We start from the raw sequence: 129,605 nt of genomic DNA, 5'->3' as shown, positions 1-129,605 counted from the left end.
ACCAACATGATCTAACAACTGTGGTTTACATTCATGTCCATCTTATCCCGGCTCTTCTTATCCAGAATTAGGCTACAAGACACAAAGAATCTCTCTAGAGGAAGATGAGACTGAAGGGATCTCATAGGTTTGTTTACTGATGTTCACAAGGGCTATTTTTACATTTTACATTTGAATTTTTAACAGTTTATCTTAGAATTGACTTGGCAGTTGAATTTAAGCATAGCTAATGTCAGTCTCATGGCTATTGGCTCATGATGCTAAGGTTTCATGGTCATGTTGTTTATCGCCATTCTCAGCTAATCTCATATTGTTATTCATGTAAATAAACTTTCACCAAGCCAAGGATAAAAGTTTCACCTCCTTTGACCTGGTGTGTGTTTAACCCTGAAAGAGAGAACAACGAGACACAAAGAGAAAGAGAGGGCACAAAATGCTTCACTATGCCACAGCTCCAGCTGCACTACGTCCTCTCATCATCATCATCATCTTCATCACGACCATATCATCACCATCGTGTCAGACACAAATCATCACTGTGAAACTGTATGGAGGTATTATGGTACTGTAGTACTGTAAGTAGGACTATTTTGGTCATGGGTTTCATACACTTTGTTAAAAACATCTCAAACTAAAATCTGGGCGGTCCCTGGGACAAAATCTTATCAAATGGGGGTCTGTGCCTGGGTGGTACACAGTGTGTTGTATCTTTAGCTCTATTATTTAATTTTGAGTAAATTCTGTAGAATATCGCAATATGTATCGCATTGCAATATATCGTGATACAATCGTATCGTGACCCAAGTATCGTGATACGTATCGTATCGTGAGATCCTTGCCAATACCCAGCCCTACTAATTTGGGTCAGTTTAGGGTTCCTTGAGGTGAAAAAGTACGAGCACCACTGGCTTATAGACCATGCACACTAGGGCCTCTTATCTTGTGTAGCCATCTTTGACACGGAGGTGTGGCTACACAAGATTAGGCTCCACCCAGCCCGCCACGCAGCTCGTATTAAAACAAGGTACCACCCACCACCACGCCGGTGTATTGGGATGGAAGTAAGAGCTGGAGGTGGATCATGTATGCTGGATTTATGAGTGGCTCCTGACAATTGAGGAACAAGTCTTGAATGTTATTTTACCGGGTGTGTGACTTAGCCGACAAGCAAGGCAGCATTAAACTGTAGATTTTTGAATGAGGTTTGGCACCTGACTGCCGTTTTGAAGCCTTTGACCGTCGTTATCTTTTTTTTCTTTTTTGTGGGGGGAGCCAGAAGCAGCTAGCATGAGACCAGGGCTTTCCCACAGTATGCTATACCTGCTATACATCGGCAATATGGGCCCACATATAGATATGGGAAAACACAAGCCACTCGTCGTCGTAGACTTCAATTTAAAATAGCGGTACAAAAAGAATCGATAGAAATACAACTGAATTAATTTTGTTTATAAATTACCCAAAGACACCATGACATAATTATTACAACTCGGCCAGCCATAGAATGCACAAGACACATCGAAAATAGCAATTGAATTTGCATTTTATGAATACTTGTAAGCCAGTCTCTAATTCAGCATACACCTACTCCAATAAGAAGCACACATTCCAAATATATTTAAATGTTTTGCCGGTGATTCACACACAGTCCTCACCCCGCAAAATGCACAGTGGAGGGCGGTCGGCAGCACTTCCGGCTCGTAGGGGAGGTCCGGGACGAATTAAGCAGGGGGACGGAATAAGCTTGTCCTCATATACTATCTTTGACGAAATTCAGGAAGACGATTTTTTTCCCCCATGTTACACTTCCTGGTAGCTCACTTCCTGTCAAATTTCAGCTCGGCCAGTCAGTGGATGGCGGAGATATCCGCAAAAACGTTGCCTTTTCGTCTTATTTTCAAACGAGAGTAAAATATTGCAAACTGTGTATTTTTCTATTAGCGTGTTGGAATTTATTTATTTAATGCTGCTAACGCTATTCATCTGTTAGACCTATCGGTAGACTACAGCTCAATGATTGTTTTGTGTGTAATGTTAGCATATCCTTTGTGTTAGCTTAGCTTTCATCCAGGGAAACGCACGGGGGACAAATAAAGCACTTTGCTCCAATTGCCTTGACTAGGCTATGCATTTATCTGTGCTTGCAGGACAATGCCTCACATAAGGAAGAGGACCAAGGATAGAGGGCAAAAAAATGCACACATTCAAATATTTCTTTGGATAAGCCATTTAAGGGAGGTAAAATATTGATCACATCAGCAAAATATATAGATAGAAGTTATAATTATATTAATTTGCAACATATAACATACTAAAATGTATTTCATAATACTTAGTTTCTTAGATGACCAAAAGATGAAGGAATTGTATGTTAATGCCAGAAAAAAATTGTTACCTGGCTGTTTTTGTGCCTTTTTCACAACCGCTACATTAGTCCCCCGCCTGTGCTTTATTTGTCCCTCCACTGTGGGACAAATGAAGCATTGTGCAGCTTCTGGTTGCTGTCTGATGACGTCTGATGTATTGACCCATGGAACGAAACTACGGTTGGTATTGCCAGAGGACGTGTGTAGGTTGCTTACATAAAAATATTGTAACTCCAGCTGAAACAATCTTTACACAATGACAAAAAAACCAAAAAGTGCTTCATTCGTCCCGGACCTCCCCACGTGTGAATGGGCTCTTTGTAGGCTATTTAGATTTGGGTTAAATACATGAAATAACGTCTGTGGTTAACACAAGTTTATGAAACAGCAAAGTTTGTGTTTAGCAATGTTCACAAATAACGACCTTATGACTTTGTAAAAAAAAAAAAAAAAAAAAAACGCATTTACCCTTCAAAAGTCATAAAAGTGGTCCTCATTTGTGAAGATTATCTTGCTGAACACAAACTTCACTGTTTCATAAACTTTTGTTAACCACAGACCATGCATTTAACTGAAATCCCCATACAAAAATCCCCTCGCCTTTTCATCCCTGCAGTAGGCCTAGGCTACTCTATGCAGGTTTAAGGCACTTCAGCATTGCCTTCATTTTTCAGGCGCGGAGGTTGCCCCTTGGCTGCGGCGTGTGGGGTCCTCATCACACACTGCATCTCCACACACACACAGCAGCACTCTGCACTCACACGCTGCTGCTGCCTGCCACCAATAAGCTTATCTCTCTCCAGACACACTCACACTTTGACTTATCTTGTCTCCAGACCCGAGGGGGGGACGGCTTGTCGCACATGAGCATAAGGCATGCTCTGCTCAATACAGCCTATAACCTAATGTAGGGATATAGTTATTATAGATCAAATCCATTTGATCGGTCAGCAGGACAGATGTACAGCCTACTCACCTTAGGTCAGGCTGTCATGTCCAGCAAAGATGCTGCTCTCAGTAAGACCAGTCTGTAGCCTATGTGTCCTGTCCTCCCAGTAACAACAGCCTCTGTGCTCCCGGTAACACCAGTATCATGTGTCCTCCCAGTATTATGTCGATGGTAACAACAGCCTCTCTGCTCCCGGTAACACCAGTATCACGTGTCCTCCAGGCTCCAGCTCGCAGTAAACAGCCTAGCTAACCGGCTCCGGTGCGTGTCCTCTCCTCCACCAAGAGCATGGTGGTAAGGACATGATGATGATGATGCGGCTGTTCTCTGCTGGAGGGGGCAGGACCAGAGGAGGAGGGAGGGATCTGCTGCTGCTGCTGCTGCTGTGTGTGTGTGTGCGTGTGTGTGCGTGCGTGTGCGTGTGCGTGTGTGTGTGTGTGTGTGTGTGCGTGTTCTGCTGAAGGGGGCGGGCCAGAGGCGGAGACAGTTCTGCTCTGCTCTGTGGGCTAACCCACGTTACTACTGCTGCCAGTTTGAGTTTTAACCTCTGTGTGCCCATGTAGTCTGGGCACCTTCCACCCCGCTTTTTGTCATGGGGGCGTAAACCCCGGACCCAGAATTAACACCGGATGGCAATGCGCCTAACAACGTCTTTGTTGCCGTTAGCTTGACGCGGTGATGTTACCTAAACTAGAGTCTGATCAAAACAAAGCTAGCGTTACATAAAACAAAACGTTTATGCAATATGGCATCTCCGCCACCACCGCCTGACACACCGGTCAAAACGGTGAAAGAGGATTCTGATACTTGGGTCAAATTGTCAAGTTAACGTGAAAGTTGACGAGCTAGAAACGCTGCCATCCGGTCTAGGGCGGGCTCTAGGCGGGAACCAGTAGGGTGACAAAATCAATTGTGGGCGGGAGCCAGGCTCTTTCTCGCCGAGAAGAGCCTGGTGACGCGAGGTTAGTGCCCATGGGACAGTAGTCTCTTAGAACAGACGAGTTGGCTTCCGCAATTTTCAAATGCTCTCGCCATACCGTCTGTACGTTGGACCCCCAGAACATGCACAAGGAAGTAGTGAAAAAAACCTTCAGACCGGAAGGAAGTTCGACGGAATCTGACCAATCACGACACGCGTGTCCACGAAAAATATGTTCCCCCCGGAAACTTAAACCGATGCAGGTTGCTAATGCTAGCAGTGCTTTAGAATTACCATGGAAGCTACGCCGACGAAACCGGTGAAATAAGACCCTGATAGACGTAAACGATGTATCCGCGGCTTGGAGGAACCTCGTGCAAGACGTGCACTTATTCCAGAGTTAAACGAAAGTGATGAGGTAAGTTGCTAACGTTACTGAGCTTATCGTTCGTCTTACTAATCAGCGTTAGCTAACGATAGCTACAGCAGTATACAGCTAGTTAGCTAATGTTAAATTCTGATTGGACGAATGAGCGGAAGTCCCGCCTTTCAACTTCCTCTTCCGTTTGGTGCATGATTCTCCCCCACGAAGTACAGACTGTATATAGCTGCATCTGCCGGATGTAGATAAGACAGTCTGTTTTAAGAGACTAATGGGACAGTGATGAACTCCATGCTCACATAGGCTATATAGGCTGTGCGTGGGTGTGTGTGTGTGTGTGTGTCTGTCTGTGTGTAGATAGATAGATAGATAGAGAAATAATCCGGAGCCTGATTTTTTAATTAGGTGATTGCCCTAATTACCTAATGATGTCAGTGATGATGTCATCCTTCCTGGCTGAGGCTAATAAGTTCAGTGATGATGTCATCAGTGATGATGTCATCCCACTGATTATGTCAGTGATGTCATAAATCACTGATGTCATAAGTGATGTCATCAGTGATGTCACAATGAAGTGACATCACTGATGATCATCAGCATTGTGACATCACTGGTAGCGCGCTCGATTCCTAGTATATAGTGTGTGTGTTATGTTATTACTGTTGTGCATAATTATCATTGGAAATATCGTGTGCTTCCCAGTGCGCGCCCCACCGCCTTATTAGTCATGAGATTGTATTCATTTTTATTTTTACTACAGTTATTGTTATTGTTATTATTGCTACTGTGTGCACCCAATCTCTCTCTCTCTCTCTCTCTCTCACTTGGTCAAAGCAGATGGCCGCCCACCTTGAGCAAGGAGTGTTTCCTTTCGCCAAGTGCTCGCTCATGTGTGAGCATTTTTTCAAATGTTGGGTCTAAAATGAAAAGCCCATGACCTGCTCGAGCTATTATGAAAAGTGTCTTGATATAACTTTTATGATTTGGCACGATATAATTTATATAGGTAATACAAAATTGACTTGACTTGGATCGCAGTATTTTTCAAAATAGCTTATAGTTCAACATCATATATAAAATTTGGTGATTCGTGATTATGTCACATACTGTGTATTGTGCACTTGTGCCAATCAGCCCTAACCCAGCTACCATCACAGACTGTGAAAATCTTATATCAGATTTTTGCTGATTCCTATTTCTATCTCTCTTATCTGGAAGTAATTCCATGCAATATCTCCAACTTTATCATGTTTAGGTGTTATACACCCCTTACCATTTTCCCCCCACAACCCATCCCTGTGTCTCCCCATATGTAGGCCTATAAGGATTTGGGTCATAGGTTTAAGGTAAATAAATAAATAAAACATAAATTTAAAAAAATTACTCGAGCAACTGGACTGCCCAACTGTGATGTCATCAGTGATGTCACTCGAGCAACTGTGATGTATGTATGAGCCGATAGGCTATATGAGCTTTCATCTGTGAATAAGGTCATCTAGTGGTCATGGTCAGTCATTACAACATCCCAATCATCACTCTTCATTTCAAATGCATTGTTGCAAGATAAGAATAACGTGGTTCTTTTAATAAATTAAGGGTAGTTAGGCTAGTGGAAATTAATGATTCATGATCTCACAGAGTTCTGACTAATGTTAGTAATAGTAGGCCTACATGGCCCTCAGATCATAAAGTCTCAAATGAACCCATTTCAGCCTTAAAGAGGACATGAAACATTTCATTTCAATTCAGACAAGACACTGCTTTCAAGTCAAGTCAAGTCCTACCTATCTTTACCTAGCTAGCTACCTAGCTACCTAAATTTGCCTAGCTATACCTACAGATGCTGTCACTAGGTTGACTGTACACTATATACCGGTAGAATGTTTTGATGAATCAAAACAACCACAATGCAAGTCAGAAACACAACAGCATGTGCTGTGAGCCTGTTAGAATTCCAAATCGTACCACAAACACTTCAACTTGCCTGTACTCCACTACCCTACTGTAGGCCTACTGTACAGTCAACCGTAGTGACATCATCGTGCAGTGCCCTAGTTGGCGAAAATGTGTGTAAATGTCAGACTTGAAAGCCGTGTCCTGTCTTGTCTGAGGTGAGATGCAAATTAACTCATCATGATCAAATGTTTAGTGTCCTCTTTAAAGTTTCATCTTTCAATTATCTGGAAGGGGAGGGCTGTTCAAACTACGTTTGACTAAGTGTTTTACTTTGAAGATCTGTTGTCTTCCTAACGTGAAAAAAAACTGAAAAAAAGATGGTGCTAGAAGGTTCCTGAACATTGTGGACATTTCTCATTTCTGGAGAGGAGATTGAGAAAACACTGAGGCATGAATTCTCACAGACTCAGACAATAGAGTACCGCAGGAATGAGTCGGACGTAGCAAATCGCCACCATCTTGGTTCGTAAGGGGAAAATTCGATAGGATTTCGGTCAGGACGGCTGAATCACTGCCGATCTTTCGGAAAAGACTAAAGACGCACCTTTTCAGGCTCCATCTGGGCCCTTCTTGATCTAACTTCGTTCTCTCTCTTTCACCCAAAAAAAAAAAAAAAAAAAAAACTAACCTTAACTTGTACCACTAACCTAAACTTGTACCACTGTTCCTTCAGAAGTTGTAGTTATCACAGACTGTGCTCCATAGTAGATTGCTCTATTGCTGACAAAAATGTGTTATTGTAAGTCGCTTTGGATAAAAGCGTCTGCCAAATGACGTAATGTAATGTAATGTAATTTTAGTATGGGGATTTCTATTAAAATGCATGAAATAAGGTAGGCCTATGTGGTTAACACAAGCTTATGGGAGTGGAAATGTGTGTTCAGCAAGATCATCTTCACAGACGAGGACCACCTCGAAACCTCACGTGAGGTTTCGGGAGTAGGCTACAACAATGGCGGAAAGTATGGAGTCCGTGTCACCAATTGACTCTAAAAAGTTAGGCCTATATATTTCATTATTCTGTTCATAGCTATCATTTATTTTAGTAGATACCAATTGTGGCCTATGGAGCTAGGCTATACCATAATGACACACTACTTGCTTTTGGTAAGGAAACACCAGCCACGAGAAAACAACCTTACTTCTGGCCACCTGTCATCCATGTTTGTTGCTCTTTCTGACCAACTTGAGCACTTGAATGGTGTCATGTAGCAACTACGAATTCACAACTGGTAAGTGCGAGCTTCCGAGGAGTACGTGAATGCAGCACAATGGACACAGTATCGGGAATGGGAGCACATCACTGTAAATAGTTTGCACTCAAAGATGTCAGAATCCTGTAGGAGGCGGTAATGCAACACTTGGATGCCAACTGCCATAAAAGTCAACAGAAGAAGAAGAAGAAGAAGAAGAAGAAGAAGAAGAAGAAGAAGAAGAAGAAGAAGAAGAAGAAGAAGAAGAAGAAGAAGAAGAGGAGGAAGAAGAAGAGGAGGATAACCTTCAGGGGATAAGCGTTGGATAAACTACTCATTCTGGAGTATTTAATATCAACAAGATTAATTAATACAATCTGAGAAAATTGATTGACAAAGAGAATAGATTTTAGTCCACACTCCAGGTCAATGGGTGGCGGTAATGCACCCGAAAGCTGTTTGCCAACCGCCATTAAAACCACAAGAAGAAGAAGAAGGTGGTGACCGGAAATACAAACAAACCGGCTGCTAGCTAGCTTGTGTTTTTCTCCAATTAACGTTAGCTGCTGGAATAGCTACTTTACTTCTGTCTCTGTGGAATCTATCCACTGACTGATGACACACCGCAGATTGGTTTTCGGGCGATGACCAGATCCGGAGTTGGGATAAAACGACTCGTCTCGGCCTGGAGCTCCAGCTGTACAGACCTGACAGCTAGCCTAGCCTAGCTAGCCTCTTCTCCTTAACCCACCCGACTGCTAGCTAGTGGACTGCAGCTTACTCGCTCTTAACACCCTTCACTTCATGTGATGCAGTCGCGGTATGTTTTTTTCTTAATATATATTAGCTAGCTAGTTACTTCATAATGTGACACGCAAAACGCAACTTTATTACCAGTTGATAAAAGGACATCAAGTAGACATGACAGGATAAGGTTAAATGGCAATGGCTAGCTTACTTCCTGCTTGCTATGTTGTCATGTTTGTCTTCGTAACCTAAAGTTAGCAAGTAGCTAAACTGTCATATAATGAGATACAGTAGACTTTCATTTGAATGTGACAAGTGTTTGTGTCACATTAGCATTACACCACTAACGTTGGTTAGCTTCTGGCTGCCTGTCACTCTAGCCTCCTCCAAAATGCACCAAAACACTGCGTCCATGTCTCAAAATCGATATCATTTTACCCAAACCAACACTAGTTTTCTCCCAACAAGAACACTAGTCATAACACATTGAGCTAAAACACTAACAACAGGTAGCCTTACAGTAGACGCAGTATTTCGTACTTGGGTTGACATAGGAAATGTATAGATTATGTTTTTTTTTCTTTTCTTTTTTTAAAGAAACCTTATTGAAAACACAAACATGCCACAATTTGTCTCTATAACTATATTCGTTTTTCTTTTAGGATTTTGAATATATTTAACATATTTCAATATAGTATTTTTTCATTTAGCAAATTGCTGTCCACTTAAATTTGAACTTCAATTTAGCATGTTTGAAAAGAGTATCTAAACGTTCACAAAAGGGGCTATAGATACAGTTTTGCTGGTGTTTGAGAGCTACGGTTGACCACTCCTGGCATACATTGACTATGACACATTTCTGGTAATGAGTGGTGTAAGAGCCTCTGAGATTGTTTTCCTTTACTGATCTTATAGCTGTTCTGTTTTCTGATCTTAGAATGAGAATGCTGATGTTTTTCTTTTAGGTGTTGAACAGTCATGATGGCAGGTTCCCAGTGGGAACTCCCTCCAGAGTTATGTTGTCGGCCCATGGCCTTTGTAGCTTTGACCGGGCTGGATGTGGTCTACAACGCAGTGCACCGAGCCATCTGGGATGCCTTCTGCGCTAACCGCCGGGCCGACAGAGTCCCCATCTCTTTCAAAGTCCTCCCAGGAGACCACGAGTACCCCAAATGTCGCACCAAGGTGAGCAATAGACAGCGAGATCTTCAAGAAGTAATTCACATCAACCTCTCCCAATTGATTGCTATCATTTGAAAATGTTAACATTTTCAAAATCACACTGATTGGCCACAGCGGGGCACTAGAAGTACAGGTCAAAATTAACAAGGTAACAGTATTGTAAACATGTCCTCCACAAATGACACAGTCTCTCTGGTCAGTAATTTGGAAAATGCATGCTGAGATGCATAATTTCCTCAAGTTTGACTAAATTTCAATAAGCAGTGTCTGATGGCACATTCAATTTGTATTGGGAACTAGGAATTATCTCATTTGAATAAACAGTATTTACTACAACTTTCACTACTGTTGAAGTGCGGAGCTGCCATCTTGGGGGATGAAATCTGAGGTCAGGTGACGTCACAGGGCGGCGTTCCTGTCTTTGACCTGGGAAATTCCTAGTTCCCATTACCAATGGAGTGTGCATGAGATATTTTGTGTATTGAATGTTTGGTGGATGAGGGAATGAACAGAAGGAAACAATTTCATAATTGGGGCCAGAAATAATCACACCTCCTCCTATAAGTTAAAATTACATGCAATTTGGTGAACATATCAGCTGTTCTTCCTCTACAAATGTGCCTCCAGGACCATCACTGTATAATTGCGGATTGAGTTTGTTGAAAGTCAGTTTTCTCCCTTTTTTTTGCAGTCAAACAATCAACCTTCCTAGGGTGCCACACATGCAAAAAATAAAATACTAGCAGACCATAGTTAGATTTCCATTCAGGTTTTGCACAAATTCTAACTGAACTTTGAAAAGTCAACAATCCCAAAATTAGAATCAGACTGTACAAGCTGCCAGCTGTGCAGAACACAGGGTTGAGGTAACTCTGCATCATTATTATTTCACAAAACATGTTTTTAGAATAACCTCTCTATCAACAGACAAACAAATCTGCCTCAAGGGGACGTAAAACCTTTTTGCAGTATTTGCTGATTTTTTCTTTTCGAAATTTGGAGTTTCCATTCAGCTTATTAGTTAGGTTGATGACAGGTTCGTGTTGGTAAAGGAAAAAATAATCCGGACACTGTTTTTGAAGCTCCCACGGTGAGTTTTTAATTACAAAGATACAACGTTTCGACCCTCACGGGTCTTCATCGGGCAGTAGGAGGTTGGTGTTGGAACCTGCGAAGCATTTCTGCGTGTCGCACATTCACCATTGCCCAGCTGGCTGGCTGCAGAAAGAAGACCAAGGAAAGTCCTCTTTATAGTAATAATCAGTCAATCAAAAGAAACGATAGCCACAGTAGGCTACTGAGCTACTGAGCACATAATGCGCGGCTGTAGCTCAGGAGGTAGAGCGGGTCGTCCACTAATCGCTTTGGATAAAAGAGGTCGGTGGTTCGTTTCCCGCCTCCTCCAGTCTGCATGTCGAAGTGTCCTTGGGCAAGACACTGAACCCCAAATTGCTCCCGTTGGTGTGCCAGCACCCTGCGTGGTAACCTGCCGCCATCGGTGTGTGAATGGGTGAATGTACCTACTGACTGTAAAGAGCTTTGGATAAAAGCGCTATATAAATGCAGGCCATTTACCATTTACCACACGTCAGTGCTGCTGTATGTTGTACAATGTAGACATTTGTGTGAGTCTCTATACTGTCGTTTGTCTCTCCCTCTCCAGCGGACCTCGTATGAGTGGTACATCCCTAAAGGCATCCTGAAGACAGGCTGGATGAACAAACACCTGAACCTGGTGCCGGCTCTGGTGGTTCTGTTCTATGAGCTGGACTGGGACGACCCAACGTGGAAGGAGAAACAGTCTGAGTGTGCCACTAAAGTGGAGATTGTCAGGTAGGAGTGTGTGTCTCTGTGTGTGTGTGTGTGTGTGTGTGTGTGTGTGTGTGTGTGTGTGTGTGTGTGTGTGTGTGTGTGTGTGTGTGTGTGTGTTAGGGGTGTCAAAAATAATCGATTATAAGATGCATCGCGATGCGGACCTGCACGATTCTGCATCGATTCACAAATGTCAAAAATCGATTATTATTATTATTATTATTTTTATTTTATTTTTTATAATCAAATAAAATATAATGGAAGTACATGCAGTTGTTTATTTTAATTATGGATCATAATACAATGCAATTCTAAATGCACTTTTATTTTAAAAGTAGCCACACAGTGAGAAAAAAGAAAGTGAGAAAAAAAATCATGTATTCGGGAAAAAAAGTGATGCATCGATTTAAGATGCATCGAGATGCATCGATAATCGTTATCGAATCGAATCGTAGCCCTCTGAATCGTAATCGAATCGTGAGGCCAGTGAAGATTCACAGCCCTTGTGTGTGTCTGTCTGTCTGTCTGTCTGTCTGTCTGTGTCTCTCCATCAGTGAGTCAGGCCTATGTTCTACTTGCTTTAAGTCCCTCAATTCAGAAAGCAGATTTTCTTCATATCAAATCTTGAAAATGGTTTGTAATGATTGTTTTACATCCAAGCTCTTATCCACAACAACTTAGAGTAAGTGACCATGTTGGGGGTAAATGAACAACAATAACATGTTGCACTTTAATATCTGTGCAATATCTGATACCTGATTGTTTATACATGTAGCTTACTTATACGTAGCTTATTTATCCATATAATATATATATATATATATATGTATATTAGGGATGTCACAATATATCGTCCCACGATATATCGCGATATCAAAACGTGACAATATGTATCGTTGAGATGAAATCTCATATCGCAAGAAAAAGAAGCTGAACATGGTGGCACTGATCTGCATCTGATTGCATGCTCGCTCTCCTTTTCATTGCTTTGTTTGAACAGACGAGGGACGTTACAGACACGGAGGATGAAAATGGTGAAATTACTCAAATTAGCGTGGAGGATGCCCCCTCAACTTACAAATCGATCGCAAAAAAATATTGTTAAAATATTGTATCGTATCGTGAACTGAGTGTATCGTGACACCTCTAATATCTATATATACACACCCTAGGAATTCATATTCATCATAGATACAGTAGATACATTACTTTCATATACACATATTCAAAATAGATGCTTTTTTCATACACTTATTATTATTGAATTGTATATAGTAGTTAATGTAAATGTTTAATTATCCTTTGTTTGTTATTCTTGTTTGTTTTAGACTGAGCATACATTTTTCTTTTGTGTGTGAGTACATGTAAGGGTTAATGTACGACGAGGTGTCCATTATCACTTTTTAAGGGACGACGTGGAGGCGTGAACCGTCCGAGGCGAAGCCGAGGACGGTTGCCTCCGCGAAGTCCCTTAAAAAGTGATAATGGACACCTCGAAGTGCATTAACCCGCTTATACCATGGTCACTTGCCAACAAAACAATAAGACCAGTCATTTATATTTCCATGTGTAATAAATAAAGCAATCTAAATGGCTAAATGTCTGTTATTCATACTGTAAATCAGTCTTCCACGAAATAAAATAGTCCCTCCCACCTCCACCACCCGCTCCGTTTTAAAGCCGACTCAAACGTTAACTTTATTACAGGAATGCAGGTTTAACGATGTTTTGCGTTCTACATTAAATGAAGACATTACCGTTTGGCAGCTTGCTTTATTTTGTATGATAGATACGTATTGGCCAAGTATATTAACATTTAAGAGCGAAGACTTTCAGGAAGTGAGAGTGAGAGAGCAGCGCCCTGCGTGTGCTGCTGATGTGGTGAAATGCAGAGAGAGTTGTCTCTCTCTCTCTCTCTCTCTCTCTCTCTCTCTCTCTCTCTCTCTCTCTCTCTCTCTCTCTCTCTCTCTCTCTCTCTCTCTCGTGCACGAGGGAAATCTTCTCTTTCTCGCCGAGAAGAGCCTGGTGACGCGAGGTTAAAAATCTCCGAAACGAAAATCAAAATTGTAAATAAGAGTTATTTTTGATAAACTGAGCACACAGGGGTGATTTAAATACTTACTTTGACCGAGTCAATTTTTTTCTCAACATCCAAAATTGTCATATTAACCCTTAACGGGGGTATAGAGCTCAAACTGCTCTCCTGATAACACTGATGAAACTATGGCGCATTGATATGAACGGTGAACAGACCATTTAGCTAGGTGTCCATTATCACTGTACAATATCACTTTTTAATGGACACCTTGCAGCCAATCAGAATCGAGTATTCACTCAGACCATGGTATAATAAGAGTTAAGCGGACCGGAGCCAATTTCCTTGTATGTGCAGTTGTGCACATACTTGGCCACTAAAGCTGATTCTGATTCTGATTCTTCTAATAAAGACACTTGAACAGTAGGGGTGGGACAAAAAAAGTTGACGTTTATTTATGTTTGTAGTTGAAACAAAAACATAAATACTGTAGGCTACATGAATGGAAATGTTTGATCATTAATATCTACTTTTAGAAATTATATAGGTAGGTAGGTTATATAGGTTTTCTTGTTTTAATAATAATAATAAAAAGACTTAATGTGTAACTTTTCCTCCGTGGTATCGAAAATGGTATGAGTGAGTGAACTCTGAGAGAGTTCATGTCAATTCTGCTAATAAATACATAATACCTGCTTCTTGCCTTTTAGGGGTATTTTTTTCTCTTCAGTTACACAGGTATCGTGATGTATCGTCTTCCAATATATCGATTATCGCAGTATCGCAGTATTGCTGTATCGTGATAATATCGTTATCGAGGGCCAAGTATCGTGACGATATCGTATCGTGAGCTACTCAGCGATTCCCACCCCTATTGAACAGTCTAATAATGGTGCAAACACACCGGACGCTGAAGTGACACGGAGCGTCTGGCAGTGCACGCAGTTTCATTTCTGCGCCCTTGTTAACAGATCAGACCGGTCACACCTCGCGGCCTGCAGCGACAGTCTCCAAATGGGGAAATAAGATCTGTGTGCATACTGCAGCATGTCCAGCCCTGTGAAGGCTACATTCAGCCCTGTGAAGGCTACATTCAGCCCTGTGAAGGCTACATTCAGCCCTGTGAAGGCTACATTCAGCCCTGTGAAGGCTACATTCAGCCCTGTGAAGGCTACATGCAGCCCTGTGAAGGCTACATGCAGCCCTGTGAAGGCTACATTCAGCCCTGTGAAGGCTACATGCAGCCCTGTGAAGGCTACATTCAGCCCTGTGAAGGCTACATGCAGCCCTGTGAAGGCTACATTCAGCCCTGTGAAGGCTACATTCAGCCCTGTGAAGGCTACATTCAGCCCTGTGAAGGCTACATGCAGCCCTGCGAAGGCTACATTCAGCCCTGCGAAGGCTACATCTAGCCCTGTGAAGGCTACATTCAGCCCTGTGAAGGCTACATTCAGCCCTGTGAAGGCTACATTCAGCCCTGTGAAGGCTACATTCAGCCCTGTGAAGGCTACATTCAGCCCTGTGAAGGCTACATTCAGCCCTGTGAAGGCTACATTCAGCCCTGTGAAGGCTACATGCAGCCCTGTGAAGGCTACATTCAGCCCTGTGAAGGCTACATTCAGCCCTGTGAAGGCTACATTCAGCCCTGTGAAGGCTACATTCAGCCCTGTGAAGGGTACATGCAGCCCTGTGAAGGCTACATTCAGCCCTGTGAAGGCTACATTCAGCCCTGTGAAGGCTACATTCAGCCCTGTGAAGGCTACATTCAGCCAAGTGAAGGCTACATGCAGCCCTGCGAAGGCTACATCTAGCCCTGTGAAGGCTACATTCAGCCCTGTGAAGGCTACATTCAGCCCTGTGAAGGCTACATTCAGCCCTGTGAAGGCTACATTCAGCCCTGTGAAGGCTACATTCAGCCCTGTGAAGGCTACATTCAGCCCTGTGAAGGCTACATGCAGCCCTGTGAAGGCTACATTCAGCCCTGTGAAGGCTACATTCAGCCCTGTGAAGGCTACATTCAGCCCTGTGAAGGCTACATTCAGCCCTGTGAAGGCTACATTCAGCCCTGTGAAGGGTACATGCAGCCCTGTGAAGGCTACATTCAGCCCTGTGAAGGCTACATTCAGCCCTGTGAAGGCTACATTCAGCCAAGTGAATGAGCTGAGCAAGCTGGAGGGAAAGTTCATCAAAGTTAGTGAGCAGGGGAGATGGTCTGCTGAATAACTTGTTATGAATAACTTCTTGGAAACAGGCTGGGTTCCTTGGGTTTCTCTGTTAATAGATCCACCATTCTGCAGCACAAAGTCCATGAAGTTCAGTCTTCCAGAAAATCCTTCCACCATTGCATAACTGGTATTTTAGTATGCTGTCGCCAAAACGTTTTGCTGTTCAACAAGCAGTTGAACAGCAACAGTTTTGGAGGCATTCATTTAGTTTGACAGTTATTGAGAGTTGAGTTGATTTGAGTTCAGTTGTGCACCAGTGATGTCATTTGTGCACTGCACACATGACATCACTTTGGATATTTGTGATCATGTGCAGCAGGTACAGGTAACTGCCAAACTAAAGCACCAACAGGGTTCTGTCTACACAGGTAACAGCCAAACTAAAGCACCAACAGGGTTCTGTCTACACAGGTAACAGCCAAACTAAAGCACCAACAGGGTTCTGTCTACACAGGTAACAGCCAAACTAAAGCACCAACAGGGTTCTGTCTACACAGGTAACAGCCAAACTAAAGCACCAACAGGGTTCTGTCTACACAGGTAACAGCCAAACTAAAGCACCACCAGGGTTCTGTCTACACAGGTAACAGCCAAACTAAAGCACCAACAGGGTTCTGTCTACACAGGTAACAGCCAAACTAAAGCACCAACAGGGTTCTGTCTACACAGGTAACAGCCAAACTAAAGCACCAACAGGGTTCTGTCTACACAGGTAACAGCCAAACTAAAGCACCAACAGGGTTCTGTCTACACAGGTAACAGCCAAACTAAAGCACCACCAGGGTTCTGTCTACACAGGTAACAGCCAAACTAAAGCACCAACAGGGTTCTGTCTACACAGGTAACAGCCAAACTAAAGCACCAACAGGGTTCTGTCTACACAGGTAACAGCCAAACTAAAGCACCAACAGGGTTCTGTCTACACAGGTAACAGCCAAACTAAAGCACCAACAGGGTTCTGTCTACACAGGTAACTGCCAAACTAAAGCACCAACAGGGTTCTGTCTACACAGGTAACAGCCAAACTAAAGCACCTGTCTACACAGGTAACAGCCAAACTAAAGCACCAACAGGGTTCTGTCTACACAGGTAACAGCCAAACTAAAGCACCAACAGGGTTCTGTCTACACAGGTAACAGCCAAACTAAAGCACCAACAGGGTTCTGTCTACACAGGTAACAGCCAAACTAAAGCACCAACAGGGTTCTGTCTACACAGGTAACAGCCAAACTAAAGCACCAACAGGGTTCTGTCTACACAGGTAACAGCCAAACTAAAGCACCAACAGGCATCTGTCTACACAGGTAACTGCCAAACTAAAGCACCAACAGGGTTCTGTCTACACAGGTAACAGCCAAACTAAAGCACCAACAGGGTTCTGTCTACACAGGTAACAGCCAAACTAAAGCACCAACAGGCATCTGTCTACACAGGTAACTGCCAAACTAAAGCACCAACAGGGTTCTGTCTACACAGGTAACAGCTAAACTAAAGCACCAACTAAAGCACCAATAGGCATCTGTCTACACAGGTAACAGCCAAACTAAAGCACCAACAGGCATCTGTCTACACAGGTAACAGCCAAACTAAAGCACCAACAGGGTTCTGTCTACACAGGTAACAGCCAAACTAAAGCACCAACAGGCATCTGTCTACACAGGTAACAGCCAAACTAAAGCACCAACAGGGTTCTGTCTACACAGGTAACAGCCAAACTAAAGCACCAACAGGGTTCTGTCTACACAGGTAACAGCCAAACTAAAGCACCAACAGGGTTGTGTCTACACAGGTAACAGCCAAACTAAAGCACCAACAGGGTTCTGTCTACACAGGTAACAGCCAAACTAAAGCACCAACAGGGTTCTGTCTACACAGGTAACAGCCAAACTAAAGCACCAACAGGGTTCTGTCTACACAGGTAACAGCCAAACTAAAGCACCAACAGGGTTCTGTCTACACAGGTAACTGCCAAACTAAAGCACCAACAGGGTTCTGTCTACACAGGTAACTGCCAAACTAAAGCACCAACAGGCGTCTGTCTACACAGGTAACAGCCAAACTAAAGCACCAACAGGGTTGTGTCTACACAGGTAACAGCCAAACTAAAGCACCAACAGGGTTCTGTCTACACAGGTAACAGCCAAACTAAAGCACCAACAGGGTTGTGTCTACACAGGTAACAGCCAAACTAAAGCACCAACAGGGTTCTGTCTACACAGGTAACACCCAAACTAGGACAATATAATAACTAGGACAAATTAAAGCACCAACTGCCACAAGCTACCATGGTTTTACTGCACATTTTCCATGCAATTAAGTCGATTTTTAGGTGTAATAAGGGTTTTATTTAGTGTAAACTAAACTGGCTATTAGCCCACTCTGTTAAGTTGTTTTCAGTAGAACGTCTTACTCACCCTTTAAATTCCCATTTGCAGTCAACTGAATCAGAGTTGCTTGTCTGTTATTTCGGCTGTATGGCTGCTGTACACTTATGGTCACCGGAAGCATCTTTAGAATTGTAACATCTGTATTGTGTCTCTGTTCTTAGGACCAGTCTTCAGGGACGGAACACCAAGGTGGCTGTGGTGTTAATCCAGAAGAAAACCCCTCTGCCTCCAGGTAAAGCCACAATCAATCACATGTGTGGGACGTGTCAACGCTGGCCACTAGTCCACATTACATGGGGACAGTTAGCTTGTACAGACTTCTGACAAGAATCTGAAAACTTTGTCAGCTGGTAAAACAATCAAAGTAGCTGGTTAAATTTGGGACACTGTAGCTACTGCAGCAAAATAAATAAATACAAAATAAATCAAATAAAAATCCTGTCCTGGCATTGCTTTTTCCCTGCATTACTGTACTGTGGCATTTACTACCAACACTAGTTCTTGAAGAAAGGCAGCAACATGGCGGCATCCATAGTGCAACCTGAGCAAAGGTGTCTATTATACATAGTCGGGTTTCCATCCACCTGTTTTTATGCGAAATGTCAATTTGCACATAAAAAAACTGAATGGAAAACACTGCCAAATTCGCAAAAACCTCCAAATATCGCAAAAAAGTTTTCACGCTTGAAGGAGGCGGAAAAGTCGGGTGTATCGATAAAAGGAAAATGTGATAAGTGCAGTGGAAACAGATGAAGCGATATTCTGTTGTCTCTATTGAAAAACCAGGCAGTTTGCCTTGATCACTGCAAAATATGACGTGCTGTGTAGCCTCCACACAATAGGGCTACACACGGTAAATCATGGTAAATACGCAGCACAATACCCGTCGTGGTAAACAGAAGAAGACTGGGATATTAACTCATTCAGTGCCAGCCACTTTTGGAGAACGGATGCTCCCAGTGCCAGAGTTTTCAGAGCGTTTTCAGTGATTTCTCGAGGCCCACAGAATATTGTGTGATATTACTATGTAAACACCGAACACGCACAAGAACGAGCTGGCTCTATTGTATCATCAGCAAAAAAAAGTTTATTGATACCATTTTCCGTTCTTTAGTTATGAGCCGGAGAAGATAGGTTGTTTTCAGCGTTTTCAGGCTTTTCAAATTATTAGCTGAGATAATCCGCCTTTTGTGAAATGCAGCATTTCAAGCACATTCACTGAGTCTGAAGATAATATTTTCTGATGTAGTGACGTAGTTGTTGTGTGATGCCCTGCGTGCACCACCCGGCACCACCCCCCTCCCCCCCTCCCCCCGTAAACTCCTCCCCACACTGCACACAGCCTCACGCAACCATTATATTTTCGGAGTGCGTTTGTGTGCTGCTGTCGGCTCTCAGCGCCACAGCAGGGAAGAGCCAACGCGGATTGCTGAATGGTTTGGCGTCAGGGGCTGCTTTCCTGCCTGCTAATCGGGTGGGGAAACTATACAGACAGACAGACAGACAGACAGGGACAGAGGGGCTCAGTTGTGAGCGCGGATTGACTCCTGTTCGGAGCCAATGTCAGCTCCCGCGACAGAGCAAATGGCTCTGGGAGCATGTATCGGTTTGTCTTTGATCCACGGCTTTTAGGCTGTTTCTCGGACCTGTCTCTAATCTGGACTGCACCGAGCAAGCACTGTCGCCACCTAATGAGTCCGTAAAATAGGTTATACACCTCCAATAGCTACTATAGTTGTACAGGAGCTGCGGAAGGCTTTGATCGACGTCCCACCGTCAAAAAACGCATTGGACGTCGAAGGACGTCCGTGGCATTCTACGTCACTATTTAATTGGACGTCGAAGGACGTCCATGGCATTCAATGAGTTAACTTTAAGGCGACTCACTTCTAGACTTGAATTAAATTGCATTCACTCAGCCTTCTATCGCTGCTCCGTGGATTATAATGTTATGCTTTCCGAATTGCACCTGGTAATCCAGAAATTGCGTTTTATGGTACCTTTGTCTACTTGTAGATCATCAATAAACCTTAAATGAATAACGTCAGATGTGTTTAATAGAGCTGTATATCGGGTCTAGCAGCTGATCAGCAGCTCAGACAGCCTCAAACACCAGGTGATTGACAGCTCTATAATTCGTCTAATAGCAGCGGATGGAAACGCGCATTATTCCGCATTTTCTTTTGCCGACTTTCTGAAAATTCGATTCAAATTTGCATGGAAACCCAACTTATGACTGTGGGCCCTGTTACCAAGTCGGGCATTCACGACTACTGCATTTGAGTACCGGTAGTCATCGACTAACAGTAGTCAACTACTAGTCGACCAGTCACAGGAAATATCATACTTTTTTCACCCAATACAAATGTCAACTTTGCTCAGTCAACTATGATGCGCAGTGTCGACTAGTGCTTTTGATAGTGGACTAGTGAGCCGACTAGTCTGTGTCCCTATTACCTAAACCTGATCATCATGAACCTGTTGTGTGTGCAGGAGAGGACTTGGTGGCGTCAGAGAGAGCAGCATCTCTCTGTAATGCCTGTGATCTGTCTGGAAAGAGCCTCTTCGTCCTGCCACACACTGACCACCTGGTGGGCTATATTATCAGGTAGGAGCTATTCACACACTGACCACCTGGTGGGCTATATTATCAGGTAGGAGCTATTCACTCACTGACCACCTGGTGGGCTATATTATCAGGTAGGTACTGTATTCATGTAAAGATGACGTCAGCTTTACACCCTACCTTTACAATCAAATGCAGGTTGAGCCACAGCTCATGTAAGTTGACTCTGCCTGGTGATGTTCTAGGTTGGAGAACGCCTTCTATGAACACTCTCAGACATACTACTACACTGAGATCCGCAGAGTCAAGTCACACAAAGAGTTCCTCAACAAGACCACACACCAGGTAGGAACACACACACACACAGACACACACACACACACACACACACACACACACACACACACACACACACACACACAAGGGATGAAACGATAACCGGTTTTAATGATAACCGTGATAAAATTCCTTACGATAACCGTACGCTTTGAAAAACATGGTAAATACGGTCCATCATCAACCAAAGTTGGCAACCGTCTCCCAGACGCAGACGCGCAGCCTTGGAGAAATGATTTCAGTGAGTGTATTAGTACTTTTTGAAAAATTTCAGCACATTTGAACTAGGGCTGTGAATCTTCACTGGCCTCACGATTCGATTCGATTACGATTCAGAGGGCTACGATTCGATTATAAAACGATTATCGATGCGTCTCGATGCATCTTCAATCGAGGCATCACTTTTTTTCCCCAATACATGATTTATTTTTTCTCACTGTGTGGCTACTTTTAAAAGTGCATTTGGAATTGCATTGTATTATGATCCATAATTAAAATAAACAAATGCATGTACTTCCATTATATTTTATTCGATTATTATTATTATTATTATTATTTTTTTAATAATACATTTTTGACATTTGGGAATCGATGCAGAATCGTGCACGTCCGCATCGTGATGCATCTTATTATCGATTATTTTTGACAACCCTGATTTTAACAATACCGTGATAATACTGATAACTCTGATAATTTTGGTCACTATAATCATGATGTGAAATTTTCATATCGTTTCATCTCTATCACACACACACACACACACAGACTTCAGTGTCTGTGTTATGCTTAAGCCAAATATATATTAGACAGTATATATTAGACAGATGTTTAGGATTGCTTTGATCATAATTGCACTTGTATATCTCCTTCAAACCTGTACATGTAAATTTGTCAACAAAGACGTATCTTTCATTTGATGCATTATTTTCACTAGGTCCTATTCTCGTTAATGCGATATCTCAGGAACGCCTTTAAGGAATTTCTTCAAATTTGGCACTTAATGTCCACTTGGACTCAAGGATGAACTCATTAGATTTTCGTGGTCAAAGTTCAAGGTCACTGTGACCTCAAGTCCGTCCCATTTGAACACGATATCTCAGGAGCGCCTTGAGGGTATTTCATGACATCTGGCATAAACGTCTGCTTGGACTCAAAGATGAACTGATTACACTTTGGTGGTCAAAGGTCTCTGTGACCTCACAAATACAGTTTTTGTTCATAACTCAAGAATTCATACCCTAATTATGACCACATTTCACACACATGTCTAATAGGATAAAATGATGAAGGGATGACATTTTTATATGTAAAAGTTCAGAAGTCAGATTCACTGGGAGGGACATCATAATGTTTTGCTTCTCACTGTAGCTGAGAAAGCCATCTAGGGTCGTTCTACAAAAAACGGTCTAAGTGCTGACACTTGACGGCAAAATCATTTAAGTTGACCTAAGTTAAGAATCACATTAATTATATTGATTTGGACCTCAAGATACTTGTATGAGTCCACCCTCTTCACTTCCCCAGCAGCACAGGGGGTGTGCCCTCCCGTTCCTCTGGTAGCTCATTGGATTAGCTTATATTGAGCTTCAGGTGATTGGTCGTTGCACCATGTGATGAAGCTCTCTCTCAGTCCTCTGTTCCCCTCTGTAGAAAAGAGTCTCTAAGTGAAGACAGCATGTTTCTCACTGGAATCATACATATATATAGTCATAATATAGTCATAGCTTAGCTTGACGTGACCTCACATCTTTCACTCTACGTATCAGTCTGGACCCACCCACAGAGATTTCAGTGGGTGGGACTACTTGCCTTGCCAAACAACTCCTTCAGCCAATCAGTGTCGCCAAATTCAGTCAGATGAGAAACTCCACTGGTGCATACTCTTGTTCTTCTTTAATTGTTGTTATTGAGTCTATTGCTGCAATAACGGCACTTATGCCTGTGTGTACTCTACTAACGTTAATGTTAGCGCTCATTGCTTCTGTCTACTCTACTAACGTTAATGTTAGCGCTCATTGCTTCTGTCTACTCTACTAACGTTAATGTTAGCGCTCATTGCTTCTGTCTACTCTACTAACGTTAATGTTAGCGCTCATTGCTTCTGTCTACTCTACTAACGTTAATGTTAGCGCTCATTGCTTCTGTCTACTCTACTAACGTTAATGTTAGCGCTCATTGCTTCTGTCTACTCTACTAACGTTAATGTTAGTGCTCATTGCTTCGGGAGACGCCATTACTATTTTGCCCTGATTGGCCGGTTATGTTTAACACATTGATACCTGATGCAGCATTTGTGTGTGTATCCCTTTAAAGGAGTGTGTACGAGGCCGCAGGCTGACTGCCGAAGATAATCACAGCCGTATTAAGAGTATAACATCACAACCTCCGATGTGATATTGCTTTTATACAACAGTTGTACAGCATAAACAAAGCTATTCTTTCAAGTAATTTGCAACAACAGGTGATTTCTGTCCGTTATTTGTCTCCGCTAACAAAAACTGTTCCCTTAGGATTGCACTACCAAGTGTTAGAGCGCGTGCTGCGCGTGTACTGGGCCCAGTTACATTCTAATTTGTGGAAATTGCTGTGGGCGGGTAGAGGTCCACGCCAGACTGATCCGTGGAGCCAAACAGATTTTTTTTTTTACCTTTATTTATTCAGAGGAATCTCCATTTCACACAAAAACAACAACATGTCATAAATACCTTTTGAGTCAATTCTTTCAAAGTGTTCATGACATTATTTGATGTGTCAGACATGGATGGAAACTGCAACTTGACTTGTTGGTGGAGGCATACAACTTAAATCACATGAACATAATAACTGGTTTTCTAGGTACCTGCCATGTTTGTTCTGATGCTGTGTTCTCTCTGTGTGTAGCTGCTGTTTGTCAGACACCAGTTTAAAATCGCCTTCTTCAGTGAACTCAAGCAGGACACGCAGAACGCTCTCAAGTAAGTCTCAACCCATCCACCCACAATGGATACGAAGGCCACTTCCTCCTCCTTCTTCTTCTTCTTCTTCTTCTTCTTCTTCTTCTTCTTCTTCTTCTTCTTCTTCTTCTTCTTCTTCTTCTTCTTCTTCTTCTTCTTCTTTTTTTTTTTAAGCAGTGTGGCCAGCTGTCAAGCAAAAAAACAAAAAAGTAATTGTCGACTATTTGGTTGATATTTTTAGTTGGATTTCTACCTCCGCCAAGGAGGTCATGTTTTCGGTGCCATTTGTCTGTCTGTCTGTTAGCAGGATGAGTGAAAAACTGTGATTTTCATGAAACTTGGTGGAAGGATGTAGCACGGTGGTATGGTATGGTATGGCAGCACGGGCCAAGGAAGAAAGAAACCATTACATTTCAGCGCCGATTCCATCAAGGAAGGGGGCGGGGCCAGGCTACAGAAAAGGGACCGCACCTCGCGATCTAAACTTGCGTAAAATAAGCAGACTGGACTCTTTTGGCTTTGGCCTTCCATCACAATTCATCATCTCATTTCTTTATCAACAAAAGCTCTTCTCCCTCAAGTGAGTGGGGGGAAAAATCAGTGTTAGGAAATCTGATTGAAATTTGACCTGTGAATTGTGTCAATACTCCGTGTGCAGTTCAGGAAAAGAGTTGTTATTATTATAATTTTTATTAATTCATTAATTTATTAATTTATTTTCATCTTTTGTAGGAAAAAAAATAAAAAAATATCCCATCCCTAGGCTTGTGGCTATTGCTCATTGCCCTCCCTCTGTGTGTGTGTGTGTGTGTGTGTGCGTGTGTGTGTGTGTGTGTGCGTGTGTGTGTGTGTGTGTGTGTGTGTGCGTGCGTGTGTGTGTGTGTGTGTGTGCGTGTGCGTGCGTGTGTGTGTGTGTGTGCGTGCATGCGCGCAGGTATTACAGAACAGCATACAGTCTTGTCCATGAGCTGAGAGCCCACGAGACCAACATCTTGGAGATCAAAACAATGGCTGGATTTATCAACTATAAGGTATGTTTCACACGGTCTATAAGGTATGTTTCACACGGTCTATAAGGTATGTTTCATAGGGTCGATAAGATAAGATAAGATAATCTTTATTGTCACTTCATGGTACAAGTATCACAAGCGAAATTCTGCTTGGTTCGCTCTCAGAGTCGGAGAGCAAAACCGGGTCGCCATTGAACAGCGCCAGCAATTTGGATTGGACAAAGCATTTAAATGAAATACACTCAGAATTCACATTATTACTAATTTGAAGAGTAATAAAGGCACACTTCAATATTATACAATACAAATACATTTGTTGTAAGTGTACAGGATTACCAGCAAAGACAACCCACACCACGACACCAAGGAGGCTGCCATTTCAGCGCCAGCTTGGTTTGTGGGAGGGAAGGGGGGGGGGGGGTTGCGAAAGCGGGGGGAAGTTGCTGAAGGCGGGGGTGGGCTTTAGGGGAGGGGGGGCGGGAGGGGGGGCGGGAGGGGGGTGGGGTTTGGGGGAGTGCGTGCGTGACCATGTGTGTTGGCCTATGACTGGAGTCCTTAGGGTCCATGTGTGTATATGTGTGTGTGTAAGTCTGAGCCCCCTCCTGGCTGAAACACAGCGGTGGCTGTAGAGATGGCCTCGGTTTTTCCAGGAAACAGGAAATAAGAGGCCAAGCCCAGACACCGGCAGTTCAGTGACACATATATTTAGTATGGATTTAGGCTACTCGTACGTCCGGTGATCCACCACACTCAGTGTTTTCTTTGTGCCACTTTGAGTGAGGGGGAACTATTGGAATGGCAAAACAGCTCAAGGGGTACATAAGAACGCACTGTATAAAGCATCAGAATTTAAAGTCTGACTTCTGAATGGGCTGACTCAGTGTTTTTTGCTTGAGGCTATATTAACAACTTTACATAAGCCAAAGTACATACGCAGTCTGCACTTATTGCCCCTGTATTTCACCCCCCTCCCCCTCTCTCTCCCCCCCTCTCTCTCTCTCTCTCTCTCTCTCTCTCTGTCTGTCTGTAGATCTGTCGTCTGTGCTTCCAGCACAACACCCCTCTGGACGCCATCGCCCAGTTCAGGAAGCACATTGACCTGTGTAAGAAGAAGATCGGCAGTGCAGAGCTAGCCTTCGAGCACACGGCCTGGATGTCCAAACAGTAAGACACACACGTCGTCTGTCAACCCAGAGAACACGCACACACACACACACAAACACACACACCAAGAGAAAGTTAGTGTCGCAGTAGTTTCAAACTTCCAGAAGTAGTGCTAACATAAAATACTGCATTATGATTTCACTCACAAAGTAAAAATATGTTAATAATTTTGCACTGTGGTCTTTTGGATCTTATGTTTAAGCAATATATCACGAGAGCAAGTGTGTTGTGGTGAATATATCCCGCTGATAAACTGTTGCGGCCTCGTGGGATAACAGTTTATCAGCTGGATATATTCCACAACACACGCTGCTCGAGTGCTATATTGCTTTTATAAAACGGTTTCCAAGTATGATAATATAATAATAATAATAATACTATAAGTCCGACTCCGACTGGCATGTCATTCTGATAGAGTCAGTTGAAACACTACTGTAAGGCGGGACCGCAAGAACATGCGGGTGATTTGATTGGATCGTTCTGGAGACTGAAGTTGACATTGGCCAATCCTGGCGCTTGCTGAGTAGCTGAGATTTTTCTGGAAACCCCGACAGGCAGCTCGAGCCGCAGCGCTGCATTCTCAGCGCTTGTTGAGAAGCTGAATGCTTTCTGCAAAGCTGACACCAACTAACGTTACGGGGTTAAATGCGGAGTTAAATGCGGGGTTAACAGCCTTTCTTTTGCAAAGAAGACATTAGCCCGCATCTATTCTTGTACAAAACATCATTTTCTGCGAAGTATTAGTAAAGTTATAAGCGAAGATCGATTCACAAGGATCTGACAGCTGTCTCCGCCATTTTTTTTTCTACGTTGTCATTTGAGGTAAGCCTTATTATTACTCTCTTAGTAAGAGAGTTGCCATGGCAACCAATAACCCATGAGAGGGGCAAAAAAACAGCACTCAAAATAAATCATTTTGGGTTGTTTTATTTACCTTCAAGCAGATTGACAATGAACGTTTCGGCGTGAGCCTTCTTCAGCATTGTGCTGACAGAAGACGGACATGACGTATAAATAGTGTCAAACCGGAAGTACAATCAATTACATTATCAAGTACTGGAAATATCTCACAACATAAAATAACAACGAATATAATATCAAAAACATCAGAGAATATCAAAAAAGAGATAAAGGTACAATTTTAAACAGTATACTTGTATATAAGTCTGTATATATTACACAGCAGGAATGCAATAATGTTTTGCAAACGAGAAGAATGAGGCTGGATGGCCACACTTGTGTTAGATAAGCACAGATGGAAAGTCAACATATTAGAATAACAAAAATCAGTAAGAAAATATTAAAATAGAATTAGAAAAATACATAATAAAATGCATATAAGTGAATGCATCGGATAGAGATACTGCAGGTCCACACATGACGCTCCCACACTGCCTTACAGTGCAAGAGCATCATGCGTGAACCCACAGCACATCCACCCGACGCACCCCCTAAAGAAAACAACCTAGCAAAAGTTCTTCATTCAAGCCCTTGGGGTGTTCTGTCTGTAAGGTATGTATCCAAAATGCCTCTCTTTGTAACAAGGCCTTGTCTCTGTCACCCCCCCTCTTCAGTGGACTGACCTGTTCTATACCCTGGAACCTGAGGGAACACACGTCGTGACCAAACTCATTAAAATGCCTGGCGACAGAGGATTTTATATCTCTGTTTCTAATGCTACTCTTGTGTTCTGAAATGCGAGTTTTCAACTCTCTGATAGTTTTTCCAATGTATACTAGCCCACATGGACACTTCAATAGATACACAACAAATTTAGTTTTACACGAGATCCTACTCTTAATTGAGTACTTTCTTCCAGAGTGAGGATGGAAGAATGTCTCTCCTCTGATCATAGCATTACATTGAATACAGTTAAAGCAAGGAAAATTACCATTCTGTACATCAGACAAAAAATGGGAGGGGCCAGGGGGGCGTGTGTAGCAGTCAGCTCTAACGATCATATCCCGTACATTTCTAGCCCGTTTTTGAGCAAACAAGGGAGGCTCGCCAAATAAATGGCCCACTTGGGGGTCACTTTGCAAGATGTTCCAGTGACTTAAAACACATTTTTTTATTTCCTGAGAAGCAGGTGAAAAAGTAGCAGCACACACTATTCTAGACCCTCGGGCTCACTAGTCGTGACTTCCAGTCACTGACTATTTGGACAACCAATAACCCATGGCCATGGGTTATTGAACTCGGTTACTGGAATTATACAATGGCTGTGAACCAATCAGATTGCTTGATTTGAGAGAGCCGTTTTATAATTTACTTTGTAACACTCTGCTCTCTTCCTTTTATCCATTTTATGTAAATGAATTGCCTCTGAAAAATGTGACTTAAAAAAATGGTGCAAGAACCCTGTCTGTGTATGAAATGTGCAACACAAATACGCAGTTTTCTCTCCAATTGTACTAATTCTCCCTGCTGTCCCAGTCGTCGCTCCACACCCTCTGCCCATCTGGGAGAGTTGTAGACTATACATGCTTCCTCTGATACATGCAGTGTTTCCCATACATAAAGGAATTTGTGGCGGGCCGCCACAAAAGGATTTTGACCACCACAAAAAGATGTTGACCAAAATAAATAAATAAATAAATAAATAAATAAATAAATATATATATATATATATATATATATATATATATATATATATATATATATATATATATATATATATTTTTACAGTGCACCTGAACGCAAGATATCCGCTGAATAAGTGTCCAATAAATGTTCATGTCATTCTGGCCAATACTTCTGTTATAGCATTTCAGTATGGAATATGGAATATCTTTCAATAATCTATGATTTAGCTGCTAAATTGTCAAATACCGCCATCTGCTCGCTACCCAGGCACTTATGTATGTACTTAACCTAACTAACTTAACCTAACTAACTATCCGGTGTGCACAACATTGTCAGCCTAAACTCCGGCTGACACCCCAAAAACCTAGCACACAAGGACATTGACACTTTACAAGGTCAGCTAGGGGAGGAGCTCTCTAAGGTTAGCACTTGGATGTCTGACAACAGACTTTCTTTACACTTGGGCAAAACTGAATCTATCCTATTTGGTTCTAAACCCAGGCTTAGGAGGACCCCTGAACTCAGAGTTGAGCTAGGCTCGCAGGTTATAAAAGCCAAAACATCAGTAAAATATCTGGGCTGCATATTAGATAACAGTCTTGGAGGTGAAGAAATGGCTCTCCAGGTAGTGGGCAAAGTTAATGCAAGAACCAGATTGTTAGCAAGGAAGGCCAATCTCTTAGACAGAGACAGCATTAGGCTGTTAGCAAACAGCCTTGTGCAGCCTCACCTTGATTATGGCTCTTTGGCATGGTACAGCGGGCTGACAAAGGGTAGTAAACAAAAACTCCAGGTAACTCAGAACAAGCTGGTCAGGGTGGTTTTGGGTTGCGGTCCACGTGACCACGTGGGCAGGAACCAACTACAGGAATTAAAGTGGCTACCTGTGGAGGCCAGGGTGGCACAGATTAGACTTACAATGGTCCATAAGATAGTCATGGATAGGGCCCCAGTATACCTCACAAACTACCTCACCAGAGTAGGAGAAGCACACAGCCACAGCACCAGAGCTAGCCCAGCCAACCTACAGTCAGTTAGGTGCAAACTGAAAATTGGCCAATGTTCCTTTGCTTTCCAGGGGCCCAGTGAATGGAATCTGCTCCCACTGGATATTAAGGAGGCCTCAAGTCAAAGCACCTTTAAAGTTAAACTTAAGAGGTGGCTGCTAGATAGGGTTCCTGAGTAAGGGACTAGGCAGAAATGGCGTATTGTATTGGTTGGTCTTCTTTTGTTATGCTGTAATGTTTTAGTACTAGATAGCCAGATTTTATTATGAAACTACAGTATGTGTGGTGCAATGTCTGTATATTTAATGTACTGTATGTCTAAGACCAAGGACCACAACGGAATTAAGTTTTTATCTACTTTTTGTGTTATCATTGATGCCTTTTTGGAATTGCATGTACATTTAATGTATGGCATTTTTTTTTAAACGGATCATCAAATAAATCTATCTATCTATCTAACCTACAATCCGCTACAGAAAAATGTATATTGTTTGTTTATTAACTGGCCCCTCGCCTTCTATCATTTCACGAAAGTGGCAAAGCAAGTTGAGTATCCCTGACCTATAGGGAGAAATTTAGTTTGTCATTGTAAACCCACAGCACAGTAATGATGACATGTTCTTCATAGATCTAGCATTTAAATTTTGCTCTTAAACTTTCTCAAAGTACACCAAATTCATGCATTTTACTTTAAAATGTAAAAAAAAATCTTGCGGGGGAGTATGCACCCCCCTAGGGGGTCTGCGGTCCCCCACCACAAATACTCAAAATCCTGTGGGAAACACTGACATGTGCTTCTTTTCACCTGACAGCGATGAGTTTCACAGAGGATCATGCTATTCCCCCCCCCCCCCCCAAACAAACGACCAACCAACCAGTTGTACCAATCAGTTTCTTTCTTTCTTTCTTTCTTTCTTTCTTTCTTTCTTTCTTTCTTTCTTTCTTTCTTTCTTTCTTTCTTTCTTTCTTTCTTTCTTTAGGTTCCAGTCATTTGGGGAGCTGTTTGATGAAGCCATCAAACTGGGTCTGACAGCCATCCAGACGCAGAACCCCGGCTTCTACTACCAGCAGGCTGCCTGTTACAGCCAGGACAGGAAGCTGCAGGCACAGCAGCTCTGCCAGGTCACATGACACACTGATCACATGACACAATGATCACATGACACAATGATCACATGACACAATGATCACATGACACAATGATCACACATGCACGCACGCAAAATGTTACAATAAATCATGAAAATAAATGTAACGTTAAAATAAATCATAAATAAACTCTTTCACTCCATTTCTTATTTTGTAATGTTATATTCTTCAAAAGGTGGTTTATATTCATGCATTGCATCATCTTGCAGTTTTCTAAGCAGAATGTTGTAGTCGGGTAAAGCGGGTACTGAAGGCCAAAAATGTGAGAACCACTGTTCTAGTAGGAAACTTGTATTCTAGCGTCTTTCTCGTACAGTATCAGCTGAATGCAGTTGAAGGGCGGAGATAACCTTGCTTTTGACTACATGTACGCACGCGGCGCGAATGATGGCTGCCTCGCGTGTCCTATCCAGTGTTAATGGATAGGACGTGCACGACCGATGCTCCAAACGGATGCAGGGGCATAGCCACCAGCAAGCATATCTCCGGCCTAAAGCTGTTTGCTTGTTAATAGAGAGCCAAAGTGAAACGTCACTTCCTGCTTTCTCCCTGTACCAGTGCTGAAGAAAATATGAATGGCAGTGAACGGAGAATAACGTTATTTTTTTTTTATCCCGTTTGAATTATGCCACGGGGTGCCAATGCTAATTTTGTCAATTTAAAACGTAACTTTGCATGTCAAGAAAGTCGCAGTTTGTCGTCAAACTGAAACGTAGGGGTTAGTTTCGTCTCAAAACTTCATAGCTTGTGGAAGCTCGTGGCATGTCGCCGGTCTTCAGCTTTGCCGGTAGAGAAAGTGACGTCACTTAGGCGACAGTGTATGTAGTCTTTCTGATTTATAACTTATAGTCCAACAGTTTGGTGACAAACTGCAACTTTCTTGACATGCAAAGTTATGTTTTAAATTGACAAAATTAACGTTGGCACCCCATGGCCCAATTAAAACGGGATAAAAAAAGTAACCTTATTCTCCGTTCATCACCATTCATATTTTTTCAGCGCCTGGTACAGAGAGAAAAGCAGCAAGTGACATTCACTTTGCCTCTCTATAGAGTAGACAGTGTTAATACTTTCTGTTGATTGGTTGGCTGTTCCAGGCTGGAGTGACTTATCCCACCCCCGACCCGTTGGACACGCCCACTGGAGCACTGGACTTCTATGGCCAGCGACCATGGAGACAAGGACACCAGAGTAGATACACACACACACACACACACACACACACACACACACACACACACACACACACACACAGGGACATCAAAACACAAACGTGTCCTCTTTGTAAAGGGCAGTTTAGAGTCCAGTGATTTATCATAGCCCGACGGGCATCGCTGAACGTGTTTGGACGCTGTCGCTCATAAAAAGTATAAACACCCAGGTGAGAGGAGAACACATCACAGAGCAGGATGTGTTGTGATATTTTCACATGGATTAATGCAACACGGACGTCGGACGGACAGACAGAGAAGCTGCCAGTCAAGTCAGTCACGTTACTGTTTTGATTGCAACATTACAAAACTGTCTATCTGCTTGCTAACATGCTGTGTGATTATCCATGCTAACGATGTTTTAGCTGTTACTTACCGTCTGTGTTGAGAATGTCCGCTTTCCAGGCATTTGCCTTTTTAACAGCATCTTTATAATCTGCCCGGTCGTCAGCCAAACAAGTTTTCCACAATTATGTGATCTTCTGCCATTGTTAATTCAACTAACTAGCTAACTAGTAGCTTCAGAAATTGCGGTAGGAGAGAGCAAAAAATTGGGGTTGTCATGACAACGGAGCCAACGATGGGGTCAAAGTTGAATCCAGATGAAGTCTTGACGATGGTCGCAACGTTCATCACAACGATGGCATATCGCCCGTCGCTGGAAGTATAAACACTTGTCGTTATCACCGATGATGGAATGTGATCATGGTCGGTCGCAACGAACATAAATCGCTGGACTCTAAACTGTTTACGGTGATAAATCATCACATGATTTGAGACTCAGGGAGTGCCAGAGTGTCAGACCTCCTACTTCCACTTCCTGCCAATGGGCCAATAGAAAGTGGCGGTAGAGGAAGCTGCATGCAGCATCTATCATCTACTAGCTGAACACCCGTCCCTGTGTGATGAGCCAGTTAGTCAGGCCTCGCTCACTCTCCTCTCCTCTCTCTCTCCAGAGGGCTTTCACAGTCCACTTCAGAGGCTGATTACACTTCCTGAAAGATTCAGGCCAATCACACGTCAAATGGCACAGCTGTGGCCAAACACAATTCTGCTCACTCACTCACACAGACACTTCACATTCTTAATGCTTTTATGCTTTTATGGTCTGGTCTATGCCTACATTCACACACACACACACACACACACACAAACACACACACCGATGGCGGCAAGCTAACACGCAGGGTGCTGGCACAACCACAGGGAACAATTTGCAGTTCAGTATCTTGCCCAAGGGCACTTCGACACGCAGGCTGGGAGAGCCCGGGATTGAACCCCCGACCTTCTGATTAGTGGCCGACCCACCCCCCCCCCCCCCCCCACCTCCTGAGCCACAGCCGCCCCCAAGATTAGGTCAACTTGACATTTAGAATAATACAATTGCCCCACCTCTGTCCATAATGTGGTACTACTAGTGTCTCTAATACATAGCTATAGGGCTAATGCATTGACATGTTGTTTTAATATATAGCTATAGGGCTAATGCATTGACGTGTTGTTTTAATATATAGCTAGGGCTAATGCCTCTAATGCATTGACGTATTGTTTTAATGTCCAGGTATCGACCCTCCAGACGGTGAGAAGGAGAAGACAGGAATACTGGCCCTCCAGATTAAAGAGAGAGACGTACCACATTCTGTTAGTACCCACACAATACACACATTACATACAAGAATACACACACTGAACATACTAAACGCATAGACAGTACACTACACTATAACATACTAAACACATAGACAGTACACTACACTATAACATACTAAACACATAGACAGTACACTACACTATAACATACTAAACACATAGGCAGTACATACTAAACACACAGACAGTACATAGTAAACACTAGGGGGAGGGGTTGCTAAGTAGTTTGGTGTATACCTTGGTCTTTGGGGACACAGCACACCCCACTTAAACCCAACAGCAAAAAAATCTAAAAATGTATGATATTGGATTTTTTTGTTTTTGCCCGATATTTTCCAACTCTTTTGACCAATGGTGACATACAGATACAGTATATGCACACATCTTCCCCATCTATTAGAGCTCAACAGTCACGTGACATTTCAAGCCCCGGAGGAGAGTTCCTCATTCATTTTCTCCATAGACATTTTGAAAAATCCTTACATAACGAGTTTTAAGGCTGGAACCAACCAAGCCAACCTGTGACCTACTGAATCAATGAAATGTGTTAAGGTGTTTGATGGTCTCTCTCCATGCAGGAGGTGATCATAGCCCTCCTCAGTAACGCTGTGGCCCAGTTTAAGAAGTACAAGTGTCCTCGTATGAAGAGCCACCTCAGTGAGTACCACAGCTTTTCTCATCATTTCATTTCCCAACCAGCTTTCCTGACCTATGGCTTGGAATGAGCCGTGTCCATACACCACAAATGTATTTATTTATTTTTTTGCATTTTTTTTCCCACCAGGCTTGTAGAATGGTAGGGGAAACACTGCATTGATGAGCAGCGCTCCTCTCTAAAAGTTGAGATGTTTACTGCTTAAGGGCGCCCAGAGCGCTTAACACCAGCCGCAGTGCTGGGGAGCACTCCTAGAGCAAGAGCATCTTTACCATGGAGAACGAATTGCAGAAAGGCGCTGGCAGCTAAAAAAAAGCGTTCTGTGGACACGACTCCTTACTGCTGTTGCATTCGAGAAAGCATTTTTTAAATGTATTGGTCTTACCTCACATTGTCAGTCTTTTCTTATAGAGAAGTATTTCTCTCTCTCTCTCTCTCTCTCTCTCTCTCTCGTCCAGTGGTGCAGATGGGAGAGGAGTACTACCATGCTAAAGACTACACCAAAGCCCTGAAGTAAGTCACCAAATCTGCTTTCAAAAAATATACTGCTCTACACCATGTTTTTCTATACCTAGGTGAAAAAATATACCTTGTTGTTTGGTGTGTGTGTGTGTGTGTGTGTGTGTGTGTGTGTGTGTGTGTGTGTGTGTGTGTGTGTAGGCTGTTGGACTATGTGATGTGTGACTATCGCACAGAGCGCTGGTGGGGTCTGCTGACGGCCATCTTGAGCACAGCCCTGCGCTGTGCTTATCTGATGGCCAACGTCAAAGACTACATCACGTACTGCATGGAGCTGCTGGGCAGAGGTAAGCACTGGGTTACACCATATCAAACATATGGACAGAGTCAGCGTGACGTCACTCATTGGTTTTTGGACTCTAGTTTTGAAGCCTAGTGTGGCCGTTGCCATCTTGCTTCTTGCGCAACTCGTGCCAGACCAGGGCTTTCCCAGAGCTGCAGCTCCGCCTGCTATCGGTCTGTGATCGGTGAGCTGCATGATCACTGGACAGGTGACCTGTCAATCAGCCCCAAAACATAGTCTCTTCTATCTATCTTGAAAGGTGAAATTAGCGATATAGAGCAAAACTGTTTTTTTGAACCAGGCTGTAAACATGCTTAATCCTGTCCTAGCTTTCGATTCCCACCTGGGACGCTGTGAGACGCTGTGAAGGAGTGCGTGCCCGTCCGCATGTCCTCCAGTGCCCACCGCCCGGGTGGGGTCGTCAAAAAGGGCCTTTCTGTGTGGAGTTTGCATGTTCTCATGCAATATCCTGGTCGCTGAAGTGGTGCCTCCTCTGGTCGTTAGGGGCGCCTGTTCGGAGGAAGGGGAACTGGTTGGAATAGCGTGATCCTCCCACGTGCTATGTCCTACCGGCGAAGCTTCCCCTGTCAGGTGAAAAGAAGCAGCTGGCTAACTGCCCATGTCTCGGAGGAAGCATGGAGCCAGTTTTCGGCTCTCCCCAGATTGGCAGAGGGTGGAGCAGCAACCAGGATAAATAAATTAAAATTAGCACTAATGGGGGATAAAAATGGGATAAAAAAATCCTGTCCTATGTAGCTAGCTAACTATTAGTTAATAGTTACACCAGGGAGCTGGAGTAACCTACCAGTCCTGGCTGACTCCCCCTACACGCCACGGGCGAAGTCGAAGCCACGGTGAGGCATTATCATGAAACCCACAGCCCTGTATAATAAATGTGCAATGACGTATCTACACCAGTGTGAGGCAGCAATGCACTAAACCGTGCCTAGTCTGGCGGAAACTAAAATGAAGAAGATGGACTATGGACTCTGCTGCTTTAAAAAAATGAAGCAGCATGCTGTTTTGGCAGAATTCTGGGGGTTTAGTCCCCTTTAAGAGATAACAGCTGGTGCAACAGGTTGCAAGATTTCTTTCTCAGCACAATCCATGTTGTTCCTCTTTCTATCAGATATGACGATCAAACTAGTCGCTTTTCGGCGAAATTCAACATTTTGAATTGGTTTGACTAATAGAGACGCTGCGTAATGTGTCATCATTCAGAAACCACGCCCAAGACGGGGGAAAACACAAACTCCTGTCCAATCCTGGCGTCCTCCTATGTCACGTGCATGGTTGCGTGTTCCACCAAAAGATCGTATATACGGAAGATGAACACTCCAACTTACTTCCTTGACAGCTAGATCCATATTCTTCTTCTCGCCAATTCTCAATGGCTTCCTTGTTTTGCTCAGGAGTACAAAAAAACTTTAACTGGTGATTTTTTACATTTGTTTTCTGCGCAGCCCACCACACAACAGCTTTTAGCTATGTTTAATTCAAGGAAAATGATGCTGGTGTGTGGAAATGAACGGAGCTCTTCCCCCGTGATGGGCGTGGCCTATTACATGCAGTGTCTCTATCAGAGAGGCCATTTACACCTGGCATTAACATGCGTTTTCTGCCATCAGATTGCAATCCGATTGTATTTTATCACTTGAAAGTACAGGTTTAAACACCCCCAAAACGCATTGAAGAAGGATTGCAATCTGATCGGCCAAACCACCTCCGGAGGTGGTCAGGGACGCATTATGACAACATTTAACACAAGTGTAAATGCAATGCGTCCTCTCAAAACGCATTCAGCAACTACCATACGGAAATACATAATCTTCGGAAGTCGGTGACGGCACTCACACCTGAACGCAATTCCCCGGCAGCACCGCACCGGTGTGTGCCCTCATCTCGCCGCTGTGCCAGATGAACACACACACAGGCAGCCTGTCACCATGGACCGGCTAAAAATTCTCTATCTCCCCCCCGCTCCGCTTTTGCACAACAATCGTAGCGTTGCTTCAAAGTTTTGCTGCGGAGGTTTTGCCACGGCTGTAACCACCTGTGTTGCGTTCAGGTAACATCCTAAATTACAATGTTATACAATTGAGAGCATAATTTCTCTTTTATATCAACACTTCTCCTTTGGAAAAGGAGTGGAAAATGAAAGGAAAATGAGGGAGAAAGGGTTCGAACCCTTTCCCCCTCATTTTCCTTTCATATAAAAGAGAAATTATGCTCTCAATTGTATAACATTGTAATTTAGGATGTTACCTGAACGCAACACAGGTGGTTACAGCTAATGACATGCACGGAAAACGTATGTATGTGTGTGTGTGTCTCGGACCCAGTGTCATTGTTAATAAACAGATAAAGAAATAGATGCAGTGCTGCGTGATCGGCCATCGTTTTGTCCAGGTGAAGGGGACGTTCACTGTGCATTTGAGCTTAACAATAACCTCTATTTCCCTGTGCATGTATGAAACATGCATGCACACGTTCAGGGGGCGCGCGCGTGATGACGTTCGAGCTGGAGAGCAATCGGATTGCAATCTGTTCACCCAAAACGCATGTTAGTGCCAGGTGTAAATGGAATCAGGCTGAAGTGATAAAATACAATCTGATTGCAATCTGATGGCAGAAAACGCATGTTAATGCCATGTGTAAATGGCCTCAGATAGTCATAATAGCTCCAGATAGTTAGCTATAAACCAATACAAGGTGAATGGAGTTTTGCTGAAATGTACTGTGTGTGCACTGTGGAGGACATTTCAGTGAGCCTCAGTCAGCTTGCACAGACAGGAGCGTGACCCCGTTGACCTTCTATTTGTTTGTGGCTAACTCTCTGGAGCTGGTTTGAGGAGCAGCATGGATTGTGCTGAGAAAGTAATCTACCGATCAATATCATCATTGGTAAGTAGCAAATAGGGCTAGGGTTCCAAAAATCTGAACTATCCCTTTTATCTAAATGAGGGGTTCTCAAAGTTTTCATGACTCTGTCGTTTGGGTTAGGTGATTTCTCTCCACTCCCCCAGGTACGGGGCCGAGGGGCTATCCTTTTACCACCCCGGCCTGGGGGGGGGTTCACCCGGGCTATATTTCTGGGCACACCTCTAGCAGCCATGTCACCGTATCGTCATCCACAGACAGCAGGCCATGCATCCTGTTGGGAGCCCGATACATCGGGCATTCCAGAATGACATGGTCTGCTGTCTGTTCCTCTGCACCGCACTCACATGACTGAGGGCCAATTGGGAAGCCAGCATCTTATTGAAAGGTGCGTCCGGGTGGTGCAGCAGTAGATTCCCTGCCTACCAATACGAGGGTCGCAGGTTCGAGCCCCCGTGTTACCTCCGGCTTGGTCGGGCGTCCATACAGGCACAATTGGCTGTGTTTGCGGGTGGGAAGCCAGATTAAGGGTATGTGTCCTGGTCGCTGCACTAGCGCCTCCTCTGGTCGGTGGGGACGCCTGTTCAGGGAGAGGGGAACTGGGGGGAATAGCGTGATCCTCCCTCGAGCTATGTCCTGCCTGTGAAACTCCTCACTGTCAGGTGAAAAGAAGAGGCTGGTGATGTAGCAGAGGAAGCATGGTGCTAGTCTACAGCTCTCTCCAGATCGGCAGAGGGGGGTGGAGCAACGACCGGGACAGCAGGGGGAATTGACCAAGTATAATTGGGGAGATTTTTTTTTATTATCATTGAGAGTCACCCAAGAAAAAAACTCAACACAAAATAATTCAGAAAATAAATATTTTCTCTTTTGCCTATTCTAGACTAAAACATGCCATGTTTAGGCGACCAACTAAGGTTTTACAATACAAGAAAAAACCTGCATATTTGTGTGAACATTAGAGATGCGAGGATGAGCTTTTATGCCACCCTAATGAAGCATCCGCCCGCCATAAATCCACGCAAATTATTTTGTACTATTTTTAGATCTGCACCCGACATTTCACAACGCTATAAAGGAGCGATTTGGGCAGATTAACTTAACTGTTTGTGCTGCCGTCGGTGCGATCACTGCAGTTAACTCCAAATAAGCTTCCATGCTGTATTATAATCCAGTCCATCACTTGCCCATGTAGCATACTAGGCTAACTGATGCTATAGCTTTAAGTTTAGATCAAGACTGGATTGACCTGTAATGGGAAAATAATACGAGCGCGTCTTCTCTTCCAACGTGTCTTCAGTGGAGACTCCTTGTTCTGGTGACATCATTGACCATATAAGGAGTTAAAAAATAAGGCGTCCCATCGCGTGGCTATTTGTTTAGTACTGCTTTGAGTCCTTGGGGGTCCTTGCCATCTAACAATAGGTGACTAACATGTGCCTGACGAAAAATGCAGCTTAAAATACGTTAATAGACTAGGTAACGTAATTAATATTAATGTTCCTCATTAATGATATATCATTTCACCCGCCCGCATCCCATCCGCTATTAATCAGAATGTTTATTTTTATGATCCATGGATATCCACGGTCAGCGCGGTTATAACTGCAGCATGCGCATCTCTAGTGAACACACACACACACACACACACACACACACACACACACACACACACACACACACCACACACACACACAGGAGATGCTGTAATGTAATGTAGGAGTGTTAAAGGTTGTGACGTAGTCTTCTTGTCGTCCACTAGCTTCTACCTTGCAGGAGGAGCAAAAGTCAAGGATTGAGAAGAACCTCATCAAAGTCCTCATGGTAAGTAGATGACTCCACCCGGCCCAGCACGCTACATACACCAAATTACACATCTGTAACGACGAGAACGCTTTTTCATTTATTTTCATTAAGATTGGACATGTTTTTTAAGTGAGAATTTACACTACCTGTTTGCTATTGACAGTTAAATTCTCATGCACTATAGGGCTGTCACTTTTTACGCAAATCATTCAAATACATTCAAAGATAATTGCAGAAAACATTATTTTATGTCGGGTTTTTAAAGTGTTTAGATGTGATTAACTTCTGTAGCAACATTTTAAACGCCTTTTTCTTCATTCCCTCAGAATGAAGCTCCAGACGCCGAGCCCGAGTGCGACCCTGGCTCCTGCAGTGCAGCTGGCTCGCTGTGGAGCGACCGCATGGCTCTAGCTGGATCCAACGAGTTCACCATAGAAGTCCAGGACTACGTACCATTCAGTGAGTTATCACACGCGCACGCTCACACACACACACACACACACACACACACACACACACACACACACACACACACACACAGACACACACACACACACACACACACACACATTTGGAATATGTATTTATGTCCACATAAATACAAGTATGCAAAGGACATAAACAGTAATAGTGCAGTCAAATCCTGTGAGTCAGTCAGTTACATGAGTGCCCAGACGGCAAACACAATAATGCATACACATAAGAAACACACAGGCTGATAACATGGCAGGTTGATATATACAGTTATACTGTAATGCAAGATAACGGTCAGTATCCACTTCATGGGTACAAAAAGCAGCGCCTCCTCCATATTGAGCGGCTGCCGATAATAGTAGATATTGAACAATATCTCGCTAACTGCTTGGGCCTTCTATTTGGGAGACCAGCCATCTGAAGGCCTCTCACAACCAGCTTATGGACATGACCTGACACACACACACACACACGAGGGATGAAACGATAACCGGTTTTAATGATAAAAAAAAATGATTTAAGTTAACTCATTCATGGCCAGTTTAGGACTGCCAATATTTAGCACAGGCCAAAGATTTTCATAATTGTTGGTCATCTTTCAAGACCCACAGTAAATTATCTATTAGCACCAAAGTGATTTGCAATACCTCAAAATGAAGATGTATGTCTCTGGGTTCACCAGGAAAAAAAAGTGAGCTTTTAGCATGTTCTGTACTCTACTTATAGCCATTTATATACACCCTGTTTTCACCAAAAAGGTCTCTCGGAGAAGATAAATTGCAGAAAATGGCATTTTTCTAAATCACACAATCTCAGGCAGAACTCGCTCTCAATTCTTTTATTTTGAACTGTATTGACATCAGACATGTAAATATTATTCGTTATGACACAAATGAAAAAAAAATAATAATATATATATATATATATATACATGATGTGCCTTTTTTACATTCAACAATACAGTTTACTCAGTGTGAGTGTGATCATAGAATAGAATGCAGAGATCAGTGTAGTCTCTCTCACACACACACACACACACACACGCACACACACACACACACACACACACACACACACACACTCTCCTTCCCGCGAGATCATCCGGGTCCTGACGCATTGGAATCCAGTCTTCCTCGCTCTCGACAGGAAAGTGGCCGTGCTGCTCTGCTGCTTGGCTCTGTGTGAAAGCCATTTCTGTGGCGAGGCTGCTGTTCTCCTCCTCACACAGTTGTGACTCCGTCTCGTCTCTTTCGGGCTGGCACATAGGAACGGGGTCCAGGGACCAGGATCGATCATGTTGGTCACGGGTTTGACTACCGCGGTTTCGATGTCCGCTGCCCTGCAGCAAGCCGATCAGCTCTGCAGTGCGCCGAGGGGCATTTCAATGGCGTTTCTCCTCTGCAACAAGGAAGCGTGTTTCTCTGTTCTCTGTTTTTGCTCCTGCTAATTTCAAACAACAGCTGCGGTATGTGTTTGATAACGTGCTGTCGGCTTGACTTTGAGGTTAGGGACCTGAAAACATGTCACAGGCTGGGGAAGTGTTTGAACTACACGCTGTACTAATAAAAACAAAAACACGTCAAACACGTCATTGGCGGGGAGGGCTATTTCTGATAACACGTCAAAGACGTCTTTGGCGGTGAATGAGTTAAAGACCAGAAATGTGTTTTTCTTCTTGTTCCTTCAGTTAGATGTTTGATCTTCACTGTGCAGAATGATTCAGTCTGTGCAGAGTTTCACACTAGAAGCTGTTTCCACACGCGTGACTCGTCTGCTGAAAGTGGACATTTTCTCTGAACTCATTGAAAATTAAAATTTCAGAATCAGAATAACGTTATTGATCCTCGGGGGGAAATTGAGCAAATTGAGTTAGGGGGCGAGCCTGCAAGCATTTAATGAGTGACATTTATTAAAGAAGACATTGAACATCGCAATTTGATGGTATCGAACTGTTGAGACTATATGACGATTTTCCTTGAAGTAAACTCTCCCCTCCCTCTGACTCCAGTCCAGTGTAAAGCCAGGTTCCACTCTCCCAGTTTCCACGTGGACCAGCCCATCCAGCTCCAGGTTTTCCTCCGAGCCGACTGCCCGCATCCTGTCAGGTTCAACAAGCTGGCCGTCAGCCTCAGTAACCAGGTGCACGCGCACACACACACACACACACACACACACACACACACACACACACACACACACACACACACACACACACACACACACACACACACACACACACACACACATATACACACACACACACACACACACACACACATATACACACACATACGCACGCACGCACGCACACACACACACACACACACACAGTCTAATAGCCAAACAAATACAGGAGCACTTACAGTCCCTGCTTATTAATAAAAAAAAATAAAAAAAAATCCAAACATGTGCAAAGTGCAAACTCATCAGAAATGGAGCGTAAAAAACCTGTAGTGTCTGTTTGGTTGAACATTTCTTCATGCTTAGCAATTCTGCTGTGTCAGCAACACCTGGCTCCGTTTGAAAATGTGTGTTTCTCCTAAATGTCTGGCCGTGTGTGTGTGTGTGTGTGTGTGTGTGTGTGTGTGTGTGTGTGTGTGTGTGTGTGTGTAGGAGTACAACCAGTGGTGTGTGGTGGAGTCGTCGGGCCAGGAGAGCATGTGCCTGTCGCCGGGGGCAACCAGATGCTACAACTTCAGCTTTGTGGCCAAGACCGAAGACGTGGGCAAGAAGATCGAGGTAGAGCAGGCCCACATACAGACCAATATACAGTCAGGAGGCAAAACAAACATTCTTAAGCTTGGCATTCATTGTGCTCTGTACTTGTGCGTGTGCGTGTGTAGATGACAGGTGTGGAGGTGATGCTGGGCAGTGACAGCAGGGGGCGCTGTGTGTTTGTGACCTGGAGAGGAGCAGGAGGAGACGCAGCCTCAGGCCACGAGGCACTGCAGGCCAGCCGCTCTGCCCGACCCAGAGCCCACACAGCCAGGGGGCGGGCCCAAGACTGGGACTGCATCAACATACAGCACAGCACCATGTAAACACACTCACACACACACACACACACACACACACACACAGAGCCCACACACACACACACACACACAGAGCCCACACAGCCAGGGGGCGGGGCCAAGACTGGGACTGTGCGCGCCGTACGGTATCGGTCTCGGGAGTGAATAATCAGACTTGACTCAGTCTCGGATGAATTAAATGTATGGTACAATCAGAAGATGCGCCCGTCGGCGAGTGGGATAAGCCTGCTGCAGGTCAGCACCTCTCAGCACATACTAGCCTGACATATAAGTCAGTGGTCCACATATATCAATAAATACATAAATCAACTTGCAGGAACGTCACAGCAGCAACACGTGATGTGTGACCTGATAAAGCCTTTCACTTGTCTGACAAACATGTTGACTTGGACGTGCCTTACGTTCATTACTTTCCATGTTTCACTCACAACTGCTTTGAAGTGTTAGTGAACTGAGGTTAGCAGATAACACATTAACGTAACCCAGCCATTAGCCATGTGCCCGGCTCAGGCTACAGTTAGCAGACAGTTAGCGTGGTGCGTCCATTCATGTATTTTTCCGAAACCCATAGTAGTCAAATGTCCCATTGGACCGAGAAATACAAAGCCATTGTTGGCGAAGGTCCATTGGTCCAAACTCCATACAAAGCTGCCCTGGCTGCAGTCCAGCAGCAAAAGCCTGTGCCGATGACAGCCAGTAGCCATGTGCTTTGTGTTTACTTTCTGTTAACGTTCGTCTCGTCAATGAAAAATACACATACAATACGTCATAGTTTTTATGATCAGGATCTATTTTTAGCTCATCATTGTCTCGTCTTTGTCACGGAAAAAAAGGGCAAACGTTTTTATGCCTCCACCTGGCGATAGCCGTGGCTGAAGGCATTATATTTTCGGGTTGTCCGTCACAGGACGCCTCGATGGAATTGCTTCAAATTTGGCTCAAACATCCACTTGGACTCAAGGATGAACTGATTTGATTTTGGTGGTCAAATTTCAAGGTGACCTCAGGAACGTCATTTTCATGCTGGGTAATGCGATATCTCAGGAACGGTAAGAAACGGAACGTTGTTTTGTTTATTAAATGACCGTCTGCGAGATATAGTGTAATGAATTATACTTGACCACTTGTCTGTCCGTCGTCGGCGCAAAGTTATGGCCCGCGTTTCTCCGTTTTTTGTATGATGGCAACTTTAGAGAAATACTTTTGACCTGCTGGATTATATTGATTGGTCGCTCATCAGAAGCATGGATTTAAGACTCCTTTTCCACAGTTTTGAAGAACACCATAACTTTAACCAGGTGAGTGGTGATTGCTGCACGCCTTCCATCTGACACTGTAGCACTGTCCCGTTTATACTTTCATCTTCACCTCAAAACTCACAGTGCTCTGTGCCATCTCCCCCCCCCCCCCCTCCCCCGCCAGTGAAATTCTACGTTACATTTATTTTCCCGTTGTTATTTTTTGTTCTCGCTTAAACCGAATGTTTTATGGTCACTCACGATTCAGTAGGTCACGGGTTGGCTTGGTTTGAGCCTTAAAACTCGTTATATAAGGATTTATCTAAATGTCTACGGAGAAAATGAATGCAGAACTTTACTTGCGCGACAATTTACGTCACGTGCCTTTTGAGCTATTACCATTATAAGTCCTTATTACATGAATGGGTAAAAAAAAAAATCTGTGTCCCACCTCTTAACTACTGGCCCATTTCAAGGGAGATTTTCCAACATCTTACACTTACAATGTGTTTTTCCCCTTCACATTACCCTGCAGGTATTACATTATCAGTTGCTACGTGCACTGCTCTGTTTGCCACAGAAATGTGGTGAGCTGGTTGTCTTTGTTCCTGTCTTGTTAGGATCATCTCCAGAGTCCCAAAGATCTGTGTGGAGCTGAGCCACCAGCCTCCTGCGCTCACCAACGAGATGTACTGCATCACCCTCACCGTCCAATCACAGGAGGAGGGCGTGGCCAGAGATGTTAAACTGACGGCCGGCCTCAAACCAGGTACGGTATACAGAACGAGCTGCAGTACAGCAGAAAGGACACAATTAATCCAATCCATGTTGGATTTGGCCAAGTGCAATATCCAATGGCAGGAGCAGCTGGAATTTAATGAAGGTAAAAGTGTGGTGCTTCAGAGATGCCCCGGCCTACAAATCATATTGTCCAGTCGTAAGGTAACATGCTTGTTTGTTACAGACTCCAGCAAAAATCACATCATTTATATATGTGGGACTATATTTAGTGGAAATATTGCATCCCCACTAAAATCGGGAGAACATCTTCTGTACCGTCATGGTAAGGAGAACCTGTTTTTGTCTTGCCAAACTCCATGGTAACATCGTGTGTATGTTTTGTGTTGATTGGTCTTCATGGTAGCATTAGGTGCTTTCAGACTAAAGGCCGTTTCACACAGATGCGGTGCGGAGGCGGAATGCGGTACGAAATTCCGTGCGAATCTTCCGCATTGCAACCTATACACACAGGTCCGGTGCGAATTATTCGCAGTCCCACGTTCATTTTCCGCAGCGGAAAAACAGTGTTCAGTGTAACCAGTAGTTAGTGTCCCTCCTGGGCTCCCGTCTAGTAGGACAGCACCACCTACCCGCAAGCGCAAGCTAGCTACTAGTCGGCTAACGTCAGACAGACAGACAGACAGACACAGCAGCGAGACAAGCCATGAAAAGAAACTGGAGGCAGGGAAATTTCCATCAGTTGAAAAAACAATGAGAAGAGAAAATGGAAGCAGTAGCAGCGGACCCCAAATTTTATGCTAAACTGATAGTTAGCACTTGGATACAAGTGGCTAACATTAGCTCCATCCATTTACAACAGTGGTTTACAACGTTAGCAAGTAGCAATTTGTTACACAACAGCTACATTACCATCTTCAGTGGATCCCAGCTGCTGGGCGAATTGAAGATCTATTGTCGTTGATTTCGGTGTTGATCGTCATGGTGGTTGTCATATAAAATAAAATTGGATGTTGAGAAACCAAATTGATTAGCCGGGGGGTTTGGCAAGAGTAGTGGAGGTATGACATCAGCTGTAAACAAAGGATTTCATTGGTCAAACGTATTTTCCGCAGGTGTTTCCGTGCAGACGTCAATGTCCATTCGGAAAAATAAAATGCCGCATGAATGTTCGGCCGCGGTGTGCAAGCTTCAATTACAACTAATTAAAACATCTTTTTGCGAATGTCCGTGTCAATTATTCACACGGAGATCCGCACCGGTGTGAAACGGCCTTAAACAGTTCTGCGGACTCCCTGAGAGGAACTGCCCAGTGGGGAGGTTTCCAGAGAACTACATACCTCCAAGGGCTTTTTTCTGTTTGCAGTCGCCCCGCCAATAGGAACCATAGGAATGCTGAAGTGAGGCCGGTGGTTAGCATGCTAAACGCTGCTATTGTAGTAGCTTGACAGCAAAGCATAAAACACTAATGAGGGTTTCCAAATTCCAATCGTGGAAGTTGGAAACCCTCATTAGTGTTTTGCTTGCACCTGTGTTTACCCTGCCTTTTCGACACAAAATGTCCCCCGTGAGAAGGGTCTATTGTATCCTAGCACTATGAAAAGGTTCCTGCGGTCCCAAAGCACCGATTGTGTGTATGCGTTGTTTTGATTGGTGTCTCCAGGCCAGGATGCCAACCTGAGCCAGAGCACCCAGGTGACGCTCAGCGGCTCCACAGTGTGTGACGACACAGACCCTGCCCTGCTGCCTGACATCCCTGTGGGAGACCTCCACCCAGGCCAGAAGGTACACACACACACACGCACACGCACACACACACACACACACACACACACACACACACACACACACACACACATAGGGCTGTGTATAACGCACAGAGCAACGGCCTGGAACAGAGGAAATAGGGCCATGTGTAATGCATGGATTAACGTCCTGTAAATAGCTGACTTCCTGCCAATCAATCAATCAATCAATCAATCAGTTTAATACATGTCCCAGAAGGGCACTTTGGTTCACATCAGACAGTAGTGGATAATTACAACATCATTACTAGTTTGAGATTAGTAATAACGGCACACTTCAGAATTGAGATACATTATTACTAGTTTGAAAGTAATAAAGGCACACTTCAATATTATACAGTACATACACATTTGTTGCAATATGTACAGATTCCAAAGGACCATCTACTGCCCTCAGCCGGGTCGCCACGTGCGCAGCGCCACCGTTGCACTAGCTCCTCAAACAACGCAAGTGGCTCGCTGTCATCAGCGCCAGATGGATGTATATCGGAGGAAGAGGGGGTGGGGGGGGGGGGGGTGGGGTGGATGATGCAAGAGCTGTAACAAGGCAGGGGGTTTGGGGGGGGAAGAGCTCAGTTGCAGACGAAATGCTGGAGGCGGGGGGTGGGGTTTAGGGGAGGGGGGCGGGAGGGGGGGGGGGGGGTTTGGGGGAGTGCGTGCATGACCGTGTGTTGGCCTATAGTCCTTAGGGTCCATGAGTGTTTGTGTGTGTGTGTAAGGTCTGAGCCTCCACCGGCTAAACACAGCGTTGCTGTGGAGATGGCAATTTAGTCCAGAGTTCAGGCGTCAGATGTCGGGGCGTGACGTTGGAGACGCAGGTTGCACTCAAGGCGTCAGGAGAGTTTTGCTGCTAGTGTCCTTGACGGCTTAGCAGGTGGCCAGATTAAATCCGTTGTTTTGGTTTTCCCCGGTGGGTGTAGGATCAACAACATTCCTCACACGAGTCAGTCCTGATCCTCGGTTTTAAACACTTCGCTGCAGTGGCAGTGATATCTTCAAGAAGTAATCAATTTTTACGATTCAGATCAGAAATCGCAATAGTCCAAGTACTCACTGCCCCGCTCATCTCGTTTATCATGACGTGCAGCCTAGGGTCAATGACTGCTGTCTTCCCGTGTCCCGCGGTGAAGTCCCGTCTGGGCAGAGGGGGGGATCCCCGGACCCCACAATAATTTTGTCGATTTCGTTTCGAGAGACCAGCCATATAATCCATATTTGTAGTTTCGAAGAGACAAATGCAAGATTGGCTCCGGGTAGCAGAAGCAGAGGGATGACGAATGCAAGTTTGCTCTGGGTGATTGTTGCAGGCAGAGGGAAAGAAGGGAAAGGGAGATAAGGGAGAGCGAGAAAGAAAGCGACTGCCCTGTTCAAGTGCTGGATGCGTGCACGGATGGTGGATGCCACGCAGTGCATCATATCCTTATTATCTGATCCTGCTGTATTCACCTCTCTCAGCCTGCTGCGCTTTGCTGTGTCACCTTTAACTACGCTATGCATTTGAACCTATCGCCCACAGTGAGCAAGGTTTTCCCACGAGGACCAGGAAGTAACCCTGAAAACTGTAATTCCTCGCATGGCCACTTGAGGCAGGGCTCAGAAGTCCCGTCGTTCCTGACCGTTCACCCCCATGTTAAAATGCCTGGCCCTTAACTCATTGAGTGCCAATGACGACTAAAGTCGTCAATTCAAATAGTAACGTAGAGTGCCAATGACGACTAAAGTCGTCAATTGCGTTTTTTGACGGTGGGACGTGGATCAAAGCCTGATGCATCTCCTGAAAAAATATGGGGGATGTTGAAGGTGTATAAGCTATTTTACGGACCCATTAGGTGGCGACAGTGCTCTCCAGATTAGAGAAAGGTGAGGAAAAAAACAGAGAAGAAGCCATGGGGAAACGGAAACCGATGCATGCTGTAACGTTAGCTGTGCCTGTGAACATCAGCCAATCTGCTCCCACAATTGAGCCTTTCTGTCTGTTGCGATAGCCCCTCCACATGATTAGTTGCCAGAAAAGGAGCACCCGACAGCCGACACCAGTGTCTTTCTGAAAAGATAAATTATTCTCAGCTGGAAGCGCTGGGAGCCGGCGACAAAAACGGCGGAACGCTGTGAAAATAGGCTGGATGCAGCCAGCGCACTTTGAAACGTGCAGCGGAAAATTCAGAGCAGAGAGCCACCAGAGACACTCCCACGGAGGAGGGGTTTGCAGTTGAGGGGGGTGGGGCACGCAGGGCACCATACAACACCGACCCAGACAGCAGGCTCGATGGACAGATTGGCAAACACAAGCTGGAATATCTGATGCCCACCAGCAGTAAATCAAGACCAGCAAGAAGGTGTAGGGTCTGCGCACGCAGGGGCCAGCGCTGCTGGTTGCAGCTAAAAAATATTATTTTGCCATCTGTTTTATTGAAGGAAATTATTTTTGAGGTGTCACTACATCAGAAAATATTAGGTTCAGGGTCAGTGATGTGCTTGAAATGCTTCATTTCACAAAAGGCTCATTATCTCAGCTTCTAGTTTGAAACGTCTGTTTTTGCTGAAACCAACCTATCTTCTCCTGCTGATAACTAAAGAACGGAAAATGATATCAATAAACTTTTTTTTGCTGATGATACAAGATAGTCTCATCGTTCTTTGGGCGTGTTCGGTGTTTACATAGTAATATCACACAATATTCTGTGGGTCTTGAGAAATCACTGAAAACGCTCTGAAAGGGCTGGCACTGGGAGCATCCGTTTTCCAAAAGTGGCTGGCACTCAATGAGTTAACATGGTTTTGGTCTATATAGTTAATTTCACCTTTTCATAACAACTGTAGGGGCGTCATTTTTTTTATAACTCGCCCGTTTGGAGTAAAATAGACGATAGGAAAGGGGGTGATTGACAGATCACCTGTCCAGTGATCGCGCAGCTTGCCGATCACGGACCAATACCAGGCGGAGCTGCGGCTCTGGGGCTCTGGGAAACTCCCATCTCACGTGAGGAGGTGCAGACGGACTCAACCCATTCCCTCCCACTCTGCTGACGAAAAATCAAGATGGCGACGGTCCAATGTTTGAACTCCAAACGGGAGCCCAAAATCAATGGGACAGCTCTGTCCATCCTTTTTTAGGTCAGTGGTCAGTCACCCACCTACCTGCCTACATGTTCAGCTCCCCAAATGGCAAAAACAATAGTAATCCAGTATGTGCATTTGTCTCCAGGTGGAGAGGTGTGTGTACGTGAGGTGTGTAACGACTGGGCCAAGGGTCTTCCTGTTCCACGTGGCCTACAGCATCGACACCACTGTGGAAGGACAACCCATCAGCTGCAAGTGTCACAAGGTAAAGCAGCAGCCAGGTAAAGCAGCAGTAAGGTAAAGCAGCAGTAAGGTAAAGCAGCAGCCAGGTAAAGCAGCAGCCAGGTAAAGCAGCAGCCAGGTAAAGCAGCAGCGAGGTAAAGCAGCAGCCAGGTAAAGCAGCAGCCAGGTAAAGCAGCAGCCAGGTAAAGCAGCAGCCAGGTAAAGCAGCAGCCAGGTAAAGCAGCAGCCAGGTAAAGCAGCAGCCAGGTAAAGCAGCAGCCAGGTAAAGCAGCAGCCAGGTAAAGCAGCAGCCAGGTAAAGCAGCACTAACACCAGGTGTATTTTCACCCGGAGAACCAGGCTTGCTAAACCAGCCTATGGGGGTGCCACTAAGCATGATGGGGCCACGACGTACAGACTGAACTTAATGGAGCAATGTGTTTTCAAGCACCCCGAGTTTGAGAAAGGAAGCTATTTCAGCGGTACAGTACAAATGTGGGACTTTAACTTTACTATGATCTAAAATGATGCAGTAAAAATGCTTGATTTTGAGTTGCAGGAAAGCTTTGCTGCTTTGTATCATTACAAGGTCAGTCATATATGCAGATGGGCAGCCTTGACCTTCTCTTCATGTTTCTCCTGCACTGAGCGCTCTGCACTTTATTCCAGCACTTCTGTATCAGAATGATGCGTTAGGCGTTTCTTTTCATTCTTTCTGTGTGCGCACATCCGCGGAGAATCGCATCGAGCCTTAACTCATTGAGTGCCAATGACGTCTAAAGACGTCAATTCAAATAGTAACGTAGAGTGCCAATGACGTCTAAAGACGTCAATTGCGTTTTTTGACGGTGGGACGTGGATCAAAGCCTGATGCATCTCCTGTAAAAATATGGGGGATGTTGAATGTGTAAAAGCTATTTTACGGACCCATTAGGTGGCGACAGTGCTCTCCAGATTAGAGAAAGGCGAGGAAAAAAACAGAAGAAGCCGTGGGCACTGGGCACACGGAAACCGATGCATGCTGTAACGTTAGCTGTGCCAATCTGCTCCCACAATTGAGCCTTTCTGTCTGTTGCGATAGCCCCTCCACATGATTAGTTGCCAGAAAAGGAGCACCCGACACGAGCGTCTTTCTGAAAAGATAAATTATTCTCAGCTGGAAGCGCTGGGAGCCGGCGACAAAAACGGCGGAGTGCTGTGAAAATAGGCTGGGTGCAGCGCACTTTGAAACGTGCAGTGGAAAATTCAGAGCAGAGAGCCACCAGAGACACTCCCACGGAGGAGGAGTGTGCAGTTGAGGGGGGTGGGGCACGCAGGGCACCATACAACACCGACCCAGACAGCAGGCTCGATGGACAGACAGATTGGCAAACACAAGCTAGAATATCTGATGCCCACCAGCAGTAAATCAAGACCACGCAGGGGCCAGCGCTGCTGGTTGCAGCTAAAAAATATTATTTTGCCATCAAAATTCCTTTGTTTTCGCTCTTTTATTGAAGGAAATTATTTTTGAGGTGTCACTACATCAGAAAATATTAGCTTCAGAGTCAGTGATGTGCTTGAAATGCTTCATTTCACAAAAGGCTCATTATCTCAGCTTCTAGTTTGAAACGTCTGTTTTTGGTGAAATCAACCTATCTTCTCCGGCTGATAACTAAAGAACGGAAAATGATATCAATAAACTTTTTTTGCTGATGATACAAGAGAGTCTCATCGTTCTTTGGGCGTGTTCGGTGTTTACATAGTAATATCACACAATATTCTGTGGGGCTTGAGTTATCACTGAAAACGCTCTGAAAGGGCTGGCACTGGGAGCATCCGTTTTCCAAAAGTGGCTGGCACTCAATGAGTTAATGACTCAGACCAGCTGGTGTTTCTGCAGGCAGACAAATGGAGGATATTTCTCTGTGTGGAAAACATATAGAGAAGGTCAGCACTGTCCATCTGCTTATATTACTGAGATTATAATGATATACAAAGTGGGTTAAAAATCGCAAACCCTTCCTTTAATATGCAGCTTGTCCTACAGTGTATCAGTCATTTCCAGGATTTTTTCTCTTTTATTGCACCCCATAATCAAAGAATAAAGTAATGTCCCTTACAATTTAGTGTAACTTTTTAATGTACAACGCTAAAACCTCTCTCTGGGGGGCGAAGACGCCTTTGGGGTGCCAACAATTCCTCTATGCAGGAAAAGCCTTGCTGTCCCAACCTGTATTTGAAGAAGCACTGATCTAGAGTCAGTGCTGACGCTGAGCACTACCTCCTCTGATTGACTCCTCCCTTTTCTCTTGCAGGATGAGACTGTTACCATAGAGACCGTGGTCCCATTCGAGGTGTCTGTCAAGTTTGTGTCCACCAAGGTCTGTAGCTGATGCTTTATAGCACAAGTGTGTCAGTGTTTGTCTGTGAGTCTTTTAGCTTTTGGCTCAACAATGTTCATCCATGTTTCTGAGTCTAATGATCTAAAACACTGTTCTTTTAGATTGTCTCAGATAGAGATGAAACTATTCAAATTTAAAATTGTATTCTTATCACGATTATAATGACCAAATGTATCGCTGTTATAAGTATTTATTATCACGGTATCTATTATAAAAGGGAGCAATGTTTGTTTATTTCAATTTTTGTCCGACTGATGATGTCATAGGAGGCATTGTGACAGTGATGTGTCATAAGACTGATGATGTCATCAGTGATGTCATAAGAGCAAAATCATCTTATGACATCACTGATGACATCATCAGTCTTATGACGTCACTGATGACATCAGTGATGTCACAATGCCTCCTATGATATCAGTGGGACAAAAATGTAAACAAACAAACAGACATTGCCCACTTGCTGGTAGAGCTGCCGAAAATAATCGATTCAGAGATGCTTAATAGGACGATTCTGAATCGATTAACAAATATCAAAAATCGATTATTTATTTATTTATTTATTTTTTATAATGAAATAAAATAGAATGTAAGTACATGCAGTTGTTTATTTTAATTATGGATCATAATACAATGCAATTCCAAATGCACTTTTATTTTAAAAGTAGCCACACAGTGAGAAAAAAGAAAGTGAGAAAAAATAAATCATGTATTGCGGAAAAAGTTTTTTGATTGATTGATTGATTTATTTGGTGAAAAAAGTCACAGACCTTTCACCGAGGATAAAAACACAATAAGGCCTTGCGGCTTATTTCCATTGCGGTCCTCAGTGATGCATCGATTTAAGATGCATCGTATAATCGAATCGAATCGAATCGTAGACTTGTATAATCGTATCGAATCATGAGATCAGTGAAGATGCACAGCTCTACTTGCTGGGGCACGCACACACGCACACTCACACACACACACACTCACACACACACACACACACACACACACACACACGCACACGCACATGTAAAATTAAGGGGCACACACACACACACATGTAAACTTAAGGACAATAACATTTTGTGAGCAACACACCCACGCACGCCAATAGAGGAGGCGAGGCCACGCAGCAGCCAAGCTTCATTATGCAAGCTGCAGGGCGAGGCCACGCAGCAGCCGAGCTGCGTATGCCAGCTGCAGGGCGGGAATAGCGACTAGGAATTGAGTGTGCCAGATGCCTAGTTGTTAAAATGTGCTGAAAATGTTCAAAAAGTACTGATAATACGCTCAATAATAATAAGTTATAAGTTTTATATTGAAAACTCCAGATTCACCATGTTTTTCAAAGCACTGTAATCACGGTAACACGGTTTATCATTAAACTGGTAATCATTTCATCCCTAGTCTCAGATGAGAAAGCGATTGCTTGTGTTACCATGTATTCACACTAGGTGTGTCAGGATTCGATTTGACTTTCAATTTAAACTACTCCTTAAAGTACTCGTTTGCCAGAGGTAATAACTTATGCAGTAATAATAATAACTCAAACTGCCAAAAAAAAGACAGTGGCTTTTTGCAGGTGAAGAAACTCAAGCTGTTGTTTTAAAGTACCCTTCTGCCATCTAGTGGTTGCCTGGGTCCAGACCTTCCAATCCGCCCACTCCACTGAGTTGAGTTGTGGCTGCTTCTGCTTTAGCATCATGCTATGCAACAGGGATTTCTTGGGGTGAAAAAAGGATTAGTCTATCAGCGTAGGGGACTAATGTTTAGCCAATCAGTGTCAATAAACAGCACAAACACATCATGAGTGATAAGAGATCATTATTCATTTATCCTATGTTTCTTTTAGATTTTAAATAAATAGGCCTACAGATTTTGGAAATTTAGACTGAGATTACACATTACTTCCACTCGCAAACAAGACATGCAGGTTTTATTGAGTTTATAAACTACTATAGGCTCGTGGAGGCAGAAACTGCTGTTCAAAGAAATTAAATGACTCATGTGAATAAAAGTGGTAACGTTAGACAGTCCTTCAGTAACAGACTAATATCCAACACGGATTTTTGATTCTGACATACAGTAAAGCTCCGCTATAATTAATACACTTTGATGTGCGCTTTGAATTAATGTGGAAATAGGCGTGTCTGGCGCTGTCCATATTGCATTGTGATTGGCTAGTTCTTATAAACCACGCCTCTTTCGTGGGCACGAGCTCCTGTGCACGCGCATTTTCATGTGCACGAGCTCAGAGCTGGTTAGGGAAATCCTAAATTGACAGACCCAGCTGATAACCTCCTTCGTGGTATCTTTTAGCTAGCTTTTTAGTCAAACCAGATCAAGGGGACAGATCCTGGATCTGTTGATCTCCATTCGTGGTACACGCCCTAGCTCAGACAAGTGGCTCATTTATAAACAGCCTCTCAGAGCCAATCAGGACACTGCTATTTCACATTTTCCCAGGTTGGTCCAGCCTACATTAGTTAACCCTTTACTGGCTGTTTATGATGAGAATTTGTCATTTCTATTGGGTCACCTGTGACTAGTCAACTACCTTTTGGGAGTAGTCGATGACTGGGTGTGAATGCCCTAGTTTACAGGGTGAGTCATTGGATTGGGTGATGGCAGGGATCACTTCTGTCTTGATGACTGATTTAATGAATTAAATTATTATGATTACGGTATATCTGCTTGTATCTTTGAAGTTTGAGCCGTTGGAGCGGGTAGCAGTGGACATCCCCTTCCTGTTGATGAGCGACCTGCTGTCGTCGTCTCCTTGGCCCCTCCTGCTGGCCGCCTCCTCTCTGCAGCTGGTTACCATGACGAGCAGCACCCCCCAGCTCCACTCACAGCTACAACAAGGTATCTGTTTATTTTATATATCTTATATATATATATATATATATAATTTATTTCTTCATTTATTTATAATGATCCCCATTAGCTGACGCCTAGACGACAGCTAGTCTTCCTGCGGTCCAAGACAACAACACATGCTACATGACAGACATACAAAGAAAATGAAATCAAATACAAAGAATCAAAAGCAACACACTAACGAATAAGAATAAAACATCCATCTATCCATCCATCTTCAACCGCTTATCCGGGGTCGAGTCGCGGAGGTAGCAGTTCCAGCAGGGGACCAGCAGGGGACCCCAGACTTGCCTTTCCCTGGCCACATTAGCCAGCTCTGACTGGGGGATCCCGAGTCGTTCCCAGGCCAGCGTGGAGATATAATCTCTCCACCTAGCCCCTCGCTCTGCCCCGTGGTCTCCTCCAAGCTGGACGTGCCTCCAGGAGGGATCCTTACCAGATGCCCCAACCACCTCAACTGACTCATTTTCTATGCAAAGGAGCAGCGGCAGAATTAAAACGGGGTGGGGGGAAACAAGGATTAAAAAATGCACACACACACACACACACACACACACACACACACACACACACATATATATATATACACAGAACCGTTCCAAAAAATTTGAATATCATGGAAATACCATGGATGACCGTGAGCTTCAGCGGATTGTCAAGCAAAGACGATTAAAAAATTTGGCGGAGATTCAGAGGGAGTGGACTGAGGCTGGAATCAGTCATAACTGAGAAGTAACTGTTGATTTTCTTCACACTATTCTAATTTCTTGAAATACTGTTTTGGGGGTTTTGTGGAGCTGTAGGCCAAAATTATGAAAAATGAAACGAATCAAGGCTAGAAATATTTCACTTTGTGTGTAATTAATCTATAATCTATGTGTGTGTGTGTGTGTATATATATATATATATATATATATATATATATATATATATATATATATGCTTCATTGCAAAACTACCTAGATTTTGTTGATGTCGGGGCACACTATATGATCTTTAGGTATATTATTAAGGCTGGGGTTCACGTCAGTGCCTGATCACCCTGTCACAGATTATTTTCCAATAATTATCGTCTCGGTGTGTGTGTGTGTGTGTGTGTGTGTGTGTGTGTGTGTGTGTGTGTGTGTGCGTGTGTGTGTGTGCGCGTGTGCGTGTGTGTGTGTGTGCGCGTGCAGTGGTTCTACAGACAGGCGAGTGTGCCAGCGAGTGTTTCTGTCTCCAGTGTCCACCGGTCACCAACGGCAACAACACTGTGGCTACAGGACAGTACTTGATATCATGGAGGAGGTACACACACACTCACACATACTGTACATACTGTATGCACATGAAAATGCACAAAACACATTTCTAGATCATGTATCAAGAGATAGACCATAATATATCCTCCCTTTGTCCATGCTTGGCTGTATAAACTCGGTTAAGAGGTTCCACTATCTTTGTCAAAACATTCCCATCTTCCTTACATCGGCTTTCTTCAAAGAACTGGGCTCCATAATTCTGTCCTACATCTGGAACTATAAGAACCATAGAATTTCAAAAATTCACTTGCAAAAACCCAAGTCTGAAGGAGGGCTGACCTTACCAGTGTTTAGGCACTGCTACTGGGCTGCCAATGTTTTGGCGGCAAGGGACCCCTGTGGCTAAAACTGGAGGTCAGCTCTAATGCCAACTCCTCCCTGCCAGCCATGTTATTTTCTAAGCTAGAGACGCCTGGGGCTTTAAATAATTTAGCTTTTATTATGAAAAACTCTGTCAGGATCCTGAGCCAGGTTAGGTGCATTTTGAGTATATACCAGATGTTTCTGTTCATACAGAAAACAATCAACTGCACCAAAGATGGATCTATCCCAACAGATCATCTTATCAAAACAGCACATAGTTAATGAGGGGAGAGACAGAGCACTGATTTCTAACCCCACATAGGATAAGCAATAACCACGCCCTGTGGCGCCGGGATTGGCCAGGAGCAACACTGGAGGGCACGCAGCCCAGCGATTTCATGAACCAACTGAATAGCTCTTGAGAACGGACAGCGATTTCGAGAGCGGACATTGAAATGAATTATGGTCACCTACCTTCCTTAGCATAGTAATAATAATAATAAGCATAATAATTGTAATCTACACAATGTACACAATCTACAAAAACATGCAATAATATAAACGGTCTTGTGTTCACGTTCATAGCTCATATAATATAATGTATCATATCGTTAATTTCAAGCTCAATTCTTACCCAGAGAAAAGGTACAGCACTGAAAATGTAACAAGCAATAGTTTTTTAAACATCTTTATTTTAAAAGATGAAAAACCCCAGGTGCTTTAGTCCCAAGCTTCAATGCTCCTGGCCAATCCCAGCGCCACAGGGCGTGGTTATTGCTTATCCCATCTGGACGGCACGGTGGCTCAGTGGTTAACACTGTTGCCTCACAGCAAGAAGGTCCCGGGTTCGAACCCCGGTCGTCCCAGGTCCTTTCTGTGTGGAGTTTGCATGTTCTCCCCGTGTCCGTGTGGGTTTTCTCCGGGTGCTCCGGTTTCCTCCCTTCACCAAAGAAAGACATGTATGTTAGGGTTAATACTCCTGTCAGTGCCCCTGACCAAGGTACTGGCAAAAGAACTGGAGTTGGTCCCCGGGCGCTGCACAGTGGCTGCCCACTGCTCCTAGTTCTAGGAAGGTTCCTAGTAGAGGATGGGTCAAATGCAGAGGATGAATTTCCCCAAGGGGATAAATAAAGGATAACTTAACTTAACTAACTATGTGGGGTTAGAAATCACGCAGCACATAGAGACAGAGCACATAGTTAATGAGGGGAGAGACAGAGCACATAGAGAAGTCCCACTGAGGCTGGATTTGAATTTTTTTATTATTTTGCAACAGAATTGATAACCTTGTTTTAAAGACCCATGAGACATGTTTGATACAGTTAAAAAATAGCATGTGAACTTTATTGTACCCTTCTGTTAACAGACAGTCGTCCGGTCCAGACAGTCCTCTGGTCCAGACCACAGTGACTCTGCCTCATGTCATGCTGGAGACGGTCCCTCTATACGTCCATGCTGGTCAGTATAATATGTTGCTGCAATGAATAGTTTTTACACTCCATGTCCGTATGCCTACTGCCTATAGATTATACTATACTATACTATACTATATTATACTATATTATACTATATTATACTATACTATACTATACTATCTACTGCCTAGCCATTTATGACACGTTATGCTTATGTAGAAATGTTGCAAATACATGCCAGATATTGAGTCAAACTCACAAAAAGACGTTTCAACACTTGATACATTTGCCGTTAGTTATCTTCCTACTTCTTATCTCTGTATATTGATGTAACCGCTACGCTGCATACAGACACTAAGACAAATTCCTCGTATGTAACTTGCATACTGTGGCAATAAAAGTGATTCTGATTCTGATTCTGATATATTAACCATATTTCCATATGCCTGTGTGTGTGTGTGTGTGTGTGTGTGTGTGTGTGTGTGTGTGTGTGTGTGTGTGTGTGTGTGTGTGTGTGTGTGTGTGTGTGTGTGTGTGCGTGCGTGCGTGCGTGTGCGTGCATGCGTGTCTGTGTGTGTGAAGAGCTGCCATCGTTTGGGCGGGTCAGAGAGTCTCTGGCGGTGCGGTACCACATCCAGAACAGAACGTCTCTGGTCCAGGAGGTGGAGATGGCTGTGGAACCCTCTGATGCCTTCATGTTCTCTGGACTCAAACAGGTGAGCTGAGACTCCAGTCCACTGTTAAAGGGACAGTTCACCCTAAAATCCAAAAGTGCTATTTATCCATATAGATCATTTTGTGTTAGTTGCCTGAGTTTTGGAGATATCGGGCCTAGAAATTCCTGCCTTCTCTCCAATACAATGGAACTGGATGACACTCGGCTTGTTGTGCTCAAAGCACACACAAAATACATTTCAAAAACTCAACAGCAACGTCTCTTTCCAGAAATCATGACCCGGTTGCTCAAGATAATGCACAGACCTTGTTATGAGCAGTTTAATGTCGGAACTATTTTCTTTCAACCAAACTACACCCACTAGCTGCTAGCTAGTTCCTACATGAAACTGCAGCTACCAGCAGCTAGCTAGCAGCTAGTGGGTGTAGTTTGGTTGAAAGTGGTAAATGGTAAATGGCCTGCATTTATACAGCGCTTTTATCCAAAGCGCTTTACAGTCAGTAGGTACATTCACCCATTCATACACCGATGGTGGCAGGCTGCCACGCAGGGTGCTGGCACACCAACGGGAGCAATTTGGGGTTCAGTGTCTTGCCCAAGGACACTTCGACATGCAGACTGGAGGAGCCGGGAATCAAACCACCGACCTCTTTCATCCAAAGCGATTAGTGATGACCCGCTCTACCTCCTGAGCTACAGCCGCCCCCAACAAGAACATTGTTCCTACATGAAACTGCTTACTATAGAGAGCTCCAGGAACGAGTCCGGAAATCATCGATGCTAACAGCCCTGGTTCTTCACAGTTTTCGCCTATGGTAGTTTTGAATGGGTTTTTGGCGCGATGCTTCTAACAATCTCTCTGGGCAACGCTGGCTTAATCAAATGCGAACCAGTGTTTAGTAATATCATCTTCACACATGAAGACCACTTTTATGAGTTTTGAAGCTTTTATGTGCCGTTAAAAGGGTGGCTAGCTAGCAAACGGCTAAATGAGACTACAATGTCGACGCGGATATTATACGTCATCACGAGTGAACGCGGAAATTCTTTCTCTCGCAATCAATGCGTGGACGCCTATGCGACAGTGTGTAGTTCTGGATTAGCTTAGCACAAGCTTTTTACCTCTAGGGCTCGCAGTTACGCTTCAAAACTCATGAAAGTGGTCCTCATGTGTGAAGATTATCCCGCTGAACCTTGGTTCGCGTTTGATTAAACTTGCGTTGCCCACAGACATTATTTGAAGCATCGCGCCAAAAACCCATTCAAAAATCCCATAGACAGAAACAGTGAAGAACCAGGAAGTTCGGGACTTCCGCATTCAGCCTACAAAAATACGTCATCCCTGGAGCTCTCTATAAGGTATGTAGATTACATTGAGCAACCAGGATATGATTTCTGGAAAGAGACATTCCTGTTGAGTTTTTCAAACTTTTCAGGGAGAAACAAAGTTATGGTGGACTGTTTTTTAACATTTCAGAAAGTCCAAAGCCGCTTTTGAACTGACATTGAATCGATTATGCTACAGCATAACAGACGACAGCATTATGTTACCAAATCTGCTTCCATCCTAAATTGGGCGAAATTGGTCTCAAATTGGATCTGGATTGTTGTCACCCTGCAGTAATTTAGTCACAAATAAATACATGGACAGAAAGATGCATTAAACTGTGTGTCTGCCTGCTGACGTGCTCTCGTGTGTGTGTGTGTGTCTGTGTGTGTGTACTTATGTGTGTGTGTGTGTGTGTGTGTGTGTGTGTACAGGTGCGTCTGCGTATCCTGCCCGGCTCCGAGCAGCAGATGCTGTATAACTATTACCCTCTGATGGCCGGGTATCAAACCCTCCCCCAGCTGAACATCAGCCTGCCCCGCTGCCCCACTGCCAGCCCACACACACTGCGCCGCTTCCTGCCCCAACGCATCTTTGTCAAGGTACACACACACACACACACACACACACACACACACAGAGTGTGGCACTTCCTGCCCCAACGCATCTTTGTCAAGGTACACACACACACACACACACACACACACACACACACACACACACACACACACTGCGCCGCTTCCTGCCCCAACGCATCTTTGTCAAGGTACACACACACACACACACACACACACACACACACACACACACACACGCAAAGAGTGTGGCACTTCCTGGCCCAACGCATCTTTGTCAAGGTACACACACACACACGCACACACACACGCACACACACACACACACACACACACCAACCCCACCCAGGGCTTCAGCCATAACACCTCTTTCTAATATATACATTACACACACTTAGAAGGCTGTGCGCCCCCTGGTGAGTAGCCTTTGTACCACCGCGGTTTGGTGTTTAATTAAAGCCCCATTCAGCAACTTTTCCAAGTTTTGCTATTGGGGAAACAGCGTCCTCTGGGTGCAATAGCATCGTTATCGATATCGCCGTTCAACGTCAACAAAACACAGCGCCAGAAAGCTCCATGTACATGTTGTGACATCGGGTACTCACCACATGATGAAATAATAATCCATTCTTACGTGAAACGTCATTTTCGTAGCAAATCCACAGGAGTTACTTCCTTGTTTTCATGAACACAACGCTCCCGCTGTAGAGCGCATGCGCGCATCTTGCCTCCGGGACGCAGCCAGGTACACAACTGCTTAGTCCCAGGAGAGGCCTTTAGAGGGCGCTGTGTGACCAATAGAGGTGACATTTCACTGTACCATCAATGACTAAAGAGCTGTTATATTAAGGTGAAAAGGTTATTGATTGGGGCTTTAATACTGCAGGCCATTTGGTAAAAATTTAATTGCGGACCATCTATGTATACACTTTCATACTCCATAATGTACACACACATACACAGAAACAAAGTCGATTTCACATCTTAATGAGTAATAAAATGGCAGATGCTGATTGGTTGGATTTGTATTTGCATGTTTGTTTTTTGTTTGCTTTTCAGCCTCAGGGTCGACAGTTGGACGATGATTCCATCGCCGCCGCCTGAGATCAACACATTGACACGGCGTGGCTTTTCCTGAGATCATTCTTCAACAGCAGCGTTACAGTAACATGACAGTTAATCATTATTCTAACAGCAGCGTTACAGTAACATGACAGTTAATCATTATTCTCCTGTGTCTAAGATGACGTTAACACAATTTGTTTCATGTTTTTCTGTAAAAGCAGAATTGTTGAAAGTCAGCCGAGACAGGAGACATTTGATTCCAGTATTTGTGTTCTGATTAATAAGTAATAAATGGACGTGATCATGACTGAACACTGATCATTGAACTGATACACTGCCTGTGTGAGTGTATCAATCATGCATGTATCAATATGTATCAATCACATGTTAATTATATCAAAAGTTGAGCCTACTTGAGTGTGATATTACTAATGCTTAACATTTAAACTGTCACTAAAAATGTCATTAGAGTTTAATTAAATATTAATGATGTAAAATATGTCCTAACTTGACCTTACATTTGTGTGTTAAGTTTGTTTTCACTGGGCGCTTGTTACATTGTGGAGGTTGTCTTGAAAAAGCCACTTTGTTTCACCAGTACTAATTGCTTTCAGGAATGCTAACAAGTAACACATATTCCCAATATTGAGTAGTACCTGGAAAAGAAAAAAACAAGAGAATAAAATGTTAAAAGGTGCTATTGATAACATCAAACATCAAAGACATGTATGTTAGGGTTAATACTCCTGTCAGTGCCCCTGACCAAGGCAATGGCGAAAGAACTGGAGTTGGTCCCCGGTCGCTGCACTGCGTGCCCACTGCTCCTAGTTCTAGGAAGGTTCCTAGTAGAGGATGGGTCAAATGCAGAGGATGAATTTCCCCATGGGGATAAATAAAGGATAACTTAACTTAAATTAACTTAACTTAACATTCAACATTGATAACTTTCTAGATGTCAGACTCCCCCTTCCATTGCATTCACATCACAGCACAGTTGTTGCTCAGAAACAGAACCTAGCCAGGTAAACCAGCCCATCACGTGAACTCACATTTAATTTGGTTCTGTGAGATGGGCTGACCCCAAGCTTTCTCTCAGTGTATCGCAGTGGGCGGGTGTACTTGCCTTGACAGACAACTCCTTCAGCCAATCAGCGTTGGATCCAGTCAAACCCAAATCCACTCGGGAGAACGGCAAAAACATATTTTCCACCGAGAAACTCTGCTGTTGCGGCGATACTCCTGTACTTGTTTAATTGTTCTTATTGAGTCTATTTCTGCAATAACTCCACTTTATGGCTGTTTAAACTAGGCAAACGCTGACATTACTCCTCCAGGTGGACAGGCAAGGAGGCGGCCATTACTGTTTTGTTAGTGCACTGCTAGTGGCGTTCCTGATTGGCCAACTTGCGCTGTCATTCACAGGGCACTGAGCGCAGTCGCTGATTGGCTCATCCACTTTGCAGCTTCTGCTCAACACCCTCCCAGGCCTTGGGGCCAGACGGTCTCGCAGAACCAAATGAAATGTGAGTTCACGCGATGGGCTGGTTTACCAGGCTAGTTTTGGTTTATTGCCTGTAGATTCAAGAAACAATTAATATCAACCTCAGAAACACAGACATAAACAGAACAGTTCATTTTGAGCCAGACATTTTTTTCAATTATTAATTCAGCATCATAATATATAGGGTGGAGACTCTGGAGACGATGTGCCATCGGCACACTTTTTTTTTGGGGTGTGACCAAACTCATGCCGCAATTTGGCACTGCACTCTGTCGGGTCCCCTGCAGCGCATCCCCCAGGTTTGAAGTCGATCTGATCGACGGCTTTTGAGATACTTGTTTTGTGTGTGTTGCCAGTAGTTGGCACTATGACTATGCACGTACCAGAATGTGGCACTGCACTCTGTCGGGTCCACAGCTGCGCACTCCCCAAGTTTGAAGTCGATTGGATCGACGGTTCTCGAGATGAACTGCTTTTTGTGTTGGCAGTAGGTGGTACTATGACTATGCGCATGTCTGAAATTCAGCACTGCACTCATCGGGTTCCCGGCGGCGTACTCCCCAAGTGTGTGTGTGTGTCTTGTATATATATGTGTGTATATACAGTACATTATATATATATATATATATATATATATATATATATATATATACCGTAATTTCCGCACTATAAGCCGCAGCAGCAAAATTGCCTGTTTGTTACATATATAAGCCGCACCGGACTATAAGCCGCAGGTGTTTTAATGTTTTTTTTTTTTTTTTTTTTTTTTTTTAATTGTGTTTTAATGTTTAATTACCATATGTAAGGGGTCATGCACAGAGGGGATTGTCGGGAAAGAGATGGCTGTTTGAGGAAGCTCCCATTTATTAACATTTCAACAAAACAACATAACACAACACCACCTGTGTTTTTATGCCTCCGCCGGCGATAGCCAGGCCGGAGGCATTATGGATCCGGGTTGTCCGTCCGTACGTAATGCTGTCCGTACGATGTTTGTTAACACGATATCTGAGGAACGCCTGGACGGAATTTCATCAGATTCGCCTTAAACATTCACTTAGGCTCAAGGATGATCTGATTAGATTTTGGTGGTCAAAGGTCAAAGGTCAAGGTCACTGTGACCTCTCGAACGCCATTTTCAAGCTTGTTAACGCGATATCTGAGGAACGCTTGGACGGAATTTCATCAGATTCGCCTTAAACATTCACTTAGGCTCAAGGATGATCTGATTAGATTTTGGTGGTCAAAGGTCAAGGTCACTGTGACCTCTCCAACGCCATTTTCAAGCTTGTTAACGCGATATCTGAGGAACGCTTGGACGGAATTTCATCAGATTCGCCTTAAACATTCACTTAGGCTCAAGGATGATCTGATTAGATTTTGGTGGTCAAAGGTCAAAGGTCAAGGTCACTGTGACCTCTCGAACGCCATTTTCAAGCTTGTTAACGCGATATCTCAGGAATGCCTTGACGGAATTTAATCAAACTTGTCTCAAACATCGACTTGGACTCAAGGATGAACTGATTAGATTTTGGTGGTCAAAGGTCAAGGTCACTGTGACCTCTTGAACGCCATTTTCAAGCTTGTTAACGCGATATCTCAGGAATGCCTTGACGGAATTTAATCAAACTTGTCTCAAACATCGACTTGGACTCAAGGATGAACTGATTACATTTTGGTGGTCAAAAGTCAAAGGTCAAGGTCACTGTGACCTCTCAAACGCCATTTCCAGCTTGTTAACGCGATATCTCACGAATGCCTTGACGGAATTTCATTAAATTTGCCTCAAACATCGCCTTAGACTCAAGGATGATCTGATTAGATTTTGGTGGTCAAAGGTCAAAGGTCAAGGTGAGCTCTCGAGCGCCATTTTCAAGCTTGTTAACGCGATATCTCAGGAATGCCTTGACGGAATTTAATCAAACTTGTCTCAAACATCGACTTGGACTCAAGGATGAACTGATTACATTTTGGTGGTCAAAGTTCAAGGTCACTGTGACCTCTCACACACCCAATTTCCAAGCTCTGTAACGCAACATCACCGGAGCGCCTAGACGGAATCTCTTCCAATTTGCCTCAAATGGCGATTTGGACTCCAGAATGAACTCATGGCGGAGGCATAAGTCTGCGTTGCGGTCGTTCTAGTTTTTTACAGTGCACACAGTGTCCGCGGTGTGGTGAAAAGAGGGCAAGAGAGGAAATTAAAACAGAAGTGGATTTATAGTTAGAAAGAGTGCTAAAGAAGAGAGAATTCTGTTTTTTTTTTTTTTTTTTCGAAAAAATCCATAGATAAGCCGCACCGTTATATAAGCCGCAGGGCCAAAAAACGGGGGGAAAGCCGCGGCTTATAGTCCGAAATTTACGGTATATATATATATATATATATATATACACACACATACAGTATATATACATATATAATTCCACACCTTTCTAAAGGCTTAGTGGATGTATCATTTTTTCCAAATTATTTGTTATCAATAGTAGGGCATTCACGACTAGTGAATTTTACTAGTCGACTAGTGGTCCCTACAGGTAGTCGACTAGTCGACTAACCGTTTAAAAAAAAATATATATATATATATATTTTTTTATCTTTAAGAAATAACATGAGGTATTTACACGACATACATGGACTATCATATCCCATATCCCCCACAAAGAACATCAAAACACAACAAAACAAAACAAGAAAACTGCACAAGATACACAATAATCCAAGAACAAACAAGACTATTGGACAAACAACCAAACAAAAACAATGCATTCAGCTCCTATCCTGATAAGCCTAATGACACTGGGGTAAAAAGTTCTTAAAGTCAAACTCTGTATGTGGTTGCCATATTTTGGGGATGTCTAAGAATCTGCCTTTGCTCTTGTAGTAAATGTTATCCAACGTATGGTAGCTTGAGAGTTCATTCCACCAGTGAACTACAGCTGGGGGATTCCAATTTAAAGCTATGCATTTCCTAGCTGCCAACAGGGCAAGATCTACTGTATGTATTTACTTTGAATGCATTGTTTTTGTTTGGTTGTTTGTCCAATAGTCTTGTTTGTTCTTGGATTATTGTGTATCTTATGCAGTTTTCTTGTTTTGTTTTGTTGTGTTTTGATGTTCTTTGTGGGGGATATGGGATATGATAGTCCATGTATGTCGTGTAAATACCTCATGTTCTTTCTTAACTCATTAAGTGCCATAGACGACCTAACTCGTCTTACATAATCCAGCGCTTAAGTGCCAAGGACGAGCTAACTCGTCTTACATAAACATTTTTTTTTTTTGACGGTGGGACATCAATCAACCCCTTTTACATCTTCGAGATAACTATTTGGAGCAAGAGCATGTGTGTAATCTATTTTACCGACCACTAAGTGGCGACAGAGACAGAGAGAAGCCACAGCCACGGGACCCAAAAGCCACGGGACCAAAAGCAGCCGCCTCCCGCGGAAATGGCTTGCCGATTTTACAGTCAGAAGCCCGGAGACACACACACAGAACGGACAGAGATCCCTTCCCCCCAGAGCCGCGGAGCAACGCGCGAACACACACACACACACACACACACACACACACACACACCGCGGGAGCAAGCCATTCAAGGAAATGGCGACGCGATTTTACAGTACGGTAATCCATTTCAGACTCGTCTTGCCCGACAGGCAGACAGGCAGGCAGGCAGCAGCAACGCGCTTCTGACACGCCCGCTGTTAGAGCCAGGAGGAAGGAGGAGAAGACACACGGAGGGAGGAGTTTGAATGAGAGGGGTGTTTCCTGTTGTTATGGAGGAAATTACTGTTCAAAACTATTGTTTAGAATGTCTGACGGTCTTACTGATGCCAAAAATGAATGGTTAAAGTGACTGTTTCACAAAAAGCCATTTATCTCTGAATAAATTTCCAGACGCTGAAACCATGCTGTACTCAACGGCTAATATCTACATAACTACTAACTCTGCAAACTAACTCTTTTAGACAGAGAAAGCACACATTCTATTAGTTATTTTTAGATGATTGGTGTTCATGAATTCTTTTTTTTTTTATACTTTTTATTGTCATCTTGTATTTATATACGTTACATCTTGCTCATATTATTTTGTAATGATGGCAATTTTTTTTCTTTTTTTGTAAATAAAATAAAGACAAAGAAATGCTTATAAACATACATACATAACATACATTCCATACATAACATGGGTGTATGCTTCACCCTGTGATGCTCCACGTAACCTACAGATACAAGTACAAATGCAAAGTGCCTGTAGACATAAAAGAGAAAAAGAAAAGAAAGGAAAAGAAAAAAGAAGACAAAAATAAATAAAATAAGAATAAAAATACAAATACAAGTAAAATAAAATAAAATACAAAAAAAATAAATAGTGCTCCCCTATGTGACTGTCGACATTGGTATATGAAACATCAATTCACACATTTCAGGTCATTATTGGTATTTTGTCTATTTACACTGAGAGAGATTACTTAACCGCCTGATAGTAATTTGACCAGTTAGACCATCTATCTTCAAATAGTATCAGATTCCCCCGAATCTTATAAGTTAGATACTCCATCTGGTAAATTTGTTGAACCGTTTCTCTCCATTTGTTTGCCGAAGGGCTAATTTTTTGAAGCCAATTTCTTGTTATTTGCTTCAGAGCTGTTATACGCAGTATCCTCGCTAGGTATTTGTCATTTTTATTTTTTATTTCTTCCACCGTTCTGCCCAACAACACAGAGTTTACATTCAGATGGATGGCAGTCCTTAAGATGGTGTTAATTTCCTTCTGTATATTGTTCCAAAACGGTTGTAATACTGGGCAAAACCAAAAGATGTGGCCAAAGTTGGCATAAGGTTCACCACACTCCCTCCAACAGTTTGGCAAGGTGTTACCGTTATATTTAGCTTGTTGTACTGGTGTTATAAAGTACCGTGATTGTATTTTCCATGCATACTCTCTCCAATAAGGAGAGGCTGTCGTCGTGTGTACATTCCGGTTCATTTCCTTCCAAATGACCTCCGATATGTTTGTATTAAGTTCTTCTTCCCATTTTAGTTTTGCCTTTGTGTCTTGTTGCTTATGGCTATTTTCTAAAATAGCATAAACTGCTGAGATTTGGTGTGGTATTCTGACCTTGCCATAATTATTTACCAAAAATTTAACCAGTGGATGAAGCGTATTTCTAGTCTTCCCTCTTATTTTACTTTTCTGAATGTAACTTCTTATTTGTAAATATCGGAAGAGGTGGGAGTGTGGTAAATCATAAAGTTGCTTTAAGGATTCAAATGACATGATTCCATTCTCATTTAGACATTGTCCAACTATAGTCAGTCCTTTCTGTGCCCATATATTAAAAGTTATACCATGAGTATTGGGAGTGAAATCGGGGTCCTCCTGTATCTCTCTCAGTGCAATAAGATCATCCCTTATTTCAAAATTTCTCTTAATTCGACTCCAAGTCTCCAAAGTATTTCTGATCAATGAACTGTCTGTTACTTTTGTCTTTCGTGGGTTCTCTGTACAAAAAAGTATGTTTTTTATTGAAATATGACACATATGCTTCTCAATCGACCTCCACCTTGCTTCAGAATTGTCATTTAACCAAGTGCGTGTTGACTGCATTTGAGCTGCATAGTAGTAGTGTTTTAGATTGGGAAGAGCAAGTCCTCCCTTCTCTTTAGCCATTTTAAGTGTCTTCATTTTAACTCTCGGTTTTTTATCATCCCACACAAATTTACTTAACATTCTATCCCATGTTTTAAAGACATTTGCACTTATACACACAGGTAATGTCTGAAATAAAAACAGAAACCTGGGGAGTACATTCATTCTGATTGCATCTATTTTTCCACCCAACGATAGAATAGCAGTTCTCCACCGGTTTAGGTCTTGTCTAATTTGTACTTCAAGACAGTTATAATTCGATTCATAAATTAACTTAATATTCTTTGGTATAACAATACCCAAATATTTCACTTTGTCCTTGTCCCATTGCCATAGATATTTTTCTTTCAGTTCTCTGCTAACAGGGGCTCCTACAACCATTGCTTCACATTTCTGCATGTTTAACTTATAGCCAGAAGCTAGACCATAATCATTAATAGTTTGCATAAGTGCTGGTAATGATTTCTCTAAGTTTGTGAGATACAGGACCACATCGTCTGCGTATAACGCCAATTTGTGCTGGTCCTCTGCTATTTTCACCCCTTCGATTTCATCAAACATCCTGATGTATTCTGCCAGAGGTTCGATACAAATTGCAAAAATTAAAGAAGACAATGGATCCCCTTGTTTTGTCCCCCGTTTTAGCTCAAAGCTGTCTGAGAGGGTTCCATTTGTTCTGACCTGTGCTCTTGATGTTTTATACATTGCTTGAAGCCATTTGATAAAAGTGTCATGGAAGCCAAACTTAATACATGTTTCTAAAATAAATGTCCATGACACCCTATCGAAGGCTTTCTCAGCGTCTAAGGTAAGAATCAGTGTTTGAATATTCTTTTTCTGTGAGTAATCTATTATATTCAAAGTCCGTCTAACATTATCACAAAGATATCTATCTGGGATAAAGCCTGTTTGGTCTGGGTTTATAATATGCGGAATAATCTTTGACAGTCTATTTGCTATGATGCTACTTAATAGTTTTTGGTCTACATTCAAAAGAGTTATTGGTCTATATGATCCACAGTCCGTAGGGTCCTTATTATCTTTGTGTATAACTGTAATTATGGAGTTACACCATGTATTTGGCCACTGACCGTGGTCCAACGCCCAGTTAAAAGTTTTTTCTAAAATTGGCAGTAATTCTATGACAAATTCCCTATAAAATTCCCCTGTGTACCCGTCGCTCCCTGGGCATTTACCCTTTTTTAACTTATTTATAACTATTTTAATCTCATCCATTGTAATTGGTAGCGTCAGGTCATTATTTTGTCTTTCAGTTAACTGCGGCAATTCTATCCCAGATAGATATTCCCTGATTCTATTTCGAGGGAGCAGATTGTCATCAGGACTATACAGTTGTTTGTAGTACTTTGCAAACTCTTGAGCTATTTCTTGTTTGCCTTTAACAATTGTATTCCTGGTTTGATCTTTGATAAAAGCAATGTTTGATTTTATCTGTTGTTTTTTTAATTTATAAGCCAAGATTTTCATTGCTTTTGCTCCGCTATCAAAGTATTGTTGTTTAGTAAATATCAATGATTTCTCTACCTTATCTGTTAGTAATCGGTCATATTCTTTCCTTAGTTCATTCAGAGAGCACAAGTCAGAACTGTTTCCTTTAGCCTTATGTTTCAATTCCAAAATCTTTATTGATTGTTCCATTTCCTTTACTCTTTTTTCCCTCTGTTTCTTCTTGTATGATGCAAATGAAATAATTTCCCCTCTCAATACTACTTTTGCTCCCTCCCACAATATTACAGGGGAGACTTCTTCTGTATCGTTAATTTCTAAGTAATTTTTTATAATTGATCTTATTTTAATCTTAAAGTCTACCATTTGTATCAGGGAGTTATTTAGCCTCCATACTGTCCGGCCCCTTTTCAAGTCAAGATTCAGTTTCATAGTTATCAAAGCGTGGTCTGAAAGTGTAATTAAATTTATGTTGCATTCTATTACACTTGACAGGTGGTTCTTAAACAGAAAAAAATAATCTAATCTTGAGTATTTACCGTATACTTTTGAGAAGAAAGTGTAATCTCTTTCTTTCGGGTGAAGAGTCCTCCACACGTCTATCAACCCTAATTCCTTGACTGCTCCTCTCATTATTTTAGCAGCTTGGTCTGAGCTATGCTGTCTACCACTTTGTGTATCCATACTTGGGTCCATAATTAGATTTAGATCACCTGCAGTGATTGTCATTCCTCTACTTTCTAAAACTATTATTTCTACAACCTTTTTGATTAAGTCCGGGCCTTCTTCAGGGGGATTGTAAACATTCATAAATGAAACCATTACCTCATCAATCTTTCCGACTATCATTACATATCTTCCTTCCTTATCTGCAATCAACTTGTCCAAAGTAAAAGCTATTTGGGGCATTATTAAAATAGCAACGCCCCTTCTTGAAGACTTATATGATGAATGATAAACCTGAGCGTTTGTAAATTTCTTTAGTTTTTCATGTTCTATTTTCACTAAGTGTGTTTCCTGTAGGAAGATTATTTCTCCTGCTTCCTTTTTTAATTGTTGTAACAGCTTCTTACGCTTAATTGGGTTGTTGATACCGTTCACATTATATGAGATTATCTTTAAAGTTTTCATTTATTGGAGGGGGTTAACATATAAGGTAATTTACCATTCAATTTATAGTCCATGTTATATAAGGGGTCTTTAATGACTCCATTTTCCAAATATCTGACCTTATGATTGACAGCAACGTGAGTAAGTGGATAACATACAAGCAACATACCAAAACAAAATAAGCAAAATACAAGAACAAAAAAGAAAACAAAAAAAAATCAGTGACTTCCAAAGGTGGCAGTCACTATGAGACTGCCAAACGGATAAAGATTCCCTAAATATAAATGGGAATCTGGGGCTTTTCCTCCAAAAGTGCCCCTAATGAAGAAGCGACTACAGTTTCCCAGACGAAGGAATCTGCGTTGTAGATCGCTGTAATTTTGCACCCCCCCCCCCCCCACATGTCTAGGTGGCTTATTTTTCAAACTAGTTCCTTTACAGGTTAGTTTTTCCTCCCCTTACATATTTTACTCTGAGTCTCTCCCTCTTACTATTATTGATTACTTGTAATGTCAAATATTGGCAAAACATCTGGAAGTAGTATAAAAAACAAAAAACAACCCCAAAACAAAATTAAGCCAGGTGGTCTGCCCTTTGATTTAAACTTTAGGCTTATGTTCTCCTTGTCTTTTCCTCCTTTGAGAATTACTACTCTTGAAGTGTTATGCCTGAGAAAGAAGGGGGGGGGGGGGGTCAAGGAGAACAGGGGAGATACAAAACAGGGCTAGGTAGCCTATAATATTACATTGTAAATTGACATGTCGGCTCTCCACCCTTATTCTATAGGAGTGATCAGTAATTAGTAATAAACACATGAGTCTTATCTCACTTTCTAACTTATTTTCCTTTACAGAGAAATAAACAAAAACAAACAAAAAAAATAGAAAATAAATAGTCCGTCGTTGTCATGTTCAAAAAGTCTCTGCATTAATCATCATAGATCACTGTAACTCCTTAGGCCATGGTTCACTGTGCTTCCAGGTATGTGTGTGTGTGTGTGTGTGTGTGTGTGTGTGTGTGTGTGTGTGTGTGTGTGTGTGTGTGCGTGCGTGTGTATGTGTGTGTGTGTGTGTGTGTGTGTGCGTGCATGGACAGCACACATGTGCAGCTGCATCTTTATAGTCAATTCTGTAGAGCCACATTCCATCAGTCCTTCATAGAGTTTCTTCACGGTTCCATAGAGTGTGCTTAGTGGTTCACTATATTTCGTGTGTGTGTGTGTGTGTGTGTGTGTAAAAGGTAGAGGTAGGACAAGAAAGAGAGGGAGAGAAAGAGAGAGTGGGGGGGGGGCGACGCTCCGTCATAGTACCTTCGTGGTTAAGGCTTACCCCGCAGCTCCCTCAGTAGATCTGCGGTTGTCTTGTGGGCCCCCGGTCTCATATGCTGTTGGAACGGCGCTGCTGGTTGACCATCTAGGGTCCTGGGTGTTGAGTCGTCCTGCTCAGGCAGGTGTTGAGGCCCGCTGATAGTGCCTTGCTCTCGGAGGGCTGCGGCTGCTTCCCTCGCTGTGTTATACGTCTGCGCTCCTCCATCTCCAAAAACTCGTAGCTTTGCTGGATAGATAATATGCGACTTCACTCCTTTCTCACGGAGCTCTCTTCTTAGTGGAGCATATTGGCTTCTCTCTTTCTGTATTTTAGATGAGAAGTCCTGGTCAAAATAAATTCGACTGCCCTCGTGTGTTATTTCTTTCTTAGCCCATGCGGAACGAAGGACTTTTTGACGAGTGTCCCACATTAAGAATCTAACTACTATTGAACGTGGTGTCGCTCCACTTTGTGTGGGTTTTCTCTGATACGAACGGTGTGCAGCTACAATGTTCAGTTGCTCGACTGGAATCTCCAGTTTCTCTGATATGAGACCATTTAAGAATTTCACCATGTCGTCTCCTTCCGTCTCCTCCTTTACCTGGTGGATTCTTAAATTGTTCTGTCTCGACTTATTTTCCAAATATTCCAGTTTTTCAGCCACGTATTTTCCTTGTTGCAAGAGATGTGTCAAAGCCGATATATTAGTTGTCTCTCTTTCTTCCAAGTTCGCAATTCTTTGTTCGGCTGCCGAGACGTCCTCCTTTGCGCTGTTTAACGCCGTCTGCATCTCTCTCACCTCGGTTCTTAACTTGGAGATGTCCTCTTTTGTCTCGTCAGAACGTTGTTGAAATTCTGATCTGAACTCGTTTATTTGTGCCACGATATCTTCTTTTATGCTCCGCACCAAACTCTCCATGCTTTTCCTGGCGGCGTCTTCCTTCTCCGCCATGCTCGCAGCTGTGTTTGTTGTTTGCAGCGCGTTACCTTTCCTTGGTTTTTTCTGTTTAGGTATCGACTTCTGTGTAACTACACCCGAGCTCAAGTCCATGCCACCTTTATCCAATTTATATCCGACGATTTATTTCGGACATATCGTTTAAAACAGCATGTTTTTTAGGGGGGGTATGGAGAGAGCACTTCACAGCGCTGTCTCCCTCATTCCGCTCAACCGGAAGGGTGTTCATGAATTCTTAACAGAAAAGAATCCTCGGCTGTTCTAAAATGAGCCAGAATCGTCAAAAACACCCCTGGCACAACTTACCTACAGGAATGAAAACATGGCTGGCACTCAATGTGTTAAAGATTAAAAAAAAAAAAAATTTTTTTTTTTGCTAAAACGACTAGTCGACTACTAAGCACAGTGTCAACTAGTGGTTTTACTAGTCGACTAGTCTGTGAATGCCCTAATCAATAGTAGAACCTTTAAATGTCATGACTAAAGTGTGATGAGTGGATCACACTTGGAGTGGTGGAGATCATATTGCAGTGAATGACTGTAACGGTACGTATCTTAGCCACAAAGAAGCTGATGTTTATTAAAGCATTATAATTAGTCCACAGTTTCATTGGCTTAGGAGTGGATGTAAGTTTAACGACTTTATTGTGCTATCCTTGAGTTATTTTGTACTGTTGTTGGTGTATCGTATGTATGTGTGTATATATATATATATATATACATACATACATACATCTCGAATAAATTCGTTCATTCATTAAACAACAACAATTAGTTAAAAAAATTCAACAAAAGGGTTTTCAATGGATTCTGGCATGTTAAATAACATATTAAAAATTGGGGTTGTATAGGTAGAAGGGGCATTTTACCTCCTCCATATTAGCAAGAATGCTAGCCCTCTATCATCAGAGCTGTTAAAGTTTTTCATATCTGTTTATTGAATGTGTGTCCCACTGTGGACTTTATTTTTGGCGTATTGGGCACAGGCAGTGTTCCACTCACTGGTACAGTATATACTGTATATATGTATCGGCCTGGTGGAGAGACCGAGAATAATATGTAGGCTACATTAAATAATTAGACAGCACCAACAAGGGCTCATAACACATCATGAAGCTGGGGCTGGTGCCATGTTTGCATTGAGCCACCTATGTGGACCTCCTATCCTATGTGTCTTTTTCTCATGAGATGAAAGGTGAGAACTTTGAACTAACTTTTGTGCAAATCTCTCTTATATGACTGTATACGTTTTCTTGGTTTCTCAAGAAAATAAACAATCTAATAGCCAGCCAGTCTTTCAATACCTTTTTTTAATCAAGTCTTTTCAGTGTCTGTCTCCTATTTCAGTCCTGAAGCTGTGAACATGGACCAGGTTTATTTGTAATCTGTAGGCTATGTTGGAAATATCTGAGCCAATTATGAGCATAGCACGCGAGACTAGTGGGGATATCCTACTGAGTGAATCTAATTCCTTAAAGCAATTATTTGGATCACAGCTTGGATACTACTAGTGACCAAAAGTTACAAACTAAACATTTAAAATATTTTAATTCATTTAGCAATTGTATCTTTTTCAGCCGTGAAGATGTGTTGAGGCTTTCTGCTGGTGCTGAAACAGCAACAAAACCCAGTTAACCATGATAGGGCTGTGACCTCTGACCTGGTATGGTTGACTGGGCACTGTGAAACATTAATCTATATGTTTTTCTTCAAACTCTTAACTGCCATATAATAATCTATGGGCCTAACCGCTAAGCGCTCCCTTCGCTCCTCCACCAGTGCAGGACGCCTCGCCCCTCCCTCGCTTCAGGGGCTCAAAAGTCGCTCATCCCGATCTCGACTCTTCTCGTCCCTGGCACCTCAATGGTGGAACGAGCTTCCACCTTCGGTCAGGACAGCTGAATCACTGCTGATCTTTCGGAAAAGACTAAAGACACACCTTTTCAGGCTCCATCTGGGCCCTTCTTGATCTAACTTCTTTCTCTATCTTTCTAAAAAAAAAAAAAAAACCTTAACTAAACTTGTACCACTGTTCCTTCAGAGGTTGTAGTTGTCATAGACTGTGTTGCATAGTTGATTGCTCTATTGCTGACAAAAATGTGTTATTGTAAGTCGCTTTGGATAAAAGCGTCTGCCAAATGACGTAAAGTAATGTAAATGCTAAAAACAGCCGACTTTGGCAACAAAACAAAAAAGTAATTTAGAAATTGCTGAAAAATAATCCAAAGGTCTGATTTGGGTGTAACAAATTGTCTTCCCACAACCTCAGTTGGCTTTCTAAAAATGGGAAGATTATTTTCATGGTTGTGACCCTGATTCTCTTTTGGAAATTAAATGTATTTTGATCTATTTTAACCAGGTTTGGCATTCCTTGTTTATTTTTGTTTTTTTGTGTGTTGTGGTTATGTTGTATATTGTTAGTTGCTGTTTTTTGTTTATCTGCTGTTGTGCTATATTATTTCTTGCTGTTTTTTCCCTTTTATTGTTAGCTTTTACCTTTGATCATTTCATCATCCTAGATGACAGTGATACTGTTGCCCCTGCTTGCTTTTTGTCACCAACATGACATTTAAAACTCAATAAATACGAAGTACGAATAGTAATAATTGGTCAAAAACATAATAATATAATAATAACCCAAAGGAAAATTGTGTAGTTGCAGTAACAGATTACATCATTGGGTGGCGCTTTTTGTTAGTCTGAGTTGCTGCAACAGGTTGTATATATATATATATATATATAGAATATAGTGTCGCGGAGAGCAGGCATTGTATAGCGGTATGAGAAAATCCAAACCATGTTTTCATCAAGATGACCAAAACAGCCAAACAGACACCAGAGGCCTGTACTACGAATGTTGTATTAGAAGATCCAGGATCTGTCCCTTGATCTGGTTTGTCTAAACCAGATCAGCTCGATTGTAGTTAACTTGTACTACGAACGTCGATTGGCACTCGTTAACTCGAACCAGGTTTTTCTAATCAAGCTGACAGCGCGTGCACATGAAAATGCCCGTGCACTGGAGCTCGTGCCCGCAAAAGAGGCGTGGTTTTTAACAACTGCCAATCAGAGTGCAATATGGACTGCTCCAACTCCGACAGCTCCAGACACGCCTATTTCCTCATTGAATGAAACCGCAAATACAAATCTGCGTTGGATATTATTACTGTTCCCGAATGACTGTCTAAAGTGACCACTTTTATCCACACCAGTAATTTATTTGAAGAGCGGTTTCGTAGGCTATCTACAGCTCTCTATCTACAGTCTTTTGTGGAAGCAATGTGTAATCTATCTCAGTCCAAAATCCGTATGTAGCTATAGACCATTTAGGCTCAATGAATAATAATGATCCGTGTCTGTACTTTGTTCAGTATATTGTATTTCAATTTGTAACCGTCAAATAAAATAAAATAAAATAAAATAAAATAAAATAAAATCAATGTGTTTAGTCACACTGATTGAATAATTCCTATAGGCTAATCAATAAAAAAAAAGAATGATAATAAAATAAAATAAATGCTTCTGAACTGAATCGACACGGTATGTGCGGGCATAGATTTCATTTATAAAAAATAGTCTATTTTGTGGTCACATGGCTATTGTAATGTCAGCAGAGTCGCATATCTCCATATTTCATATAATGATGCTGGAAATATGAAGTTCAATCACATCATACAGGCCAAAAGCAACAGAGTTGCAGCTGCAAAATGCAGGAGTAGCCTAGATATGAATCATCTTAATATGGGATCGCCTGTGTGCAGGTGATCCCATATTAAATTGCTTAGATGTAGTAGGCTGTATGACCATTTCAATTCCAACCCAACGTCAGTCTCAGCTCCGTTGCACACACGGCACCGTGCGCTTTGGAGACGTTTATGTAACCTTTTTATGCCGGTTTAGTGATATGTCTCCACTCACTATTCAGCTGCAATCGATCAGCGGGGTCAAACAACGTATCTAGGCTACTTGAGAGCACAAAAATGAATATATAAAAACATATTCCAAAGTGGTAAGTAGGGCTTAATTAAAATGTAGCCTGCAACAAGTGCAAGGCTTTAGTCCTTGGTTAATTCAACATTACAATTCGTGCTCCTTCCTCGTCCAGAAAGGGGTTGGCCATTTTTCCAAACTGCTGATTTGATTGGTTCGTGGGCGGTGTATTTAAGGTCTAATCTTATCCTTGCAACTTAACCTGCTGCGGACCAGGTTAAGTGTGAAGCATAAGTTGCTATGGAAATATATGTCGGTAAGAAGTTAACTTGCTTTGTAGTACGGCCAAACCAGGTTTAAACCTGAAGTTACCTCGCTAAACCACTAATCTTGCTTTGTAGTACAGGCCTCTGGTATTAACATGTGTTTTCTGTCATCAGATTGCAATCAGATTGTGTTTTATCACTAGAAAGTACAGGTGTAAACACCCCCAAAACGCATTGAAGAAGGATTGCAATCTGATCGGCCAAACCACCTCCGGAGGTGGTCAGGGATGCATTGTGTACACATTGAACACAAGTGTAAATGTAATGTGTCCTCCCAATCTGGATACAGAAACTTTATGCGGATTGAGAGGACACCCATTTCTGCCATCAGATTGCAATCTGATGGCAGAAAACACATTTTAATGCCAGGTGTAAATGGCCTCAGAATGTTTCAATGAATGTGTTGGAAGATAAAGAGGAAATGCCTGAATGAAGGTGATGTTGGTGGTTTTTACTGTCTTAGCTCTCTTAAAGTCCTTTGAACTTTCAAACTGGACTGACTGGACCTGGATTTGTTTGAATGTCACGAGAACACATTTTGCTCGTCCGTTTTACTTTGGGTATAACCCCTTGTCCATGTGGTTTTGAGGTTGGGCCACATTGTGGGGGAGGTTGAACAGGCATGACTCAGACACTTTCTCCTCTGTTCTCTCCCTCCTCCCATCCTGTCCTGTGAAGTTATGTTCATAGATCTGATTTGCATACAGTTCCTATCTGCCAGTGTCACTGCCACCAGAGGCACCTCCAGTCTTTCCAGCGGGTGCACTCTGCCCTGACAGGAGCTGGACTGAAGCATAGCCCACTGCTTCTACTGGGACTGAAGTGGACTCTGAGAAGACCTCTCTCTCTGCAACTCTCCTTAGGAATACTTCACCGGGTATGGTTGTAACACATTTAGTTTATATAACTCAGAGTTTTGGAGTTAGATCTCTCAAATGGTCTGCTACAAATATCTATCACTTTAACCCCTATTATCATATCACCGACTTCATGCATTCATGTCACATATACAAGGAGGGCCATTGTTACAACCTAAGTTCTAACACTACCAGGGTGAGTTGAGTTGTAGCAACAATCGTACAGTAAAGAAGCGCCCATGTCATGCAATTTGCATTAGATTAGCTTGAATGAAAATTGTATGACTTTAAATAACATCATGACTGTCAATCATTGTGTGTGTGTGTGTGGTTGTCTTTTTAACAAAAGTAACTGAAATATCAGTTAATTAAAGTTAAATAATTGATAAGCAATTAAAACTTGAAACATAGTGTTCCAGGAACACTTTATAATGTTTTTATTTTCCCGTGTCTGAGCGTTCGTTTGTTTTCTCTGTGCATTGTTCTTAAAAAAATAAAATATTGAGAGAGAAAACATTAGGAAATGTCTACTAATCTCACCTAATCAATGCTGATACTATATTCTAGTAGATAAGGAGTGAGGATCATAGAATACATGTGTTGAATTCCTTAGTAGCTGTCCAGTGTTCTAAGCAGACCAGATGGCATCCACAGATCATATAACGCTCACCCCTCAAAGACTTGAGACTTGACTTGGACGTGCAAAAGATGACTTGTGAGCATCTCTGGTGTGTGATTCTTCTGGTTTTGCAGAGTGTGTTTTGTGATGATGGAGTACGAGGAGGTCCTGTCCTTCCTGGGCGAGTGGGGCAGCTTCCAGAGGACCATCTTCACCCTGCTCAGCCTGAGCTCCGTGCCTAACGGCTACGTGGGCATGGCCATGGTGTTCCTGGCCGACATCCCCCCACACCGCTGCCGCCTGCCCCCCCTCGACTCCAACGCATCAGCCCCCTCCTTCAGCCTGGAGCTCAACACCTCCATCCCTCTGCAGACGGTGAAAGGGGAGGTGATCCTCAGCCGCTGCTCCAGGTAGAGAAAGAAATCCACTGCCTAGAAACGTGTTTTCTTTCTGATTTTGTCCCGTTTTCTCCCCAATTATACTTTCTACTATAATATACTATAATTTGCCGCCTGCCCCCCCTGTGCATGATTCATATAAGATGTCTGTTGTTGCAGGTACAGTCTGTGACAGGTCCTCCCTCTGTGCATGATTCATATAAGATGTCTGTTGTTGCAGGTACAGACAGTCTGTGACAGGTCCTCCTCTGTGCATGATTCATATAAGATGTCTGTTGTTGCAGGTACAGACAATCTGTGACAGGTCCTCCCTCTGTGCATGATTCATATAAGATGTCTGTTGTTGCAGGTACAGACAGTCTGTGACAGGTCCTCCTCTGTGCATTATTCATATAAGATGTCTGTTGTTGCAGGTACAGACAATCTGTGACAGGTACTCCTCTGTGCATGATTCATATAAGATGTATGTTGTTGCAGGTACAGTCTGTGACAGGTCCTCCTCTGTGCATGATTCATATAAGATGTCTGTTGTTGCAGGTACAGACAGTCTGTGACAGGTCCTCCTCTGTGCATGATTCATATAAGATGTCTGTTGTTGCAGGTACAGACAATCTGACAGGTACTCTGTGCATTATTCATATAAGATGTCTGTTGTTGCAGGTACAGACAGTCTGTGACAGGTCCTCCTCTGTGCATGATTCATATAAGATGTCTGTTGTTGCAGGTACAGACAATCTGTGACAGGTCCTCCCTCTGTGCATGATTCATATAAGATGTCTGTTGTTGCAGGTACAGACAGTCTGTGACAGGTCCTCCTCTGTGCATGATTCATATAAGATGTCTGTTGTTGCAGGTACAGACAATCTGTGACAGGTACTCCTCTGTGCATGATTCATATAAGATGTATGTTGTTGCAGGTACAGTCTGTGACAGGTCCTCCTCTGTGCATGATTCATATAAGATGTCTGTTGTTGCAGGTACAGACAGTCTGTGACAGGTCCTCCTCTGTGCATGATTCATATAAGATGTCTGTTGTTGCAGGTACAGACAATCTGACAGGTACTCTGTGCATGATTCATATAAGATGTCTGTTGTTGCAGGTACAGTCTGTGACAGGTCCTCCTCTGTGCATGATTCATATAAGATGTCTGTTGTTGCAGGTACAGACAGTCTGTGACAGGTCCTCCTCTGTGCATGATTCATATAAGATGTCTGTTGTTGCAGGTACAGACAATCTGTGACAGGTACTCCTCTGTGCATGATTCATATAAGATGTATGTTGTTGCAGGTACAGTCTGTGACAGGTCCTCCTCTGTGCATGATTCATATAAGATGTCTGTTGTTGCAGGTACAGACAGTCTGTGACAGGTCCTCCTCTGTGCATGATTCATATAAGATGTCTGTTGTTGCAGGTACAGACAATCTGACAGGTACTCTGTGCATGATTCATATAAGATGTCTGTTGTTGCAGGTACAGACAGTCTGTGACAGGTCCTCCTCTGTGCATGATTCATATAAGATGTATGTTGTTGCAGGTACAGACAATCTGTGACAGGTACTCCTCTGTGCATGATTCATATAAGATGTCTGTTGTTGCAGGTACAGACTGTCTGTGACAGGTCCTCCTCTGTGCACGATTCATATAAGATGTCTGTTGTTGCAGGTACAGACAATCTGTGACAGGTACTCCTCTGTGCATGATTCATATAAGATGTCTGTTGTTGCAGGTACAGACAGTCTGTGACAGGTCCTCCTCTGTGCATGATTCATATAAGATGTATGTTGTTGCAGGTACAGTCTGTGACAGGTCCTCTGTGCATGATTCATATAAGATGTCTGTTGTTGCAGGTACAGACAGTCTGTGACAGGTCCTCTGTGCATGATTCATATAAGATGTCTGTTGTTGCAGGTACAGACAGTCTGTGGACAGGTCCTTCTATACCAATGAGACAGAGGGATGTGTTGATGGTTGGGTGTTCAGCTCTGAGAGATACTCCTCCACCATCGTTACAGAGGTAAGGACATGGCACACAAACAACTTTAAAGTAAGATTTTAATGTAAATAGATCTCTTAAGTCACGATCTATCTGATAGAGTTAACACAATGCTGATTGAGCATATGACCCATTGATGGAAGCCTTTGTATTTTCAGTATTGCAGCATTTATCAACTTGGTTGATCTGTGGTGACACCCCAGAGAGAGTAGGCGGAGCTAACACAATAGACTCGCTCTTCAACTACCCCGTAGGTTCCCGAGAACTCCTGTGTGAAGTAGGATAACAAGCTACTTTTGCTGCTCTTTGCTAGCAAACTGATTGATGTCGCTAAAGATAACGAAACTGAAATCTTTGAGATTATCACTTTAAAACAGCGTTTCTCAAAGAAATACTGTGCTGTGAAAAGGTATTCGCCCCATTTGATTTGACTTCTAGTGATCCTAATCGAATAAACATCTCAGAATTCTCCACTAAACTTCCCAACCTCAAAATCCTGTAATGTCATGTCACCTGATTCTTGCTATCAAGACCTCTCGTGTCCTCCATCTGATCTGATCCAAATGATCTTCTTCCCCCGTCATCTCCTTCTTTCTTCCCATTCCTCTAGCTCCGTCTCGTGGTTCTCAACTTCTTCTTCTTCTTTTCCCTTGATGCTGGCGTGCCAGAGGAAGAAAACTGGTATACTTAAATCTGAAGTCCTGAGAGGCAAGGGGTGGGGGGTGAGCAGCCAGCCGCAGTTGGCTGCACCCACTCAGTCAGGCTCACTCATTCTCCCCATTCCATTTGCAGATGTAGAAGCATCAAGGTTGTCCAAACTTTGTGGTGAGACCTTTGAGGGCCGTTTTGCCCCCAGACAAAGCAAGCAAGAAGCGGGGTCCCATCAAAGCCTTGTGGACCTGACACTTTCGGCCTGCATGGAGTTTTTCTCTCCAGGACCTCTCAGTTATGTGTCCAGTGGTTCTGATGGCTGGTACCCATGGAGGGTGGGAATGGTACCTGAGAGCCAGGGTGAGATTAGCTGGTTATACCTTCAAGTGTAACTTCATCACTCACTCAGCTACAACATATAGAACGTGGCTGGCTTCACCTGACTACCCTCCTCCCCCACCATGCCAGAAAGAGTTGTGTGAAGATAGAAAGGAGCGGCCTGAGCCCCAATCAGGGGGCCAGAAGCAGCCCCGGATGCGGGTGGAGAAGCTGGCTCAGCCCATGGCGCCTCCTCGCCAACCCTCACCAGTGGAGTTGGGTGGTCATCCAGCATCTGTTGTCTACCCACCTGTGATGGGACATGGGGAGTTGGAACGGTCTGATAGGGAGTACCGTCCAACTCGAAAGTCCACAACCGCGCAATCATCAAGGCGTCCTTACCTCGCAGCCACCACCTCCCAGGGCTCTTATCCAGCGCCCTACAGTACTTACCTCAGCAGCCTCCAAGTTGGTGCCAGTATGGGCATCGACCAGTTCACCCGTACCACTCACCATGGAAGCAGAAGCAGAAGAGCCATGGCCTATTATATCAGTTTCGAGCAAATTCCCAGGTCCGGCTGGAGTCAGCGTCGGTCAGAGTCTAGGGCTTTATCGGGGTTGAGGTGCCTGCTGATGGAGATGAAGAGGTCAGGCACTTCTCAGCAGTCTCAGTGTAACCCTGTAGGAGCTAGTGGTGCAGAAAGGCTTCCGTCTGCCAGAATACACTCTTTATGCCTCATATTTAAACAGACTTAAAAAAAACGTGTAATACAGAAAAGACATGTCTTAATGAACTCATTCCCGGCCAGGGTTTCTGACCATTTTCAGTGATTTTCCGGGACCCACAGGTCTTCTATGACTATGTAAACACTGGATATCCCAAAAGACAGAACAAAGCCTCGTCTTTCATGGGGAAAAAAGTTTGCTTCTGCCTTTTTCCGTTCTTTAGTTATCAACACTTGAATGTTGGTCATTTTCACCGAAAACGCCCGTCTCTCACCAGGAAGCCGAGCAAGATACATTCCTGTTTGTGCAGTGAAGCGAGTGAGAAATTCACCCTGCACGGAGAGCGGACGGGGCGGGTCACGCTCTCATCTTCCCCGTGGGTCTGGTGCTTCCTGGTACTCGATGAGTGGAGGTCTGGTGCTTCCTGGTACTCGATGTGTGGAGGTCTGGTGCTTCCTGGTACTCGGTGTGTGGAGGTCTGGTGCTTCCTGGTACTCGGTGTGTGGAGGTCTGGTGCTTCCTGGTACTCGGTGTGTGGAGGTCTGGTGCTTCCTGGTACTCGATGTGTGGAGGTCTGGTGCTTCCTGGTACTCGATGTGTGGAGGTCTGGTGCTTCCTGGTACTCGATGTGTGGAGGTCTGGTGCTTCCTGGTACTCGAGGTCTGGGGGCAGATTTGACAGCTGAAATTTACACTATGTGAACCCTCATTCACAAAGCGGATTACTAATCTAAGTGACAGGAGAAATGATTGTTGTGCGTTTACCCTGCTTCCAGTGAAAGAAATCCTCCAGCGTTGAGTGACTGTCAAGAGCCTGTGTGACAACATGCCAAGCCCCGGGGGTAAACAATGGCGGGGAGGTTTCATGGTGATATCTATTAGTAAAAAACTACCCTATTCACGTGGGGTGTCTCACTTCAACTTGAGTCAACCAATTTGTCTTTTTCTCTGTTTGTATGTGTGTGTGTGTGTGTGTGTATGTGTGTGTGTGTGTGTGTGTGTGCCTTGGTAGAATATATTACAACTCTAGGCTACAGCTGTCAACTCATTGTGCTTGTGTTTGGGAGTCTGGGGCATGTCCACAAACTCCTGCTCCGTGGACTGCAACTAGGCAGGCTGCTAAAGCCTGATGCAAAAAAATTAGCAAAATACTGCTCCATCTCAGCCATAATAGGCAGTCTCTTTATCTGGAGAAGGCGATGCTTTGTATATCCTTGAGTGCTAAACATGCTTACATAATTTAGTTTGCATACATTATATTTAAGTCATCATCTTGCTGCAATGTCTTTTCCTGTGCTGAAGTACATGCATCAGTGTCTGGTTCAATATAAATGTACTGTACTGCGGCCTTCTTCTAAAATGTTTGGGTCTGTAATATTTGCTGTACTCTAGATCCAAATAAAAGTATTTGTGTGTGTGTGTGTGTGTGTGTGTGTGTGTGTGTGTGTGTGTGTGTGTGTGTGTGTGTGCGCGTGTGTGTGTGTGCATGCGTGCGTGTTTGTAGTGGTCTTTAGTGTGTGATGACGGCTGGAAAGCTCCATTCACCGTCACCATTTTCTTCTTTGGAGTCCTCTTTGGATCTTTCATCTGTGGAATCATCGCTGATCGGTACACACACACACACACACACACACACACACACACACACACACACACACACCTTGTAGAAGTGTTGTCAGGATCAGTAGTACTGTAGTCTACCCATGATCAGTCATCCGCAGTGTTGAGCAAGTTACTCAGGAAGTGCAATTAGTTACTTATTACTGATTATTACCCCTTTAAAAAGTAATAACATTACTTTAATTATTACTTGGTATCAAAAGTAATTAATTACGTTACTCATTACTACATTACTACAGTATGTTACTTTCGCTACGCCCCCTTCCATAAAATAACAAAACAACCTATTTAGCCAGATCAGTTTAGAACTGAATCCACTTTGTTGGAACAATAATTAACCTTACAGGAGGAGTCAACAATCCGTCAAACTGCATACTTTGTATTTATTTGCCTACCTAGGACTAAAAACTAATTAAGCCCTGTAACTGTAATATAATAACTTTTTGGAAATTATAATCCTTACATTACCAGTTACTGGGGAAAGTAAAACAATTACAGTAACTACATTACTCTAAGTTACTGCTCAACACGGGTCATCCGTGTAGCTCTGTGAGAGTTCTCCGTTTCAGCCCGAGCCTGACGGGACCCGACCCAGCCCGCCGTGCTCGGACGGGCCGGGCTTGGGCTGAGCAAAAAAATATACCAAAGAAAATGCATTTACATTAGGCCAGATCGATACTCTCTCTTTATTCTCCCTCACTCTCTTCCATGCTCTCTCACTCTCTCACACACACACACACACACACACACACAAGTTTCCAGGCCCGTTGAGAACGCTTCTCTCATTCTGTTTGTTTCTGTATCTTAGTTATGGGCGCCGGCCTATCTTCTTCCTGACCATGGCCATGCAGACGGTGTTCAGCCTCCTTCAAGCCTTTGTCAACAGCTGGGAAATGTTCTGCATGATGTACTTCATAGTGGGAATGGGACAGATCGCCAACTACTGCAGTGCCTTTATACTGGGTATGACCAGTACAGTACATGCCTTTATACTGGGTATGACCAGTACAGTACATGCCTTTATACTGGGTATGACCAGTACAGTACCTTTATACTGGGTATGACCAGTACAGTACATGCCTTTATACTGGGTATGACCAGTGCAGTACATGCCTTTATACTGGGTATGACCAGTACAGTACATGCCTTTATACTGGGTATGACCAGTGCAGTATATGCCTTTATACTGGGTATGACCAGTACAGTACATGCCTTTATACTGGGTATGACCAGTGCAGTATATGCCTTTATACTGGGTATGACCAGTACAGTACATGCCTGTATGCTGGGTATGACCAGTACAGTACATGCCTTTATACTGGGTATGACCAGTACAGTACCTTTATACTGGGTATGACCAGTACAGTACCTTTATACTGGGTATGAACCAGTACAGTACCTTTATACTGGGTATGACCAGTACAGTACATGCCATATAGATAAATAGGTGTTTTATTTGTTTTGAACGTTGTAAAGGCTTTGGGTTGCTGTTGGATTTGAATCCGTCCGTAGACAATATTTTGGGCCCATATCCAAAAATTTTAAATTTGCCCACTTTCATCCTAAAAATAATCAATAAACTAACTAGTCATTATTTATTCATTGTCTGTCCCCAGAATTGTATTGTTGACTGGATGGGAAAGCCTGGGAAAAAAACGGCTAAACCAATAGTTGTTCTTCTAATGGGTTTTCTCTACGTCTAGGCTCGGAGTTGTTGACGAAGAATGCTCGGATTAACTTTGCAGCTATAGGAGTGGCTTTCAGCTACGCCCTGGGTTACACCATACTGCCTCTGTTCGCCTTCTACATCAGGAGCTGGAGGTGGCTGCTCGTTGCACTGTCTCTACCTGGGCTACTCTACATACCTCTGTGGTGGTAAGATATAAAACTTCTGTCTCCATCTGGTCTACTGTACCTAACTTTAAGAAAAAAAGAACCGGACGGACAAACCCGCCTTTACTTTGTCACAGATGACACACATGGCAGCCAGTACACACACACACACATGCTTTGGAGGCACCATGAAATGTGTCCTCCACGTTTGACCCATCCTGGCTCGTCCTCCATGGTCAGCTACGAGTGGTGGGCAGCGGCAGTGAAGCACAAGGTGCCCAAGGTGCATGGACGGATTAACCATATGGGCAAATGGGCAGTTGCCCGCAGGGGCACCAAGCATCCAATGAATTCCCTTTTGCTTTATTGAAACATGCTACAGTCGATGCTTCACTTCGCCTGTAGATCGAGGCAGAGTAAAAGTATTGGAAAGAGGGTGTTGAGTTGTGTTGCAGCAGAGAGGGGCATGGACAAACTGCTGGGATCAACACACAATGGGAATTACTTGGGCTTGCTTGAACTGTTTTTTAAAGGAACACATCAAAAAGCATGGTCAGAAGGAGAGATGGAGGTAAAGCATGGTCAGAAGGAGAGATGGAGGTAAGCCATCATACTTGTCCTCTACTATCTGTGAAGAGTTCATCTCATTAATGGGCGAGAAAACAAAGAACGTCATAGCAGCTGAAATCCAAAATGCAAAATATGTGTCTGTAATTGTTGATTCAACGCCAGATCTATTTCACGTAGACCAGCTCACATTTGTTTTCACATTTGTCAGTGCTGACCCAATGCGGGCTTGCCAAATAATTGATATAAAATTAGGTTTTGAAATCATGAAAAAGTAAGCAGTATTCTCTGCTCTGAAACTGGGGAGGCGTTTGCCCCCAGTGCTCCCTTCCCCAAAGTGCTGTTTTTTTTGTTTTTCCTTCAGGGTAGAAGCCCTTCAGCCTGATTGGTTTGCAGAGCTTATTGTGTAATAAGTCTGGAGCATAACCACGCCCACTTCAAACACAACATCAGGAACAGTACAAAAACGTGTGTCATGTCGAGCACTTTGAGATGCACAGATGCAGATGCATTACATAGTTGGAAGGTTATTGTGGATTTGAGTTTCCAGGGGACAACAAATCAGTGTAAATCAGTGGCCACCCTATTTACTGATTGTCCCTTGACCCGTCATTAGGTACCTACCAGAGTCTCCTCGCTGGCTATTGTCTCAGGGCCGCGTAAAGGAGGCGGAGCTTATAATCAGAGCGGCGGCTAAGAAGAACAGGGTAACGCCCCCTGAAGTCATCTTCAAACAGGAAGTGACTCCAATCAAGGTGCAAACACACACACACACACACACACACACACACATAAATATAACTTCCATGATGCATTCCAGTCAATCTGTCTGTCGTAAAATAAATGTTATTACAACGTCTCGTAGCCACTCAACTCCAAACTCACCTGCACTCACTCCTCCAATAACCTATTTGAACCTCTCCAGTCTGGTTTCCACCTACTCCACCTACTCGTCAAAGTATTCAACAATCTCCTCACCTCTGCTTACACCGAATCCCTCAACATTCTCATCTCCTCCGACCTGAGTGCAGCCTTCGATACCGTGAGCCATAACATGTAGCACTCAAGACTGGAAGACCACGGTATTGAAGGCATTGTATGTTTAATTAGGTCTATGCCATTTGCACCTGTCCAAACAGAATGTCAATTATGTTTAATTATGTTTAAAGTATGTCCATGCCATTTGCATCTATGTGCAGTGAATATGTCACTGTCTTTGACTTGTCTTATTGCTTTACTGCCTTATTGCTTGTTGCTTCTGTTGTTTTCCTGCACCTATATGCCCTGTTATTTTGCACTATGTTGTAACGGAGTCTACAGCACAATCATTTCACACGTGATACTTTCAGGGCCGCCCATAAGTGGGGGTAAAGGGGTAAGCTGCCAGGGCCATCGCCACTAGGGGGGGGCATTGGAGCCAGGCAAAACAAAATAACACTAAAATATATCTCCCATCCTGAAAATGCGGCAACTCTTATTTTTTGCAAGGAGTCGAACAAATACACAAAACACAGCAGCAGTAACAAGGCATGCTTGGGCAGGAGTGCTCCTGTGGAAAATAGTGCCATTCTGATGTAATCCCCCATCCGACCAGTGCAGTGAGAGGCAGCAATGTGCCGCAAGGCATCTAGTCTGCCGGAAAGCCAAACGAAGAAGAAGAACAAGGCAGGCTTGGGGCGGACCATTTTGCTTGGGGCAGCAGCAGCTAGAGGGACCATTTATGGTGTAACACACAACACAGACAGGTGATGGCAAACAAAACCAGACCGGTGATAGCAAAATGCCAGGAGCAAAACAAAAGTCAGGATGCCAAAATCGCAGGGCAAAAAAAAGTGGGAGCAGGCAAAGGCTTTAGACCCAAATAATAATCTGTTAACAAACTTTTTTCAGTCAGCTCCGAAAGCTGCAGCGTTGATATGAGTAAAGCGTGCGCGGGGGAGGATGGGGGGGGGGGGGGGGGGGGGCATTTGCACCCTTCCAGGGGCACTGCCATCTCTCTGGGCGGCCTGTACTACGGAGTGATAATAAAAATCTTGAGTCTTGAATCATTGCACTCAGCTGGTCCTACCTCTCCAACCAATCTCAAATCTCTGCCCGAACCCGAGCCCGGCCCGTGCCGTGTCGGAATTTCTCCTCTATTCCTTGGGCCAGGGCTCCTGGACAGATATAATACCTTTTTTTATATCATTGGGGTAATATTGGGTGCGATAAACATAATGTTATAACATTGCAACCTTAAAAACGTATGTATTCATTAGACTGAACAAACACCATGGATATAGTTTAGATAAACAGCCAACGTACTAAGAAAATATTGGGGTTGCTCCTCCTGTCTGCAATAAAAGCCTGGGTGCAACAACTCAAGTGACAAAACTGAACTCCTCCTCATCGCTTCCAAGTCCACCCTCATCAACACCACCCTCATCAAGTCCACCCTCAGTAACCAACCCAACCAACACTCAACATCGATCAACAAATCCTCCTCCTACCACCTCCACAATATTGCCAAGATCATCTCCTCCCGTCTTGATTACTGGCATTCCTCCACGGCATCAACACCACCCTCATCAACTCCCCCCTCATCAACTCCACCCTCATCAACTCCACCCTCATCAACTCCCCCCTCATCAACACCCCCCTCATCAACACCACCCTCATCAACTCCACCCTCATCAACTCCACCCTCATCAACACCACCCTCATCAACACCACCCTCATCAACACCACCCTCATCAACACCACCCTCATCAACTCCACCCTCATCAACCCCACCCTCATCAACACCACCCACCACCCTCATCAACTCCACCCTCATCAACACCACCCTCATCAACTCCACCCTCATCAACTCCACCCTCATCAACACCACCCTCATCAACTCCACCCTCATCAACACCACCCTCATCAACTCCACCCTCATCAACTCCACCCTCATCAACACCACCCTCATCAACACCACCCTCATCAACTCCACCCTCATCAACACCACCCTCATCAACAGACTCCAACTGGTCCAGAATGCAGCCGACCCACTTCTCACTCACACCAAATCATGGCAGCACATCACCCCAGTCCTAAAACAAACCCCTTCCCAACTGGGCTCCCATATCTCACTGACCTGTCTGTCTGTCTGTCTGTCTGTCTGTCTGTGTGTCTGTCTGTCTGTCTGTCTGTCTGTCTGTCTGTCTGTCTGTCTGTGTGTGTGTGTGTGTGTGTGTGTGTGTGCGTGCGTGCGCGCGCGTGTCAAAAGTATCGATGGTATCAATAAAAGTCAATACTACAAATTGGAAATGGATACAATACTCATTTGCAACTGAAAAATCAAACATACCACTGATTTCTCCCTCCCTGTCATTGGTGGGTATCTTTTGCTTCAACAAGTTCAACGTATTCTGATAGGTTGATGGCTAGAGCAGGTGTAATCTGCTGTGTTATGATAGGCTGATGACTAGAGCAGGTGTAATCTGCTGTGTTCTGATAGGCTGATGACTAGAGCAGGTGTAATCTTCTGTTTAAGGTCAAAGTTTTTAATGAGTTTTATCAGACCTAGATTATGGAGAAGCGTGCATCTGTCCGTCCATCGTCCATTGTTTATTTTTTAAGCCTCTTGATGTGTTGTTGTCATTCCCCCGCGTGGTATCGAAAATGGTATAGAGTATTGATATTTTCCTGGGTATCGGTATCGAAGTAGAAATTCTAGTATCGTGACATCCCTAGTGTGTGTGTGTGTGTTTGTTTAGGAGAAAGAATACACCTGGCTGGACCTGTACCAGACTAGAGACATCAGACAACTCTCCATCATCAACATATTTATCTGGTATGTTGTTTTTTGTCTTTTCTATAATAAAATGTGATTCTGTAAGAAGTCAGTGTTACTGTTAACATACACGCTCCACACCAAGATGATCCTGAATAAGCTGATCATTCTTCTGGCAACCTAATATAAGAATGAGAACTGTTATTCACAAGCTTTATAAGAACATTACAATGGGGCGGCTGTGGCTCAGGAGGTAGATTAGGTCGCCCACCTAGAAGGTCGGTGGTCCTCCTCCAGTCCACATGTCGAAGTGTCCTTCGGCAAGACACTGAACCCCAAACTGATGTCACTGATGATGACATCATCAGTAATGTCACAATGATGTCACAACCATGTATGACATCATCACTGATGACATCACAATTAGCTAATTAGGGCAATCACCTAATTAAAAGATATGGCTCCGTCAGGTCACCCCCACGGGTGCCCTTTACACACTCTGAAGGTTTCAGCCCGATCGTACATAAAACGGCATAGCTGTGGCCGAACACAGAACTTGAAACAGTGGACAGAGCCCACATACTCAATTTTATAGATATCAGATAGATAGATAGATAGATAGATAGATAGATAGATAGATAGATTAGATAGATGGATGTACGTAGATGGGGAGATAACAGGAGAGAGTGAAAGCTATTACCAAGTATATGCACTACATTCTCTCCTTGGGCTAACTTCTTAGTCATTGAAATCCTAGTGAAATCACACAATTGACTCATTTTGCTGGGGACTCCCCTGCGAGCCCTCGTCAAGCTGACGTTTGAGTATATGAGACTAGCTGCCACCGGCTTAGCTCCAAGTCGACGCTATTGCACAAGTATGTTTTCCGCTTTAGGGAGTAGGGCTGATATGTGTCTGGCTATACGTTGCCAGAGAGAGGGAAGATGGCAGTGGTGTATAAAGTACTCGAAAACCATACTTAAGTAAAAGTAAAGATATCTTCCCAGAAAAAGACTTTGGTAAAAGTCAAAGTCACTCATTAGAATATTACTTGAGTAAAAGTCTTAAAGTACTTGATATTTTCTGTACTTAAGTATCAAAAGTAATTTTCTGATATTAAATGTACTTAAGTATTGAAAGTACAAGTAAATGTTGCAAAAAAAATCAAGCAAAAGACATGCCTGGGCTTGAGTGGAAGTCTTATTTCTTCTTCTTGACTTTTATAGCCGCTGGCAAACAATGTTATGTTGCATTACAGCCACCAAATGGAATGACGTGTTGATCGTGATTAACGTAACTTGCAAACTAGCAGCACTGATTTACCAAACCTGATTGCTTGCAGGCTACCCAATTTCTTCTGATGTTACTTTGTAACTAAGATGCTTGGGGGAAATGTAGTGGAGTAAAAGTATACATTTTATTTGGGAAATGTAGTGGAGTAAAAGTGAAAGTTGACAGAAATATGAATACTCAAGTAAAGTACAGATACTCAGAAAAAATACTTAAGTATTTATACTTACCGTAGTTACATTACACCACGGGAAGATGGTTTGTGAAGATTTTATCCGAGGAAACATTTGTGTGTTTCTGTTTTGTGTTGTGTAAAATATTGGCCTGAGGGAAGATTGTTGAGGTTACTTAGGCCTGGCTGTATGTAGGCCTGAGGGAGCGTTTTCTGACTTCTTTCCTCCCAGCGGCTGTCAAGACTTTTTAATTCTGTACATTCTTGAGTGTACAATGGTTTTAAATTGCTCCTCTCAATTAGCTACTAAAGGCACTTTTATCCAGCACTTTTAATGTAATTTTGTACTTTTTTTAATGCAGTTTTTACTTGTATTCTTGCTATAATCTGTTTTTACTGTTGACTGTACGTGGTATTATGTGGCTGTCTCTTTTTTAACCCTGTCCACTTGCTGCTGTAGCACTGAAATTTCCCCTTGTGGGACGAATAAAGGATTATCTTATCTTAAATGTATGACCATTTTCATGGCAGAAAATCAAAACCTGACATAGTTAAAATGTGTGTATCTATTTATTTATCTATCTGTCATTTTATCATGTAGGATTGTCATGTCCATGACATATTATGGAATGTCTCTGAACACACCAAACATGGACGGAGACCCGTACGTAAACTGTCTGGTTTTAGGAGCGACTGAGTTTGTTGCTTATGGCATTATGTGGTTTGCCATTCTCTACCTTCCTCGACGTTTATTGCTCCCCATCACCCTGCTGCCCTCTGGACTCCTACTGCTGCTCGTCAGATTCATACCTGATGGTATAATAGACACACACACACACACACACACACACACACACACACACACACACACACACACACACACACACACACACACCGTGATGTCATAAATTAGTAATGTCACAACAATGTCGGACCCATGGAATTACCATTGGCAGCAAATGTAACATTTTGAGTAAGTAACAGATTAAGCATATTTACCACGTAGACAATGGCAAACAGGTGAGTCACACACAAGTTGCAAAAAGTAAGATGCACTGCGTCCTACTTCCTGTCTCGCTCTCGCACTGTTTGGATGTCATGAAGAGAATACTCAAGAGCACAGTGCCATCTAGTGGCTTTAGTGGGAACGTATTTCCCACTAGGCTACATTATGAATAGACATTGTGGCATCATCAGTGACACACATCTTCAATTATTACATACATCACTCACTGAAGATGTCATTTCATTTGAGGTTTAGTCTTTAACATGCATTACGAATACAACAAGTTGTTGTTAGATTGTCCCATTGTACAATTTAGCCACTTAAGGACGAACCAAAATGATCCAGATGTTTCTGGTAAATTGTTTGTTTCGGTGCTTGTCTATGCTAACACTTTAGCTTAAATACACTATGTTGAGTGATAGAAGGCTTCATGCTAACACTTTAGCATGGGTGATAGAAGACACGAGTAACTTTTTATAGATTGGTAACTGTAATATAAATGCTGAAATTAAAATTTTGAAATTTTTCCATTTCATTCCTGAGAAAAATGGCTGTCAAAAATTATTTTGGCAGTCTTCTCATGTCGTGTCATCTCTTCTATTCTCATCTCGTATTCTCATCTCTAATAATTGCATCTTTTCTAGATCTGCCGGGCGTGACGCTAACTGTGGTGATGATAGTGAAGATAGCGGTGACAGGTGGGTTTGGTTTCCTCTACCTCTACGCCACAGAGCTCTTCCCCACTGTAGTGAGAAACATGGCACTAGGCTCCTTATCCATGGCCTCCCGTGTTGGCAGCACTGTCTCACCATACCTCGCTTTCATGGGTAAGCTTTACCTGTGTGTGTGTGTGTGTGTGTGTGTGTGTGCATGCGTGCGTGTGTTCCACTTCCTCTACTTATTTTTTTCTTTTTAATTTAGATTGATTGATTGATTGATTGAATGTCTTCACAGGGATAGAAAGATGAACTACTTTTCACATATTTTTTTTACAAGGGGCCTAAAGTTAAGATTTGGATTTAGGATTATGGCAGTTTCATGTCATCTCTTCTGTGGATATAGTAGTTTTCTCTCCTGGCAGTTTCATGTCATCTCTTCTGTAGATATAGTAGTTTTCTCTCCTGGCAGTTTCATGTCATCTCTTCTGTGGATATAGTAGTTTTCTCTCCTGGCAGTTTCATGTCATCTCTTCTGTGGATATAGTAGTTTTCTCTCCGCGGTTTGCAGGCCAGGCAGGACTACTATTAGTCTAGTAGGAACGAGGGGTCCCCGCGCACCCGAAAGATATATTTTTCTAACATAGATTTTTGTACTCCTCAAGGTGTCTAATAAACACATTTTGTTGTTACCCCGTTGAAATAGTGTCCCATGGGTCCGTTTGGCGGCCATCTTTGCGGGCATATTGCGATGTCTGATGAAAATGGATAAGGGTCATAACTTTTGAACTAGACGTCATACAGAGACAAATGACACCACTTTTCTGTATGATTTTTGCATGAGGAATTGATTGAGAGGGTTGTTTTAATGATTTTAACAGGTTTGGTATAGTAAAACTCAAAAACATTTGAAAAAAGTGTCTAATTTACACTCAAAATCTTGCAAAAGAAATCTATCTACATATTAGTCCATGGGCCAGAAGGGTTGGGAATAATGCTCATATTGATTTTTGGCAAGGTATACATCTCTAGAATTAGAAAATATGTGAGAGCATTGCACCAATGGTAGATAAATGTGTGTTATCACTCGATTTATAACACCATGCAAAACATAATAGTTGCGGGACTTAGGGACATTTGAGGCTAAGTTCATGCAAATCAAGTCTAAAAGCACCAGATTTTGCCAAGAATTAGCCCAGGGCATGCTCTAACAATTGAGCCAGAGTGCCCGAGCCGGTGACCCCCGGGGTCACCATGGCGGCCAGATCCAATATGACCACTGTCCGAAAAAGATTTTGGCTATAACTTTTGAAAGAGATGAGCTAGAAATACAGACTTGGTGTCTATCTTATGTTTTTTGACCATTAGAAAGGTGTTGGAATGCTTATCTTTACTAATGAAGATGTGTGTGGACCCCTAATCTGCATATTTCCAAGATGGCTACCTGAATATGAGTTTTACATAACTGTTCATGCTTTTAGTAAACTCGGGTGTCCATTTTATGGTTTTTGAGTTTTAGAAACACATTGTAATACTTAGATTTATGGTTGAATCTATCTATAGCACTCTACTTTGCATAGTAAGTAGGCTACCAATATGGCTGCTAACCAATTTCTTTTTTTACATAGACTTTCACCCAGATTGAGTGTAGACTTGTAAGAATAAGTTACCATCAAACTGGTGGAAACAAACAATCTACAGTATGTATCTTACAGATTGTATTGAAACAATTAGACAAATAGAGTAGAACCCATTCCCATTGATACAGGTAAGAGCCAGTCTGTGCATCAATGCTCTCCATAAATGTGAAATGCTATCAATACTGATCAAAGGTGTTTAGAATTTGAACAAAATATTACAATATCAGAAACAAAAACAACAGAACAAAACATATATTGGTGCCTATATGTACAAGTGAGTAGTAGCCTACTTATGTACATAGGTTGAATTGAGTTAGAAGTGCTCAGTCCTTTTGATTTACCAGGGTGACTGATTTTGCATAAAAGACTTCAGATGACAAGTGGGTTTTGTTTATATCCTTATTTCCACAGCCAGATTACTCAAATATTGTTGTCTCGACCCTCATTGTTGGTACAGGCACTCTTGCATCCACATTGAGGTGCCACGGGCTCCAGCTTTACAACATTCACAGCACCCACTACTACATGACTTTTTGCAGACGCAGCAGAGAATGATTGCTCAGGCTTTACTGGCATCTGGAAGATGGGTCCAGTAAGGTTCCAAAGTCTTGGTCATGGAGTCCCAGTACCAGCCCCACGTACTGAACTCTGGATATTTTGCTGGACAGAGGTTGCCTGATTCCAGTAGAAGCTGACCTGCAGCAGTCCCCATTTTACATGCTGAATCAGTGCATTTTGGGTGGGAGGCAGGTTCTCTTGATGCATTTGAAAAAAGCATATGTCTAGCATCATCTACTTGGCTGGAGCCACAGCTTTTGCTGTACATGACAACCCCAAGGTGAGGGCAACCAGGGTTTTGGGATGAACTCCTCCTTTCTACCAAGAAGGATGTTAATACTCTCCAACAGATCTGAATATGACATATCTGCACTTCAGCCTTGTAACCATCCTGAAGCAGACACTACAGTAGAATGATTTATAGCACCTGGCACATGCTGGGCCAGTAGCCATAGAAACTCAGAATCCATACGTCCGACAGTGATGTTGTAATACTTGCAATACCCTTCTTCTACACATTAGGCCTCACAGAGCACTGGATCGGCTTCACATGGAAAGTACATTTATGTTCACAAAATCTGCAATGTTCTTGGACCCCAGAGATCACTGGCATTACATCTCTTCCATGTGCTAAAATGATGTGATACTACATCAGCCTTCCAGGGCTATGGGAAAAGGAGTGGATGGGCAGCTTGGGAAGCAACATCGGATCTCACTGAGACCGTGGACGCCTTCACCTTGGTGCCTGAACCGATCAACTCAGATGTCGATGTCCAAAGACTGGAAGCATTATGGTTGTTGTCATGTCCAGCAAGAGCTGTGTCTCCAGCCAAGTAGATGAAGCCAGACATCAGCTTTTCTCAAATGGTACCAAGTCCCTTGAGAACTTGCCTCCCACCCAAGATGCACTGATTCAGCATGTCAAATGGGGACTGCTACAGACCAGCTTCTACTGGAATCAGGCAACCTGATATCATATCAATTGGGTTAGGGTATGGTCGTGGTTAAGAAAACCCTGATCTTAACCACATCTATTTGACTTGCTGCATGTGCTGTGTGTTTGAGCTGGGCTGTAGTCCAGTGGTGAAAGACCATGCCTTCCAACCCAAAGGTTTGTGGTTTGAATCCCGGTACGGACACTAAAACCTTTTCAAGTCTTTCATTGGGAAAGCCATAACAAAACTGCCTAGAGATCCATTGTAAGTTACCTAGCTGATGGTCTAGGGGTTAAGGCGATCACCTTAACAGCCGCATTGTATGCGGAGAAGTGCAGGTTTGATTCCTGCAGGGGATTTGAAGTCGTCTCCCCACCCCTCCCTCCTCCCCACCCCTCCCTCCTCCCCCCCCTCCCTCCTCCTCTCCCCACCCCTCCCTCCTCCTCCCCCCCCCATCTCCCCCCCCTCCTCCCCATCCCCTACTCCCTCCTCCCCATCCCTCCCTCCTCCCCCCCCCCCCCCTCCCTCCCTCCTCTGCCATCTCCCGGCCTCCTTCCTTCACCGTGTTCTCACTCAACCACTCTACCATCTCTGCAGGGACTGTGCCTGCTCCCCTCTCTCTGCAGGCTCAGTCCCTGCGGAGATGGTAGAGTGGTTGAGTGGGAACAGGGTGAGAGGAAGGAAGCCGGGAGATACATAGATAGATGGCAGAGGAGGGGATTTTGTTGGAGACGGGAGGAGGAGATGGGGGGGGGGGGGAAATGGTGGTGGACAGGTTGGAGGGGTGAGGGAGACAGGAGGGAGTGAAGGGGAGGGAGACAGGTGGGAGTGAAGGGAGGAGGTTGGGGGGGGAGGTGCCTCTCTTGCTATTCTCTACGCAGGTGCAACCTCCTGCATTGTCTTTGTCCTCTCTGTCCTCTCCTCCCTCATGTCCTCTCTCTAGCCTCCCTACCTCCTGTCTGTCCTCTCTCTCTCTCCTCCTGTCCTCTCCTGCCTCCTCTCTCTAGCTCCCTGTCTGTCCTCTCCTCCCTCCTGTCCTCTCCTGCCTCCTCTCTCTAGCCTCCCTACCTCCTGTCTGTCCTCTCCTCCCTCCTGTCCTCTCCTGCCTCCTCTCTCTAGCTCCCTACCTCCTGTCTGTCCTCTCTCCTGCCTCCTCTCTCTAGCCTCCCTCCTGCCTCTGTCCTCTCTCTAGCCTCCCTACCTCCTCTCCCTCCTCTGCCATCTATCTCCCCGCCTCCTTCCTCTCACCCTGTTCACTCTACCATCGCTGCAGGGATTGCGCCTGCAGAGGAGAGGTCCTCCGCCTTAACCCCTACAGCCTGGGTAACTTACAATGGATCTCTAGGCAGTTTTGTTATGGCTTTCCCCACAAAGGTTTTATTGTACTTTATAAATTCAACAGATCACTATTCAAAACTTGACAAGACAAAACTGAACTAAACCAGTAGGCTAAGCCCCTGCAAATGGGTCCAGTTACAGTATGTAGGCAGCAGTCCTGGTGCCTTCCCCTGTCAGAAGCAGGGACATGAATCTCCCATTGAAGGATGCAGCCCCTCCTATGCCAGTTTGAGTTTTAACCTCTGTGTGCCCATGTAGTCTGGGCACCTTCCACCCCGCTTTTTGTCATGGGGGCGTAAACCCCGGACCCAGAATTAACACCGGATGGCAATGCGCCTAACAACGTCTTTGTTGCCGTTAGCTTGACGCGGTGATGTTACCTAAACTAGAGTCTGATCAAAACAAAGCTAGCGTTACATAAAACAAAACGTTTATGCAATATGGCATCTCCGCCACCACCGCCTGACACACCGGTCAAAACGGTGAAAGAGGATTCTGATACTTGGGTCAAATTGTCAAGTTAACGTGAAAGTTGACGAGCTAGAAACGCTGCCATCCGGTCTAGGGCGGGCTCTAGGCGGGAACCAGTAGGGTGACAAAATCAATTGTGGGCGGGAGCCAGGCTCTTTCTCGCCGAGAAGAGCCTGGTGACGCGAGGTTAGTGCCCATGGGACAGTGATGAACTCCATGCTCACATAGGCTATATAGGCTGTGCGTGGGTGTGTGTGTGTGTGTGTCTGTCTGTGTGTAGATAGATAGATAGATAGAGAAATAATCCGGAGCCTGATTTTTTAATTAGGTGATTGCCCTAATTACCTAATGATGTCAGTGATGATGTCATCCTTCCTGGCTGAGGCTAATAAGTTCAGTGATGATGTCATCAGTGATGATGTCATCCCACTGATTATGTCAGTGATGTCATAAATCACTGATGTCATAAGTGATGTCATCAGTGAATTGTGACATCACTGATGATCATCAGCATTGTGACATCACTGGTAGCGCGCTCGATTCCTAGTATATAGTGTGTGTGTTATGTTATTACTGTTGTGCATAATTATCACTGGAAATATCGTGTGCTTCCCAGTGCGCGCCCCACCGCCTTATTAGTCATGAGATTGTATTCATTTTTATTTTTACTACAGTTATTGTTATTGTTATTATTGCTACTGTGTGCACCCAATCTCTCTCTCTCTCTCTCTCTCTCACTTGGTCAAAGCAGATGGCCGCCCACCTTGAGCAAGGAGTGTTTCCTTTCGCCAAGTGCTCGCTCATGTGTGAGCATTTTTTCAAATGTTGGGTCTAAAATGAAAAGCCCATGACCTGCTCGAGCTATTATGAAAAGTGTCTTGATATAACTTTTATGATTTGGCACGATATAATTTATATAGGTAATACAAAATTGACTTGACTTGGATCGCAGTATTTTTCAAAATAGCTTATAGTTCAACATCATATATAAAATTTGGTGATTCGTGATTATGTCACATACTGTGTATTGTGCACTTGTGCCAATCAGCCCTAACCCAGCTACCATCACAGACTGTGAAAATCTTATATCAGATTTTTGCTGATTCCTATTTCTATCTCTCTTATCTGGAAGTAATTCCATGCAATATCTCCAACTTTATCATGTTTAGGTGTTATACACCCCTTACCATTTTCCCCCCACAACCCATCCCTGTGTCTCCCCATATGTAGGCCTATAAGGATTTGGGTCATAGGTTTAAGGTAAATAAATAAATAAAACATAAATTTAAAAAAATCACTCGAGCAACTGGACTGCCCAACTGTGATGTCATCAGTGATGTCACTCGAGCAACTGTGATGTATGTATGAGCCGATAGGCTATATGAGCTTTCATCTGTGAATAAGGTCATCTAGTGGTCATGGTCAGTCATTACAACATCCCAATCATCACTCTTCATTTCAAATGCATTGTTGCAAGATAAGAATAACGTGGTTCTTTTAATAAATTAAGTGTAGTTAGGCTAGTGGAAATTAATGATTCATGATCTCACAGAGTTCTGACTAATGTTAGTAATAGTAGGCCTACATGGCCCTCAGATCATAAAGTCTCAAATGAACCCATTTCAGCCTTAAAGAGGACATGAAACATTTCATTTCAATTCAGACAAGACACTGCTTTCAAGTCAAGTCAAGTCCTACCTATCTTTACCTAGCTAGCTACCTAGCTACCTAAATTTGCCTAGCTATACCTACAGATGCTGTCACTAGGTTGACTGTACACTATATACCGGTAGAATGTTTTGATGAATCAAAACAACCACAATGCAAGTCAGAAACACAACAGCATGTGCTGTGAGCCTGTTAGAATTCCAAATCGTACCACAAACACTTCAACTTGCCTGTACTCCACTACCCTACTGTAGGCCTACTGTACAGTCAACCGTAGTGACATCATCGTGCAGTGCCCTAGTTGGCGAAAATGTGTGTAAATGTCAGACTTGAAAGCCGTGTCCTGTCTTGTCTGAGGTGAGATGCAAATTAACTCATCATGATCAAATGTTTAGTGTCCTCTTTAAAGTTTCATCTTTCAATTATCTGGAAGGGGAGGGCTGTTCAAACTACGTTTGACTAAGTGTTTTACTTTGAAGATCTGTTGTCTTCCTAACGTGAAAAAAAACTGAAAAAAAGATGGTGCTAGAAGGTTCCTGAACATTGTGGACATTTCTCATTTCTGGAGAGGAGATTGAGAAAACACTGAGGCATGAATTCTCACAGACTCAGACAATAGAGTACCGCAGGAATGAGTCGGACGTAGCAAATCGCCACCATCTTGGTTCGTAAGGGGAAAATTCGATAGGATTTCGGTCAGGACGGCTGAATCACTGCCGATCTTTCGGAAAAGACTAAAGACGCACCTTTTCAGGCTCCATCTGGGCCCTTCTTGATCTAACTTCGTTCTCTCTCTTTCACCCAAAAAAAAAAAAAAAAAAAAAACTAACCTTAACTTGTACCACTAACCTAAACTTGTACCACTGTTCCTTCAGAAGTTGTAGTTATCACAGACTGTGCTCCATAGTAGATTGCTCTATTGCTGACAAAAATGTGTTATTGTAAGTCGCTTTGGATAAAAGCGTCTGCCAAATGACGTAATGTAATGTAATGTAATTTTAGTATGGGGATTTCTATTAAAATGCATGAAATAAGGTAGGCCTATGTGGTTAACACAAGCTTATGGGAGTGGAAATGTGTGTTCAGCAAGATCATCTTCACAGACGAGGACCACCTCGAAACCTCACGTGAGGTTTCGGGAGTAGGCTACAACAATGGCGGAAAGTATGGAGTCCGTGTCACCAATTGACTCTAAAAAGTTAGGCCTATATATTTCATTATTCTGTTCATAGCTATCATTTATTTTAGTAGATACCAATTGTGGCCTATGGAGCTAGGCTATACCATAATGACACACTACTTGCTTTTGGTAAGGAAACACCAGCCACGAGAAAACAACCTTACTTCTGGCCACCTGTCATCCATGTTTGTTGCTCTTTCTGACCAACTTGAGCACTTGAATGGTGTCATGTAGCAACTACGAATTCACAACTGGTAAGTGCGAGCTTCCGAGGAGTACGTGAATGCAGCACAATGGACACAGTATCGGGAATGGGAGCACATCACTGTAAATAGTTTGCACTCAAAGATGTCAGAATCCTGTAGGAGGCGGTAATGCAACACTTGGATGCCAACTGCCATAAAAGTCAACAGAAGAAGAAGAAGAAGAAGAAGAAGAAGAAGAAGAAGAAGAAGAAGAAGAAGAAGAAGAAGAAGAAGAAGAAGAAGAAGAAGAAGAAGAAGAAGAAGAAGAGGAAGAAGAAGAGGAGGATAACCTTCAGGGGATAAGCGTTGGATAAACTACTCATTCTGGAGTATTTAATATCAACAAGATTAATTAATACAATCTGAGAAAATTGATTGACAAAGAGAATAGATTTTAGTCCACACTCCAGGTCAATGGGTGGCGGTAATGCACCCGAAAGCTGTTTGCCAACCGCCATTAAAACCACAAGAAGAAGAAGAAGGTGGTGACCGGAAATACAAACAAACCGGCTGCTAGCTAGCTTGTGTTTTTCTCCAATTAACGTTAGCTGCTGGAATAGCTACTTTACTTCTGTCTCTGTGGAATCTATCCACTGACTGATGACACACCGCAGATTGGTTTTCGGGCGATGACCAGATCCGGAGTTGGGATAAAACGACTCGTCTCGGCCTGGAGCTCCAGCTGTACAGACCTGACAGCTAGCCTAGCCTAGCTAGCCTCTTCTCCTTAACCCACCCGACTGCTAGCTAGTGGACTGCAGCTTACTCGCTCTTAACACCCTTCACTTCATGTGATGCAGTCGCGGTATGTTTTTTTCTTAATATATATTAGCTAGCTAGTTACTTCATAATGTGACACGCAAAACGCAACTTTATTACCAGTTGATAAAAGGACATCAAGTAGACATGACAGGATAAGGTTAAATGGCAATGGCTAGCTTACTTCCTGCTTGCTATGTTGTCATGTTTGTCTTCGTAACCTAAAGTTAGCAAGTAGCTAAACTGTCATATAATGAGATACAGTAGACTTTCATTTGAATGTGACAAGTGTTTGTGTCACATTAGCATTACACCACTAACGTTGGTTAGCTTCTGGCTGCCTGTCACTCTAGCCTCCTCCAAAATGCACCAAAACACTGCGTCCATGTCTCAAAATCGATATCATTTTACCCAAACCAACACTAGTTTTCTCCCAACAAGAACACTAGTCATAACACATTGAGCTAAAACACTAACAACAGGTAGCCTTACAGTAGACGCAGTATTTCGTACTTGGGTTGACATAGGAAATGTATAGATTATGTTTTTTTTTCTTTTCTTTTTTTAAAGAAACCTTATTGAAAACACAAACATGCCACAATTTGTCTCTATAACTATATTCGTTTTTCTTTTAGGATTTTGAATATATTTAACATATTTCAATATAGTATTTTTTCATTTAGCAAATTGCTGTCCACTTAAATTTGAACTTCAATTTAGCATGTTTGAAAAGAGTATCTAAACGTTCACAAAAGGGGCTATAGATACAGTTTTGCTGGTGTTTGAGAGCTACGGTTGACCACTCCTGGCATACATTGACTATGACACATTTCTGGTAATGAGTGGTGTAAGAGCCTCTGAGATTGTTTTCCTTTACTGATCTTATAGCTGTTCTGTTTTCTGATCTTAGAATGAGAATGCTGATGTTTTTCTTTTAGGTGTTGAACAGTCATGATGGCAGGTTCCCAGTGGGAACTCCCTCCAGAGTTATGTTGTCGGCCCATGGCCTTTGTAGCTTTGACCGGGCTGGATGTGGTCTACAACGCAGTGCACCGAGCCATCTGGGATGCCTTCTGCGCTAACCGCCGGGCCGACAGAGTCCCCATCTCTTTCAAAGTCCTCCCAGGAGACCACGAGTACCCCAAATGTCGCACCAAGGTGAGCAATAGACAGCGAGATCTTCAAGAAGTAATTCACATCAACCTCTCCCAATTGATTGCTATCATTTGAAAATGTTAACATTTTCAAAATCACACTGATTGGCCACAGCGGGGCACTAGAAGTACAGGTCAAAATTAACAAGGTAACAGTATTGTAAACATGTCCTCCACAAATGACACAGTCTCTCTGGTCAGTAATTTGGAAAATGCATGCTGAGATGCATAATTTCCTCAAGTTTGACTAAATTTCAATAAGCAGTGTCTGATGGCACATTCAATTTGTATTGGGAACTAGGAATTATCTCATTTGAATAAACAGTATTTACTACAACTTTCACTACTGTTGAAGTGCGGAGCTGCCATCTTGGGGGATGAAATCTGAGGTCAGGTGACGTCACAGGGCGGCGTTCCTGTCTTTGACCTGGGAAATTCCTAGTTCCCATTACCAATGGAGTGTGCATGAGATATTTTGTGTATTGAATGTTTGGTGGATGAGGGAATGAACAGAAGGAAACAATTTCATAATTGGGGCCAGAAATAATCACACCTCCTCCTATAAGTTAAAATTACATGCAATTTGGTGAACATATCAGCTGTTCTTCCTCTACAAATGTGCCTCCAGGACCATCACTGTATAATTGCGGATTGAGTTTGTTGAAAGTCAGTTTTCTCCCTTTTTTTTGCAGTCAAACAATCAACCTTCCTAGGGTGCCACACATGCAAAAAATAAAATACTAGCAGACCATAGTTAGATTTCCATTCAGGTTTTGCACAAATTCTAACTGAACTTTGAAAAGTCAACAATCCCAAAATTAGAATCAGACTGTACAAGCTGCCAGCTGTGCAGAACACAGGGTTGAGGTAACTCTGCATCATTATTATTTCACAAAACATGTTTTTAGAATAACCTCTCTATCAACAGACAAACAAATCTGCCTCAAGGGGACGTAAAACCTTTTTGCAGTATTTGCTGATTTTTTCTTTTCGAAATTTGGAGTTTCCATTCAGCTTATTAGTTAGGTTGATGACAGGTTCGTGTTGGTAAAGGAAAAAATAATCCGGACACTGTTTTTGAAGCTCCCACGGTGAGTTTTTAATTACAAAGATACAACGTTTCGACCCTCACGGGTCTTCATCGGGCAGTAGGAGGTTGGTGTTGGAACCTGCGAAGCATTTCTGCGTGTCGCACATTCACCATTGCCCAGCTGGCTGGCTGCAGAAAGAAGACCAAGGAAAGTCCTCTTTATAGTAATAATCAGTCAATCAAAAGAAACGATAGCCACAGTAGGCTACTGAGCTACTGAGCACATAATGCGCGGCTGTAGCTCAGGAGGTAGAGCGGGTCGTCCACTAATCGCTTTGGATAAAAGAGGTCGGTGGTTCGTTTCCCGCCTCCTCCAGTCTGCATGTCGAAGTGTCCTTGGGCAAGACACTGAACCCCAAATTGCTCCCGTTGGTGTGCCAGCACCCTGCGTGGTAACCTGCCGCCATCGGTGTGTGAATGGGTGAATGTACCTACTGACTGTAAAGAGCTTTGGATAAAAGCGCTATATAAATGCAGGCCATTTACCATTTACCACACGTCAGTGCTGCTGTATGTTGTACAATGTAGACATTTGTGTGAGTCTCTATACTGTCGTTTGTCTCTCCCTCTCCAGCGGACCTCGTATGAGTGGTACATCCCTAAAGGCATCCTGAAGACAGGCTGGATGAACAAACACCTGAACCTGGTGCCGGCTCTGGTGGTTCTGTTCTATGAGCTGGACTGGGACGACCCAACGTGGAAGGAGAAACAGTCTGAGTGTGCCACTAAAGTGGAGATTGTCAGGTAGGAGTGTGTGTCTCTGTGTGTGTGTGTGTGTGTGTGTGTGTGTGTGTGTGTGTGTGTGTGTGTGTGTGTGTGTGTGTGTGTGTGTTAGGGGTGTCAAAAATAATCGATTATAAGATGCATCGCGATGCGGACCTGCACGATTCTGCATCGATTCACAAATGTCAAAAATCGATTATTATTATTATTATTATTTTTATTTTATTTTTTATAATCAAATAAAATATAATGGAAGTACATGCAGTTGTTTATTTTAATTATGGATCATAATACAATGCAATTCTAAATGCACTTTTATTTTAAAAGTAGCCACACAGTGAGAAAAAAGAAAGTGAGAAAAAAAATCATGTATTCGGGAAAAAAAGTGATGCATCGATTTAAGATGCATCGAGATGCATCGATAATCGTTATCGAATCGAATCGTAGCCCTCTGAATCGTAATCGAATCGTGAGGCCAGTGAAGATTCACAGCCCTTGTGTGTGTCTGTCTGTCTGTCTGTCTGTCTGTGTCTCTCCATCAGTGAGTCAGGCCTATGTTCTACTTGCTTTAAGTCCCTCAATTCAGAAAGCAGATTTTCTTCATATCAAATCTTGAAAATGGTTTGTAATGATTGTTTTACATCCAAGCTCTTATCCACAACAACTTAGAGTAAGTGACCATGTTGGGGGTAAATGAACAACAATAACATGTTGCACTTTAATATCTGTGCAATATCTGATACCTGATTGTTTATACATGTAGCTTACTTATACGTAGCTTATTTATCCATATAATATATATATATATATATATGTATATTAGGGATGTCACAATATATCGTCCCACGATATATCGCGATATCAAAACGTGACAATATGTATCGTTGAGATGAAATCTCATATCGCAAGAAAAAGAAGCTGAACATGGTGGCACTGATCTGCATCTGATTGCATGCTCGCTCTCCTTTTCATTGCTTTGTTTGAACAGACGAGGGACGTTACAGACACGGAGGATGAAAATGGTGAAATTACTCAAATTAGCGTGGAGGATGCCCCCTCAACTTACAAATCGATCGCAAAAAAATATTGTTAAAATATTGTATCGTATCGTGAACTGAGTGTATCGTGACACCTCTAATATCTATATATACACACCCTAGGAATTCATATTCATCATAGATACAGTAGATACATTACTTTCATATACACATATTCAAAATAGATGCTTTTTTCATACACTTATTATTATTGAATTGTATATAGTAGTTAATGTAAATGTTTAATTATCCTTTGTTTGTTATTCTTGTTTGTTTTAGACTGAGCATACATTTTTCTTTTGTGTGTGAGTACATGTAAGGGTTAATGTACGACGAGGTGTCCATTATCACTTTTTAAGGGACGACGTGGAGGCGTGAACCGTCCGAGGCGAAGCCGAGGACGGTTGCCTCCGCGAAGTCCCTTAAAAAGTGATAATGGACACCTCGAAGTGCATTAACCCGCTTATACCATGGTCACTTGCCAACAAAACAATAAGACCAGTCATTTATATTTCCATGTGTAATAAATAAAGCAATCTAAATGGCTAAATGTCTGTTATTCATACTGTAAATCAGTCTTCCACGAAATAAAATAGTCCCTCCCACCTCCACCACCCGCTCCGTTTTAAAGCCGACTCAAACGTTAACTTTATTACAGGAATGCAGGTTTAACGATGTTTTGCGTTCTACATTAAATGAAGACATTACCGTTTGGCAGCTTGCTTTATTTTGTATGATAGATACGTATTGGCCAAGTATATTAACATTTAAGAGCGAAGACTTTCAGGAAGTGAGAGTGAGAGAGCAGCGCCCTGCGTGTGCTGCTGATGTGGTGAAATGCAGAGAGAGTTGTCTCTCTCTCTCTCTCTCTCTCTCTCTCTCTCTCTCTCTCTCTCTCTCTCTCTCTCTCTCTCTCTCTCTCTCTCGTGCACGAGGGAAATCTTCTCTTTCTCGCCGAGAAGAGCCTGGTGACGCGAGGTTAAAAATCTCCGAAACGAAAATCAAAATTGTAAATAAGAGTTATTTTTGATAAACTGAGCACACAGGGGTGATTTAAATACTTACTTTGACCGAGTCAATTTTTTTCTCAACATCCAAAATTGTCATATTAACCCTTAACGGGGGTATAGAGCTCAAACTGCTCTCCTGATAACACTGATGAAACTATGGCGCATTGATATGAACGGTGAACAGACCATTTAGCTAGGTGTCCATTATCACTGTACAATATCACTTTTTAATGGACACCTTGCAGCCAATCAGAATCGAGTATTCACTCAGACCATGGTATAATAAGAGTTAAGCGGACCGGAGCCAATTTCCTTGTATGTGCAGTTGTGCACATACTTGGCCACTAAAGCTGATTCTGATTCTGATTCTTCTAATAAAGACACTTGAACAGTAGGGGTGGGACAAAAAAAGTTGACGTTTATTTATGTTTGTAGTTGAAACAAAAACATAAATACTGTAGGCTACATGAATGGAAATGTTTGATCATTAATATCTACTTTTAGAAATTATATAGGTAGGTAGGTTATATAGGTTTTCTTGTTTTAATAATAATAATAAAAAGACTTAATGTGTAACTTTTCCTCCGTGGTATCGAAAATGGTATGAGTGAGTGAACTCTGAGAGAGTTCATGTCAATTCTGCTAATAAATACATAATACCTGCTTCTTGCCTTTTAGGGGTATTTTTTTCTCTTCAGTTACACAGGTATCGTGATGTATCGTCTTCCAATATATCGATTATCGCAGTATCGCAGTATTGCTGTATCGTGATAATATCGTTATCGAGGGCCAAGTATCGTGACGATATCGTATCGTGAGCTACTCAGCGATTCCCACCCCTATTGAACAGTCTAATAATGGTGCAAACACACCGGACGCTGAAGTGACACGGAGCGTCTGGCAGTGCACGCAGTTTCATTTCTGCGCCCTTGTTAACAGATCAGACCGGTCACACCTCGCGGCCTGCAGCGACAGTCTCCAAATGGGGAAATAAGATCTGTGTGCATACTGCAGCATGTCCAGCCCTGTGAAGGCTACATTCAGCCCTGTGAAGGCTACATTCAGCCCTGTGAAGGCTACATTCAGCCCTGTGAAGGCTACATTCAGCCCTGTGAAGGCTACATTCAGCCCTGTGAAGGCTACATGCAGCCCTGTGAAGGCTACATGCAGCCCTGTGAAGGCTACATTCAGCCCTGTGAAGGCTACATGCAGCCCTGTGAAGGCTACATTCAGCCCTGTGAAGGCTACATGCAGCCCTGTGAAGGCTACATTCAGCCCTGTGAAGGCTACATTCAGCCCTGTGAAGGCTACATTCAGCCCTGTGAAGGCTACATGCAGCCCTGCGAAGGCTACATTCAGCCCTGCGAAGGCTACATCTAGCCCTGTGAAGGCTACATTCAGCCCTGTGAAGGCTACATTCAGCCCTGTGAAGGCTACATTCAGCCCTGTGAAGGCTACATTCAGCCCTGTGAAGGCTACATTCAGCCCTGTGAAGGCTACATTCAGCCCTGTGAAGGCTACATGCAGCCCTGTGAAGGCTACATTCAGCCCTGTGAAGGCTACATTCAGCCCTGTGAAGGCTACATTCAGCCCTGTGAAGGCTACATTCAGCCCTGTGAAGGGTACATGCAGCCCTGTGAAGGCTACATTCAGCCCTGTGAAGGCTACATTCAGCCCTGTGAAGGCTACATTCAGCCCTGTGAAGGCTACATTCAGCCAAGTGAAGGCTACATGCAGCCCTGCGAAGGCTACATCTAGCCCTGTGAAGGCTACATTCAGCCCTGTGAAGGCTACATTCAGCCCTGTGAAGGCTACATTCAGCCCTGTGAAGGCTACATTCAGCCCTGTGAAGGCTACATTCAGCCCTGTGAAGGCTACATTCAGCCCTGTGAAGGCTACATGCAGCCCTGTGAAGGCTACATTCAGCCCTGTGAAGGCTACATTCAGCCCTGTGAAGGCTACATTCAGCCCTGTGAAGGCTACATTCAGCCCTGTGAAGGCTACATTCAGCCCTGTGAAGGGTACATGCAGCCCTGTGAAGGCTACATTCAGCCCTGTGAAGGCTACATTCAGCCCTGTGAAGGCTACATTCAGCCAAGTGAATGAGCTGAGCAAGCTGGAGGGAAAGTTCATCAAAGTTAGTGAGCAGGGGAGATGGTCTGCTGAATAACTTGTTATGAATAACTTCTTGGAAACAGGCTGGGTTCCTTGGGTTTCTCTGTTAATAGATCCACCATTCTGCAGCACAAAGTCCATGAAGTTCAGTCTTCCAGAAAATCCTTCCACCATTGCATAACTGGTATTTTAGTATGCTGTCGCCAAAACGTTTTGCTGTTCAACAAGCAGTTGAACAGCAACAGTTTTGGAGGCATTCATTTAGTTTGACAGTTATTGAGAGTTGAGTTGATTTGAGTTCAGTTGTGCACCAGTGATGTCATTTGTGCACTGCACACATGACATCACTTTGGATATTTGTGATCATGTGCAGCAGGTACAGGTAACTGCCAAACTAAAGCACCAACAGGGTTCTGTCTACACAGGTAACAGCCAAACTAAAGCACCAACAGGGTTCTGTCTACACAGGTAACAGCCAAACTAAAGCACCAACAGGGTTCTGTCTACACAGGTAACAGCCAAACTAAAGCACCAACAGGGTTCTGTCTACACAGGTAACAGCCAAACTAAAGCACCAACAGGGTTCTGTCTACACAGGTAACAGCCAAACTAAAGCACCACCAGGGTTCTGTCTACACAGGTAACAGCCAAACTAAAGCACCAACAGGGTTCTGTCTACACAGGTAACAGCCAAACTAAAGCACCAACAGGGTTCTGTCTACACAGGTAACAGCCAAACTAAAGCACCAACAGGGTTCTGTCTACACAGGTAACAGCCAAACTAAAGCACCAACAGGGTTCTGTCTACACAGGTAACAGCCAAACTAAAGCACCACCAGGGTTCTGTCTACACAGGTAACAGCCAAACTAAAGCACCAACAGGGTTCTGTCTACACAGGTAACAGCCAAACTAAAGCACCAACAGGGTTCTGTCTACACAGGTAACAGCCAAACTAAAGCACCAACAGGGTTCTGTCTACACAGGTAACAGCCAAACTAAAGCACCAACAGGGTTCTGTCTACACAGGTAACTGCCAAACTAAAGCACCAACAGGGTTCTGTCTACACAGGTAACAGCCAAACTAAAGCACCTGTCTACACAGGTAACAGCCAAACTAAAGCACCAACAGGGTTCTGTCTACACAGGTAACAGCCAAACTAAAGCACCAACAGGGTTCTGTCTACACAGGTAACAGCCAAACTAAAGCACCAACAGGGTTCTGTCTACACAGGTAACAGCCAAACTAAAGCACCAACAGGGTTCTGTCTACACAGGTAACAGCCAAACTAAAGCACCAACAGGGTTCTGTCTACACAGGTAACAGCCAAACTAAAGCACCAACAGGCATCTGTCTACACAGGTAACTGCCAAACTAAAGCACCAACAGGGTTCTGTCTACACAGGTAACAGCCAAACTAAAGCACCAACAGGGTTCTGTCTACACAGGTAACAGCCAAACTAAAGCACCAACAGGCATCTGTCTACACAGGTAACTGCCAAACTAAAGCACCAACAGGGTTCTGTCTACACAGGTAACAGCTAAACTAAAGCACCAACTAAAGCACCAATAGGCATCTGTCTACACAGGTAACAGCCAAACTAAAGCACCAACAGGCATCTGTCTACACAGGTAACAGCCAAACTAAAGCACCAACAGGGTTCTGTCTACACAGGTAACAGCCAAACTAAAGCACCAACAGGCATCTGTCTACACAGGTAACAGCCAAACTAAAGCACCAACAGGGTTCTGTCTACACAGGTAACAGCCAAACTAAAGCACCAACAGGGTTCTGTCTACACAGGTAACAGCCAAACTAAAGCACCAACAGGGTTCTGTCTACACAGGTAACTGCCAAACTAAAGCACCAACAGGCGTCTGTCTACACAGGTAACAGCCAAACTAAAGCACCAACAGGGTTGTGTCTACACAGGTAACAGCCAAACTAAAGCACCAACAGGGTTCTGTCTACACAGGTAACAGCCAAACTAAAGCACCAACAGGGTTGTGTCTACACAGGTAACAGCCAAACTAAAGCACCAACAGGGTTCTGTCTACACAGGTAACACCCAAACTAGGACAATATAATAACTAGGACAAATTAAAGCACCAACTGCCACAAGCTACCATGGTTTTACTGCACATTTTCCATGCAATTAAGTCGATTTTTAGGTGTAATAAGGGTTTTATTTAGTGTAAACTAAACTGGCTATTAGCCCACTCTGTTAAGTTGTTTTCAGTAGAACGTCTTACTCACCCTTTAAATTCCCATTTGCAGTCAACTGAATCAGAGTTGCTTGTCTGTTATTTCGGCTGTATGGCTGCTGTACACTTATGGTCACCGGAAGCATCTTTAGAATTGTAACATCTGTATTGTGTCTCTGTTCTTAGGACCAGTCTTCAGGGACGGAACACCAAGGTGGCTGTGGTGTTAATCCAGAAGAAAACCCCTCTGCCTCCAGGTAAAGCCACAATCAATCACATGTGTGGGACGTGTCAACGCTGGCCACTAGTCCACATTACATGGGGACAGTTAGCTTGTACAGACTTCTGACAAGAATCTGAAAACTTTGTCAGCTGGTAAAACAATCAAAGTAGCTGGTTAAATTTGGGACACTGTAGCTACTGCAGCAAAATAAATAAATACAAAATAAATCAAATAAAAATCCTGTCCTGGCATTGCTTTTTCCCTGCATTACTGTACTGTGGCATTTACTACCAACACTAGTTCTTGAAGAAAGGCAGCAACATGGCGGCATCCATAGTGCAACCTGAGCAAAGGTGTCTATTATACATAGTCGGGTTTCCATCCACCTGTTTTTATGCGAAATGTCAATTTGCACATAAAAAAACTGAATGGAAAACACTGCCAAATTCGCAAAAACCTCCAAATATCGCAAAAAAGTTTTCACGCTTGAAGGAGGCGGAAAAGTCGGGTGTATCGATAAAAGGAAAATGTGATAAGTGCAGTGGAAACAGATGAAGCGATATTCTGTTGTCTCTATTGAAAAACCAGGCAGTTTGCCTTGATCACTGCAAAATATGACGTGCTGTGTAGCCTCCACACAATAGGGCTACACACGGTAAATCATGGTAAATACGCAGCACAATACCCGTCGTGGTAAACAGAAGAAGACTGGGATATTAACTTTAAGGCGACTCACTTCTAGACTTGAATTAAATTGCATTCACTCAGCCTTCTATCGCTGCTCCGTGGATTATAATGTTATGCTTTCCGAATTGCACCTGGTAATCCAGAAATTGCGTTTTATGGTACCTTTGTCTACTTGTAGATCATCAATAAACCTTAAATGAATAACGTCAGATGTGTTTAATAGAGCTGTATATCGGGTCTAGCAGCTGATCAGCAGCTCAGACAGCCTCAAACACCAGGTGATTGACAGCTCTATAATTCGTCTAATAGCAGCGGATGGAAACGCGCATTATTCCGCATTTTCTTTTGCCGACTTTCTGAAAATTCGATTCAAATTTGCATGGAAACCCAACTTATGACTGTGGGCCCTGTTACCAAGTCGGGCATTCACGACTACTGCATTTGAGTAGTCATCGACTAACAGTAGTCAACTACTAGTCGACCAGTCACAGGAAATATCATACTTTTTTCACCCAATACAAATGTCAACTTTGCTCAGTCAACTATGATGCGCAGTGTCGACTAGTGCTTTTGATAGTGGACTAGTGAGCCGACTAGTCTGTGTCCCTATTACCTAAACCTGATCATCATGAACCTGTTGTGTGTGCAGGAGAGGACTTGGTGGCGTCAGAGAGAGCAGCATCTCTCTGTAATGCCTGTGATCTGTCTGGAAAGAGCCTCTTCGTCCTGCCACACACTGACCACCTGGTGGGCTATATTATCAGGTAGGAGCTATTCACACACTGACCACCTGGTGGGCTATATTATCAGGTAGGAGCTATTCACTCACTGACCACCTGGTGGGCTATATTATCAGGTAGGTACTGTATTCATGTAAAGATGACGTCAGCTTTACACCCTACCTTTACAATCAAATGCAGGTTGAGCCACAGCTCATGTAAGTTGACTCTGCCTGGTGATGTTCTAGGTTGGAGAACGCCTTCTATGAACACTCTCAGACATACTACTACACTGAGATCCGCAGAGTCAAGTCACACAAAGAGTTCCTCAACAAGACCACACACCAGGTAGGAACACACACACACACAGACACACACACACACACACACACACACACACACACACACACACACACACACACACAAGGGATGAAACGATAACCGGTTTTAATGATAACCGTGATAAAATTCCTTACGATAACCGTACGCTTTGAAAAACATGGTAAATACGGTCCATCATCAACCAAAGTTGGCAACCGTCTCCCAGACGCAGACGCGCAGCCTTGGAGAAATGATTTCAGTGAGTGTATTAGTACTTTTTGAAAAATTTCAGCACATTTGAACTAGGGCTGTGAATCTTCACTGGCCTCACGATTCGATTCGATTACGATTCAGAGGGCTACGATTCGATTATAAAACGATTATCGATGCGTCTCGATGCATCTTCAATCGAGGCATCACTTTTTTTCCCCAATACATGATTTATTTTTTCTCACTGTGTGGCTACTTTTAAAAGTGCATTTGGAATTGCATTGTATTATGATCCATAATTAAAATAAACAAATGCATGTACTTCCATTATATTTTATTCGATTATTATTATTATTATTATTATTTTTTTAATAATACATTTTTGACATTTGGGAATCGATGCAGAATCGTGCACGTCCGCATCGTGATGCATCTTATTATCGATTATTTTTGACAACCCTGATTTTAACAATACCGTGATAATACTGATAACTCTGATAATTTTGGTCACTATAATCATGATGTGAAATTTTCATATCGTTTCATCTCTATCACACACACACACACACACAGACTTCAGTGTCTGTGTTATGCTTAAGCCAAATATATATTAGACAGTATATATTAGACAGATGTTTAGGATTGCTTTGATCATAATTGCACTTGTATATCTCCTTCAAACCTGTACATGTAAATTTGTCAACAAAGACGTATCTTTCATTTGATGCATTATTTTCACTAGGTCCTATTCTCGTTAATGCGATATCTCAGGAACGCCTTTAAGGAATTTCTTCAAATTTGGCACTTAATGTCCACTTGGACTCAAGGATGAACTCATTAGATTTTCGTGGTCAAAGTTCAAGGTCACTGTGACCTCAAGTCCGTCCCATTTGAACACGATATCTCAGGAGCGCCTTGAGGGTATTTCATGACATCTGGCATAAACGTCTGCTTGGACTCAAAGATGAACTGATTACACTTTGGTGGTCAAAGGTCTCTGTGACCTCACAAATACAGTTTTTGTTCATAACTCAAGAATTCATACCCTAATTATGACCACATTTCACACACATGTCTAATAGGATAAAATGATGAAGGGATGACATTTTTATATGTAAAAGTTCAGAAGTCAGATTCACTGGGAGGGACATCATAATGTTTTGCTTCTCACTGTAGCTGAGAAAGCCATCTAGGGTCGTTCTACAAAAAACGGTCTAAGTGCTGACACTTGACGGCAAAATCATTTAAGTTGACCTAAGTTAAGAATCACATTAATTATATTGATTTGGACCTCAAGATACTTGTATGAGTCCACCCTCTTCACTTCCCCAGCAGCACAGGGGGTGTGCCCTCCCGTTCCTCTGGTAGCTCATTGGATTAGCTTATATTGAGCTTCAGGTGATTGGTCGTTGCACCATGTGATGAAGCTCTCTCTCAGTCCTCTGTTCCCCTCTGTAGAAAAGAGTCTCTAAGTGAAGACAGCATGTTTCTCACTGGAATCATACATATATATAGTCATAATATAGTCATAGCTTAGCTTGACGTGACCTCACATCTTTCACTCTACGTATCAGTCTGGACCCACCCACAGAGATTTCAGTGGGTGGGACTACTTGCCTTGCCAAACAACTCCTTCAGCCAATCAGTGTCGCCAAATTCAGTCAGATGAGAAACTCCACTGGTGCATACTCTTGTTCTTCTTTAATTGTTGTTATTGAGTCTATTGCTGCAATAACGGCACTTATGCCTGTGTGTACTCTACTAACGTTAATGTTAGCGCTCATTGCTTCTGTCTACTCTACTAACGTTAATGTTAGCGCTCATTGCTTCTGTCTACTCTACTAACGTTAATGTTAGCGCTCATTGCTTCTGTCTACTCTACTAACGTTAATGTTAGCGCTCATTGCTTCTGTCTACTCTACTAACGTTAATGTTAGCGCTCATTGCTTCTGTCTACTCTACTAACGTTAATGTTAGCGCTCATTGCTTCTGTCTACTCTACTAACGTTAATGTTAGTGCTCATTGCTTCGGGAGACGCCATTACTATTTTGCCCTGATTGGCCGGTTATGTTTAACACATTGATACCTGATGCAGCATTTGTGTGTGTATCCCTTTAAAGGAGTGTGTACGAGGCCGCAGGCTGACTGCCGAAGATAATCACAGCCGTATTAAGAGTATAACATCACAACCTCCGATGTGATATTGCTTTTATACAACAGTTGTACAGCATAAACAAAGCTATTCTTTCAAGTAATTTGCAACAACAGGTGATTTCTGTCCGTTATTTGTCTCCGCTAACAAAAACTGTTCCCTTAGGATTGCACTACCAAGTGTTAGAGCGCGTGCTGCGCGTGTACTGGGCCCAGTTACATTCTAATTTGTGGAAATTGCTGTGGGCGGGTAGAGGTCCACGCCAGACTGATCCGTGGAGCCAAACAGATTTTTTTTTTTACCTTTATTTATTCAGAGGAATCTCCATTTCACACAAAAACAACAACATGTCATAAATACCTTTTGAGTCAATTCTTTCAAAGTGTTCATGACATTATTTGATGTGTCAGACATGGATGGAAACTGCAACTTGACTTGTTGGTGGAGGCATACAACTTAAATCACATGAACATAATAACTGGTTTTCTAGGTACCTGCCATGTTTGTTCTGATGCTGTGTTCTCTCTGTGTGTAGCTGCTGTTTGTCAGACACCAGTTTAAAATCGCCTTCTTCAGTGAACTCAAGCAGGACACGCAGAACGCTCTCAAGTAAGTCTCAACCCATCCACCCACAATGGATACGAAGGCCACTTCCTCCTCCTTCTTCTTCTTCTTCTTCTTCTTCTTCTTCTTCTTCTTCTTCTTCTTCTTCTTCTTCTTCTTCTTCTTCTTCTTCTTCTTCTTCTTCTTCTTCTTCTTCTTCTTCTTCTTCTTCTTCTTCTTTTTTTTTAAGCAGTGTGGCCAGCTGTCAAGCAAAAAAACAAAAAAGTAATTGTCGACTATTTGGTTGATATTTTTAGTTGGATTTCTACCTCCGCCAAGGAGGTCATGTTTTCGGTGCCATTTGTCTGTCTGTCTGTTAGCAGGATGAGTGAAAAACTGTGATTTTCATGAAACTTGGTGGAAGGATGTAGCACGGTGGTATGGTATGGTATGGCAGCACGGGCCAAGGAAGAAAGAAACCATTACATTTCAGCGCCGATTCCATCAAGGAAGGGGGCGGGGCCAGGCTACAGAAAAGGGACCGCACCTCGCGATCTAAACTTGCGTAAAATAAGCAGACTGGACTCTTTTGGCTTTGGCCTTCCATCACAATTCATCATCTCATTTCTTTATCAACAAAAGCTCTTCTCCCTCAAGTGAGTGGGGGGAAAAATCAGTGTTAGGAAATCTGATTGAAATTTGACCTGTGAATTGTGTCAATACTCCGTGTGCAGTTCAGGAAAAGAGTTGTTATTATTATAATTTTTATTAATTCATTAATTTATTAATTTATTTTCATCTTTTGTAGGAAAAAAAATAAAAAAATATCCCATCCCTAGGCTTGTGGCTATTGCTCATTGCCCTCCCTCTGTGTGTGTGTGTGTGTGTGTGTGCGTGTGTGTGTGTGTGTGTGCGTGTGTGTGTGTGTGTGTGTGTGTGTGCGTGCGTGTGTGTGTGTGTGTGTGCGTGTGCGTGCGTGTGTGTGTGTGTGTGCGTGCATGCGCGCAGGTATTACAGAACAGCATACAGTCTTGTCCATGAGCTGAGAGCCCACGAGACCAACATCTTGGAGATCAAAACAATGGCTGGATTTATCAACTATAAGGTATGTTTCACACGGTCTATAAGGTATGTTTCACACGGTCTATAAGGTATGTTTCATAGGGTCGATAAGATAAGATAAGATAAGATAATCTTTATTGTCACTTCATGGTGAAATTCTGCTTGGTTCGCTCTCAGAGTCGGAGAGCAAAACCGGGTCGCCATTGAACAGCGCCAGCAATTTGGATTGGACAAAGCATTTAAATGAAATACACTCAGAATTCACATTATTACTAATTTGAAGAGTAATAAAGGCACACTTCAATATTATACAATACAAATACATTTGTTGTAAGTGTACAGGATTACCAGCAAAGACAACCCACACCACGACACCAAGGAGGCTGCCATTTCAGCGCCAGCTTGGTTTGTGGGAGGGAAGGGGGGGGGGGGGGTTGCGAAAGCGGGGGGAAGTTGCTGAAGGCGGGGGGTGGGCTTTAGGGGAGGGGGGGCGGGAGGGGGGCGGGAGGGGGGTGGGGTTTGGGGGAGTGCGTGCGTGACCATGTGTGTTGGCCTATGACTGGAGTCCTTAGGGTCCATGTGTGTATATGTGTGTGTGTAAGTCTGAGCCCCCTCCTGGCTGAAACACAGCGGTGGCTGTAGAGATGGCCTCGGTTTTTCCAGGAAACAGGAAATAAGAGGCCAAGCCCAGACACCGGCAGTTCAGTGACACATATATTTAGTATGGATTTAGGCTACTCGTACGTCCGGTGATCCACCACACTCAGTGTTTTCTTTGTGCCACTTTGAGTGAGGGGGAACTATTGGAATGGCAAAACAGCTCAAGGGGTACATAAGAACGCACTGTATAAAGCATCAGAATTTAAAGTCTGACTTCTGAATGGGCTGACTCAGTGTTTTTTGCTTGAGGCTATATTAACAACTTTACATAAGCCAAAGTACATACGCAGTCTGCACTTATTGCCCCTGTATTTCACCCCCCTCCCCCTCTCTCTCCCCCCCTCTCTCTCTCTCTCTCTCTCTCTGTCTGTCTGTAGATCTGTCGTCTGTGCTTCCAGCACAACACCCCTCTGGACGCCATCGCCCAGTTCAGGAAGCACATTGACCTGTGTAAGAAGAAGATCGGCAGTGCAGAGCTAGCCTTCGAGCACACGGCCTGGATGTCCAAACAGTAAGACACACACGTCGTCTGTCAACCCAGAGAACACGCACACACACACACACAAACACACACACCAAGAGAAAGTTAGTGTCGCAGTAGTTTCAAACTTCCAGAAGTAGTGCTAACATAAAATACTGCATTATGATTTCACTCACAAAGTAAAAATATGTTAATAATTTTGCACTGTGGTCTTTTGGATCTTATGTTTAAGCAATATATCACGAGAGCAAGTGTGTTGTGGTGAATATATCCCGCTGATAAACTGTTATCCCACGAGGCCGCAGGCCGAGTGGGATAACAGTTTATCAGCTGGATATATTCCACAACACACGCTGCTCGAGTGCTATATTGCTTTTATAAAACGGTTTCCAAGTATGATAATATAATAATAATAATAATACTATAAGTCCGACTCCGACTGGCATGTCATTCTGATAGTCAGTTGAAACACTACTGTAAGGCGGGACCGCAAGAACATGCGGGTGATTTGATTGGATCGTTCTGGAGACTGAAGTTGACATTGGCCAATCCTGGCGCTTGCTGAGTAGCTGAGATTTTTCTGGAAACCCCGACAGGCAGCTCGAGCCGCAGCGCTGCATTCTCAGCGCTTGTTGAGAAGCTGAATGCTTTCTGCAAAGCTGACACCAACTAACGTTACGGGGTTAAATGCGGAGTTAAATGCGGGGTTAACAGCCTTTCTTTTGCAAAGAAGACATTAGCCCGCATCTATTCTTGTACAAAACATCATTTTCTGCGAAGTATTAGTAAAGTTATAAGCGAAGATCGATTCACAAGGATCTGACAGCTGTCTCCTCCATTTTTTTTTCTACGTTGTCATTTGAGGTAAGCCTTATTATTACTCTCTTAGTAAGAGAGTTGCCATGGCAACCAATAACCCATGAGAGGGGCAAAAAAACAGCACTCAAAATAAATCATTTTGGGTTGTTTTATTTACCTTCAAGCAGATTGACAATGAACGTTTCGGCGTGAGCCTTCTTCAGCATTGTGCTGACAGAAGACGGACATGACGTATAAATAGTGTCAAACCGGAAGTACAATCAATTACATTATCAAGTACTGGAAATATCTCACAACATAAAATAACAACGAATATAATATCAAAAACATCAGAGAATATCAAAAAAGAGATAAAGGTACAATTTTAAACAGTATACTTGTATATAAGTCTGTATATATTACACAGCAGGAATGCAATAATGTTTTGCAAACGAGAAGAATGAGGCTGGATGGCCACACTTGTGTTAGATAAGCACAGATGGAAAGTCAACATATTAGAATAACAAAAATCAGTAAGAAAATATTAAAATAGAATTAGAAAAATACATAATAAAATGCATATAAGTGAATGCATCGGATAGAGATACTGCAGGTCCACACATGACGCTCCCACACTGCCTTACAGTGCAAGAGCATCATGCGTGAACCCACAGCACATCCACCCGACGCACCCCCTAAAGAAAACAACCTAGCAAAAGTTCTTCATTCAAGCCCTTGGGGTGTTCTGTCTGTAAGGTATGTATCCAAAATGCCTCTCTTTGTAACAAGGCCTTGTCTCTGTCACCCCCCCTCTTCAGTGGACTGACCTGTTCTATACCCTGGAACCTGAGGGAACACACGTCGTGACCAAACTCATTAAAATGCCTGGCGACAGAGGATTTTATATCTCTGTTTCTAATGCTACTCTTGTGTTCTGAAATGCGAGTTTTCAACTCTCTGATAGTTTTTCCAATGTATACTAGCCCACATGGACACTTCAATAGATACACAACAAATTTAGTTTTACACGAGATCCTACTCTTAATTGAGTACTTTCTTCCAGAGTGAGGATGGAAGAATGTCTCTCCTCTGATCATAGCATTACATTGAATACAGTTAAAGCAAGGAAAATTACCATTCTGTACATCAGACAAAAAATGGGAGGGGCCAGGGGGGCGTGTGTAGCAGTCAGCTCTAACGATCATATCCCGTACATTTCTAGCCCGTTTTTGAGCAAACAAGGGAGGCTCGCCAAATAAATGGCCCACTTGGGGGTCACTTTGCAAGATGTTCCAGTGACTTAAAACACATTTTTTTATTTCCTGAGAAGCAGGTGAAAAAGTAGCAGCACACACTATTCTAGACCCTCGGGCTCACTAGTCGTGACTTCCAGTCACTGACTATTTGGACAACCAATAACCCATGGCCATGGGTTATTGAACTCGGTTACTGGAATTATACAATGGCTGTGAACCAATCAGATTGCTTGATTTGAGAGAGCCGTTTTATAATTTACTTTGTAACACTCTGCTCTCTTCCTTTTATCCATTTTATGTAAATGAATTGCCTCTGAAAAATGTGACTTAAAAAAATGGTGCAAGAACCCTGTCTGTGTATGAAATGTGCAACACAAATACGCAGTTTTCTCTCCAATTGTACTAATTCTCCCTGCTGTCCCAGTCGTCGCTCCACACCCTCTGCCCATCTGGGAGAGTTGTAGACTATACATGCTTCCTCTGATACATGCAGTGTTTCCCATACATAAAGGAATTTGTGGCGGGCCGCCACAAAAGGATTTTGACCACCACAAAAAGATGTTGACCAAAATAAATAAATAAATAAATAAATATATATATATATATATATATATATATATATATATATATATATATATATATATATATATATATATATATATTTTTACAGTGCACCTGAACGCAAGATATCCGCTGAATAAGTGTCCAATAAATGTTCATGTCATTCTGGCCAATACTTCTGTTATAGCATTTCAGTATGGAATATGGAATATCTTTCAATAATCTATGATTTAGCTGCTAAATTGTCAAATACCGCCATCTGCTCGCTACCCAGGCACTTATGTATGTACTTAACCTAACTAACTTAACCTAACTAACTATCCGGTGTGCACAACATTGTCAGCCTAAACTCCGGCTGACACCCCAAAAACCTAGCACACAAGGACATTGACACTTTACAAGGTCAGCTAGGGGAGGAGCTCTCTAAGGTTAGCACTTGGATGTCTGACAACAGACTTTCTTTACACTTGGGCAAAACTGAATCTATCCTATTTGGTTCTAAACCCAGGCTTAGGAGGACCCCTGAACTCAGAGTTGAGCTAGGCTCGCAGGTTATAAAAGCCAAAACATCAGTAAAATATCTGGGCTGCATATTAGATAACAGTCTTGGAGGTGAAGAAATGGCTCTCCAGGTAGTGGGCAAAGTTAATGCAAGAACCAGATTGTTAGCAAGGAAGGCCAATCTCTTAGACAGAGACAGCATTAGGCTGTTAGCAAACAGCCTTGTGCAGCCTCACCTTGATTATGGCTCTTTGGCATGGTACAGCGGGCTGACAAAGGGTAGTAAACAAAAACTCCAGGTAACTCAGAACAAGCTGGTCAGGGTGGTTTTGGGTTGCGGTCCACGTGACCACGTGGGCAGGAACCAACTACAGGAATTAAAGTGGCTACCTGTGGAGGCCAGGGTGGCACAGATTAGACTTACAATGGTCCATAAGATAGTCATGGATAGGGCCCCAGTATACCTCACAAACTACCTCACCAGAGTAGGAGAAGCACACAGCCACAGCACCAGAGCTAGCCCAGCCAACCTACAGTCAGTTAGGTGCAAACTGAAAATTGGCCAATGTTCCTTTGCTTTCCAGGGGCCCAGTGAATGGAATCTGCTCCCACTGGATATTAAGGAGGCCTCAAGTCAAAGCACCTTTAAAGTTAAACTTAAGAGGTGGCTGCTAGATAGGGTTCCTGAGTAAGGGACTAGGCAGAAATGGCGTATTGTATTGGTTGGTCTTCTTTTGTTATGCTGTAATGTTTTAGTACTAGATAGCCAGATTTTATTATGAAACTACAGTATGTGTGGTGCAATGTCTGTATATTTAATGTACTGTATGTCTAAGACCAAGGACCACAACGGAATTAAGTTTTTATCTACTTTTTGTGTTATCATTGATGCCTTTTTGGAATTGCATGTACATTTAATGTATGGCATTTTTTTTTAAACGGATCATCAAATAAATCTATCTATCTATCTAACCTACAATCCGCTACAGAAAAATGTATATTGTTTGTTTATTAACTGGCCCCTCGCCTTCTATCATTTCACGAAAGTGGCAAAGCAAGTTGAGTATCCCTGACCTATAGGGAGAAATTTAGTTTGTCATTGTAAACCCACAGCACAGTAATGATGACATGTTCTTCATAGATCTAGCATTTAAATTTTGCTCTTAAACTTTCTCAAAGTACACCAAATTCATGCATTTTACTTTAAAATGTAAAAAAAAATCTTGCGGGGGAGTATGCACCCCCCTAGGGGGTCTGCGGTCCCCCACCACAAATACTCAAAATCCTGTGGGAAACACTGACATGTGCTTCTTTTCACCTGACAGCGATGAGTTTCACAGAGGATCATGCTATTCCCCCCCCCCCCCCCCAAACAAACGACCAACCAACCAGTTGTACCAATCAGTTTCTTTCTTTCTTTCTTTCTTTCTTTCTTTCTTTCTTTCTTTCTTTCTTTCTTTCTTTCTTTCTTTCTTTCTTTCTTTCTTTCTTTCTAGGTTCCAGTCATTTGGGGAGCTGTTTGATGAAGCCATCAAACTGGGTCTGACAGCCATCCAGACGCAGAACCCCGGCTTCTACTACCAGCAGGCTGCCTGTTACAGCCAGGACAGGAAGCTGCAGGCACAGCAGCTCTGCCAGGTCACATGACACACTGATCACATGACACAATGATCACATGACACAATGATCACATGACACAATGATCACATGACACAATGATCACACATGCACGCACGCAAAATGTTACAATAAATCATGAAAATAAATGTAACGTTAAAATAAATCATAAATAAACTCTTTCACTCCATTTCTTATTTTGTAATGTTATATTCTTCAAAAGGTGGTTTATATTCATGCATTGCATCATCTTGCAGTTTTCTAAGCAGAATGTTGTAGTCGGGTAAAGCGGGTACTGAAGGCCAAAAATGTGAGAACCACTGTTCTAGTAGGAAACTTGTATTCTAGCGTCTTTCTCGTACAGTATCAGCTGAATGCAGTTGAAGGGCGGAGATAACCTTGCTTTTGACTACATGTACGCACGCGGCGCGAATGATGGCTGCCTCGCGTGTCCTATCCAGTGTTAATGGATAGGACGTGCACGACCGATGCTCCAAACGGATGCAGGGGCATAGCCACCAGCAAGCATATCTCCGGCCTAAAGCTGTTTGCTTGTTAATAGAGAGCCAAAGTGAAACGTCACTTCCTGCTTTCTCCCTGTACCAGTGCTGAAGAAAATATGAATGGCAGTGAACGGAGAATAACGTTATTTTTTTTTTATCCCGTTTGAATTATGCCACGGGGTGCCAATGCTAATTTTGTCAATTTAAAACGTAACTTTGCATGTCAAGAAAGTCGCAGTTTGTCGTCAAACTGAAACGTAGGGGTTAGTTTCGTCTCAAAACTTCATAGCTTGTGGAAGCTCGTGGCATGTCGCCGGTCTTCAGCTTTGCCGGTAGAGAAAGTGACGTCACTTAGGCGACAGTGTATGTAGTCTTTCTGATTTATAACTTATAGTCCAACAGTTTGGTGACAAACTGCAACTTTCTTGACATGCAAAGTTATGTTTTAAATTGACAAAATTAACGTTGGCACCCCATGGCCCAATTAAAACGGGATAAAAAAAGTAACCTTATTCTCCGTTCATCACCATTCATATTTTTTCAGCGCCTGGTACAGAGAGAAAAGCAGCAAGTGACATTCACTTTGCCTCTCTATAGAGTAGACAGTGTTAATACTTTCTGTTGATTGGTTGGCTGTTCCAGGCTGGAGTGACTTATCCCACCCCCGACCCGTTGGACACGCCCACTGGAGCACTGGACTTCTATGGCCAGCGACCATGGAGACAAGGACACCAGAGTAGATACACACACACACACACACACACACACACACACACACACACACACACACAGGGACATCAAAACACAAACGTGTCCTCTTTGTAAAGGGCAGTTTAGAGTCCAGTGATTTATCATAGCCCGACGGGCATCGCTGAACGTGTTTGGACGCTGTCGCTCATAAAAAGTATAAACACCCAGGTGAGAGGAGAACACATCACAGAGCAGGATGTGTTGTGATATTTTCACATGGATTAATGCAACACGGACGTCGGACGGACAGACAGAGAAGCTGCCAGTCAAGTCAGTCACGTTACTGTTTTGATTGCAACATTACAAAACTGTCTATCTGCTTGCTAACATGCTGTGTGATTATCCATGCTAACGATGTTTTAGCTGTTACTTACCGTCTGTGTTGAGAATGTCCGCTTTCCAGGCATTTGCCTTTTTAACAGCATCTTTATAATCTGCCCGGTCGTCAGCCAAACAAGTTTTCCACAATTATGTGATCTTCTGCCATTGTTAATTCAACTAACTAGCTAACTAGTAGCTTCAGAAATTGCGGTAGGAGAGAGCAAAAAATTGGGGTTGTCATGACAACGGAGCCAACGATGGGGTCAAAGTTGAATCCAGATGAAGTCTTGACGATGGTCGCAACGTTCATCACAACGATGGCATATCGCCCGTCGCTGGAAGTATAAACACTTGTCGTTATCACCGTTGATGGAATGTGATCATGGTCGGTCGCAACGAACATAAATCGCTGGACTCTAAACTGTTTACGGTGATAAATCATCACATGATTTGAGACTCAGGGAGTGCCAGAGTGTCAGACCTCCTACTTCCACTTCCTGCCAATGGGCCAATAGAAAGTGGCGGTAGAGGAAGCTGCATGCAGCATCTATCATCTACTAGCTGAACACCCGTCCCTGTGTGATGAGCCAGTTAGTCAGGCCTCGCTCACTCTCCTCTCCTCTCTCTCTCCAGAGGGCTTTCACAGTCCACTTCAGAGGCTGATTACACTTCCTGAAAGATTCAGGCCAATCACACGTCAAATGGCACAGCTGTGGCCAAACACAATTCTGCTCACTCACTCACACAGACACTTCACATTCTTAATGCTTTTATGCTTTTATGGTCTGGTCTATGCCTACATTCACACACACACACAAACACACACACAAACACACACACCGATGGCGGCAAGCTAACACGCAGGGTGCTGGCACAACCACAGGGAACAATTTGCAGTTCAGTATCTTGCCCAAGGGCACTTCGACACGCAGGCTGGGAGAGCCCGGGATTGAACCCCCGACCTTCTGATTAGTGGCCGACCCACCCCCCCCCCCCCCCCCACCTCCTGAGCCACAGCCGCCCCCAAGATTAGGTCAACTTGACATTTAGAATAATACAATTGCCCCACCTCTGTCCATAATGTGGTACTACTAGTGTCTCTAATACATAGCTATAGGGCTAATGCATTGACATGTTGTTTTAATATATAGCTATAGGGCTAATGCATTGACGTGTTGTTTTAATATATAGCTAGGGCTAATGCCTCTAATGCATTGACGTATTGTTTTAATGTCCAGGTATCGACCCTCCAGACGGTGAGAAGGAGAAGACAGGAATACTGGCCCTCCAGATTAAAGAGAGAGACGTACCACATTCTGTTAGTACCCACACAATACACACATTACATACAAGAATACACACACTGAACATACTAAACGCATAGACAGTACACTACACTATAACATACTAAACACATAGACAGTACACTACACTATAACATACTAAACACATAGACAGTACACTACACTATAACATACTAAACACATAGGCAGTACATACTAAACACACAGACAGTACATAGTAAACACTAGGGGGAGGGGTTGCTAAGTAGTTTGGTGTATACCTTGGTCTTTGGGGACACAGCACACCCCACTTAAACCCAACAGCAAAAAAATCTAAAAATGTATGATATTGGATTTTTTTGTTTTTGCCCGATATTTTCCAACTCTTTTGACCAATGGTGACATACAGATACAGTATATGCACACATCTTCCCCATCTATTAGAGCTCAACAGTCACGTGACATTTCAAGCCCCGGAGGAGAGTTCCTCATTCATTTTCTCCATAGACATTTTGAAAAATCCTTACATAACGAGTTTTAAGGCTGGAACCAACCAAGCCAACCTGTGACCTACTGAATCAATGAAATGTGTTAAGGTGTTTGATGGTCTCTCTCCATGCAGGAGGTGATCATAGCCCTCCTCAGTAACGCTGTGGCCCAGTTTAAGAAGTACAAGTGTCCTCGTATGAAGAGCCACCTCAGTGAGTACCACAGCTTTTCTCATCATTTCATTTCCCAACCAGCTTTCCTGACCTATGGCTTGGAATGAGCCGTGTCCATACACCACAAATGTATTTATTTATTTTTTTGCATTTTTTTTCCCACCAGGCTTGTAGAATGGTAGGGGAAACACTGCATTGATGAGCAGCGCTCCTCTCTAAAAGTTGAGATGTTTACTGCTTAAGGGCGCCCAGAGCGCTTAACACCAGCCGCAGTGCTGGGGAGCACTCCTAGAGCAAGAGCATCTTTACCATGGAGAACGAATTGCAGAAAGGCGCTGGCAGCTAAAAAAAAGCGTTCTGTGGACACGACTCCTTACTGCTGTTGCATTCGAGAAAGCATTTTTTAAATGTATTGGTCTTACCTCACATTGTCAGTCTTTTCTTATAGAGAAGTATTTCTCTCTCTCTCTCTCTCTCTCTCTCTCTCTCGTCCAGTGGTGCAGATGGGAGAGGAGTACTACCATGCTAAAGACTACACCAAAGCCCTGAAGTAAGTCACCAAATCTGCTTTCAAAAAATATACTGCTCTACACCATGTTTTTCTATACCTAGGTGAAAAAATATACCTTGTTGTTTGGTGTGTGTGTGTGTGTGTGTGTGTGTGTGTGTGTGTGTGTGTGTGTGTGTGTGTGTAGGCTGTTGGACTATGTGATGTGTGACTATCGCACAGAGCGCTGGTGGGGTCTGCTGACGGCCATCTTGAGCACAGCCCTGCGCTGTGCTTATCTGATGGCCAACGTCAAAGACTACATCACGTACTGCATGGAGCTGCTGGGCAGAGGTAAGCACTGGGTTACACCATATCAAACATATGGACAGAGTCAGCGTGACGTCACTCATTGGTTTTTGGACTCTAGTTTTGAAGCCTAGTGTGGCCGTTGCCATCTTGCTTCTTGCGCAACTCGTGCCAGACCAGGGCTTTCCCAGAGCTGCAGCTCCGCCTGCTATCGGTCTGTGATCGGTGAGCTGCATGATCACTGGACAGGTGACCTGT

The 129,605-nt window shown here is 43.2% G+C and overlaps 3 protein-coding genes across 3 annotated transcripts; all 3 read left to right on the top strand.

Annotated features, from left to right (window-relative positions):
• Positions 1-8,240: 8,240 nt before the first annotated feature.
• LOC310771226 (trafficking protein particle complex subunit 11-like) lies at positions 8,241-62,887 on the top strand. Its single transcript, XM_083663882.1, has 30 exons — positions 8,241-8,585; positions 9,478-9,697; positions 11,358-11,527; positions 18,315-18,385; positions 20,647-20,761; positions 20,965-21,064; positions 23,936-24,009; positions 24,923-25,019; positions 26,029-26,162; positions 30,736-30,877; positions 32,002-32,095; positions 33,677-33,756; positions 34,344-34,422; positions 34,879-34,933; positions 35,081-35,226; positions 39,865-39,926; positions 40,235-40,367; positions 42,391-42,521; positions 42,996-43,121; positions 43,226-43,419; positions 45,276-45,424; positions 47,057-47,178; positions 50,404-50,523; positions 52,778-52,843; positions 55,561-55,717; positions 56,908-57,019; positions 58,703-58,794; positions 59,334-59,467; positions 61,189-61,356; positions 62,389-62,887. Exons 2-30 carry the CDS (start codon positions 9,491-9,493, stop codon positions 62,431-62,433), a joined length of 3,375 nt encoding a protein of 1,124 aa, XP_083520008.1. The 5' UTR covers positions 8,241-8,585; positions 9,478-9,490; the 3' UTR covers positions 62,434-62,887.
• Positions 62,888-80,273: 17,386 nt separating this feature from the next.
• Positions 80,274-101,293, top strand: LOC310771228 (organic cation/carnitine transporter 2-like; the record flags this gene model as incomplete). Its single annotated transcript, XM_083663884.1, has 12 exons — positions 80,274-80,536; positions 82,434-82,539; positions 85,717-85,820; positions 86,641-86,795; positions 87,536-87,707; positions 88,849-88,987; positions 89,158-89,274; positions 90,632-90,781; positions 91,973-92,049; positions 94,053-94,267; positions 95,102-95,284; positions 101,286-101,293. 12 exons carry the CDS (start codon positions 80,274-80,276, stop codon positions 101,291-101,293), a joined length of 1,689 nt encoding a protein of 562 aa, XP_083520010.1.
• Positions 101,294-103,602: 2,309 nt separating this feature from the next.
• Positions 103,603-129,392, top strand: LOC310771227 (trafficking protein particle complex subunit 11; the record flags this gene model as incomplete). Its single annotated transcript, XM_083663883.1, has 15 exons — positions 103,603-103,953; positions 104,846-105,065; positions 106,726-106,895; positions 113,427-113,497; positions 114,800-114,914; positions 115,118-115,217; positions 118,089-118,162; positions 119,105-119,201; positions 120,196-120,329; positions 124,912-125,053; positions 126,178-126,271; positions 127,845-127,924; positions 128,512-128,590; positions 129,047-129,101; positions 129,247-129,392. Coding segments are annotated over exons 2-15 (1,564 nt in total), but the record flags the coding sequence as incomplete, so codon positions are not given.
• Positions 129,393-129,605: the final 213 nt, after the last annotated feature.

Source organism: Poromitra crassiceps (genome assembly GCF_964638095.1).
Source record: "Poromitra crassiceps genome assembly, contig: HAP1_SCAFFOLD_447, whole genome shotgun sequence".
Classification (NCBI taxonomy): Eukaryota; Metazoa; Chordata; class Actinopteri; order Beryciformes; family Melamphaidae; genus Poromitra; species Poromitra crassiceps.
This window is presented reverse-complemented; position numbering and strand designations above follow the sequence as displayed.

Excerpts from the sequence above, each read along its gene's own strand:
- LOC310771226 (XM_083663882.1), top strand. The coding sequence starts at position 9,491 with ATGATGGCAGGTTCCCAGTGGGAACTCCCTCCAGAGTTATGTTGTCGG. Across the intron at positions 11,528-18,314 it reads ACTAAAGTGGAGATTGTCAG|GACCAGTCTTCAGGGACGGA; the intron begins GTAGGAGTGTGT and ends CTCTGTTCTTAG. Across the intron at positions 25,020-26,028 it reads CTGGATTTATCAACTATAAG|ATCTGTCGTCTGTGCTTCCA; the intron begins GTATGTTTCACA and ends GTCTGTCTGTAG.